At 40.0% G+C, this 130,088-nt stretch overlaps 1 protein-coding gene across 4 annotated transcripts; it reads right to left on the reverse strand.

Annotated features, from left to right (window-relative positions):
• Window positions 1–40,280: 40,280 nt before the first annotated feature.
• On the reverse strand, window positions 40,281–120,685 carry LOC117420833 (centromere protein C). Of its 4 annotated transcripts, XM_059026376.1 has the most exons (23): window positions 120,338–120,684; window positions 109,121–109,170; window positions 99,075–99,142; window positions 98,856–98,956; window positions 88,637–88,700; window positions 83,773–84,018; window positions 83,252–83,462; window positions 82,683–82,919; window positions 81,746–82,344; window positions 72,657–72,752; window positions 71,321–71,789; window positions 70,895–71,236; window positions 69,918–70,003; window positions 62,908–62,982; window positions 59,475–59,537; window positions 58,774–58,887; window positions 48,710–48,769; window positions 48,438–48,601; window positions 47,882–47,972; window positions 43,211–47,153; window positions 42,939–43,102; window positions 42,383–42,473; window positions 40,281–41,650 (listed from the first exon to the last, which is right to left on the reverse strand). In XM_059026376.1, exons 1-20 carry the CDS (start codon window positions 120,359–120,361, stop codon window positions 47,080–47,082), a joined length of 3,234 nt encoding a protein of 1,077 aa, XP_058882359.1. In that variant the 5' UTR covers window positions 120,362–120,684; the 3' UTR covers window positions 40,281–41,650; window positions 42,383–42,473; window positions 42,939–43,102; window positions 43,211–47,079. The 4 variants fall into 4 exon arrangements, with proteins under 4 accessions (XP_058882359.1, XP_058882356.1, XP_033890402.3 ...); XM_059026373.1 differs by having other exon boundaries at window positions 70,895–71,789; window positions 81,746–82,341; window positions 120,338–120,685; XM_034034511.3 differs by having other exon boundaries at window positions 70,895–71,789.
• Window positions 120,686–130,088: the final 9,403 nt, after the last annotated feature.

Below are 130,088 nucleotides of genomic sequence, written 5' to 3' on the forward strand. Positions count from 1 at the left end.
CCACTGGAAACAAAAGTGGAGTTGGCAAGGGCGGCATTCCTTGTGATAATCGCCTCAATTTCTTGCTTGCTGAGAAGTGATCTTCACCTTCTAAAAATGCCAGCCTTACAGGGGGTCTGTTGGCATTTACGGAGTCCTATAATAGATGACAATCTTTATTTTTTTGCATAATATTTGCATATTTATTATGCTCTTTGCATTTCATCTGTTACTTTTTTTTACCTGAATGGTTCAAGTGATGTATTTGTCACTTACCTCCGCTTCCAGATTTGTCCTTCATCATCTGTGGAGTTCAGATCTGACGTTGTGGTCGCCCTTATCAGTTTTTTTTCACTCCTTCTCATAAGTTACTGTACTTGAATAAAAATATACATGAATGGAGAAGCAGCAAATAAATTATTATGCATGAGAACAATTTGAATCTAGTTAAACAAATGTTATATTTACTTAATTTTAAGTTATAACACAATTTCAAGAAACCAGTTGCTTTCAATATAAGAGCCACATTAAAAAACTTCATGTTTCAGAAGAAATGCCAGTTTTTCAACCCTTTTTCAAACCTTTAAACTACTTTTATAAGTAGGTCATTGGCATAAATGGGCAGCAGTGTGGAGTAGTGGTTAGGGCTCTGGACTCTTGACCGGAAGGTTGTGGGTTCAATCCCCAGTGGGGGACACTGCTGTTGTACCCTTGAGCAAGGTACTTTACCTAGATTGCTCCAGTAAAAACCCAACTGTATAAATGGGTAATTGTATGTAAAAATAATGTGATATCTATATACTGTGAAATAATGGATAAGGGCGTCTGCTAAGAAAGAAAGAAAGAAATAATAATAAAATGCTTATATACACTCAACCAGACTGATGGTACAACCTCCACCTCTTCAGTTTCCTAAAATACAACTACTGCATACATGGTTATCCTAAAAATACATGCAGCAAAGAGAAATAAGCCAGAATTACCTAAACATTACAAAAAAGAACTAGCAGGTATCCTATACAAAATATACAACCAATATAATTACCAAGAGTGAACTTATTCATACTGATAAATGTCCCTATAGATAAAAAGAAAACAGATCGAAAGTGATTATTATAACTAAATGAAGGAATATTTTGTGCGTTAATGATTCAATTACAATATAAATAAGGCCCTGTGAAAATCACAGTAATTTTCTTTAAAATTCACGGCAGTGTCACGGGTAAAGTATCGTATTTCGCGGAATGTGCACAGAAATATGTTATAAATTACGTCTACAGATTATTATTATTTTTTTAAACAGCAAAAATACAGATAAATGCACTGACATCAAAATTAACATCAAAGTTATTCAAGCACTTTACAATAGCTTGTGAAACAGTGCTGTAATTCAGGGGTTCCCAAACTGTGGTCCGCGGCCACACAGTCCCGGGTGGGTCATGGGAGCAATGACATTCTATGTATTTTTTTCTATTAATAGTGAAAAGCAGGCGCCGGCGGCAGCTGTAACTGTAGAAAAATAAAGTGTAGCAAGGGAGTATTGGCTGACTGTCAATCAAAGCAGAAATTCACAAATCAGAGCTAACAGATTGCCTTCCTGTAGGCAGGATGTAGAGCGAGAGCTCTGACAATAGGGCATGTGATCGCTCTGCTGGCAGATGTAAAAAGTGTGTTCAGTATTAATAAAATTACAATATGTCGAATACGCTACCAAAGAATACGTTTTGCAAAGTATAAAGAACAAAAAAGGCAGCTGCAGGAGTTTTAATGCATTTGTACCGTGGGCTCAGTTTTGAGGTGCTGGAATGTTTTTCTTTTGTTTGTTTGTTTTTGTAGAAATGTTTTCATACTAACTTTTGTACTTGATAACATTAATTTACAAATTCAATTGATGCCTATGATGAATATGTTTTTGTGACTAATTAGCTACTACCATTTTAAATATTCAGTACTGTAACAGGGCGAGGAGCCCTGTACGTATTATTTGTTTATTTTTAGAATGTGGTCTCCCCCTCCGCCCCTGTGCAGATTGTTATTTTGTATTTGTTTTGATTTATTAGTGTATTTATATGACGACGAAGCGCCGTGTGTTTTGTTATTTTTGTATCTATTTAGAAATATATGTGACGGCATAGCCGTGTGTTATTTTGTTTAGTAGCATGGATGGGAAGCCCCATCCACAGCAGTTTAAAAACCTCGTGCAGAAGGTGGCCATCTCCCGAATTAATTAAGTGATTCATTTGTTGCTAAATCGGGAGATGGTCACCTGCATAAAAGCCTGCAGCGCTCTCAGTTCATGGTGGATGTATTAGGAGTGAGAGCAGAGAAAGCGAGGAGAGAGAAAACGAAACTTAAAAATTAAATGTAAACACAGGAACAGTGACAGCAGTTGCCCAGCCTGACCTGTGTTGTTTTGTTTGTTTTATGTTTGAGACTTGTTTTGTTTAAACCTTTTATTTTCGCTCTGTGAGCAAGTGTTTTGTGTTTAAACCTTTTTATTTATTTTTGTATTTAAATAAACGGCGCTGCCGCGTCTTTTATTTTGAATCTGCAGTACTGGTGTCAGTTTCCTTCCTGCTTCTGGCCTGACGTCACGACTCAGCAAGCCCTGTCACAAGTACTTTGATATATGTTTCAATATGAACTAAATCAAGTTATTAATCAAACCCATAAATCTTGTTACATACCGATAATTGATTTATTAAAATGTTTGGATATACTGTTATCTTATTAATTACTGGCTCATTCATAGTCGTCTTAAAGAATAGAATATACACTATGAAACTTTTGGCCCATGGCCTTGTCCACAGGAGCTCGTTAGCCGCCCCTATGTCGGCAGATTATGTAATACCTAAAACAAAATTTTAAACAAACTAACTAATGCTGGTAGACAGGACAAGTGGCTTCAGGCCACCTTCCCCAAAAAAAGACAAGGCCACCTCTACCTCCACCACCTTGCAGAATAAACCAAATGGCTTTCAAGTAAGGAAAAAACACCCTACTCAGACGGTAGGGGGAAACCTTAGGGAATCCATGGCCATGGATAGCCCTTCCTCCAGGCTCCAAAAGAAGAAGAGAAAAAAACTCCTTAAGGCTAAAATTAATTAACCATATAACATTTTTTGCGCAGTTAACAAGTCATTGTCATTTTTTTTAATGTACAGTTCCTATGCTCCTGATGTCCATCTCCCCATAGCTTTGATTAGATGTGGAGGAATGTTTCCTGAAGCAGCAGAAGTAGCTGCATCGATTCAGAAAGAATGTCGGGTGAAAATCCAGCGCAGAGAAGAGACAGACGTAGGGATATGATGAACCAAGTCCTTGAGGCGATTATTCCTTCCAGTGTGCAGAAGAGGGGTTAGTCTGGAGTGGAAGTCGGGCGCATTGATCTTATTACCCCTCGGCCATAGTTGCACGAGTTTAATAATTCTGCATGACTATCAGCTAGTTAAATAATCAGTAGCTGACAGTCACACATTCTCACGAGGTGATTTTAAAATAAAACAACAATAACAAATAATGGCGGACAGCACCTCGCTCGTCCTGCCAAATAATAAAATGCAAAATACATTAAAAAGAAAACACAAATCATAATATGCACAGGGGCAGGGAGTACCCCTTCTGGAAACAGCTAATGGAATTTCTGAAAATTAAAACAAATGCAAAGGCATTCTTTGAACCTGGTAAGAGGGAGGTTTTGATTCTGATGTTACCCAGCACTGAAACCCAAGCGAGTTTTCGCATGAGCCTCATAATAGCAGGGCAATGAGGATGTGCCTTTATTGATTATTGACACAGTAGTTAGGTTAGCACAATTAAACACGATAGTGCTGAAGATTGTTCCTCGGGGGGGTAAGGAGAACATTTCGGAGGGCCAGTTTCCAAAGAACCATTTAGTTCCTAAAATGCCCCCGAACCCTCGGGAAAGGGCGACATCGGTATACAAGCTGAGAGTGATGGCAGATGTAAAAGAAAAAAGAAATGCCATTCCAGTTATAGAGAAGTCGAATCCATAGTTTAATGTCAGCGCTGCACACTGCATTGAGGTTGATGTGGTGGTGCAGATCAGGAACAGACGATGCTAAATTTAATAGGTAAGAAATAAATGATTGACCTCGAGGTATAATTCTGATAGCAAAATTGAGATGACCAAGTAATGAAAGGAGTTCACGTTTAGTTCACGATTTTTTGAAATAGCAGAAACTGAGAATTTCTGTGATGCGACAAAGTTTTTCTTGAGGGAGGCGTGCTTCCACTTTAACTGAATCCAGTTAGATTCCCAGGAATTCGGGACATGTAGAGGGACCTAGAGTCTTTTCTTCCAATAAAAAAAACTGTTTTTAAAATGGTTATAGAACGAGCAGGGTGCTGGTTAGTAAAGTCAATTAGCAGAAAATCATCTAAAAGATGCAGAAAATCATCTAAAAGATGCAGAAAGACAAGTTTCCAAGGTATTATGTTCACTTTCAAGCACAAAATTCCACACCATACTAGTACTAGCAATACCATTCTATACATAAGAAGACATAATGCTATCTTGGTGAAAATTCCACACTGTACTACTGCTATCTTGTAAAGATATGTCACTGTCACTGACAGATGTGTTCTCTTGTTCCATCAGTACATCTGCCCTTTCTTTTGCCTGACGGTGAAGGTTTCTCTTTTGTTACCCACAATGCCAGCCATGATAACAAAAAACAACATTAAAAAATAAGTACTATGTAATGAAACATCAAAACATAAACACAGCAAATAACATATCTGTAAAATTACAATAAATTATAAATTACAATGCAATATAAATTACTATAAAATATAAATATCTGTATAATTAATTGAGTATGGATAATATAAATACAAAAGCCAAGGCTCTACTTACTGTCACAAAATTTCGAGCAGGTATAAAAATTTTAAGTACCTTTCACGAGCAAAATGATAAGATATAACATTTTACTTTGCACAAGCAATTGTAATAAATGGACACTTACCTTTCTCTGCCATTTACCTCTCACTAACGGTTTCCCCACGCGGTTCAGTATTTAGTGGTGATGTTGTTGATTTAGGTTGGGATTACCGGCCAGAGACTCACATTGTCATTGGTCCATTGTTTTTGAGGATTTTTTGTTGTTGTTATAACGAAAAAAATGTCTTCAGATTTTTATTTCTTTTGATAGCACTTTTTGTAATAAATATATATATATATTTTTCAAAGCAACAGCAGTCCTGCTGCAAATGTGTCTCACTCACAATTTTATCCAGAGCTGTATATCTTGAGTAGTTTATCTAAGGGGTTCCCAAACTATGGTCCCGGGTGGGCCGTGGGAGCATTTTAATGTTTTAACAAATGTCCCGGCTGGAGGAGCATTGCGTCTGACATTGCCGCCCATGGGCCCATTAGAATCTCCATTCAGGGGCTAGGACCCAGACCGAGACTTTTGGGCCTTTAAGGGGGAGGTGCGCAGAAGGGGGGGAGATGTGTGGCGGGGTACACCCCCGCCCTTGTGCGTATTTTGTTTTATTTTGTGTTTGTGTGGTGTTATTATTATTTAAATGCATGTATTTGGGCACTGTTGTTTCTGCCAAATCACTTCACGTGCAGACTGTGCCTGGGCCTGGTTGAATTATTTAACAAGCAATCATGTCCAGGCACAGTTGCATAAAAGAAGGGAAAATCTCACTCTGGGTTGAGTTTGGTTCAGAGGAGGAATGTAAGTGAAAAAGACAAATAAATAACAATTGCTACTCATGCTGTCTTTAAACCAGCATGCTACTTATTTCTGGTTTTGTTCACTGTATTGTGTGTCTGTTTGTTTTGGCCATCATGTCTTTTGTTTTGAAGTCTTTTTGTTTTTGTTCAAACCTTTTATTTATTATTATTATTATTATTAAATACGCGCATCAGTGCTTCCTACCTCGTAGTACTATGTGTCTCTCTTCCTGGTCTGACAAGCCGTCCCTGCCACAGTCAGTTTAAACAGGTTTTAATGGACAAGACATAAGGTTCCTCTTATGTTTTGTCCATAAAGACCTCTTTAATTATCATCTACTAATGACACATTTATGCAATCTTAATTAACATATTTTTTGCTCATTCTTCACTAACGTTAAAACGTTTTTTAAATGATTCTATTAAATGTATGTTAAACTGCAGTTACAATGATTATTTCAGTCTAGTGTAAAACTGCAGTTACAATGTAATTTTATTAATGTCTAGTGGTAATCTGTAGTTACAATGTGATTATATTACAGTCTAGTGTAAAACTGCAGTTGCAATATGTTTTGTACTCTTTTTTTGGTGGTAAACTGCAGTTACAAAGTGATTCTATTAAATGTAATCATAAACTGCACTACAATGTAATTCTGCATTTTCATTGCAACTTTTTTGTTATAAAAGACACATTCTGTTGAGGTACCAGTGTTGCTAACAGGAAAAAAAAATAAATATATATATATATATATATATATTCCTTTACACTTTTCTTAATATGAGACAATTTTCAAATGTAAAGGATTTAAGACACAAGGAGTGAAAAAACACAGGCTTCCAAGTAAAGGTAGACAATCAGCCCCGAGTTTTAATCTGGAATTTTAATTCATGAAATGTAAGACAGTAATAAAGCTCCTAATCAAAAGAAATCTTTTTTGTATTATCGATCCTCATTGAACAGAAAAGAAAACTTCACACAGATTGTTTTAAATTCGTTGGATGTATCAGAGCGCTGGCATTCAAGCAGGCTATAAATTCGGTTAAAAACTGTCACATCACACTGAAGACATTTTATCCGTTTAACATTCTGCAATTGGAAATACCGACTGCATATTATCAGTAAGCGCTCGATGAGCAATCCCAAACGAAATAACGGCAATCCAGCATTCATTTAAAAAACAGTGGCCTGACGTCACTTACACACAGTTTTGCTGAACCAATCAGCAAACGGCTTGTGTAAGGGGTGAGATTCCCTGCTGAGAGGATTTCAAAAAGTCCCGGATGCTAGCCTGTTTTTATTATTAATAACTCAGGAACCATTTCATATTTTACCAATCCTTTGAAAGGCCCTACCTCAGCACAGACCATGTGTACCTTACTCGGTTTGGTGCAGAAATTCAGTACCGTGTAGGTACATGTTAAGTATAGGGAAAAAAGGGAACTTTTACAACAAAACGTGTGTCCAGGTCTCATTAGTGCAAAGTGCAAAGTCAGAGGTTTAACATTGAGCACCCAACTCTACCCTAACTATAGTGGCGCTGCTGTGGCAGTGTTTTCAAATAGAGGAGCAAATCCCCCCACTTATGTAGACATTTGCATAGTTGGCTGCTTTTAGTTTAATTGTGTGGGTTGTGAAAGTGTGTAGCAGTTTCCAACAAAAAGAAAGCCCCACTATGAGAGAGAGAGAGAGAGAGAGAGAGAGAGAGAGAGAGAGAGAGATGCCCACGCACACAGGGATGGAAACTCCTATTGCATAGCATTTACACCCATTCGCCCCATAGCAACCGTTACATGTATTGAACTAATTCAGTTCTCTGCAAGAACGAGTTAGTCAATTAAATAATTATTAAAATTGTTAAAAGTACTAGATATTACAGTCAAGTTAGGTTTAATATGGACCTAAAATGTATGATTAATGTATGATTAATTTGTTCATGGTCTCTAAATTAACATCTATCGCATCTAAATAAAATGAAACCCCGCAGAAAGATTTTATTTATTTGGGCAATGTACTATTTTTACAGATCTTCTCCTCTAGCCAGTGAAAATCTGGGTTGCTGTTGTGTCCTGCTTGGTGGAGATGAACACTTCACACCTAAAGACCTTTGACAACAGTCACCCGTGTATCCACAATAAATGACCTAAGGTGTACCCTTTAGTTTTTAAATGATTGGCTCAACTAGAGCAAAAGCTTGCAATGTCTGAGGTGAACAAATAATGTTAGTGAGAGGTTTGGCAATTATTATGTGAAGAAGAACTAGTTTCAATCTGGCTTAGGACAGATGTTCCTTTTTTGTCTGTGTTCTAAAACTATCCCCATGTTGTACATGTCAAGGGAATTCTGACTAAGGCTCTATAAATGTATAATAAACGAACTTGCCAACAATAAGTTTCATTTTGCTTAATTAAAAATGGCAACATACTAAGGCACTATGAGAGAGAGAGAGAGAGAGAGAGAGAGAGAGAGAGAGAGAGAGAGAGAGAGAGAGAGAGAGAGAGAGAGAGAGAGAGAGAGAGAGAGAGAGATGGTTGCAATGTTCTTTCCATTATAAGCTCCTATTTTGTGCAGCTCCAAAGGTGGGGTTAAGTTTTGGATTTCAGGTCTGATTGGTAGGCTGAATTTTTTTTTACAAGTTTTGTGTTATTCTGTCTGGTAGTTTTTGAGCTACAGCACTTTTTAAAAATGGGTGGTTTTTCGTGTAAGTTTGGTGCCGGGAGAGCGTTTTTTATTATTTATTATTCACATGTAAGCAAAAAACTACTGGACAGTTACTACTCCCATTTGGCAAGTTACTGCATCTTTAGTGCCTTTTGTGGGTGGGGAGCTTTAAAAAATGTGTATTTTAATATAAAAAAGTACTTTTAAAAACTAATGCTACGCATGCGCAGTTGTATGATTTGGTAACCGTTTTTGTGTAGTTCTGACTGGACCTGTAACAATACAATCACTTAGGAACGCTCTCCAGTTTGAACTACAGCTCCCAGAATGCACATCGAATGGGTGACCGTAGCTAACATTTCAAGCTTTTCACAAGCGTAACAAAGCATCATATTACACTGTACAGATTAACTAAAGAAATAATAAAAACCGTGTCAGTCAGTGATAGAAGGTGAATGAGTATTTTAAACCTACATGTACAGTTAGGCTGAGAGACTGTGCACCAGAGCAGCTATAAATAATGGCGAAATAAATAATGGTGAAGCATAAATAATGGTGAAGCATTTGTCATGTGATTAGTCATTGCCAATGTCATTACTGATGTCACGTATGTATATATACACACACACACACACACACACAGTCACCTCCAAAATTATTGGCACCCTTGATAAAGATGAGCATAAAATAAATAATACCAGTACTGAGCTATATTGTATTTTTCCAACATGTGGAATATATATTTGACTTTATTAATGATTCAATGGAATCGACCAAAATTACACATTTCTCAAATTATAAATTTATTTCCAAAAAAAATGAAGTGTCACAATTATTGGCACCCTTGTTTTCAATACTTTGTGCACCCTCCCCTTGCAAGGATAACGGCACTGAGTCTTTCTCTAGAATGTTTAATGAGATTGGAGAACACATTGGGAGGGATCTTAGACCATTCCTCCATACAGAATCTTTCCAGATCCTTGATATACTTCGGTCTGCCCTTATGGACTGCCCTCTTCAATTGAAACCACAGGTTTTCAATGGGGTTCAAGTGCGGAGACTGAGATGGCCATTGTAAAATGTTGATTTTGTAGTCAATTAACCATTTCTTTGTGCTTGGGGTCATTGTCTTGCTGGAAGATCCACTTGCGGCCAAGTTTCAGCCTCCTGGCAGAGGCAACCAGGTTTTTGGCTAAAATGTCCTGGTACTGGGTAGAGTTCATGATGCTGTTGACCTTAACAAGGGCCCCAGGACCAGTGGAAGCAAAACAGCCCCATAACAAAGATCCACCACCATATTTTACAGTAGGTATGAGGTTCTTTTCTGCACACGCATCCTTCTTTCAACGCCAAACCCACCACTGGTGTGCGTGGCCAAAGAGCTCTATTTTCGTCTCATCTGACCACAGCACTCGGTTCCTAACTAAATGCCAATGCCGTTTAGCAAACTCCAGGCGCTTACGTTTGTTGGTTACTCTCAATAAAGGCTTTTTTTCTGGCAACCCTTCCAAATAGCCTATTGGCATGGAGGTGGTGTCTAATTGTAGATTTGGAGACTTGGTGACCCCAAGATGCAACCAAGTTCTGTAATTCTCCAACTGTGGCCCTTGGATTTCCCTTTGCCTCCCGAACCATCTGCCTCACTATGCATGGGGGCAAGATACACTTGCATCCTCTACCAGGCAAGTTTACCACTATTCCAGTGGTTTTTAACTTCTTAATTATTGCCCTAATAGTTATAAGTGGTATATTTAGTTTTTTAGCTATTGTTTTATACCCACTGCCTGATTTATGAAGGTCAACAACCATTTGTCTCTTTTCATTTGTGAGTTCTTTGCCTTTCCCCATGGTGATTGATGACAAATGGATTTCATATGCATGTTACCTCATTTTTATACCCCAGTGAAACAGGAAGTCATGAAAGGCCACAATACAGTTCCTTAAGAATGAGATGAACTTAAAGAAGTAGAATGTTAATGCAGATTTAATTTTGTTTGATTTTATTTATAAGAATCTTTAGGGGTGCCAATAATTCTGACACCTGACACACATCTTTTTGAGAAAAAATGTTATTACTTGTTAATAAAAAACTTTTTCTCTGAGCAATTGTATTAGAATAAAAGAATATGGTTTTCCCATATATTTGAGCATAAAATATACTGTAGCTCATTACCTGTGTTGTTTATTTTATACAGCCTTTTTTGCTCATCTTTATCAAGTGTGCCAATAATTTTGGAGGTGACTGTATATAGGTAAGCAAAGGAAAATGTAGTCCGAAAATAGGATACAGGAGTACCAACCCCCAGAATACCTTGGGGACTGATTGGCTATTGAGCCAATAATGAGGTGCTCCTGGTCCCAATTGAGAAGGTATAAAAGCAAGTCTAAAATGTTTGTAGTCTGTCTGCCTCTGGGTGAGAGGCCTGTATGAAGTCAGTGTGGTCAGACCTGAAAAAGTCTAAAAAGCAGGGGTGGGCACCAATATCGATATTTTTATATGATATCAATATCGTTCGATATCGATAATAATTTCCATATCGTGATATTGAGGGATAAAAAAAAAATCATGTACACTCGCAGAGACATACTTTGCATTGCTAATGCTGCTAAAAATACAAACGCAGTATGATCAAGTTTATTTTATATTACGATACAACAAACCCTATACATACTAATAAGTGTTTCTCGTAGGCAAACACCACACATTAAAGTATTGTAATGGCGGGTCCCGAGGCAGGCTGGTGAGATGGGCGGGGCCGGCACGCTGACTGCTTGTTAACAACCCGGAAACGCGTACCCCGCGGTTTGGGGTGTGGTCAGCGCGCTGGAGTGAACGGGAGAACTCAGCCTGTACTTTTCTATCCAGCGAGGTTACCCGCGGTCAGGCTGGGGCCCCGCCCCCTTTCATCTAGAGTGTTCCGATCCCCAGACTGAGGCACCTGGGCTGGGGGATTTCCATACAGCTGTCATTCTGGAACCTTCCAGCAGGGTGAGGTGTCCGTTCTGGATTGGCTGGAATGGGCACCGCCAGCCTCCGAACCTCCTATAAAAGGAGCTGAGAGCTGGATCCCGGGGTCAGACTGAGAGAAGGAGAACAGAGCGAAGAGAGAAAAAGCTGAAGAGAGAAAGAGCTGAAGAGAAAGCTGACTTGTAGAAGCATGAGCTGTGTCTGACAACAGCTTTGTAAAAGCGATTATTAAGGCTAAAACAAATAAAAAGTTTAGCCTTGAAACCTTGTCTTGCATCTTTCTTGACACTGCCACAGTATTATTTATTTATTATTTTATTCCATTGATTGGTGTTTTTGTTTTTCTAAGAACCCAATTAACAAATGTATGTCAAACATTCAATAGCTATAAATCAAGAAAAACAACAAATCCATAACCTGTGTACCCTCTCTCGTATGCTCTACTCCCGTTGCTTTGCCTGTTTCCTCAGACCGGTCAATCCCCTACCGGAAACTATACCCTGTTTTCAAAAAGTGCGCGCATCAACTAATTAAGAAACAGGACCGTCTTTTTTAATTAAAGGGATACACACCTAAAAACAAACTTAACACAAAAAACATAATAAACAGGAAAATCGACTTAAATAATTTGATATATGTATGTATCTTTTTTTTTTTCTTCCATTCAGAAGGTGCTCGCAAGGTACCGAATGCTATTTGCATGCTGCATTAAGCACTATTGGGATTATTGTGAGATATGCGCATGCGTCAGTGTGGTTCATTGCATTTTTTTCCATGCAATATATATATATAACCCTAATATATCCAATATAAGACCTTGTTTTTCTCCATGGATATTGTGAAGCAAAGCTAACTTAAAGTAAGTTATTGTTTTTCTTATATAAATATTTGATGTATATATGTTTCATATTGCAATTGTGTTATATTTTTTTGTCTTTTGGAAGACTTCAATATTATAGCTATCGAAATACGTGCACAATATCGATATACAATTTTCATATCGTTGCCCACCCCTACTAAAAAGGTATTGTAGCATGCTAGGCCCATCACTGAGGCAGTTTTACGGGTTAAGTTAAGAGTCTGGAATAAGGGAGGAGCAGAGGTGATGGGGGTGGGGAGAGACATATAAAAGAAAGGGTATGCGCAGCGAGCGGTCTCTCGACCCGCCTGACGAGCAAAGTTAGAGCCCTGTTTTGTACTTCCTTAAGTGTTCAAAATAAAGAAGTTTGTTTTGTACAATGTGGTCCTCAGGTCTCATTAAGAGTAACCTGACAAGTGCTACAATCATGTAGTCCTAAATCCAGAAGTACCGCAACGCCAACAAAATAGAGATTTCTTGAAAATGATACAGATTCCTGTTGTATTTGTTCATTGAGCTCGAGGTAACATTGGTAATGCATGCGTCTTGCATGCGACTTTTATAGGCTACTTCACTTGTCAGTGCTGCCAGATTGGCAGTTTTCCAGCCAAATTTGTCTTGTTTTGAAAGCATCTTGCGGGTACATACTGTCTTTGGTGGTTTACTTATTTTTATTGTGCATGTTCTTTTTCTATTCCTTTTGATTATGAAGTCATCACCAGCGCAGAATTTCAGTCACCACAATGTCCTGTACAGTATGTCACATGTTCTAATAAAATACAACAAATACACAATTAATCAATAAAGAAAAGAACCGAGATTGATGAATCGCAAGGGCGGCGGCAGCGGGCTTCAAACAGCAGTTACACAGACCACACAAAAACAGGTCGGCCGCCCTGCAATGGATTGGTTAAACTGAATCTTAAAGAAACACAAACAGCAATAAGAAAACTTCCAGTCTTCCAATAGTATCTTGTGCAAAATAGCATTCAAACAGATTGTTTCACTACAAACAATCCCGTGTCTATACGGCTCACAAAACAACCAGAATCAATATTCTCACTTTCTTTCCATAGACTTCAATGCATGCCGCAGCCCCGCCCGTCCTTGCAGTTCCTCTCTCACAGATTGCAATGCCTCAGACCTCTCCCTCAGATTCTCTCCAACACAGCATATGTAGCAGAAAAGACAAACAAGGAAATTAGCTGCCAATTACATAATTATTATTATTATTTGTTTATTTAGCAAACGCTTGTTTTGTCCAAGGCGACTTACAGAGACTAGGGTGTGTGAACTATGCATCAGCTGCAGAGTCACTTACAACTACGTCTCACCCGAAAGACTGAGCACGGAGCACAAGGAGGTTAAGTAACTTGCTCAGGGTCACACAATGAGTCAGTGGCTGAGGTGGGATTTGAACCGGGGACCTTCTGGTTACAAGCCCTTTTCTTTAACCACTGGACCACAAATAGTAAAAATCCTGAGTAGAGTACATTAACACAACATGCAGCATGTAGCCTGCATCAGGTGCGCCAATTACAAACAATGACACAATCAGATAAAAAGGTAAACTCCCAAGTTAAGTTAACTCTTAAGTCAACGTTCTGCCTATTGAAAAAAGTACCAGAACGCTGTTCAGGCACGTTCCAGCTCGAATACACCACTGGGTGTCAGGGAGTGGGAAATACAGAAAGAAGATACGAGAAAAGTACCTGAACGTCGGTAGTCCGAACCCAGACCACAGAGACTGCAGCGCGATAGCGTTGGAGCAACAGAGACTGGAAAAAAACGGAGCTTTGCAGGAGCCGATGGCATCTCCAGTAACCCTGATGACTTGGACCGAACGAAAGTCCCCTGTGTTTGATGGAAAGCCGAGCTGGGACGTTTAGTGATAGCTAAATAATAATACTACTGCACTACTTAGTGTTTCGTCGACTAGCCCATGACACCACAAGAGGGCTCGACGGTGATTCTGGCGTCCCCCACTCAACTCAGCCCAGCTTACTTACCCGTACATCAGTGTTTCTTTCTTTCTATTGTGCTTGAGATCCCCAACCAGAATCTTTCTGTCTCAACCACAGCCAGTTGCTGCTCCTCTCTGCTGCTTCAGATAAGTTCTTCACTGTGTGACGCAACTCTTGGCCACTGAATCCGACGTCTCTGAGAAACCAGGTTGTAGAGTGTGCCACAAATCCTCGATAACCCACCTCCACTGGGTAAACACAGACTCTCCATCCTCGCTGTTCCGCTTCAGTGGCTAGTTGAGCATACCGCAGTGTCTTCCTCTCATACGCCTCATCTACAGCATCCTCCCATGGCACTGTTAACTCTACCAGGTGAACAAGGCGTGCTGATCCAGACCACAAGACAATATCTGGTCGAAGGTTAGTGGTGGCAATCTCAGGTGGAAAAATAAGCCGTTGACCAACATCTGCCAGCATTTTCCAGTCTCTAGCAGCTTCCAGTTGTCCTGGGCGAGGATTGGGTTTAACACCGTGGTTGTTCTACTGGGTGGAGGAATGTTGTCTTTTGTGTGTAATTCCTTTACCACAAAGTCCCACTCTCCTGAGGCAGCGTGGAACTCCCAACCATTTCCTGATGTATGAACTGATTAAAGCTTCCAGCTTCTCTACTGTTGTCAAAGAAACCTTGTACACAGTCAGTGGCCACAGCAGCCTCGGCAGTAGACCAAACTGAAAGCACCAGAGTTTTAGTTTGCCTGGTAAAGCACTGCTGTCTATGCTCTTCAACCCTTCCACTGCTTGTTGTCTAACTTCTCCCACACGAACTGTGTCCTTTAGATCCCCGTCATACCATCTCCCAAGACTTTTCCTGGCTTCACAGATACTGTTGGTATTGCCTCACCATTGATGTAGAGCAATTTATCTACTACTTTACCTTTAATTATAGAGCTGCTCCTTGATTTAGTGGGCTTGAATTGCATTCGTGCCCATTCAATGTTTCTGGTTAATTTGCCCAATAATCGATTAGTGCAGGCTACTCGAATTGGTGGTAGTCGCATTCCAGAAGCCAAGCGCTCTCCTCCCACTACCCATTTTGATGCCCTAATGATTACTTCCATTGCCATGGTAAAAGCCAGTGGAGAAATGGTGCATCCTGCCATTATTCCAACTTCTAGGCATTGCCATGTAGTGCTGAATTCTGAAGTTGAAAAACTAAATTGCAAATCTCCAAAGTAGGCTTTCACTAAATTTGTTATTGTCATCGGTACACTGAAAAAATCAAATGCTGCCCAAAGAAGTACATGTGGCACGGAACCATATGCATTAGCCAAATCCAGGAATGTCACATGGAGCTCCTTCCTCTCCTTTTTAGCTGATTGAATTTGTTGCCAGATCACATTGATGTGTTCTAAGCATCCTGGGAAACCTGGAATGCCCGCTTTTTGTACTGAAGTGTCAATGAAGCAGTTCTTTAATAGGTAAGCTGACAATCTCTGAGCAATAATGCTGAAGAAAATCTTGCCTTCTACGTTTAATAGGGAAATAGGGTGAAACTGACTGATGCTTGTAGAATCTTTTTCTTTAGGTATAAAGACTCCACCTGCTCGGCGCCATGCTCTTGGTATAATCTGTTTTTCCCATGCCACTTTCATCAATTTCCACAGGATTCGTAGAACTCCTGAAGCACTCTTGTACACTCTGTACGGAACTCCATTAGGCCCTGGAGATGATGAAGCCCTTGCTTTTTTCACAGCTTGCTCTACTTCTTTCCACTTAGGTGCACAGTCCTCCATTTGGTATTCTGGTGGATTGATAGGTGGGATGTCTGAAGGAATTGGCATAGGCTCCTGCCTTTTTGAATCTGTACGTGTTTCCTCCAAATATCTCTCCAGCTCAAACTTAGATGCTTTTAGTGTGCCATTCTTCTCACTGGTGAATAACTTCTTTACAAATTTGAATGGGTCTTTATAAAAGTTAGTTCTTGCACGCTCCTTCTTTTTGTAGCGTTTCCGTAGGCGCTCAGCTCTGCGCAATGTTGCAAGCTTATCTTTTATGACCCTTTGTAAGAGATTGAGTCCCTCCTTCTGACTTTGTTCTGCTCTTCTCCATTGGTTCCTCAGCTGTCTCCTTTCTCTAACTAAGCGTTCAATCTCCTGCTGCCGTCTAGACTTTCCAGGAATAGTTTGTACTTTTTCCTTCCTTTTTCCTTCAACTCCAAACCTCTCGCTTCCATATGCGTAGATGATGTCCCCAAATTTATCCAGCTTCTTTTCAACTGTTCCTCTTAACCTTTCCAACGCAAAGCAGAGATCTGTGTTTACTGTGTCCCACTCAGTTTTCTCACAAGCTCTTGGCCATTTAACTCCAGGCTTGTGCACGTTGAGGTTCTTTTCTCTCTTATGCTGGTTTGTCTGACCGGGTTCACAAGGATCATTAGGTTCATCACTAACTGTATCCATGCAAGTCCTCCTCACGTCTATGACAGGGGAGCTGATATCCTGCGAACTGTGGTTTGCTTCCTGTTGCTGGATTTCATTTGACTGACTTGACTGACTTTGTAAGAAGTACTGATCAATGCGAGGCCCTTGACCCTTCTCCCTCAAGCATTTCATTCTCCCTTGATGAATCTTCTAACCCCTGACCGTTGTCGCCTTACTCCAGCCGCAGACACAAACCTGGAGTTCCATGTCTTTGCTAACTGCAGATCTTGAACTAGTCTTTTGTGAAGTACTCTCCATACTCATATCCGTTTCCGTTCCTAAGTCGTTAACCGTGTTGTCCAACGTTGAGTATTCTTCCGCCCCCACTCTCGCAGACTCTAGGGGTATTTTTCTCTTTAATTTCTTAGAAGCCTTGGGCAGGTGTCTCCAGCATCCTGTAAACACAGAGCTGGATACTGCCGACAAGGATAGCTAACCCTTGCCAGCCCCAATGGGGTCTCTTTCCTCCTGTCAGCTGTCTCTCCAGGCTGTCACAAGGTCTTTCCCTTGTTGCCAGCTGCACTATTCACAGCAGTCACTGGACGTATCCAGATCTTCATGATTTCCATTACACGAGAGTAGATGTTAAAACTTCATGCTGATTTGAACTTGGCTCTCGCCAAGACGTAGCATTACAGTAAACTAATGTGATCCATCTGTGTCTCCATTCATATATATGTTTTGTGATTTAATGATTACTGGGATAATCTTACATCGATTTCAAAATTGTTTAATTGATGATACGCACACACCGTCCTCATAGGGGACAAACCCGATCAAGCTCTGTTCGTCCACTCTACTACTACTGCTAGCACTACCACCGGGGTGGCGGGCGCTGAAGCCCCCCCAAAATGTACCATAGCCCCCCAAGCTAAATTACAAAGCTTCTCTTCTACCGCTGTTTTCAATTAAGTGAAGCCATACACAGTTACTCTCTGTCTCATACTAACCTGAGCAAGCACCCAGAGGAATGGCATTTCACTTGTGAAAATATATTGCTGCACCTTACCTTACAACGCAGATCCCTGTATTGGTATTTTTTTTATATTTGTGAGCTTATAACTTTACCAAGCACTTTTACACAATTATTATACCAAATTAATCACAATATATTGCTTATTCAGAATTATTTTCGGCGTTTAAATACACTGCACAGACTTTCGCATCTCTATTTGTGTTTCATTAATTGAAGCTTATCAATGTTCCAAACCCCACATTGTACTAAACATTTTAAACTAATACGTAACATTACTGTATACAAATTTGACAGCCAGGGTCCTTAAACAACGCACCACGTATGTTCACTTCTCATTGGTCTATTTCCCTAGTTAAGGTGTGTGCAACTCGAGGATCGGATCAACATTACGGATCAGTGGAGCCTGTAAATATCCATCCTTATGCAGTGCAGATGGATGTCTCTTGTGTTATCTGCAGAGAGTTGTATGTTGTTTGTCTTAACTGATGATGTCTGTCTGTGGTTGCTTGTGTTGCCTTGTAAGGGGGTGGGAGGGAATGCAGAGTTAGGGTTAAAAACCTTAACATCGCATTTCCCTACTTTTGTCATTTTAATATCAACCCTAACGGATGCATTAACGAAGTTGTTTGCAAAGAATATATATATATATATATATATATATATATATATATATATATATATATATATATATATATACTACCGGTCAAAAGTTTTAGAACACCTCCATTTTTCCAGTTTTTATTGAAATTTACGCAGTTTAATGTCTCAATGTACTCTGAAATTAAAGCATAGAACAAATAAACAATTGGAGATAAAAAAGAAATCATGGAATCGTTTTGTTTAACAAAATTTTATCTAAATTTTTGACTCATCAAAGTAGCCACCTTTTGCAGATATAACAGCCGAACACACTCGTGGCATTCTTTCTACAATGGAAATCAAGTATTGTTCGGAAAGTTCTTCCCAACACTGTTGCAGAAGTTCCCACAAACGTGTTGCACTTGTAGGTTGCTTTGCTTTCACCCTTCTGTCCAGTTCATCCCAAACCAGCTCGATGGGCTTTAAGTCTGGAGACTGTGCTGGCCATGCCATGATTTGAAGCCTACCGTCTTGTTCTTTTCTTCTTAGGTAGTTCTGGCATTGCCTGGAGGTATGTTTTGGGTCATTATCTTGCTGTAGGATGAACCCCTGACCAACTAGGCGTATACCAGAGGGTATTGCATGGCGCTGCAAAATGCTGTGGTAGCAGTTTTGGTTCAGGGTGCCACTCACTCTGTGCAAGTCGCCGACTCTGGATCCAGCAAAAGAGCCCCAGACCATCACGCTTCCTCCTCCATGTTTGACAGTTGGTGTCACACACTGAGGAACCATCCTTTCGCCTACTCGACGGCGTACAAAAACCCTGCGTGATGAACCGAAGATTTCAAATTTTGATTCATCGGTCCATACGCCCTTCTTCCAGTCTTCAGTAATCCTCTGGCGTTGCTTCATGGCCCAGGCAAGCCTCTTTTTCTTATTTTGCCATCTTAGCAATGGCTTTCTTACTGCCACTCGACCTGTCAAACCTGCAGCTCGAAGTCTTCTCTTCACAGTTGAAACTGAGACTTGCTTACTTCGACCAGTGTTAAGCTGTGCTTGAAGCTGTTGTCCTGTGAGCTGCCTATCACGCAAGCTGTTGACTCTCAGAAACTTGTCTTCTGATTCTGTTGTGGGTTTGGGTCTGCCAGACCTCTTCCTGTCAGAGTTTCCTCCAGTTTCCAAGTGCCTTTTGATGGTGTAGGAAACTGTACTCACTGCCACCTTGGCTTTCTTTGCAATTTCTCTAAAGGAAAGACCTACACTTTTAAGGGTTATAATGGTCTGTCTGTCTTCCTTTGTTAATTGCCTTTTTCTCGCCATTATGAGAGCAATATACTACTTCCTGCAGTACAATACTGTCCAAATAATGCTTAAGAGGGTGTAGTAACACAGTCTGTTCCAACACTGCTTTTATACAGACAGAGGGTTTGTAAGTAATCAGCAAAAGTTGGGACACCTGTAGGAATTGTTAGCATCAACTTTCAAGGCTTAATTTACTTCCATTGCTGCAGAACAGCTGTAAGTTGTTAACCCATTACTTGTTCCCTGAAAAAGGCTTTTTTGTATAACTCTGAAATGTACATTATTTTTCAGTTTTTGGTAACCTAAACTTTTTTTTTTTTAACCTCTGGCAGTTTACCGCTTACCTTTGTACCATTTCAGGTTATTCACTGGACTTGAACTGCTTAAATTTCAATAAAAACTGGAAAAATGGGGGTGTTCTAAAACTTTTGACCGGTAGTGTGTATATATATATATATATATATATATATATATATATATATATATATATATATATATATATATATATATAATATTCCTCACGTTACTCCGAATGTGTTGTATTCCAAGCACAGAAACATCCGATTTTTGTGTATTTATGCTAATTGGTGTGCTCACACCATGTTAATACATGTATTGGGCTGGTAATAAAATTCTTATGTAACATGTACATGTAAAAAGGAACTTGTTTAATCATATGTTGTTACACTGTAACAAAGGATCACTATGCCTCACTACATGTAACTAAGCCAAACTTCATGTAGTTAACTGTAAGTAAGCTTGTGGTGTAATTACATCTTCGATAATAGTATTTTATATGTAACTACACATAATTTACTTACTAAATACACTCTTGTTACAGTGTAATTACACTGTAGTTAATGTACCTGTATTATAAAGTGTTGCCTAAATACTTCCTGTGTTAACTGTTACCCAATAGTACTGTTTGTGCGTCTTATAATGTCTTCTTTCCTGTTGCTAACCACAGCAACGGCAAAGAAGATCACTGATTGGCTAGAGAGGATGACAAGGCATACCAATCCTCCACTAGCAAAAGACAATGTGAGAGTGACGTTTCCTTTTCTGTTTCAGTTTATTTTTCAGCATTATTTTGCAATGAAATTACATATAAATAGAAACATTGTAGTCACATTAAAAGTTGCGGCAACTATAAAAAGTTGTGGTCTGTGTTAAAAGTTGCGGTTTCCACAACAAATTCACGGCCCGTGAAAAATCCAAAATTGAGATGCACAATAATGTGGTCCTACTTGCCCCACCGATGTTCACCATTATAGGTCCACAGTTTCTGCCTTGTGTTTGTCACGCCGTTTCAGCGAATTCACGATTCCTTGGCCGATTTATAAGCAGATTTTGTTATTGGCCATACAGAGGCCCTTTTACCTATGCTCCGTTGGGTTGGATGTACAGTAATGGATACCACAAAACAAAAGAATGCATTTAACCATTTACAGTAACGCGTTGCATATCCGACTGCGGTGGGACCAGAGTAAGGGCGGATATGTAAAAAGTCAGATAAATTAATCCTGTTTTAAATACCATTATACACAGCTGTAACAATTACTATATTCACACAATTATTGTTTTGAGATTCGGCTTTTATTAGGGAGCTCGCCTAAATCCCTTGTTTAGAAAGATATTGGGTATTAATGCTTGTGACAGGGTAGCCGTCTGCCGTGTCTGTGTGTGCATTTGTTGCTGAGTGACAGGCAGGAGATTGAAGTCGATATACCCCGCAGGCGAACAGGATTTATTTATATATCTACACACTGAACACTGAACAGCTCACGTGACACTACCAGCAATGGCAGCACATGGAGTACATACAACACAGTGTACGAAAACTTTGGTAGGATCTACAATATATGAACTAATCATCTCTGTTCAAGAATAAATGTTGCTGAAGAGCTTGATCATGGCATAAAAGACTGGTATTGTAGCTGCTGTTTCATAAACACATGCAAAATACCCCAGCAGCACAAACGATTTTACTGGTGTAATAACTGATCTGTTCATCCAGTATGATGAAATATACAGACCACTTCTTAAAAATGTATTGAAAACAATGCAGTTCTGTCCTCAACATCCTTTCATCTGGCAATGTTGATTGTGCCCATTTCCAAAATCATGCTGCTGTGGTCTGGTCTGCCCATTTTTGTTTTTATGAATTTATTCTTTAAAAAAGCAAAACGTTTTTAACCAAACTAACTCTAAAACATCTATCCAGCATGCAAATCCTGATGTATTAAATTAATCAAACACATCTAAGGCTGATTAACTCAATTCGGGAAAACAAAGATGACCATTATTATTAGCAGCAGTGTGGAGTAGTGGTTAGGGCTCTGGACTCTTGACCGGAGGGTTGTGGGTTCAATCCCCAGTGGGGGACACTGCTGTTGTACCCTTGAGCAAGGTACTTTACCTAGTTTGCTCCAGTAAAAACCCAACTGTATAAATGGGTAATTGTATGTAAAAATAATGTGATATCTGTATAATGTGAAATAATGTATAATGTGATATGTTGTAACAATTGTAAGTCGCCCAGGATAAGGGCGTCTGCTAAGAAATAAATAATAATAATAATAATAATATTATTATGTATCCAGGGTGACTTACAATTGTTACAAGATTTCACATTATTTTTTTTTAGTTTTTTTACATACAATTACCCATTTATACAGTTGGGTTTTCACTGGAGCAATCTAGGTAAATGATTTCCATTACACGAGAGTAGATGTTAAAACTTCATGCTGATTTGAACTCGGCTCTCGCCAAGATAAGCACCAACTAAGACGTAGCTTTACAGTAAACTAATGTGATCCATATGTGTCTCCCTCCATTTACGTTTCCTTCCATATGATGATGTAGATATCCTTCTGTCTGGTGTTAATGGCTGAAGTGTAATGCTGGCTCCAGGGATCAGCTTATTTTGCCTCCCTGGCGCATCAGCACACACAACGGCTGCGATGCTGGCTCCGGGGATCAACCAAAGTGCGGCCTCCCCAGCGCATCAGCATGACAACCGTCTGGATTGAGCTAAGTAGGGTACATCTCTGGGGTTTTCAAGTGGGCACCTTCCATCCTCAGTGTTTCGTCGACTAGCCCACGACACCTCAAGAGGGCTCGACGGTGATTCTGGCGTCCCAGCATCACCCCCCTCCGTCCCCCACTCAACTCAGCCCAGCTTACTTACCTGTCCCCAGCCAGAATCTTTCCGTCTCAACCACAGCCAGTTGCTGCTCCTCTCTGCTGCTTCAGATAAGTTCTTCACTGTGCGACGCAACTCTTGGCCACTGAATCCGACGTCTCTGAGAAACCGGGTTGTAGAGTGTGCCACAAATCCTCGACAACCCACTTCCACTGGGTAAACCCGAACTCTCCATCCTCGCTGTTCCGCTTCAGTGGCTAGTTGAGCATACCGCAGTTTCTTCCTCTCATACGCCTCATCTACAGCATCCTCCCATGGCACTGTTAACTCTACCAGGTGAACAAGGCGTGCTGATCCAGACCACAAGACAATATCTGGTCGAAGGTTAGTGGTGGCAATCTCAGGTGGAAAAATAAGCCGTTGACCAACATCTGCCAGCATATTCCAGTCTCTAGCAGCTTCCAGTTGTCCTGGGCGAGGATTGGTTTTAACACCTTTTCTTGGTGGTTGCTCTCCTGGGCGGAGGAATGTTGTCTTTTGTGTGTAATGTTTTGATGGAACAGGTGGCAACTTATTGGTCATGTTACGCTTGTCTTCCAATGCTAAGGCCAAACATCGCAGCACCTGGTCATGGCGCCAAGTAAACCGTCCTTGGCTAAGAGCCACCTTACATCCTGTCAAAATGTGCCTTAATGTTGCAGGTGATGAACACAAAGGACATGAGGGATCCTCTCCTACCCAGAGGTTTAGGTTCTGTGGTGATGGGAGAACATCATATGTTGACCTGATGAGGAAACTGATCCTGCTCTGTTCCATTGACCATAGGTCTTGCCAGCCAATCTTGCGTTGTTCCACACTCTCCCATCTCATCCATTCTCCCTGTTTGGCCTGGGAAATGGCCTTTATACACCTCATCCTCTCCTCCTGCTTTTGCACCCCGTTGACTACCAGCTTCCTCCTTTGAGCTGGGGTCGCCTTGTGCCATGTAGGAGGAGTTGAACTGAAACCAAGACCCCCTCTTCCATGCTGAACTTGCCCCATGATATCACCAAATCGAAGGGCAGCCTTTGCATCTTCCACAGCTTTCTTTGCCGCCCACTTTCTTCCAGTTTTCAAAACAGGTGCTGCCTCCCTTACGCATTTATCGCGTGACTCTACTAATGTCATTTCCAGTCTGACCTTGGTGCACTTAAACTCCTCGGTTAGAGCAGAGACTGGTAGCTGCAGTATTCCTTTACCATAAAGTCCCACTCTGCTGAGGCAGCGTGGAACTCCCAACCATTTCCTGATGTATGAACTGATTAAAGCTTCCAGCTTCTCTACTGTTGTCAAAGAAACCTCGTACACAGTCAGTGGCCACAGCAACCTCGGCAGTAGACCAAACTGAAAGCACCAGAGTTTTAGTTTACCTGGTAGAGCGCAGCTGTCTATGCTCTTCAACCCTTCCACTGCTTGTTGTCTAACTTCTCCCACACGAACTGTGTCCTTTAGATCCCCGTCGTACCATCTCCCAAGACTCTTCACTGGCTTCTCAGACACTGTTGGTATTGCCTCACCATTAATGAAGAATGTTTTATCTACTACTTTGCCTTTAATTATAGAGATGCTCCTTGATTTAGTGGGCTTGAATTGCATTCGTGCCCATTCAATGTTATTGGTTAATTTGCCCAATAATCGATTAGTGCAGGCTACTGTTGTAGTCATGGTTGTCATGTCATCCATGTATGCTCGAATTGGTGGTAGTCGCATTCCAGAAGCCAAGCGCTCTCCTCCTACTACCCATTTTGATGCCCTAATGATTACTTCCATTGCCATGGTAAAAGCCAGTGGAGAAATGGTGCATCCTGCCATTATTCCAACCTCTAGGCATTGCCATGTAGTGCTGAATTCTGAAGTTGAAAAACTAAATTGCAAATCTCCAAAATAGGCTTTCACTAAATTTGTTATTGTCATCGGTACACTGAAAAAATCAAATGCTGCCCAAAGTAGTTCATGTGGCACTGAACCATATGCATTAGCCAAATCCAGGAATGTCACATGGAGCTCCTTCCTCTCCTTTTTAGCTGATTGAATTTGTTGCCAGATCACATTGATGTGTTCTAAGCAACCTGGGAAACCTGGAATGCCCGCTTTTTGTATTGAAGTGTCAATGAAGCAGTTCTTTAATAGGTAAGCTGACAATCTCTGAGCAATAATGCTGAAGAAAATCTTGCCTTCTACGTTTAATAGGGAAATGGGACGAAACTGACTGATGCTTGTAGAATCTTTTTCTTTAGGTATAAAGACTCCACCTGCTCGGCGCCATGCTCTTGGTACTACCTGTTTTTCCCATGCCACTTTCATCAATTTCCACAGAATTCGTAGAACTCCTGAAGCACTCTTGTACACTCTGTACGGAACTCCATTAGGCCCTGGAGATGATGAAGCCCTTGCTTTTTTCACAGCTTGCTCTATTTCTTTCCACTTAGGTGCACAGTCCTCCATTTGGTATTCTGGTGGATTGATAGGTGGGATGTCTGACGGAATTGACATAGGCTCCTGCCTTTTTGAATCTGTATGTGTTTCCTCCAAATATCTCTCCAGCTCAACCTTAGATGCTTTTAGTGTGCCATTCTTCTCACTGGTGAATAACTTCTTTACAAATTTGAATGGGTCTTTATAAAAGTTCGCTCTCGCACGCTCCTTCTTTTTGTAGCGTTTCCGTAGGCGCTCAGCTCTGCGCAATGTTGCAAGCTTATCTTTTATGACCCTTTGTAAGAGATTGAGTCCCTCCTTCTGACTTTGTTCTGCTCTTCTCCATTGGTTCCTCAGCTGTCTCCTTTCTCTAACTAAGCGTTCAATCTCCTGCTGCCGTCTAGACTTTCCAGGAATAGTTTGTACTTTTTCCTTCCTTTTTTCAACTCCAAACCTCTCACTTCCATATGCGTAGATGATGTCCCCAAATTTATCCAGCTTCTTTTCAACTGTTCCACTTAATCTTTCCAATGCAACGCAGAGATCTGTGTTTACTGTGTCCCATGCAGTTTTCTCACAAGCTCTTGGCCATTTAACTCCAGGCTTGTGCCCGTTGAGGTTCTTTTCTCTCTTATGCTGGTTTGTCTGACCGGGTTCACAAGGATCATTAGGTTCATCACTAACTGTGTCCATGCAAGTCCTCCTCACATCTATGACAGGGGTGCTGATATCCTGCGAACTGTGGTTTGCTTCCTGTCGCTGGATTTCATTCGACTGACTTGACTGACTTCGTAAGAAGTACTGATCAATGCGAGGCCCTTGTCCCTTCTCCCTCAAGCATTTCATTCTCCCTTGATGAATCTTCAAACCCCTGACCGTTGTCGCCTTGCTCCAGCCGCAGACACAAACCTGGAGTTCCATGTCTTTGTTAACTGCAGATCTTGAACTAGTCTTTTGTGAAGTACTCTCCATACTCATATCCGTTTCCGTTCCTAAGTCGTTAACCGTGTTGTCCAACGTTGAGTCATCTTCCGCCCCCGCTCTCGCAGACTCTAGGGGTATTTTTCTCTTTAATTTCTTAGAAGCCTTGGGCGGGTGTCTCCAGCATCCTGTAAACACAGAGCTGGATACTGCCGACAAGGGTAGCTAACCCTTACCAGCCCCAATGGGGTCTCTTTCCTCCTGTCAGCTGTCTCTCCAGGCTGTCACAAGGTCTTTCCCTTGTTGCCAGCTGCACTATTCACAGCAGTCACTGGACGTATCCAGATCTTCATGATTTCCATTACACGAGAGTAGATGTTAAAACTTCATGCTGATTTGAACTCGGCTCTCGCCAAGATAAGCACCAACTAAGACGTAGCTTTACAGTAAACTAATGTGATCCATATGTGTCTCCCTCCATTTACGTTTCCTTCCATATGATGATGTAGATATCCTTCTGTCTGGTGTTAATGGCTGAAGTGTAATGCTGGCTCCAGGGATCAGCTTATTTTGCCTCCCTGGCGCATCAGCACACACAACGGCTGCGATGCTGGCTCCGGGGATCAACCAAAGTGCGGCCTCCCCAGCGCATCAGCATGACAACCGTCTGGATTGAGCTAAGTAGGGTACATCTCTGGGGTTTTCAAGTGGGCACCTTCCATCCTCAGTGTTTCGTCGACTAGCCCACGACACCTCAAGAGGGCTCGACGGTGATTCTGGCGTCCCAGCATCACCCCCCTCCGTCCCCCACTCAACTCAGCCCAGCTTACTTACCTGTCCCCAGCCAGAATCTTTCCGTCTCAACCACAGCCAGTTGCTGCTCCTCTCTGCTGCTTCAGATAAGTTCTTCACTGTGCGACGCAACTCTTGGCCACTGAATCCGACGTCTCTGAGAAACCGGGTTGTAGAGTGTGCCACAAATCCTCGACAACCCACTTCCACTGGGTAAACCCGAACTCTCCATCCTCGCTGTTCCGCTTCAGTGGCTAGTTGAGCATACCGCAGTGTCTTCCTCTCATACGCCTCATCTACAGTACCTTGCTCAAGGGTACAGCAGCAGTGTTCCCCATCTGGGATTGAACCCACAACCCTCCAGTCAAGAGTCCAGAACCCTAACCACTACTCCACACTGCTGCCCTATAAGCATGACCTCAACAATTTAAAAGTAAATGAAATGGTAAGTACAGTATGAAAGGAAGTTCACTACCATGACCACTACTCCACGCTGCTGCCATGTGTCAGGAGGTGAGTGGTGCGTGGATAAAAAGGAAACAGACAAGGTTTTGTCGTGCAAAAACGTAGGTTCTTTATTCCACACTGTTTTTAAATAATATTCCCAAAATCACAAATAATAATACTCAACCCAACACCAACAATGGTATAGTCCGACACTCAAGGGGAAAACGTACAACCACCCTTACACAGCACCTTTTCTGGTCGGCAGGGAGGTTTACAGCTCCAATACCTTCGCTCTCTGTCACACTGTGCAACAGCATCATTGATCATTTGTACCGTGTGCTACCATGCCAGTGGCTTTAGAAGGCTACGGGAATGTAAAAAATTAAACACAATTATTAAAGCTCCAGGCAGTGGTAGTCAAATCTGGCCCTCAAGATCTAATCCAGTCCAGGTTTTTACTAGAAGCAGGTTTTAATGTAGTTAATTGAAGCTGCTAAGTGGCAATTAACTAATTTAGGAACTGGTTGGAATAAAGACCAGGACTGGAATTGATCTCGAGGGCCAGAGTTGAGTACCACTGCTCCAGACAGTTGTGTTGTGTGTTCATTTATTGTACAGTGCATTATTACATTAAATTTTGTGTACAAAACTTTTTTTTTAAGTTTCTAAGCTTGTACATGTGTTTGGATTCACGAGTGGTAGTTTGGATTTTAGAAACAACTAACAATTTTAGCAAAATATGTCTTTTTTGCCAGTTTTTTTTTTTCTAATGATTTTTTTTTCTAATGATTTTTTTTACATATAGTGTAACTTTATGTCAATATACATTAAACCAGACAACAAACACTAAACCCCTATTTTTTTCTACAGCATGTAAGCTTACTTCAATAAAAAAAATCTTTTGATTGACCCACCAAATAAATGATTCCTTATTGATACTTGGTAAGAAATACTGAAAAAGACCAAAAACGATTTAAGTTATTTTAGACACAGTTTAATTAATTTTGGCATTTCTCAGTGCTAGCAGGATGCAGACTGCTTATTTATTTATTTTATCATAAAGACTATTGACTCAAGTCATTACAACTCATGCTTGAAATACACATAAATAACAACGTATGCTTGTTCACATTGAGTATCTGAAGGTGAAGGTTAAGCTTTAACAAAAGGGAGCTCTTCTATTCTCTCCAAGGTTCTCCAGTCATGTATCATTCGTGACCTGTGCTGTCATGATGTGGTGGTCTGCTCATGGATCTGGAGCACTTATAAACGGAGGATTGCAAAATGAACTGTTTGATATCCCATCTGATGCAAGGTTGACAGTACTTTTACCACAGAAGCAGCAACTGCACAATTATTTCAGGTAATCATCCTTCAGAGCCTCATTGAGGAGAAAGCAGTTTCCCCTTGCCTTGTCCTCTCTTCATCACCTTTTCAAATGGAATAATTACTTTCCATTTGTGGCCTAATATTACCTGAGTTTTGCCTAATTAGTCCCAGAGCTGACTTAGCACTTTGTCAGAAAGTGGATCAAGTCCGTAGATGATTCATAGTGTGAGCTAGTAAAACCAAATACATTGGTGTATCCTTGTCAACACTGCAATTATCCTTCCCAAATTCCCTGGAAACATCTGCGCTGTGTCTTCAGTTTCAAAACATAATTCTGTGCACTGTTGCGTTTCTTGAACAGATTATTATTTTAGTAATTAGATTTGTCTACAGCACAGACAGTATTATAAGTCCCATGTAGAGTGGTGTAGTAAGTCTCATTGTAGTTATATGCCATGCAATAATGTTTCAACAACCATGGGAAACGTATCGCTGTTGCAATTTATTTTCCCAAATTTGTTTCTGTACAGTTACCAAAAAAATGTAATTTCATTGTAAGTATCATTGGCAGTTATTACCCTTCTAAGAGTTTAGCGTGGTAAAAAAACAAGCAAAATGTAGTACAGCACTGTTAAAGCATGGTTAAGTACCGGTATTGGCAAACAAGGCAATGCACAGATAGTCATACCTGTCAACACTGAGCTTTTGTAAAATGAAATCTTAGTGGCCTGAATTGAACTGAATACCTACATAAGACAAAGGCATACAACTTTTCCACTTTATTACTTGATAGAATGTGATACAATCTCCTTCTAATTGCTTTTAAAAAGGAAAAATATCAAAACAGAAAACCAACAATGACATGCTTCACAATCAAATTCTCTCTCGGTTCTTATTGTACTGTAGTTGTAGGTGACTGATTCGGCAGCAGCCAATACTTAGTAAACAGGTCCACTGATTTTAGTCCACCATATATATATATATATATATATATATATATATATATATATATATATATATATATATATATATGACGTGCTCAAATTTGTTGGTACCCCTCCACAAAAAACGAAGAATGCACAATTTTCTCTGAAATAACTCGAAACTGATAAAAGTAATTGGCATCCACCATTGTTTATTCCATATTTAATAGAAATCAGACTTTGCTTTTGATTTTTTATTCAACATAATATTGTAAATAAGAAAACAAATGAAAATGGCATGGACAAAAATGATGGGACCGCTAACCTAATATATTGTTGCACAACCTTTAGAGGCAATCACTGCAATCAAACGTTTTCTGTAGCTCTCAATGAGACTTCTGCACCTGGTAACAGGTAGTTTGGCCCACTCTTCCTGAGCAAACTGCTCCAGCTGTCTCAGGTTTGATGGGTGCCTTCTCCAGACTGCAAGTTTCAGCTCTTTCCATAGATGTTCGATAGGATTCAGATCAGGACTCATAGAAGGCCACTTCAGTATAGTCCAATGTTTTGTTCTTATCCATTCTTGGGTGCTTTTAACTGTGTGTTTTGGGTCATTATCCTGTTGGAGGACCCATGACCTGCGACTGAGACAGAGCTTTCTGACACTGGGCAGTACGTTTCGCTCCAGAATGCCTTGATAGTCTTGAGATTTCATTGTGCCCTGCACAGATTCAAGGCACCCTGTGCCAGGCGCAGCAAAGCAGCCCCAAAACATAACCGAGCCTCCTCCATGTTTCACTGTAGGTATGGTGTTCTTTTCTTTGAAAGCTTCATTTTTTCGTGTGTGAACATAGAGCTGATGTGATTTGCCAAAAAGCTCCAGTTTTGACTCATCTGTCCAAAGGACATTCGCCCAGAAGGATTGTGGCTTGTCAATATGCATTTTAGCAAATTCCAGTCTGGCTTTTTTATGTTTTTTTTTTCAAAAGTGGAGTCCTCCTGGGTCTTCTTCCATGGAGCCCACTTTCGCTCAAAAAGCGACGGATGGTGCAATCAGAAACTGACGTACCTTCACCTTGGAGTTCAGCTTGTATCTCTTTGGCAGTTATCCTTGGTTCTTTTTCTACCATTCGCACTATCCTTCTGTTCAATCTGGGGTCGATTTTCCTCTTGCGGCCACGCCTAGGGAAGTTGGCTACAGTTCCATGGACCTTAAACTTCTTAATAATATTTGCAACTGTTGTCACAGGAACATCAAGCTGCTTGGAGATGGTCTTGTAGCCTTTACCTTTACCATGCTTGTCTATTATTTTCTTTCTGATCTCCTCAGACAACTCTCTCCTTTGCTTTCTCTGGTCCATGTTCAGTGTGGTGCACACAATGGTACCAAACAGCACAGTGACTACTTTTCTCCATTTAATAGGCTGAATGACTGATTACAAGATTGGAGACATGTGTGATACTAATTAAAGAAACTAATTAGTTTGAAATATCACTATAATCCAAATATTTATTATCTTTTGTAAGGGGTACCAACAAATGTGTCCAGGCCATTTTAGAATATCTTTGTAGAATAAGCAGTAATTCATCTCTTTTCACAGCTTCTTTGCTTTATTCTATGACATACCAAAGGCATGCAAGTATACATGATAAAATAGCTTTTAATTTCATCACTTTTCAGGAGGAATGAAGCATTATTTCAATGAGCTGTAAGGGTACCAACAAATTTGAGCACGTCTGTATATATATATATATATATATATGGTGGACTAAATATATATATGGTGGACTATATATATATATATATATATATATATATATATATATATATATATATATATGTGTGTGTGTGTATATATATATATATATATATATGTATACATATATATACACACACATATATATATATATACACATATATATATACACATATATATATATACACATATATATACACATATATATATATACATATATATATACATATATATATATATATATACATACATATATATATATATATATATATATATATATATATATATATATATATATATATATATATATATATATATATATAAGCCAAAATACAACATGGTATTGCAACGTTATTCATTACACTGCACATGTGGATCAATAATACCACCGTCAGTAACATTTTATTGTCAGCTACCTTCTATTTTAAATGAACACACTATGTGTATATAAACATATTATCAATCAATCTGAATTTCTAAAGCAATGTTGATGCTGAATATGTAATAGAAATGCAAATTTGTGTGACTTTTAGACATTCCTGCAGAATACTGTGTGTGAGTCTGGGAACATGTCTACTGATTTGCTGAACTAGTCACATCATGTAAAGGTCTCTACATATGTAACTTTCTTGATCTCCGTTTTTCCTTTGGCAACGAAATATGTTATTGAAGTGCTGGTTTTGAGCGTCACTGTCTTTTTGGTGTTTTTGTGATCTCTCGTGCTTACCACACACATCATTCTTGCTCCCATGTCCCACCATTCAAATCAGTCCTGCATAGTTTACAGAAAGTATGTATTTTTCCATCGTTGCTTAGGATTATGTGAGAATATGTTGTGGTCCAAGAAACTTGAAATTTGCATCTATGTACACTGCTGTGCAAAAGTCTTAGACATGTTGCATTTTTCTACTCTAATGCATTATGAGCATCAACAATTTACTCAAAGCCTCCACTAGTGTTTTCTACTATTAGGTGGAATCTAGTGTTTTGTTTCTATCACAAAAATGTGGAAAAAGCTTACTTTAGTAACTTGGACAGTAATGATCAGGTTGACATTTTGCAATTTACCATTCCTGTGGTATGGTATTACATAAGAACATAAGAAAGTTTACAAACGAGAGGAGGCCATTCAACCCATCTTGCTCGTTTGGTTGTTAGTTACAGTTATTTACAATTTTGTACCAATGTTTTAGCATGCTTTCACTATGATTTAACGGTCAGGGGTTTGAAGATTCATCAAGGGAGAATGAAATGCTTGAGGGAGAAGGGACAAGGGCCTCGCATTGATCAGTACTTCTTACGAAGTCAGTCAAGTCAGTCAAATGAAATCCAGCGACAGGAAGCAAACCACAGTTCGCAGGATATCAGCACCCCTGTCATAGATGTGAGGAGGACTTGCATGGACACAGTTAGTGATGAACCTAATGATCCTTGTGAACCCAGTCAGACAAACCAGCATAAGAGAGAAAAGAACCTCAACGGACACAAGCCTGGAGTTAAATGGCCAAGAGCTTGTGAGAAAACTGCATGGGACACAGTAAACACAGATCTCTGCGTTGCATTGGAAAGATTAAGTGGAACAGTTGAAAAGAAGCTGGATAAATTTGGGGACATCATCTACGCATATGGAAGTGAGAGGTTTGGAGTTGAAAAAAGGAAGGAAAAAGTACAAACTATTCCTGGAAAGTCTAGACGGCAGCAGGAGATTGAACGCTTGGTTAGAGAAAGGGGACAGCTGAGGAACCAATGGAGAAGAGCAGAACAAAGTCAGAAGGAGGGACTCAATCTCTTACAAAGGGTCATAAAAGATAAGCTTGCAACATTGCGCAGAGCTGAGCGCCTACGGAAACGCTACAAAAAGAAGGAGCGTGCGAGAGCTAACTTTTATAAAGACCCATTCAAATTTGTAAAGAAGTTATTCACCAGTGAGAAGAATGGCACACTAAAAGCATCTAAGGTTGAGCTGGAGAGATATTTGGAGGAAACACATACAGATTCAAAAAGGCAGGAGCCTATGTCAATTCCGTCAGACATCCCACCTATCAATCCACCAGAATACCAAATGGAGGACTGTGCACCTAAGTGGAAAGAAATAGAGCAAGCTGTGAAAAAAGCAAGGGCTTCATCATCTCCAGGGCCTAATGGAGTTCCGTACAGAGTGTACAAGAGTGCTTCAGGAGTTCTACGAATTCTGTGGAAATTGATGAAAGTGGCATGGGAAAAACAGGTTGTACCAAGAGCATGGCGCCGAGCAGGTGGAGTCTTTATACCTAAAGAAAAAGATTCTACAAGCATCAGTCAGTTTCGTCCCATTTCCCTATTAAACGTAGAAGGCAAGATTTTCTTCAGCATTATTGCTCAGAGATTGCCAGCTTACCTATTAAAGAACTGCTTCATTGACACTTCAATACAAAAAGCGGGCATTCCAGGTTTCCCAGGTTGCTTAGAACACATCAATGTGATCTGGCAACAAATTCAATCAGCTAAAAAGGAGAGGAAGGAGCTCCATGTGACATTCCTGGATTTGGCTAATGCATATGGTTCAGTGCCACATGAACTACTTTGGGCAGCATTTGATTTTTTCAGTGTACCGATGACAATAACAAATTTAGTGAAAGCCTATTTTGGAGATTTGCAATTCAGTTTTTCAACTTCAGAATTCAGCACTACATGGCAATGCCTAGAGGTTGGAATAATGGCAGGATGCACCATTTCTCCACTGGCTTTTACCATGGCAATGGAAGTAATCATTAGGGCATCAAAATGGGCAGTAGGAGGAGAGCGCTTGGCTTCTGGAATGCGACTACCACCAATTCGAGCATACATGGATGACATGACAACCATGACTACAACAGTAGCCTGCACTAATCGATTATTGGGCAAATTAACCAATAACATTGAATGGGCACGAATGCAATTCAAGCCCACTAAATCAAGGAGCATCTCTATAATTAAAGGCAAAGTAGTAGATAAAACATTCTTCATTAATGGTGAGGCAATACCAACAGTGTCTGAGAAGCCAGTGAAGAGTCTTGGGAGATGGTACGACGGGGATCTAAAGGACACAGTTCGTGTGGGAGAAGTTAGACAACAAGCAGTGGAAGGGTTGAAGAGCATAGACAGCTGCGCTCTACCAGGTAAACTAAAACTCTGGTGCTTTCAGTTTGGTCTACTGCCGAGGTTGCTGTGGCCACTGACTGTGTACGAGGTTTCTTTGACAACAGTAGAGAAGCTGGAAGCTTTAATCAGTTCATACATCAGGAAATGGTTGGGAGTTCCACGCTGCCTCAGCAGAGTGGGACTTTATGGTAAAGGAATACTGCAGCTACCAGTCTCTGCTCTAACCGAGGAGTTTAAGTGCGCCAAGGTCAGACTGGAAATGACTTTAGTAGAGTCACGCGATAAATGCGTAAGGGAGGCAGCACCTGTGTTGAAAACTGGAAGAAAGTGGGCGGCAAAGAAAGCTGTGGAAGATGCAAAGGCTGCCCTTCGAATTGGTGATATCATGGGGCAAGTTCAGCATGGAAGAGGGGGTCTTGGTTTCAGTTCAACTCCTCCTACATGGCACAAGGCGGCCCCAGCTCAAAGAAGGAAGCTGGTAGTCAATGAGGTGCAAAAGCAGGAGGAGAGGATGAGGTGTATAAAGGCCATTTCCCAGGCCAAGCAGGGAGAATGGATGAGATGGGAGAGTGTGGAACAACGCAAGATTGGCTGGAAAGACCTACGGTCAATGGAACAGAACAGGATCAGTTTCCTCATCAGGTCAACATATGATGTTCTCCCATCACCACAGAACCTAAACCTCTGGGTAGGAGAGGATCCCTCATGTCCTTTGTGTTCATCACCTGCAACATTAAGGCACATTTTGACAGGATGTAAGGTGGCTCTTAGCCAAGGACGGTTTACTTGGCGCCATGACCAGGTGCTGCGATGTTTGGCCTTAGTACTGGAAGACAAGCCTAACATGACCAATAAGTTGCCACCTGTTCCATCAAAACATTACACACAAAAGACAACATTCCTCCGCCCAGGAGAGCAACCACCAAGAAAAGGTGTTAAAACCAATCCTCGCCCAGGGCAACTTGAAGCTGCTAGAGACTGGAAAATGCTGGCAGATGTTGGTCAACGGCTTATTTTTCCACCTGAGATTGCCATCACTAACCTTCGACCAGATATTGTCTTGTGGTCTGGATCAGCACGCCTTGTTCACCTGGTAGAGTTAACAGTGCCATGGGAGGATGCTGTAGATGAGGCGTATGAGAGGAAGACACTGCGGTATGCTCAACTAGCCACTGAAGCGGAACAGCGAGGATGGAGAGTCTGTGTTTACCCAGTGGAGGTGGGTTGTCGAGGATTTGTGGCACACTACAACCCGGTTTCTCAGAGACGTCAGATTCAGTGGCCAAGAGTTGCGTCGCACAGTGAAGAACTTATCTGAAGCAGCAGAAAGGAGCAGCAACTGGCTGCGGTTGAGACGGAAATATTCTGGCTGGGGATCTCAAGCACAATAGAAGGAAAGAAGCGCTGATGTACGGGTAAGTAAGCTGGGCTGAGTTGAGTGGGGGACGGAGGGGGGTGATGCTGGGATGCCAGAATCACCGTCGAGCCCTCTTGATGTGTCGTGGGCTAGTCGACGAAACATCGAGGATGGAAGGTGCCCACTTGAAGACCCCAGAGATGTACCCTACTTAGCTCAATTCAGACGGTTGTCATGTTGATGCGCTGAGGAAACCACACTGTGGTTGATCCCCGGAGCCAGCATCGCAGCCGTTGTGTGTGCTGATGCGCTAGGGAGGCAATAAGCTGATCCCTGGAGCCAGCATTACATTTCAGCCATTAACACCAGACATAAGGATATCTACATCATCATATGGAAGGAAACGTAAATGGATGGAGACACATATTGATCACATTAGTTTACTGTAAATCTATGTCTTAGTTGGTGCTTATCTTGGCGAGAGCCGAGTTCAAATCAGCATGAAGTTTTTACAACTACTCTCGTGTAATGGAAATCTAGACATGAGGATGGCACAAATCACTTCACGTGCAAATTAAAAGTGTATTGATATGTGAGCACGGGAGTGCACAGATTAGTTCACGTGCTGGGATTCAAGTGAATAATTAATTGGTAATTGAATCCCAGCACAATTGTATATATAGATGCACAAAGCACTCACTCAGGGTTGTGTGTTTGAGAGTGGAGAACGTGAGAGAAAGAGGAGAAACGTAAATAGTTAATAAATGCTACTCGTGCGAGAGGACTTGCACAACATGTGTTTAGTGTTCATCCACTGTCTGTTTTGTTTGTCTATATTTTGGCCGCAAGTGCCGTGGTCTGTTTTGTTCAAGCTTTTATTTTCTGTGTGTGTAATAAAACACTGAGCACCACAGCATCTTAGTTTCACTCAAGTAATGCCTGTCTGTGTGTTTCTTTCTAGCCTGACGTCACCCCTACAGTCAGCCTGTTCACACCATATAATACAATACGCTATAGAAAAAAATTATTTAACATACTTATCCCTACTGAAGGACAAATAAATCAGAAATCCTTCTGTGGTGTGATCTGCATGGATTGTATGTTTATTAACTTAATGTATCGTAATACATGTCGATGCAATCAGTTTTCAAGATATTACCTTCCTTTTTATAACCAATCACAAGCCAGAAACCAAGCTTGCAGGTCGCCTCAAAAAAAGTGAAGGATGCATACATCAAGTTGTTTCACAATAGATCAAGCAGTTCTGAAGGTGCAGTAAAACATGTAAATGATAGATGCCCAGACCAAACCATGTATTCCAATTATTTTGAGCTCCTGAATTACAAATTTGACATACAAGGTTTAAGTATAACACTGACAAAATGTAGCATACAGATGCACCATGACCTAAATATAGTAACAGATAAATGAAATGGTAGCTGTATTAGTCCAGAGATGATAGACAAAGAGAAGGTTGATAGACAAAATTCCTTCTCTTTATCCAATATAGTAACATAAATCTAAAATGGGGGTGTATGGGGTACCCCATGCATAGTAGACAGCCACACTCAAAAGGGTGGTTTGCTAGCAGTTGGTCCTGACAACTCACCTAGATCTCACTAGTGGCTCCAAGCACCACATTCTGGGACCTTGAATCATCTCGCATGCAAAACCTAGACCTCTAAAACCAAATGTTAAGAGAAGAAAAACATTAGATTGTCACCATAACCCTGGTACCCTGAAATACAAATGTAACCATTACCAAAACGGGATATATCTCTTATAGCCCGAATTACGAGCCACGTATATGTCAGGCGTCGTCTCCGGCCCCAGGAGAAATAGGGATCAGCACCATTTTCTCTTCATGCCTGCTGCATGGAGTGAACGCAGCAACCTTGAAGGGTAATGGTTAAATTTCTATTTCAGGGAATCAGGGTTATAATATCCAAGCCGTAGCAAGTGAAGGACTTGCAGCCCCGGTAGATGTGCTAAAAAAGAAGATAAACTGCCTTTAGCATTCTGTCCGAAGACCGATTAAGGGTCCATGGCATATGGTCCACAGTACAGTGAGGGAAAGCCCTCATGCATGTATGTGCTGCAAGGTTACACTGAGTAACCTCAGCATTTAACACCAGAAGTCCAATTAAGGTCTGTGGCTAACTACCCCAGGACTTAAAGTGGAACACAATAAAAGTGTGTTAAAAGGCAGAATGAGTGGCTGCCCTTAACAGGGTTCTGCTGATCGACATTGTTGGTAGAACCTGGTAAAAGTACAAGTCGTGGCCCATACTGCAGCATTGCAAATGTCTGCGACAGATACGTCCTGGAATAACGCCCAAGAGGTTGCAAGGCCTCTAGTGTAGTGACCAGTGATCTTCTCCGGTGGGGACAGGTTGGCTAGATCGTATGCAATCCTGACCGTGTCTACAATCCACCTCGACAGCCGCTGTTTAGTACTTATAAAAACTTATAAGTACACGGTACTTATAAAATTCTTTCTGATCCTACTTTGAGAGTTGTGGCTACCACTGGTACTTTTACAGTTTTTAGGTAGGAGAGCACTAAAATTACACTTATGGAGACATTTCTAAAGAAAAAAAAGAGAGTATATTTTAAAACTTTTTTACATTCAAACTAGGTAATCATTCCATCATATAGTGAAAATGTTATTCTCTTAACAAATCTTCAGATTCTCAGCTGTTTAGAAAGGTATAATACAGTATACTTTTTGTGGACATTTGTCCTGATACACAAGCCGAAAGTCACGTTATGCCAGTCAGACCTCAAACAGGTAGAATGTTCACAGGAATGGAAGGGTTAAATGATTGGTTTCTAAACTACATTACCCAGAAGAACAGTGATGACGCTTGTTTAATATACGTTTTGGTTTCCTATATGGCCAGTGGATACAGAGACATAATTTTGTTTTGTGAGCGTTTCAGTGGGCATTGCGCTGTCGGTCTCAGTGCAAAGTTGTATTAAAAATAATTTAAGTCTATCTATAGCTTTCCAAACCTACTGCCAACCACCCGATTAAGTTGTTTTTTAAAAAATAAACTGCTAAACCGTTACATATAAAAAAAGGTTTTTGTAATTTGTATTATGTTTAATATTCTTCCTAGAGCTGGCGATTAAACTTTACTGGGCGAGATTTGTATGTGCGAGATTTCCAGTTTAGTTTTTAGGACCTTGCATGACTCCCTAGAAATCTACAGGAGTTTTTCAAGCAACATAATGTTCATCGGGCGATGAATTGCACCCCCCCCCCCGCAAAGGCTTAAAGGGTTAATGACAATCACACACACATATATATATACACACCTCCAAAATTATTGGCACCCTTGATAAAGATTAGCAAAAAAGACTGTATAAAATAAATAATACCAGTACTGAGCTATATTGTAATTTTCCAACATGTGGAATATATTTGACTTTATTAATGATTCAATGGAATCAACCAAAATTACACATTTCTCAAATTATAAATTTATTTCCAAAAAAAATGAAGTGTCACAATTATTGGCACCCTTGTTTTCAGTACTTTGTGCACCCTCCCCTTGCAAGGATAACGGCACTGAGTCTTTCTCTAGAATGTTTAATGAGATTGGAGAACACATTGGGAGGGATCTTAGACCATTCCTCCATACAGAATCTTTCCAGATCCTTGATATCCTTCGGTCTGCACTTATGGACTGCCCTCTTCAATTGAAACCACAGGTTTTCAATGGGGTTCAAGTGCGGAGACTGAGATGGCCATTGTAAAGTGTTGATTTTGTGGTCAATTAACCATTTCTTTGTGGATGTTGGTGTGTGCTTGGGGTCATTGTCTTGCTGGAAGATCCACTTGCGGCCAAGTTTCAGCCTCCTGGCAGAGGCAACCAGGTTTTTGGCTAAAATGTCCTGGTACTGGGTAGAGTTCATGATGCTGTTGACCTTAACAAGGGCCCCAGGACCAGTGGAAGCAAAACAGCCCCATAACATCAAAGATCCACCACCATATTTTACAGTAGGTATGAGGTTCTTTTCTGCACACGCATCCTTCTTTCGACGCCAAACCCACCACTGGTGTGCGTGGCCAAAGAGCTCTATTTTCGTCTCATCTGACCACAGCACCCGGTCCCTAACGAAAAGCCAATGCCGTTTAGCAAACTCCAGGCGCTTACATTTGTTGGTTGCTCTCAATAAAGGCTTTTTTCTGGCAACCCTTCCAAATAGCCTTGAATCATTAATAGTTGTAGATTTGGAGACTTGGTGACCCCAAGATGCAACCAAGTTCTGTAATTCTCCAACTGTGTCCCTTGGATTTCCCTTTGCCTCCCGAACCATCTGCCTCACTGTGCGTGGGGGCAAGATACACTTGCGTCCTCTACCAGTTCCTTAAGACTGAGATGAACTTAAAGAAGTAGAATGTTAATGCAGATTTAATTTAGTTTGATTTCATTTATAAGAATCTTTAGGGGTGCCAATAATTCTGACACCTGTCTTTCTGAGAATTTTTTATTACTTGTTAATAAAAACCTTTTCCTCTGAGCAATTGTATTAGAATAAAAGAATATGGTTTTCCCATATATTTGAGCATAAAATATAGCTCATTACCTGTGTTGTTTATTTTATACAGCCTTTTTTGCTCATCTTTATCAAGGGTGCCAATAATTTTGGAGGTGACTGTATGTATATATATATATAGATTAATAAGTTAAAATTATTTTTGGTGCATAGCTTTAATTTGACCAAGCAACTGCTGTAGTAGCCACATGTAACATTTAAATGACTTAAAATAAAATGCACTAATCCAGCTATGGCTTCTCCTGGTCAAGTGTACTGTTGGTTGATTTTTATCAATATCAAATAAACTAGAAAAAGATAAACCTAGGGCCATTTAAAAAAGGAAGTACAAATTGCACAAATATATGGCATCCTCAAGATTAGTTTACTGGTCAGCTGTTTTGAGTAGTTATATTTCCTATACTGCAATAGCATTTCAGCAGTTCTAATTGGCATTATCTTTTTACTAGGCCTTTATACAGATCTGCAGTGTTGAAAGTTAAATACAGTTAGATCTTACCAATAAAACAGTTCCAATAGTTTCATAACCATAACATATCTGCTTTTTAATTGTGAGAATTGTGTCAGCACAGATGAAAGGTACAGTATTTAACAAAATACATTTGAATTAAAACGATCAAAATATACACTACACAATGGATAATGAACATAAAAGGCTGCAAATACAAAATGATCCATAGCATGTACAAATCAGCATCAACACAAAAAATGGCCTTGCCAAGTGTTTAGTTCCCCGTTACACAAATAAACTGTATTCCTCACAATGTTTTGTAACATATACATGTTAAGTTTGAACAAACTTCCAATAATATACAATGCCTGCAATAGGTGAACCAATCAGGTGTCAATGCCATGACATATATTGTGGAATAACTACTTGTAATCCAAGTAAAGCAGTTCTGAAGATTATGTAGTCATTACCCAAGCCAATTAAATTAACAAAACCCACTCAAAATGACAGAACTCACAGATGGTCCTTCCTGACAGTCTGTATACAGCTTGTACTGGACCAATTATTGCTTGAGCAAGTGGTTTGGATAATTCAGACTTCAACTTTAAACCAGTTAGAGACCAAAAGTCAACCAAAAGAAGATAAATAAAACAGAACTACCAAGTTTCATGTCAACTGCATATGCAATTTTCTTGACATATGCAAAAGCAACATTTTAAACGATTCTTAAAACTTTAATGAACACAAATCAGATTGCAGAGCTCAAAATTCTAATACTCTCAATAAACTGGCATTTATACATCTTTGATTAGACTATGTGTCCACCATCATTTCAGCAAAGTTATCTTACTTTTATTTTGGTAAAATAAAGAAGAGCCGGTTGGTCTGTAATATTAATGACTCTGTATATGTTACCTATATTTGAGAGAGAGAGAGAGAGAGAGAGAGAGAGAGAGAGAGAGAGAGAGAGAGAGAGAGAGAGGAATCAGAATTAGTTCAAAGGAACCTGGGTGTGTTAAGGTTCAGAAACAGTTCATTATCCTGCCAAATATAATTCTGTAATTACTACAGCCACAAAATATCAGTTTAGACTCAACCTAGGCTATGGAATTAACAATAATTAATCAATCCGCTAATTACTACAGATTATAAGCAAATAACTTTTAAAAACAATGACATGATTAATTCACACAGAATGTTTCAAGGGCTACTGGCACATTAAATCCCTGTGAAAACGTAAGGATTAAATTTATGAAGGATGCTATAAAATATTTTTCAGAGTACAAGTAAACTGTATACAGAGGTTTAATTCAATTTAAACAAATACTTTACATTTCTGTTTGCTTTACAATACACCATTTACACCATGTTCTTTAAAGCAAACACATTTTAAAACCTTTTTTTTTGGTTGGAATCAACTTTTTATTCTCATGGAAATTATTCTGATTTAGTGCTATGTATGATTCTCCTACCACCATGAATGGAAAGTTGAAGGTAACATTGGAAGAGGTTTGCAAAACAACCAATTTGAAATGTATTAATTAATTAATGTATTCATTTATTCAAGAATTACTGTAAAATGTTAGTCAAACTAACACCCCAATGGATGCAACATTTAACAAAATCAGTAAACAAAACATTACTCACCAGGGGGAACATAGAAAACATTTCCTGTGGATAGCTCGTATTTTGACAGGTGAATGTAAACATTAACGGAACCAGTCACGACATTTAAAACCTGAAATAGAGAACAACTGAAAAGTATCTTTTTTAAATATGATATGATATGAATTTTTTTTTTAGTGCACTCTATAATAACTTCATTATTTGTCAGTTTGTAATGCTTCAGAAATGGACCAAGTTTAACAAACATATCCTCAAATTAAATGGTTTTACAAATGTATGCCCCAAACTTTTTTATTATTTGATGTCGTCCCATAATGAGAAGGTGCTGGAAAAGTACTTGAAAGATTGCAGATTGTCATCTTGTAGAATATATAACACATATGAGCAAGTGGTAAATATGATTTATTCACAATATTGATCTTTTAGTTCATGTAATTGCAATTGAAATGTCTCTCTTAAAAGGTTAACACATGGCATTGTTTATTATAAACCGGAGACACAGTTTGGAGTGTTGGTATTTAAAGACAATAAATAATGTATAAACTGAATAACTACATAGTATAAAAAAAAATCTTACCATTGTACTAGTATGTACATATTGACAAGGCTTTTCCATGTAGGGTCCCAGCAGCACTTTACCATGCGTAAATGTGGGTTCAGCTAAGTCTTTTGAGATCCCCATGTAATTATTTGCCATTTTGTACCACTTGAAATTGTGCATATCAATACTTTTCACACATCCTGTAGAGAAAACACAGGATTATAAGTTGGCATAGTAGTACCAGAGCACATTTAAAATCAATGAAATATTAGTATGGTCACAGCTGAAGAACACAAAACAGAACTTACCAATGGTAATAACTCTTCCATTCTCGTCTTGAAGCTTAGTCCGGGTTTCGTTATAGTTTCCTTAAAAAGAAGAGATTCAATTTGAACTACAAAAGACATGCCTATACATTTAAACGTTACTGTCCATGAACTACAGTACTGTGCAAAAGTTTTAGGCAGGTGTGAAAAAATGCTGTAAAGTAAGAATGCTTTCAAAAATAGACATGTTAATAGATTATATTTATCAATTAACTAAATGCAAAGTGAGTGAACAGAAGAAAAATCTAAATCAAATCCATATTTGGTGTGACCACCCTTTGCCTTCAAAACAGCATCAATTCTTCTAGGTACACTTGCACAAAATCAGGGATTTTGTAGGCATATAGTCAGGTGTATGATTAAACAATTATACCAAACAGGTGCTAATGATCATCAATTCAATATGTAGGTTGAAACACAATCATTAACTGAAACAGAAACAGCTGTGTAGGAGGAATAAAACTGGGTGAGGAACAGCCAAACTCAGCTAACAAGGTGAGGTTGCTGAAGACAGTTTACTGTCAAAAGTCATACACCATGGCAAGACTGAGCACAGCAACAAGACACAAGGTAGTTATACTGCATCAGCAAGGTCTCTCCCAGGCAGAAATTTCAAGGCAGACAGGGGTTTCCAGATGTGCTGTCCAAGCTCTTTTGAAGAAGCACAAAGAAACGGGCAACGTTGAGGACCGTAGACGCAGTGGTCGGCCAAGGAAACTTACTGCAGCAGATGAAAGACACATCATGCTTACTTAAATTTAAAAAATGGTTAAAATGAACAGTTGCAGAACAGCGAAAAACAATAAACCTAAGTTATCTTTCCCCAGTCAAATCGTAGAGTGCCTAAATATGCACGGTAATTTATCATAATAAAAAACAGTCATGAAAAAGAAAATGTAGAACATAAAAAAGAGCAACCAGATGTAGTCAACGAAAGACAACACATTATTCAAATTCTTTGTCATATTAAGGGAAGGCAAGTTTATTTTTCCGTTAAGTGCTCCCGGCTATAATATTCTGTCGCCCGGCTGTACAGAATTCCTGGGGAGAACCCTGAGCTTCCAATGTTGTTACTAAGGATTATTACACGTTGAGTTCGTACAAAAAAAAAAAAAAAAAAAAGGTTTCTTCACTTACCTAAAAAACTTTGAATACTGTAAATAACTTGTTCAAACTAAATTACTTTGAGAGTAAGTAGGCTATCCTGCTGCAGTCACGTTTCTGCTAATTGAGACATGAAAACTTGTATTCTGTGTCATTGACAGTTCTCTCAAAACCATTATTAAAATACAGTATCAGTTGACAAAAAGATCTTCCTCAGACACTTTGCTAAGGCTGCAGGTATCATAGGTTGGTTTAGAAGCATGTTTGCAGTAGAAAAATGTGTTCATATGAAAATTGACTTTTTCTTCATGTTTAGGAACACAAACATAGCGTTAACCGCTGTATACAGTACTTATGATTGTGATGCAGAATAACAGGAAAGGTATCAATACCGTAATGTACCTAAACTGCTAAGCCAAATCACCTCTGTTGTGCACTATTGTCTTACGTCATCATCAACCAAACCCGCTTTAAGTTTGCAAATCAGAAGTTGCTCCGATAAATGTTACTATCAAACTGCTTCTGTTTGCACACCGTTTAACCAACTAACTTCTAACTTGGTAGGCGTCACCCTGGCGATAATAGAATTCAAATATGGAAAAATGGTGTTCTTTCGTGAAACAAGATCGCGGCCAGACCTACGTTTCATTCTTAAATTTTAAACTGCTTCAGTTGAACAGTTTAGTTGATTAACTCCAAAGTTGACAAGCATTATCCCTGTGTCAATACAATTGACCTTTTCAAAAATAGTGTTTGTGAGTAAAGCAAGATGGCCGCATGACGCATTTCCTTAAAAACCTTTTAAAATCTTCTTCTTGGGAAGCGGTGAACCGATTGATCTGAAACTTCGCATACATCATCAGCAACCACACCCGCTTCAAGTTTGCTAAACAGAAGTTGCTGCGATAAATTTTACTATCAAAATGGCTAACACCAAATTTGCCAAAACGTGCCCCAAACATCAAACTGCTTCTGTTTGCAAACCATTTAACCAACTAACTCTAAACTTGAAACGAAAAGCCAATGCCGTTTAGCAAACTCCAGGCGCTTACATTTGTTGGTTGCTCTCAATAAAGGCTTTTTTCTGGCAACCCTTCCAAATAGCCTTGAATCATTAATAGTTGTAGATTTGGAGACTTGGTGACCCCAAGATGCAACCAAGTTCTGTAATTCTCCAACTGTGTCCCTTGGATTTCCCTTTGCCTCCCGAACCATCTGCCTCACTGTGCGTGGGGGCAAGATACACTTGCGTCCTCTACCAGTTCCTTAAGACTGAGATGAACTTAAAGAAGTAGAATGTTAATGCAGATTTAATTTTGTTTGATTTCATTTATAAGAATCTTTAGGGGTGCCAATAATTCTGACACCTGTCTTTCTGAGAATTTTTTATTACTTGTTAATAAAAACCTTTTTCTCTGAGCAATTGTATTAGAATAAAAGAATATGGTTTTCCCATATATTTGAGCATAAAATATAGCTCATTACCTGTGTTGTTTATTTTATACAGCCTTTTTTGCTCATCTTTATCAAGGGTGCCAATAATTTTGGAGGTGACTGTATGTATATATATATATAGATTAATAAGTTAAAATTATTTTTGGTGCATAGCTTTAATTTGACCAAGCAACTGCTGTAGTAGCCACATGTAACATTTAAATGACTTAAAATAAAATGCACTAATCCAGCTATGGCTTCTCCTGGTCAAGTGTACTGTTGGTTGATTTTTATCAATATCAAATAAACTAGAAAAAGATAAACCTAGGGCCATTTAAAAAAGGAAGTACAAATTGCACAAATATATGGCATCCTCAAGATTAGTTTACTGGTCAGCTGTTTTGAGTAGTTATATTTCCTATACTGCAATAGCATTTCAGCAGTTCTAATTGGCATTATCTTTTTACTAGGCCTTTATACAGATCTGCAGTGTTGAAAGTTAAATACAGTTAGATCTTACCAATAAAACAGTTCCAATAGTTTCATAACCATAACATATCTGCTTTTTAATTGTGAGAATTGTGTCAGCACAGATGAAAGGTACAGTATTTAACAAAATACATTTTAATTAAAATGATCAAAATATACACTACACAATGGATAATGAACATAAAAGGCTGCAAATACAAAATGATCCATAGCATGTACAAATCAGCATCAACACAAAAAATGGCCCTGCCAAGTGTTTAGTTCCCCGTTACACAAATAAACTGTATTCCTCACAATGTTTTGTAACATATACATGTTAAGTTTGAACAAACTTCCAATAATATACAATGCCTGCAATAGGTGAACCAATCAGGTGTCAATGCCATGACATATATTGTGGAATAACTACTTGTAATCCAAGTAAAGCAGTTCTGAAGATTATGTAGTCATTACCCAAGCCAATTAAATTAACAAAACTCACTCAAAATGACAGAACTCACAGATGGTCCTTCCTGACAGTCTTTATACAGCTTGTACTGGACCAATTATTGCTTGAGCAAGTGGTTTGGATAATTCAGACTTCAACTTTAAACCAGTTAGAGACCAAAAGTCAACCAAAAGAAGATAAATAAAACAGAACTACCAAGTTTCATGTCAACTGCATATGCAATTTTCTTGACATATGCAAAAGCAACATTTTAAACGATTCTTAAAACTTTAATGAACACAAATCAGATTGCAGAGCTCAAAATTCTAATACTCTCAATAAACTGGCATTTATACATCTTTGATTAGACTATGTGTCCACCATCATTTCAGCAAAGTTATCTTACTTTTATTTTGGTAAAATAAAGAAGAGCCGGTTGGTCTGTAATATTAATGACTCTGTATATGTTACCTATATTTGAGAGAGAGAGAGAGAGAGAGAGAGAGAGAGAAAGAAATCAGAATTAGTTCAAAGGAACCTGGGTGTGTTAAGGTTCAGCAACAGTTCATTATCCTGCCAAATATAATTCTGTAATTACTACAGCCACAAAATATCAGTTTAGACTCAACCTAGGCTATGGAATTAACAATAATTAATCAATCCGCTAATTACTACAGATTATAAGCAAATAACTTTTAAAAACAATGACATGATTAATTCACACAGAATGTTTCAAGGGCTACTGGCACATTAAATCCCTGTGAAAACGTAAGGATTAAATTTATGAAGGATGCTATAAAATATTTTTCAGAGTACAAGTAAACTGTATACAGAGGTTTAATTCAATTTAAACAAATACTTTACATTTCTGTTTGCTTTACAATACACCATTTACACCATGTTCTTTAAAGCAAACACATTTTAAAACCTTTTTTTTTGGTTGGAATCAACTTTTTATTCTCATGGAAATTATTCTGATTTAGTGCTATGTATGATTCTCCTCCCCCCCACCCCCCCCCCCCCCCACCATGAATGGAAAGTTGAAGGTAACATTGGAAGAGGTTTGCAAAACAACCAATTTGAAATGTATTAATTAATTAATGTATTCATTTATTCAAGAATTACTGTAAAATGTTAGTCAAACTAACACCCCAATGGATGCAACATTTAACAAAATCAGTAAACAAAACATTACTCACCAGGGGGAACATAGAAAACATTTCCTGTGGATAGCTCGTATTTTGACAGGTGAATGTAAACATTAACGGAACCAGTCACGACATTTAAAACCTGAAATAGAGAACAACTGAAAAGTATCTTTTTTAAATATGATATGATATGAATTTTTTTTTTAGTGCACTCTATAATAACTTCATTATTTGTCAGTTTGTAATGCTTCAGAAATGGACCAAGTTTAACAAACATATCCTCAAATTAAATGGTTTTACAAATGTATGCCCCAAACTTTTTTATTATTTGATGTCGTCCCATAATGAGAAGGTGCTGGAAAAGTACTTGAAAGATTGCAGATTGTCATCTTGTAGAATATTTAACACATATGAGCAAGTGGTAAATATGATTTATTCACAATATTGATCTTTTAGTTCATGTAATTGCAATTGAAATGTCTCTCTTAAAAGGTTAACACATGGCATTGTTTATTATAAACCTGAGACACAGTTTGGAGTGTTGGTATTTAAACACAATAAATAATGTATAAACTGAATAACTACATAGGATAAAAAAAAATCTTACCATTGTACTAGTATGTACATATTGACAAGGCTTTTCCATGTAGGGTCCCAGCAGCACTTTACCATGCGTAAATGTGGGTTCAGCTAAGTCTTTTGAGATCCCCATGTAATTATTTGCCATTTTGTACCACTTGAAATTGTGCATATCAATACTTTTCACACATCCTGTAGAGAAAACACAGGATTATAAGTTGGCATAGTAGTACCAGAGCACATTTAAAATCAATGAAATATTAGTATGGTCACAGCTGAAGAACACAAAACAGAACTTACCAATGGTAATAACTCTTCCATTCTCGTCTTGAAGCTTAGTCCGGGTTTCGTTATAGTTTCCTTAAAAAGAAGAGATTCAATTTGAACTACAAAAGACATGCCTATACATTTAAACGTTACTGTCCATGAACTACAGTACTGTGCAAAAGTTTTAGGCAGGTGTGAAAAAATGCTGTAAAGTAAGAATGCTTTCAAAAATAGACATGTTAATAGATTATATTTATCAATTAACTAATGCAAAGTGAGTGAACAGAAGAAAAATCTAAATCAAATCCATATTTGGTGTGACCACCCTTTGCCTTCAAAACAGCATCAATTCTTCTAGGTACACTTGCACAAAATCAGGGATTTTGTAGGCATATAGTCAGGTGTATGATTAAACAATTATACCAAACAGGTGCTAATGATCATCAATTCAATATGTAGGTTGAAACACAATCATTAACTGAAACAGAAACAGCTGTGTAGGAGGAATAAAACTGGGTGAGGAACAGCCAAACTCAGCTAACAAGGTGAGGTTGCTGAAGACAGTTTACTGTCAAAAGTCATACACCATGGCAAGACTGAGCACAGCAACAAGACACAAGGTAGTTATACTGCATCAGCAAGGTCTCTCCCAGGCAGAAATTTCAAGGCAGACAGGGGTTTCCAGATGTGCTGTCCAAGCTCTTTTGAAGAAGCACAAAGAAACGGGCAACGTTGAGGACCGTAGACGCAGTGGTCGGCCAAGGAAACTTACTGCAGCAGATGAAAGACACATCATGCTTACTTAAATTTAAAAAATGGTTAAAATGAACAGTTGCAGAACAGCGAAAAACAATAAACCTAAGTTATCTTTCCCCAGTCAAATCGTAGAGTGCCTAAATATGCACGGTAATTTATCATAATAAAAAACAGTCATGAAAAAGAAAATGTAGAACATAAAAAAGAGCAACCAGATGTAGTCAACAAAAGACAACACATTATTCAAATTCTTTGTCATATTAAGGGAAGGCAAGTTTATTTTTCCGTTAAGTGCTCCCGGCTATAATATTCTGTCGCCCGGCTGTACAGAATTCCTGGGGAGAACCCTGAGCTTCCAATGTTGTTACTAAGGTTTATTACATGTTGAGTTTGTACAAAAAAAAAAAAAAAGGTTTCTTCACTTACCTAAAAAACTTTGAATACTGTAAATAACTTGCTCAAACAAAATTACTTTGAGAGTAAGTAGGCTATCCTGCTGCAGTCACGTTTCTGCTAATTGAGACATGAAAACTTGTATTCTGTGTCACTGACAGTTCTCTCAAAACCATTATTAAAATACAGTATCAGTTGACAAAAAGATCTTCCTCGGACACTTTGCTAAGGCTGCAGGTATCATAGGTTGGTTTAGAAGCATGTTTGCAGTAGAAAAATGTGTTCATATGAAAATTGACTTTTTCTTCATGTTTAGGAACACAAACATAGCGTTAACCGCTGTATACAGTACTTATGATTGTGATGCAGAATAACAGGAAAGGTATCAATACCGTAATGTACCTAAACTGCTAAGCCAAATCACCTCTGTTGTGCACTATTGTTTTACGTCATCATCAACCAAACCCGCTTTAAGTTTGCAAATCAGAAGTTGCTCCGATAAATGTTACTATCAAACTGCTTAAGTTTGCACACCGTTTAACCAACTAACTTCTAACTTGGTAGGCGTCACCCTGGCGATAATAGAATTCAAATATGGAAAAATGGTGTTCTTTCGTGAAACAAGATCGCGGCCAGACCTACGTTTCGTTCTTAAATTTTAAACTGCAGTTGAACAGTTTAGTTGATTAACTCCAAAGTTGACAAGCATTATCCCTGTGTCAATACAACTGACCTTTTCAAAAATAGTGTTTGTGAGTAAAGCAAGACGGCCGCATGACGCATTTCCTTAAAAACCTTTTAAAATCTTCTTCTTGAGAAGCGGTGAACCAATTGATCTGAAACTTCGCATACGTCATCAGCAACCACACCCGCTTCAAGTTTGCTAAACAGAAGTTGCTGCGATAAATTTTACTATCAAAATGACTAACACCAAATTTGCCAAAACGTGCCCCAAACATCAAACTGCTTCTGTTTGCAAACCATTTAACCAACTAACTCTAAACTTGGTAACTCTATCCCTCTCTGTGGCTATACCTAGTGGTTCTGAACACGCAGATGGTCATTTCACTCAAGCGGTCATCTCTATCCCTCTCTGTGGGTATACCTGGTGGTTCTGAACACGCACATATGGTCGGATCACTCAAGCAGTCATCTCTACCCCTCTCTGAGGGTATACCTGGTGGTTCTGAACACGCACATATGGTCAGATCCAGCTCTCAGGTCACCCTTACTGTCTAGATATGTTTACTCGCTTTTACTATAATGGCATCAAGTAATAAGAATAACTGTAGTGGGAAGTGCCCGGTTAACTTTGCTGGTTGGAATGTTAAGGGTCTTAACCATCCTGTGAAACGTAATAAGGTCTGATCACACCTCAAACAGCTTAAAGTAGGAACTGCTTTTCTTCAGGGGACGCACTTCTGACCACTTTCACATACACGGGGTGGGTGGGGCAGCTTTTCCATTCTAATTTCCATGGCAAGGCCAGGGGGACAGCAATTTCATTAAATAAGAATATCCCTTTTGTTGCCTCCCAGACTATGGCAGACCCAAACGGACAATATATTACAGTTAAGGGTAAACTTTTCAATACTCCTGTACTTTTAGCAAATGTGTATGCACCTAACTGGGATGATAGCAACTTTATTAAGAACTTCCTGTCCTCGCTACCAGACATACACTCCCACCATCTCATTCTAGGAGGGGATTTTAACTGTGTCTTGATCCCAGCCATGGATCATTCCTCCCTATGTTCTCTTTCACTATCTAACTCCACCAAAGCAATCCAGGCGTTCCTAGACTCCCATGGTATTTCCGACACCTGGCGCGTCCTCCTCCCTACAGCTAGACAGTACTCATACTTCTCTCCTGTCTATCATTCTTTTTCTAGAATTGACTACTTTTTTATGTTGATAACAAGCTGTGCCTACCACAGTATTGTTATTTCCGATCATGCCCCCCTGACGCTGGAGCTCGCACTGCCCGGCCACCTTGCACCTCGCCGATCTTGGCGCTTTAATCCACTCTTACTCTCTGACAAAGAGTTTGTTGCTTTTATTTCCTCCCAAATCAACCTTTTTCTAGAGACCAATACTACCGAAGAGGTTTCCTCTGCTCTTCTCTGGGAAACTTTTAAAGCTTACCTTCTGGGTCAAACAATTTCATACACAGCCAAAACAAACAGCCAGCGTGCTGGCCATCTTGCTGAGCTGACTGACTGCATTTTACAAGTAGATCAACAATATGCTGAATCGCCCACTCCTGAGCTTTACAAAAAACGGCTTGCTTTACAGACAGAATTTGACCTCCTGGCCACACACCATGCCGAACATGGGGATAAGGCAAGCAAACTCTTGGCCCATCAGCTCCAGCAGTCAGCTGCTAAACGTTTGAGTACTGAAGTCCGCACAAAATCAGGCCTAATTACTTCTGATCAGCAAAACATTAATGTAGAATTCCAAGACTTCTACTCATCTCTTTATAAATCTGAATCTCCCAAAGCCCCTCCTTGATTGACTCATTATTTGAGACTCTTCCAATTCCTACTATTGATCCGCTGTCCAAAGCATCTCTGGAAGAGCCTTTCACCCATGCTGAAATTAAACAAGCCATTAGCTTAATGCACAGTGGCAAATCCCCAGGCCCAGATGGGTTCCCCACAGAGTTTTTAAAGAAATTCTAGCCTCAACTTTCTTCGCTGCTAGGTTCTGTCTTCTCAAGAGTCTTCATATCCAATCTTCTGCCTCCAAACCTCGGGCCAGGCATCCACTTCACATACTAAAAAAAAACCAAGAACCCTCTTGACTGTAGGTCATATTGACCTATTTCCCTTCTCAATTCAGATGTAAAAATCCTGGCACACCACCTTTAATCCATTCTCCCCTCTTATTTCCAATGACCAAACAGGATTTATTCAGGGTCTTTTTTTAAATTTAGTGGTCGCCAATTACTTTTTATTGTTTTCTCCCCAATTTAGTAATGTCCAATTATTTTTAGGCTCAGCCCACCGCTACCACCCCTTTTGCCATTGTTATTGAGCCCCTTTCTATTTTCCTACGTATTAATCATGAAATACAGGATGTGACACGAGGAGGGCTTGAGCAGAAATTCTCATTATATGTGGATGACCTTCTTCTATACATCTCAGATCCTGTACCTTCTCTCCAGCATGCTCTGAACACCTTACAGCAATTTGGCAAATTCTCTGGTTACAAACTTAATTTTCACAAAAGTGAACTCTTCCCGATTAACTCAGTTGCCCAAAGTTACACCCTCACAAACCTACCCTTTCGAATACCCGCCAACACCTTCACTTATCTTGGAATCACAGTTACTAGATCCTTTAATAACCTTTTGAAATCCAACTTTACTCCTCTATTAGAACGTACAAAACAGGATTGCGCTCGCTGGTATGCTCTGCCTCTGTCACTTGCTGGCCGGGTGAACTCTGTAAAGGTGAACACACTTCCCAAATTTTTATACTTATTTCAGTGCATGCCAGTCTTTATCACACAATCCTTTTTTTTTTTTTACTACTTTAAACCAAACAATCTCCTCATTCATCTGGAACCAAAAAATTCCTAGGATCCGTAAGGTCTTCCTATAGACCCAAACCTTCAGGAGGCCTGGCATTAGCAAATTTTCGCTTTTACTACTGGTCAGCCAACATCAGTGGCATCTCCTTGTGGTAACGCTCCAGCCCAGAGCAGAGCGTTCCAGCTTGGTTAAGCATAGAAGCCGCCTCCTGTCAGGACACCTCCTTACCTGCGCTGCTGTGTTCCCCTCTTCCATTAACTAAACCTGTAGTTCGACAAAATCTTGGGCACAATTTAGACAACACTTTGGCTTACAATCAATCTCATTACAGTGTCCTGTGGCTAGTAACCATTTATTTTCTCCTTCAGTGGAAGACACTGCTTTTCGTATATGGCATGGGAATGGTGCTAAGTGTCTAAAAGACCTATTTATTGACAATAGCTTCGGTTCTTTTGAACAACTCTCCCAGAAATACAATCTGCCCAAAACCCACTTTTTCAGATACCTACAAATTAGAAATGTTGTAAGGAATACAGTAGCGCAGTTCCCTTCACGTCCCCCTGATCATGCGCTTGACTGTGTACTTTGATTTGACCACTACTGCAAAGGTTTGATATCTAAAATATATAATGAAATTATGTCTTTACACTGTCCTTCACTTTCCAACCTAAAAATATTATGGGAGCAGGATTTGGGATTCAGTCTCCGGGATGATGATTGGGAGTCTGCTCTCACTCGAGAGCACTCTTCATCGGTTTGTGCCCGCCATGGCCTTATACAGTTTAAAGTTCTGCACCACATTCATCTCTTTAAGGCCAGGCTGGCAAGGATTTATCCAGGTTTAGCCCTAACCTGTGACCGATGTGGGTGGGCCCCTGTTACCCTCATCCATCTGTTTTGGTCCTGTCCTAATCTAGCTAACTTCTGGATGCCTGTTTTTGAGACCCTCTCCCAAATCATTGGGCACCCTTTTGATCATAACCCTCTAATTGCATCATTTGGTATAACACCATCTGACATTTATTTAACAAAACTCAAATCTGACTCTTTGGCCTTCTCCACACTACTAGCTAGATGCCTGATTCTATTTGCATGGAAACATGCTGCCCCGCCCACACATGCTCAGTGGCTGAGGGACCTTTTGCAGCATTTCAAGCTTGAAAAATTAAAATATACACTTCGTGGATCAACTGAAAATTTTTACCGAGCATAGCATGCCCTTCTATCACATAATAATAAACTGGCTCCACGGCTCCCCTGATCTATACCTATCTGTCTATAGTTTTTCTCTCTTCTGAATGCAAACTGACTGCTTGCAATATCTCTCTTTCACTCTTCCTCTCTCCCCCTTTTCCTGTCTCTGTTTTTCTCTCTTTTGTCTCCTAAATAAAATTCAAAAAACAATCCTGGCAAATTGAAAATGATAAATGATTTCATGATGCTTAATGTATTATATTATTATTTAAAATGCGTCTTTTACCTTTGTTATTTTGTAAGTCACTGTGTGTAATTTCTTTACTTAACAAAACCAATAAACAGAATTAAGAAAAAAAAAACATGACTCGAATGCACTCAGGTCGAGCACCTCAGAAAATTGATATACTTGCATATTTTTATTTTATTAACACTAGAACCGCCGACATTTTGGACTACAAAATGTGCGGCTCCATTTTAAAATGGCTTCGATATGAAAATGAAAAACAAACAATCGGATACAACGTAATATTTTTATTTATGAACACAATACATAACATTTTCAGAGCAGAAACACTATTTACATTGAAAATTAAACGTTTCTTATTTTTTTCAAAAAAAGCACATACATAAACATGAAAAACTGTAATAAAACATGCTTTTCAACTGTACCAGTGCATTTGCCACAGACTGCCTCTTCACAACAGGCGCAGACATCAAATGTTCTGTTTTTATTGCATTTAGCAACCTGGTACTGTCTTTTATTCCGTGTGCCAGTGGGCGCAGCGCTGGCTGAAGGTTGACGGGCATTTGCCAGCCGGCTTTCGTGTCTCTTATCAAAATGTTTACCCGCGAGCCGACCCGCTTTAATAAGACCTGCAACCCAACCTGAACCCACAGGTGTTTGTCCTTTACCTACTGCCTGTGTTGACTGGCTCTCGCATTCACACATCTCTACCATTCTCCACAGACTGAGTTTATACAATAGGCTATACAGTCGTGGTAGCTTTCTCTAGTGGTCTGGATATATTTTCACATTGTAACATATTAACTATCTCTACATACTTTACTATAAAATACTTGTCCATTTCTTTCATGCCACCAGTTGATAGGTAGCTAAACCTGTGCTTTCGCAGAGATGTACCAGTTTTGTGGCTGTCGTTTACAAAAACAATGACAAGTTTTACAAGCAGCGAATCCAGTCACTTGTTCATTATTTTTATTCGCTATGATTCCAAAAGAATTCCACACTGCTGATTTATCTTTTGTTTCACCTTGTCCACAGACATTTTTAATATCACCAAGCAGACATGATAAAATGATCTTTTGACGTATCAAACAAGCAGCAATACAAACCGAGAACACTACTTCGTCAGCTGACTCCTCCCTAATCGTCTCCTGCTTTAGTGCAGGAAATACCGGTACCTTTACCTTCCAATACGTTATTTGGGAAAGGGTTACAGATGAGTATGCTGAAAGGACAGAAAACTTTAGGTTATTATCATAACCCTGGTTCCCTGAAACATAAATATTAACCATTACAAATGGGTGATGTCTCTTTAAGAACACCTGAACCTGACAACTATACGTCATTGTGACTAAGCCGCAGCTACCTTGAATGTAAAGGTTAATATTTCTATTTCAGGGAACCAGGGTTATGATAATAACGTTCCCTTTCAAATGGGAAATATTAACCAGTACAAATGGTTCATAATACCATCACTGTCGCAGAGGACAATCGCAGGACTCAAAGGTAAAAAAATGACCCCAGCATGATATGCAGTATGGAAGTAACTCCCCTCACCAACACTGTTGTGTCGAAAACAGGGTTTTGCGAGTCCATGACGTTTAGCCGGTAGAACCTGGTGAAGATGTGGTGGGAGGCCCACACCGCCGCGTTGCAAATGTCTCTGACAGATGCACCCTGGAACAAGGCCCATGAAGTTGTCTGGCTCCTGGTGGAATGGCCAATGATCTTCTCTGGGGGAAGCAGGTTGTAAGCAGTCCTGACTGTATCAGCCAACCACTTAGACAAGCGCTGTTTTGAAGCTGCCTGTCCTTGCAAATTAGCCCCGTAGCAGAAAAATTGTTCTGCACTAACTCTACGGCCTGTCAACATAATACGCTAAAGCTCGAACTTGGCAAAGCGTATGTAGCTTTCGCTCTTTTTGGAAGGAAAAGGAGGAGGAATGGAAAGCCTCCAGTTCCACCAATTGGTTGACATGGAAAGCTGAAATGTTTTTTGGCAGAAAGGCAGGGTTCATCCTACCCTCAGAAAAAAATAATCAAGCCTTTGCGGAGGTGATTGATAGCAAAAAGGCCACCTTTAAAGAAAGTAATTTGAGCTCTGCCAAGTGCAAGGGCTCAAAAGGGAGCTCTTGTGAGCACATGAAGCACCACGTTCAGTCTCCACTGGGGGACGATGTCTTTCACCGGAGGCTGAAGCCTCCTAGTTCCTTTCAAAAATTGTCCCGCCAGGAAGTGAGCTCCTGGAGATTGACTGCGCTCTGTGCTGAAATTGTAAACTCGGTGGCGACATTCGGTGGAACATCACAGTGCAAGCACAGGACTGAACCAAGTGATCACCTCCGAAAATCAAACCACTAGTGGCAATATCTATGAGGCTACAGGAACACTCAGTGTAAGCCTGATGCAGAACCAAGTGATGATCTACACCTGAACTCAGGAGATCAAACCACGAGGAGCACTCAACAAGCCACTGACTAAACCAAACAACCAAGACAGAACGAGGTTGAAGTTAGTCTGCTTATTCAAGCCTTCACAGTAGGGAAGCAATTATCTCAACACTACTGTGGCATCAAACCACTACTGCAAGCTGCATTAGTAGTGTGGTCCTGCACAGTAGCAGCAAGTGTGCTAAAGCGTGTGGAGCTGTAACAAAAGAAAAACAGCACAAAATACAAACCGAATATATAATTCGGTCAAACACATTAACAGTAATAATAATATATTCAAAACAAGAAAGAGAATATAAAATATAGTACTGCTAATATATAAGCTCAAAGAGAGAAAAACACAAGATACACTACAGCCGAGTAAAGTGTTAGGTCCCTGGGAAGGGGCAACTAATGGAGCCGCCGGCTTCTGTGGAGCAGCAAGCTGCTGGGACACAAACATACATCACTTCGAATTTAAAATATTTTTACAATTCTTCAGCGATTCAGTCAACAATGCATCAAAGTAGAATATATTGAAATATTATCGAAAAAGAGAAAGTATATTTCAGTTATCAGAAGTTGAGAGTACAGGCTCAAGAATTTCCTGAAGAAAAAAATGGCGTCTTTTGTCCTGTGACTCGGCTTCTTATAGGCTCAGGGGCGGGCCCTCAGCAGTGACACAGGCTCTGACGAACACCGTTGATATAGTTGTCAGGTTTGGGTGGTCTTAAAGAGACATCACTCATTTCTAATGGTTAATATTTCCCGTTTGAAAGACCCGAATTTTTTTTTTTTTTTAGCCGCACCCGAACCGCAAACCGTGAAAGTTCACATTCTGACCTGAACACGACCCGCTTTTTCAGGTTACCCGTGGGCAACCGATCCGATGCAGGACTCTAGCACAGTATACCACGGCTTGAAGCGTAAAACTAATATTTTCTTTTTTAAGCAGGGTGCGCCAGACAGCTTTTAGGAATGTTGTTTTTTTTTTGTTTGTTTTTTTAAACAAACTAAGAATTTAATAAAAACGGTAGTTTAAAATGTTGTTATTTTTAGTATTTTAGGATTGCAGGATTGTGGGGTTTTAAACAGCAATCTTACATGACCGCATGTAAGTTAGAATAGGGGATCAGGGAATGGAAGTCATTTTCAAAACTTGGGAATAGGTATTTTAGCAAAAATGCCTACATCCACAGGCGTAATTTCACGGGGGACTTTTTCAACAACTTTGCAGCAGTACTAAAACCTTTATTGTGAAATTCTCAATCATGTTACCAGTTCCAAATGTCTATGATCTCAATACTATGAAGCATGATTTAAAAAAAAAAAAAAAGTAAAGGAGTGTCCACGGCAACTGACCAGTAACCCATGGCACACCCCAGTATGACCCACCGCAGTAAGGTGGAAGTTTTCCATGGAACTCACTGTATGCAACTGAGACTAACTTTGAAGCATTTTTTTAATTTTATTTTATCAGAAATATGGTATATACTATTGGGTTACTTTGCCTGTTAACCATCAAACCACGGCAGAAATTACCTTGGGCAGCCAGTTCTCCAGGGCCACAGAGCCAACAATACAGCTTTGCCATCATTTCATTACTCAGAGTACCTGGAATTAATTTGTAGTAGGGTCTTCTGGTGGAGTCATGACCTGCAACAACATTACCAGAAAATGTGTTTTATAAATCTGTAGGATCAAGAACTGAAAAAGACAGCAGAATGAAGTCAGAGAGTGGAACAGCTAACTAATGTATTAATATACACTAGAACCTATCATATCCAATCCTTGAACATTACCCTCTATTAACCAATGGACCTCGGCATGTGTCATTTATACATGCTGGTACCAACTGAACTGTACTGGTGGAAACTGATCAATGGTGCTAGAATAGATGGTGCATTTAGGAATGTACTTTCACTTTGTATAGTATACGTGCAGTATTGTACTGTGGTGTTTTAGAGACACTGCTGTACTGGAATCTGTTCATTTATAATGACCTGACGTTAATAAAGCAACTCCTTGAGATACAACACTTTGACATATCTGATGGACCTCTGCAACCAATTAATATCGGGTATGACAGGTTCTACTGTAGAAGAAAATAAATAAAACAAGAAAAAAAAAAAAACATTTAAATCATGTAGATTAGTGTTGATTTAAGCATAACTAAACCGTCCTGTCGAAGTATTGTTTTATGAAAATGATATATTCTGAATTGCAAAAATATAGGCTACTACTTTGAGAAGGCTGTCCCAGCTCTTGTTGTTCAGGAGACGGGACATCATCAGCAACAAAGTCTTCTGTAACAAAAGTAATAAAAAGACACATGAAAGATAGCACAAAGTCTGCTGAGCTGACAAATCGTATTTTTTTTTTTTTTTTTTAAACTGCATGTCCCAATGATATTAATATTTCTAAAGGGGTTGTAAATTATTAGTTGCACTAACTGGTTTCCCCTGTCATAGTGCCAAGATATTAACTAATCAGTACAAACAACTGTCCACTTTCCATTTCACAAATTTTCATTTTCTACATATTACTGGACATTTGTACTTTTACTAGAGAGTGGTCAAACAAAATTCTAGATTACAACAAAATACATAACAGATTACATTTCGTTTTTACCTATTAAACTTAAAACATATCTGAAATCAAAATGCCCAAAAAACATGTTTTAATATTATGTAAAATGTAGTTCACACACCAAATGCAGATACATTTTCTACCAGACAGCCATCTGGGATTTGAGTCATGCCCTCTACTAATTTTGAGCCTTCATAATTAAAAAAAAATGTTATGTATACAAAAATATCAACACTTTACCAATAAAAAATTAGCCCAAACTGGATGTGTCCATGGCGATGACCTGGTGACACTGCCCAGTGCTACGCCGAGACATAGATGGGCCGGCTGTTTCTACCAAGAGAGTGCCTTTAGACAGATAAGACACTGTAAATAGACGGTCTCAGTTTAATGCGTGCTGAAAAACCCTGCTGTTGAACCAGGCCTGCAGAGGGTGCATGCATAGGAGAGCCAATGGAAGGTTCTGGGAAGCTGTTGCCATCAAGCCCAGAAGTTTCTGGAATGTCACTACAGAGAGCGCTCTGCACTCTGCCGTCCAACAGAGTGGACAGAAAGGCCCTGAAGACCAAGCACAATCCTAGAGAAGGCATGACCTTGAAGGTGGCCAGTGACAAGTTCCGTGTGGGCCTCTGCCTGTGCTGGAGACGGCACAAATGAGCCAGTCATCCACATAAATCGAGCACTCTGATGCCTTTGAGTCTCAATTGGACCAGGATAGATTCCACACACTTCGAGAAGGCACAGGGTGGTAGAGAGAGGCCAAATGGCAAGACCTGGAAATCATAGGCTGCTCCCTGAAAGGCGAACCGCAGGTACTTCTTGTGCGCTGGTTTTATGAGGATGTGGAAATAGGCCTTTGATGTCCACCGTGGTGAACCAGTTGCCTGGCCTGACTGACTGCAACAGCTTTTGCATCGTCAACATTTGGAACCTCCTTTAGCTCAGATACAGGTTGACCTGTCTAAATTCGAGGATCGGTCTGAGGCCACCATCCCGCTTGGGCAGTAGAAAGTACCTGGAGTAGAACCCTTCCAAACGGAGGGGTCTATCATGTGAATAACCAGTTTTTACAGCATCGCTGCTACCTCCTGAGCGGTGTCTTGCGTGTCCATGACTGATGTAGCAGTCACGCCCCGAAAGGGAGGGGGACTGTGCTTGAATTGCTGCTACCAAGTAAGCACCCAGTGGTGTACTGATGCTAATTCTCCAGATGACTCCCTGAAAAGGGGCCCTGGGCCTGTGGCAGTAAACTCTTAGGGCTGCTGCTCAGCTTGTGGCTTGGCCTGCAGCTTCTGTCTGCACAGGGCGGCGGAACCTGTGCCGGTATTTGAGGCTGCTGGGGCCTTTGGCTCCAGTTTGTGCACTGGAGATGGTCGCTTAGGCAGCAGGAGAGCCAGCTCCTTTGTGGATGCCCGCGAGCGGAGCGATCACTGCAGCATCTTGTCCACCACGGGACCAAACATAGCCCTGGTGTAATTGGGGCATCCAACAGCAGTGCTTTGTCCCCGTCAGGAACATGTGTCTGGGAAAGCCAAAGCTGCCTACACGCAGCTATCAACGCAGCTAGGTTCCTCCCTACAGCCTGCTCATTGAACTTTGACACATGGAGCAGGTTCTTATTAACCAGGTGCAGCTCAACCAGCTATTGTGGAGAGGGCCTGTGACTCTTAGAAAGGGACCTCAGCAAATGGGACTGGTAGGCACTGCTTGTTGGGGCAGGTATTGTCCTTGAACACTACCTGCCTCAAGCGGCAGAAATTGGGACAAACCCAGCTTCTCTGCATCATGCACCCTATATAGGGCGTCCATCTACCAAGAAACAGCTATTGCTGGATGATCCCAGGACGACTGGACTTCAAAAAGAAAGTCTGGGTGAACTGGGGGTGATACGGGAGAGGCGGTAGGCTCATCATCAGAAAATCGACTGCCTTGTTTTGCATTCTGTAGTGCAGGGCACTTACAAGATTGCAGTGGCCCTGTTGACCAGCAGTAGAAGCTCTGTCAACAGGGAGAGTTTAGCTGCAGGGGATGCGCTGTCAGATTCCACATCCTCAGACGGGAACTGTTCGCCCACCTCTTGTGGGACGACGATGGACAATATGCCCTTTCTGTGGCCAATCTGTGCTCATAGCCCCCTTGATGGGAAACAGCTGCCTTATGCCATGGAAGAGGAAGAAGAGGCAGAGCTTGAGAAAGATTAGGAAGACTGTGAGAATTGTTTCCTGCGTGGGCTACTTTCCCAGGTGCGCTGTCTGCTCTCCCTTGGCACAGAGCCATGGTGGTTTTGTTTCAACAAGTTATTTACACTTTTCTGAATGTTTGTTTTTTGTACAATAATTATTTGTAACCGCATTGGAAGTTGACTTGTGCAATCAAAAATAAATCCAGTAACAGATATCATATTCTTTGCTATTTGTACTTAGGCCCCCATGGCAAACATCAAGAATTCAATAAAGATTGTGGATTAGCACAGGATATAAGTTGATTTGTTTTGTTATAGCTGCCACTAGAGGATAACAAAATGCAATATAAAGCACAGTCAATACTGGAATACAGGATAAATCAAATGTATTATTGTTTGCATTTGTCAAAAAGGGTCAAATAAGTATTTCTATTAAAATGAAAACATGCAATTTTGTTTCATAATGCGAATTCCGTTACTTTAGCGGAAATTCCATTATTGTGGATATATATGCTTTGCAGACCTAAATCACAGGGAGTGTGTTTTGTTCCCATCCATACACCCTTGTCACAGGGAGTGGTGAAAATGGCCATTCAGCATATAGTGCAGGAGTATTTGTTGGTAACACAGATAAAAAGTCCATAAAGAAAGCAACTTGATAGACTTTTCATGGAACTATATAGCCAAGAGAGTTTTATTCAACGTGCTGTCAGACGTGCAAAACAACAAGGGCGGATGACAAAGTGCTCAAAGATTGTGGATCAAAATACTACCACTAAACTGATTCATTATTTTTCATTTGACTTGTGATTTTTTTTTATTTCTGTAAGTACATTCTGAAAATGTTTGAGGCAGAAATGGATAATTAGGATTTTAAAGTGCAAAAGCAGTGAAGTGTCACATACCCGGCTGGGTAATCCGGTAATCCTCCCTTTCTTCCCCTTGTTCTGATCTTCTTTCAGGAGTATTTGTTGGTAGCACTGTTTAAAAAAAAAGGCAGGATTTGAACTTGGAAATGTTGCCAATAAGTACAAATAAAAAAATTTAAAATAAAAGACTTTTCCAAAACATCTGGTCAAGACATGGTAACATACTTAGTTGCCACAAAAGCAGCTAATATAGTGCTACAAGAGTTCAGGTCAAAAGGGATTCTTAACACATTCAACTTGGTTGCCTATTCCCCGTCAGTTAAACAGCCATCATATATATGACTTGCCATGCCGTTCTCCCATATGCATATCCCTCACGCAAACGATGGAGAATCAGAGTGTACACACTACAGCATATAGGTATAAACATTACTCTTGCAACATAGTCTGTGACATACCCAGAGGAGACTGTTATCAAAGACCCACTCCCTTGATCATTTTTAAATATGTACACAGTAGGTTCCAGGAAACATTTCCCTAGTACTAGAGCCTTGCTACCGACCCGAGCCTGACGGGACCCGATAAGTGTCAGGTTCGGTTCGGGTGGGGTGTAGTTTGTATATTATGGTTTGGACTCGGGTCGGGTTAGTGTTATCAGTGAGTGGATTATGGCGTTTTTAGTGAGTAATTTTTTTTTCTTCCTCTGTGTGCAAGTGCTTCCTAAAACTGAAATCGTCTCACAAACCCGCTTATTCGTTTTGTGCAGCCTGTCAAATGCTGCGTCGCCGGGCTTTACTAAGTAACCACGGGATATAATTAAATTTCCAGTGCAACTAACACCCAATAATCTTCTCAGCTAATAAACATTTTGTGCAGCCTGTCAACCAATGCTGCGTGGGCGGTCTTACAGTTCAGTTGCAAAACACCAACTTCCGGTGTGAACGCCCCTTTAGTTTTCTCACACTCGTAATGTGCTGTCATAGGTAATCGTGAAACTCAGTTTATATCAGACCCGCTTTATATCACAAATTATGCCTGCACGGCGATCATGATATAAAGTGGGTTCATCTGTATATAGGCTGATGCAGTAAAAAAAAAAAAAAAAACCACACACACACACAACAGGAGACTGTAGCAGCACAGCGTTCCGTTGCTGGAATGGGTAGATCTACTGTTTGGAAAAATTACGATGATGTAGTCAGTGATAATCAAAGACCATGTGGCTTTGTACAATCCAAAACTTGCAAAATATTACTGAAATATGACAGCAAAAAGACAGGAAATTCATCTCTGCAGTGGCACACTGAAAAGTGATGTATTTGTCCTGTAGCTGTGGTGCAATATTTGTTGTTGAACGTTAATTTAGTGATTTGATATGATATAGGCTTGTCCAAAATGAGTATGCAAATGTTCTTCTGTGTGGCTATTTATGGTAACAAAGTTTTGAAGAAGCCTGTTGTCTTATTTTAAATCATGCAGTGTTGGATTATTAGGGAAGGAAGTAAATGAGATATGACTAATACAATAAAGATTTATTCTTTATTTATGTTTATTCTTTATTTACGTTTTAACTCTAAACCAGGAATACACTGAAAGTACTTAGTTGTAATAGCGTATGTTAGGAATATATTTATGGAGATGGTCGGGTCGGATCAGGTATGCAAATAATTCAAAGGTCTCGGGCTGGGTTCGGATTTTGTTTGATTGGGTTTTAAATTTAGGCCTGAGAAGACCTCTTTCTACCCAGTACTGCAGTAGGTGCAGTACCTGATACTCCAGTGCACCGCGGGTTACCAGTCAGTTGCCACAGAAACTTATTTTATTTATTTTTAAATATATGTATCAACTACATTTATGAAAAATCCCCCAAGAACCCTGGCTGTACACCAGATGGTCTTTCAAATGATGTGGCACTATCAACCAAGATTTGTATTCCTGTTTCTCCAACCACCTGTCACTGTACACATACTTCACTGGCATTTTAACATAATTTAACATAAATTAGGTTGACTTCACTTTGACTCTATATTCACACAACCAGAAACTCTGACAGACGGATACTGGTACGCATGACAATAGTAGGAACACTGTGCAATAATATAACTCTCACCTAGGTTATTGCCAATACGTGAACAGTATTTTACAGCTTCTACACAGTCATTGAGGACTTTTTGGAGGGTGTCGATATCAGATTTACAAAATTCAAGACCTTGAATTTGCCACTTTCAAATTCAGGCACTATCAAGGTTTTCAAGGACGTAATATCAGATATCAGATACACTCCAGACCGGCCCAGACAGAGCAGTTAATTCAGCTTAAATAACATATATCATATGATAAGTGTTATTTAAAGTTTAATTAGCTGCTATGTCCGGTGCTCCTGCAGCAAGTTATTTTTGATATTACAAAAAAAAAATAAAAAAATAAAATAAAATAAAATTAAATGATGATTCAATAATAATTATTTGATTACGGGGGACAATTACTGCTACGGTCAAAAGTTTTGCATCACCCTATAGAATTCACTCATTTTGCTTCATAAAGTCAAAATGAAACCCACTCCACTGAATAATGTTACATTAACATACTGAATTACATAGCACTTTGTAGTTTTCCATATACTAAAAAAAATGTGACATTTCAAAATCTAATATGAAATACTGTACTACTATTATGGCTTCCGGTAAAATTTTCCGATATCATTTTGTAGTTTCTTTGATTACATAATGTTAAATAAAATTTCAAAATTATGTTAATAGTTTTTTTTTTTTTTTTTTTATGATGTCTCAATCCTAAAATTCTAGGTCAGGGATTTTCAACCGGGGGTACGCGTACCCCTGGGAGGTACTTCTAAGGGTCATAGGGGGTACGCAGGACGACTCAAAATAAAATGAAAATAATGATCTTGAATTTATTTTTTATATTCTCTAAACCACTGTGTATAATTATTTCATCTTTGTTTAGCAGCTCAAAGTGAACCTCAGATGAAAAAAACACACAGAATCGATCACTTCCACATTTTCCACCTGTACGCATGCGCAATTTTGATTCAGTGGACTTCCACTCCGATATATAGGTGAAGCAGGCATCTGGCGATTGTGCCTATGGAGAGTGCTCTTTGCTCTTTTCAATTTGTCGTATCAGTGACGCACAATATTTCTGCATTTTTTAGAAGTATAAATGCTCCAGTAAACATAAACAGTAATCACGATGAAATGGCTGTTACTTGCAAAAGAAAAATGAATGAAAAAAACACAACAGTCTGCAGAAAGTGCAAAGCGACAATAAACCTTCCTTCGGTAATGTGTTCCGAACCTTCGAAGGTCAAAATGTACTCTTTGTTGCAGCCCTAAATCAAATAGCACTATATTCAACTACATGCTGGATCTACGTTACGTGATCAGTCTTGTATTTGCTCAAAATAAACAGGTACTGTTACTAACTTAAGTTATGTACACAGAAAACAAGCGGTAAAAAGTAAGAGGGAAGAGGGCAGCAGCCCCGTAAGATCCGCCAGTCATGGCGATGACACAGAGAGGTGGGGAAGAGGGTGTGTTGGCTTTCCCTCTCTTCGAGTGGCTGAGAGGCGGGCCTTGGAGGATTGCTCATCCCATAAGTACTGCGCTTGGCTATGCATTCAGGTGGCCTAACAGGGGATACCCCGTGACGCTGGCAAAAGACGCCAGTGTAAATAAAGACCAGGCAGGAACGTCAGCGGTTGAAGAGAGGATGAAACAGGGAAGCACGGCTGAGGAAGACTGCCCGCCTTAAACAAATAAAACAATAATTAAAATAAATTATTACGTACACAAGGGGACATGTGAAGATATATATGGGGAACTCTGGCCACCCAGTGTATAGAGAACAGTCAAGCGTAGGACGGAGACCCGAGCTGACCGGCATAGAGGCAGTGGGGGCACTGCGTAAGCAGCACTTTTGTTTTATAGTTTTATTATTATTATTATTATTATTATTATTATTATTATTATTATTATTATTAATTTCTTAGCAGACGCCCTTATCCAGGGCGACTTACAATCGTAAGCAAATACATTTCAAGTATTACAGTACAAGTAATAATACAATTAAGAGCAAGATAAATACAATGACTTTGGTTCAAGCAAGTACAAGTGTGACAAAATACAATTCAATAATACAGCAGATAACAGTGTCAGTGATAGTTACATCAGGATATGATTAAATACAAAATACTACAGATTAAACACTTGGCAGATTACAGTACTCTGAAGTACAGGATTAAATGCAGTAAAATAGGGGGCAGATAAGAGCAAGTAAAGCACATTTAAGGATTTCCCTTTTCATTTCGCCTTTGGTTTTCATTATTATTTTTGAGCACCTGTGAGTGCGCCTGATTACTGTTGCCGGTATACAGGCCACAGACAACATGGACCATCTGCGGGCTAAAATAAATTAAAAAAAAAAGAAAATAGTAAATAAAATTGGGCACCTGTGTGATGTTCTCAAATACCATCTTCTGTCTCCCATGTCAGTTAATACCCCCACCCTTCCACAATACGTAATTGATTACTTGGAGAGGATTTATTTTTTTGCATATCTTCTGTTTAAAACTGAGTAGTTATGCAATAAGAAATATGTAGGTTATGGTAAATATATAATGCTTTGAAGAGATGTTTGTCACAAAAATGTTTTATTTGGTATTATCTTTCAAATATACAGCAGATGTGTAGAGCCCTGGAAACATTTTTAGAAGTTAAAAACATCACAAAGTTGAAAGGTGGAACAGAACGGATTAAGAAAAAAAATCAAGTGGCATATTTGATAGAGCCATGATCTATAAAAAAAACTATTTACAGAATTTTGATACTTTTGAGTCGCTTGCAGTGTGCAGTAGTTCATTTAAATTAGGTTGCCTTTTTTTTTTTCTCTCCGTACTAGTCTGGTATGCATTACCCAATTTTCGCAAAATCGTCAATTAGGTAGATCCCTACTTATATCCTACTAAAGTAAGCTCACACTGCTTGCTACAATGTTTGTGACATTAAGAGCTTGGCTCTTTCTCTTCCAAAGCATGGTGCAAAGAGTACTTTGCAATTAGTCATGTTTATTAATATATTTTACAACCAAACTCCTAAGGAAGTGGGAAGGCTTGTGGCAGTTTGTACAAATCTGTATGAATAAAATGAATATGAAATATCCAAAACCATTTGTGTTTATAAATGTCACTTGTAGACCCAGCAGTTACTTTCATTTCCATGTTTTTCTGTTTCATATACTTATTACTTGATATTTATATATTGCAATTTTACATTGTTTATAAGGGTTGCTAATCTTTTAGAGTTTAAACATTTGCAAAGTGTCACGTTTTTAAATTTTGCTTAAATTGCTTAAAATTTGTCAAAAACGTGCAGGTCAAATATTAACAACAAGAGGGTGTCTGCTAATAACAGCTACTCAAGAGGTTATTTTTGTTGTCTACTTCCTGCCTTTGTCACTGGATAGTCGCCTCCCAATGTCCAGCATGCTTTTGCTCACGTGTCTAGCATTTTCAGGAGCTTGAAATAAGCAATGTTCTGTCTGGGCATATTTCGATAAAAAGGGAGACCAAAAAGTAAAATGTAGGCTGTGCTCTTACAGTGGCAGTATGGGAACAATATTAAATATGAAAATAAAGTATCCTGTACATATGATGTCTGCTTCTACTGTACTGGTGCTGGATCTAGCGCGGAGGAGGTGGGGACCAGACAACCAACAATACAAGCAAATGCTAGTACTAGGAAATGCAATAAAACTCAAGATGAAACCACAACACGGTTAATTATTGAGAAGATAGCAACTGACATGCAACCAATTTCAATTAACGGATACCGGATTCAACAAGTTAATGTCTTTTGTTGAACCAGATTACAGAATGCCGTGTTGATCGTTTTTTGTGTTGTTTTCTAGTTTGCACCCGACCAAGGGAGATGCCGGTTTAGTTTGCAACTGCTATTCTGGGACTCAAGATGTTTAATATGTTTGCTTACATGTTTATTTATTTTTTGGTCTATTTTTTCTACTGCTGCCAAGCAGACACGTACAAACTATTGCTATAAGTAAATTACTTTATTTTTATTTTATTTTATTTATTTTTTAAACTGAATATTGATCCTGCAAATGTCACAAGTCTTTCTTTGAATTAACTTGATAATGTACTTAGAATAAAGTCAGTTTGGTGTGAAAATAACTAGTTATCTCTTGTATACAGTAATATTCTGTATTAGCATTTTGGATTTTAGCACTATTTGAATAATTAGACTGCATAACATTTCTGTAATAATGCAATTAATGCTCGTCCTCTAAATCAAAATGGACGATTATCATACAATGCTATTATTTTTTCATATTGCTTCACTGGTTTTATACATTTATCTATATATAGGGCTTATGATTTTCAGCGTTTTAACACAAGACTAGTTTTAACACAAGACTTTAGACTCTCCTTTAAGAATTCAGCCGATACCTGTTAAGCCACTCGTGTCTTAAACACAACTGAGAAGCGTGTTAATAGTAAAACTGAAATTTTGCGCCCCTTTATCCAAGTGCACGCTTGAGAAGATAGTGTTAAGCGTTAAGCTTAATAGGGACAGTGTTAAGCGAGCGAAGCAGCACAGGAAGGCATTGCAGCAAGCAGCAATTGCCGCTGGGGCGGTGCCATCGGTTATTTCACATCCTGACATTGGTTTAAAAAAACAAACAAAACAAAAAAAACAATGACAATAACAAAAAAATGGCATCTCTAATTGAATAGTTCTCAGCGATCAGATTACACCCAACGATTGGAATTTACCAACATTCTGATTATTCATCTGCCCCCTCATTCTTTCAGGGTTATGTTGTTCTATCGCAGAATCATCATCTAAATAAATATATATATTTGCGATTTTTTTTTTTTTTTTTTACATAATATAACCTTTTAAAACAAAAATGTTGTACAAGCAAAATTTTAAATTTCAAGTATGCTTAATTCATTTTTTTTTTTTTTGTTTTTAATTGAGAAGAGTTCACACAAGACTACCAAGGCTTACCTGATGTCAAGCCCTCAAAATGAATCAGGTCACCTTTGACAACTGGCGCAGACCTCTTAAGATCAAGTCCACTATGATGTTGATCACTAATTAAAACAAAGTTAAACAATTAAAATACATGTGTTTAGCAATATCTCTTACACGAGGAGTCATTGGCAACACATTTTATATTGTAGGGAAGTTTCCTTACTACTCTTGCTACAAATAATATATTTTAACAAATTACTATCATACTTCTTTGAATATGCAACCACAAAAACAGTTGTCACTTTATTGATTTTTCCTTCATATTTATTGGAGTTGGCTTTAAACTGAACAAGACTTTACATTGTCTTCAACGAGCAAATCCAAACTGTAAACATTATTGGTTATTTCCAAGGCTCCCGAGTGGCGCATCCAGTAAAGGCGCTCCACGTGGAGTGCAGGATGCGCCCTATAGCCTGGAGGTCGCCAGTTCGAGGAGTCCAGGCTATTTCACTGACGACCGTGGATGGGAGTTCCCAGGGGGTGGCGCACAATTGGCTGAGCGCCACCTGGGGGTGGGGGGGGCTTAGGTCAGCCAGGATGTCCTTGGCTCACCGCACACTAGCGACCGCTGTAGACTGGCCGGGCGCCTGCAGGCTTGCCTGTAAACTGCCCAGAGCTGCGTTGTCCTCCGACGCTGTGGCTCTGGGTTGACTGCATGGCGGGCCTGCAGAGTGAAAAAAAGGCAGTGGGCTGACGGCACATGCTTCGGAGGACAGCGTGTGCTCATCTTCGCCACTCCCGAGTCAGCACAGGGGTGGTAGTGGTGAGCTGAACTTAAAAATAAAATATATCATGGATATATCAAATCCGATTACTAACATTTGAAAAAAAACAAAAAAAAAACACACCTTATTGGTTATTTCTGGTATGAGCAATTAATTTGTTAGCAGTATTCACCCCTCCCAAATCTTGTGTCCAAAAAGGATCGATAATGAGATAGCAGAACTTACAGATCAATGACTGAGTTCTCTGACAGAGATCCTTGGCTTGACATCCCTTGTTCATCTTCACTTGCGCCATCCTCTGCTCCAGAATGGAACTGCTCTGTTTGTGGATCCCTTAGTGGGGCCACACCCTCCAGATGAAAATCTCCTTCCGAACATGAATCGCTGTCTGTCTCTAAATCTCTTTGCACCTGTGGTGTGTCGATACTTTTGGGGTCATTTTTGTGTATTAAAGCCTTTGCAGACAAAACTGGGGATCGAATTGTCATCTGTCCCTTGCTTGTAGAAGGTACTGGACTAGTACTGGACTTCCCTCGGCTTGGAACTGGAGCAGGAGCACAGGCATCACTGAAAGAAGCCAAAGAGGTTTTAAAGTTGCTAGTAGCATATAAATAACTTCCCAGTGCAAGAGATTCTTTAAAGGATGGCAACCTGGATTTTCTCTGGACTGCTGCAGTCTGGTTCTTTGTGGGTTTAAAAAACCCAGGATCATCAACTTGCTCATTAACTTCTTCCTCCTCCCAATCTCCCACAACCTCCTCAGAATCATCATTCTCTTCTGCTGTTGACTCATGAACATCAGTGCTCCTTGTTGACTCGCAATCATTTTTCTTAAGTATTGACTCTGGGATTTTTCCAGGTCCGAGCTTCAATTGTCGACTTGCTTTTGGTACTTTAGAAATCAGTGTTTGTTCAGGTAAATTCTTCATAGTTGCAGTATGCTCATCTGATTTCACTATCCACCAGGTACCAGGCGCTGTCTTCTGCCGACTGCTAGTCCGATAGTGTTCAACTTTGCTGCCTGCACTTGCACTCGACAGGCTGCACGTTTTGCTTTCCTCAGCCCTACCCTTGTTAGCCCGACCACTACTCTGTTTCACATCAGTCTTTTTACTTTTAACTAAAAGAAACAAAAGACATTAAATTGTAATTAAAAAATAAATCAAGGGTGTTAAGATAGAATACAGTTGCTACTATTTAAACATGTTGCAAATATGTATTAAACACTTCTACCAGTTTTGAAACCCTCTTACCAGTTATATATATATATATATATAAAGAAAATAACAAAACTTCAAATTACATAGTTTGATGTACAATTGCTGCAGTCCCAAACAGAGAAGTGATTACAGTACATACTCTGAAACATGAATTATCCAGACAAAAGGAAGAGAACAGTTGCTATGGCTGCTTGGCTCTTTTAGTCTAAAAGAGAATATCACTCAATACAGTAGTCTCAAGTATGCCCATATATCTTCAGGTACTTTGTTATAAGAGTTAAGACAGGTGGCTAACTACAAGATGCCTCTGTGTTAAAGAAACATCACTTGTATTGAAAATTGTTTTGGGGTTTACTGGATTAGTTAAGATAAGCCTTGTATAGCTTACTTGTTAGCTGGATATCGCAATGATTTAATGGTTAGGCAAAATTTGAAAAGTTTATAACGTCGAAACTTGGCATTTTTTGTCCCATATTTTGTCCCTAAAAACTGCACACTGGAGACTGCATCAAGCCCCCTAAATTTGCAAACTAAATGGCTATAACAGGTAAGTTTGTATTCATATGAAATCAGCAGGCCCCAAAATCATGAACTAGGAACTAAATTGTAGTTCATTATCCACCACATACCAGGTAATTTGCTTAGTTGCTTTCTACAGCAAGTGTCAAGAGAGAGATTGCGGTTGCTGCCGCTGACCAGCTGCTGTTATTTGCCTTGTCCTATAAGGCTGCCCTTAACATCTTCTTGATCATCAAATGTGTACTCACATGAGCCTTTCTCTGAATAATGAGGTCCTGAAGAGGTCATTCTTTTATTACCCTTATTTCTTCTTTTTGTTAAATGTGTTTCCTTCATGTTTTTACCTGAAACAAAAGGCAAAGGGTGTTAAGCTGCAAATTAAACCTACATTTTATGAATTACATTTAAAGTAAATACATGGATTAATTACTCTGTACTGCAGTAAATTAGCTTGCCCCTGTCTCAATAATTTAATTTGGTGCATACAATTTTGTAGCTTTTAGCATTCATTTAATAGCACACATGCAACCGTCTTGACTAGCCAGTCACAAGAACACAAATCCTGTTGCATCAGAAGCATGACAGAAATAAAATGAAATTCTCTATATAACTTTTAAAGTACAATAATAAAACATACAGTAAGTACAAGTAAGGAACAGTGGGACTGGAGGGGAACTTTATTCGGGATGTGCTTTTGGTACATTTTTATGAACGTTTAAATGCTATGCAGGTGTCAGCGTTTAAACCATATCTACATACACACACTCTATTTTACATTCTGATGTATACTGACAGCCCTGGGGTCCATTTCACAAAAGTGAATTTGTGACATTTCGCAATTGCAAGCACCTCGCAAATAAAAAATTGGGTTTCATAAAACGGTTTGCAGGGCTGCGACATCGCCGATTTTCACCAGAAACCTGCGACTGCCAGACAGCAGCCGCAAGTAGCAATTTTCATCACAGATCCTGTTTTAGGACATACCATGGCGCGCATACTACTAGCTCGCTGTGGAACTGTACACTTTATTGAACGGATTTCTCAACATTCTGATGACAATATGAACTTGTCTCTGTAACTTATAACCACCCCCTCAGGCTGAAATGGAGGTATACCTATGGCATACAATTAATATTTTTTTGGATATATACAAAAGCTTTAAAAATAAAACTACAAAACTAAATGTATTTAATGACATGTAACAAAGTTATGTGGGGAAAAAATAACAGTAACTGAGGCAAGGTTAATTTGTAAATTATTAAATGCAATCATATACCAAAAGTGCCAATTTATTCAGTGTGATAATAGCATTATTGGGCAGATTGCCTTGCTTAAACTGATGACAATACCGTGCAGCAATTATTATGTGAATAATAAAAATAATAATACAAACAAAATTATATGTGAACAATAAATAAGTTATTTGACACACAAACGCAATACAAATAAATAAAATGGACCAAATTCAAGTGACAAAAATAGTGACAAGCGCCTCCTTCTCACTAGGTAAAAAAAGAAGTATCTAAATGAAACCCGCCAGATCCCCAAATCACGGAAACAAAAAGCACTTTCCTCAATTCGTCTCAGCTACAGTGCACAGCAATAACAAAGCTTTGTTGCAGAAGCCACCTCCATGTTATTATCTGCCCCACACGTTTAAATAAAGAGGCTAAAACGCAGCTTGATTATTAGGCAAGCCCCATAATAAAGACTAATAAAAAAGTGTCAAGGTAGTGTGCTTAGCTGGCTATATACATTTCGACCAAAAGCCCCTTTTTAGCTGTGTAGAAAGAAAAGTAAACACAGATCAGTAAACTTTTTCTTTACATACATTTGTCTACACAGCTGAAGGGCTTTCCTTATGTATGTATAGAAATCTAAAGTACAGCCTGTCACTTCTACACAGCTCCAAATATCTGTCGACAGTGATTCCTCTATCAACTTTAAAGCTTTTTCATCTCCCTTCTTTTTCCTTCCTTTAATTTAATTTTGCTTGCTAGATCTATCCATTTATTTCTTATTTCAGCTACTGTTCTTTGCTCCTCCCCAACAGTGTATACTGCATCTGTGATCATCTGCAACTTTTTTTTTGTCTTAAATAAGTAATAAATAGTCACTGCACGGAGACCTCAGCCTCTTTTGCCTTTCACTAACAGATAGGTAGGGTGAGTATAAAACTAAACTTCCAGTTGTGTGATTGACTCTTAAGAGCTTTCTCTCAAGTTATTTTCTGTAGTTCCCTTGCAATTTTATTGTTGGAAGTAGAAACTTGGCAGCTGAAGGCTGAGCTAACGCTACGCAACTGCGTTTCTTTAAAAAAAAAAAAAAAAAAATACATTTTATATATATATATATATATATATATATATATATATATATATATATATATATATATATATATATACACACACACACAGTACTGTGCAAAAGTTTTAGGCAGGTGAGAAAAAATGCTGTAAAGTAAGAATGCTTTCAAAAATAGACATGTTAATAGATTATATTTATCAATAACTAAATGCAAAGTGAGTGAACAGAAGAAAAATCTAAATCAAATCCATATTTGGTGTGACCACCCTTTGCCTTCAAAACAGCATCAATTCTTCTAGGTACACTTGCACAAAGTCAGGGATTTTGTAGGCATATAGTCAGGTGTATGATTAAACAATTATACCAAACAGGTGCTAATGATCATCAATTCAATATGTAGGTTGAAACACAATCATTAACTGAAACAGAAACAGCTGTGTAGGAGGAATAAAACTGGGTGAGGAACAGCCAAACTCAGCTAACAAGGTGAGGTTGCTGAAGACAGTTTACTGTCAAAAGTCATACACCATGGCAAGACTGAGCACAGCAACAAGACACAAGGTATTTATACTGCATCAGCAAGGTCTCTCCCAGGCAGAAATTTCAAGGCAGACAGGGATTTCCAGATGTGCTGTCCAAGCTCTTTTGAAGAAGCACAAAGAAACGGGCAACGTTGAGGACCGTAGACGCAGTGGTCGGCCAAGGAAACTTACTGCAGCAGATGAAAGACACATCATGCTTAGTTCCCTTCGCAATCGGAAGATGTCCAGCTGTGCCATCAGCTCAGAATTGGCAGAAAACAGTGGGACCCTGGTACACCCATATACTGTCCGGAGAAGTCTGGTCAGAAGTGGCCTTCATGGAAGACTTGCGGCCAAAAAGCCATACCTCCGACGTGGAAACAAGGCCAAGCGACTCAACTATGCACGAAAACACAGGAACTGGGGTGCAGAAAAATGGCAGCAGGTGCTCTGGACTGATGTACACGAATGAGTGTCTGCAGGCAACAGTGAAGCATGGTGGAGGTTCCTTGCAAGTTTGGGGCTGCATTTCTGCAAATGGAGTTGGGGATTTGGTCAGAATTAATGGTCTCCTCAATGCTGAGAAGTACAGGCAGATACTTATCCATCATGCAATACCATCAGGGAGGCATCTGATTGGCCCCAAATTTATTCTGCAGCATTACAACGACACCAAACATACAGCAAAAGTCATTAAGAACTATCTTCAGCGTAAAGAAGAACAAGGAGTCCTGGAAGTGATGGTATGGCCCCCACAGAGCCCTGATCTCAACATCATCGAGTCTGTCTGGGATTACATGAAGAGAGAGAAGCAACTGAGGCTGCCTAAATCCACAGAAGAACTGTGGTTAGTTCTCCAAGACGTTTGGGCCAACCTACCTGCCGAGTTCCTTCAAAAACTGTGTGCAAGTGTACCTAGAAGAATTGATGCTGTTTTGAAGGCAAAGGGTGGTCACACCAAATATTGATTTGATGTAGATTTTTCTTCTGTTCACTCACTTTGCATTTTGTTAATTGATAAATATAAACTATTAACATGTCTATTTTTGAAACAGTATTGTACTGCAGGAAGTAGTATATTGCTCTCATAATGGCGAGAAAAAGGCAATTAACAAAGGAAGACAGACAGACCATTATAACCCTTAAAAGTGTAGGTCTTTCCTTTAGAGAAATTGCAAAGAAAGCCAAGGTGGCAGTGAGTACAGTTTCCTACATCATCAAAAGGCACTTGGAAACTGTAGGAAACTCTGACAGGAAGAGGTCTGGCAGACCCAAAGCCACAACAGAATCAGAAGACAAGTTTCTGAGAGTCAACAGCTTGCGTGATAGGCGGCTCACAGGACAACAGCTTCAAGCACAGCTTAACACTGGTCGAAGTAAGCAAGTCTCAGTTTCAACTGTGAAGAGAAGACTTCGAGCTGCAGGTTTGACAGGTCGAGTGGCAGTAAGAAAGCCATTGCTAAGATGGCAAAATAAGAAAAAGAGGCTTGCCTGGGCCATGAAGCACCGCCAGTGGACTACTGAAGACTGGAAGGTGGTCTTATGGACCGATGAATCAAAATTTGAAATCTTCGGTTCTTCATGCAGGGTTTTTGTACGCCGTCGAGTAGGCGAAAGGATGGTTCCTCGGTGTGTGACACCAACTGTCAAACATGGAGGAGGAAGCGTGATGGTCTGGGGCTCTTTTGCTGGATCCAGAGTCGGCGACTTGCACAGAGTGGCACCCTTAACCAAAACTGCTACCACAGCATTTTGCAGCGCCATGCAATACCCTCTGGTATACGCCTAGTTGGTCAGGGGTTCATCCTACAGCAAGATAATGACCCAAAACATACCTCCAGGCTATGTCAGAACTACCTTAAAAGAAAAGAACAAGACGGTAGGCTTCAAATCATGGAATGGCCAGCAGAGTCTCCAGACTTAAACTCCATCGAGCTGGTTTGGGATGAACTGGACAGAAGGGTGAAAGCAAAGCAACCTACAAGTGCAACACATTTGTGGGAACTTCTGCAACAGTGCTGGGAAGAACTTTCCGAACAATATTTGATTTCCATTGTAGAAAGAATGCCACGAGTGTGTTCGGCTGTTATATCTGCAAAAGGTGGCTACTTTGATGAGTCAAAAATTTAGATTAAATTTTGTTAAACAAAACGATTCCATAATTTCTTTTTTATCTCCAATTGTTTATTTGTTCTATGCTTTAATTTCAGAGTACATTGAGACATTAAACTGCGTAAATTTCAATATAAACTGGAAAAATGGAGGTGTTCTAAAACTTGTGACCGGTAGTGTATGTATATATATATATATATATATATATATACAGATATATACACACACACACACATACAGTGCCTTGCAAAAGTATTCAGACCCCTGACCAATTCTCTCATATTACTGAATTACAAATGGTACATTGAAATTTCGTTCTGTTTGATATTTTATTTTAAAACACTGAAACTCAAAATCAATTATTGTAAGGTGACATTGGTTTTATGTTGGGAAATATTTTTAAGAAAAATAAAAAACTGAAATATCTTGCTTGCATAAGTATTCAACCCCGGTGCTGTGGAAGCTCCCAGTTTACACCGATGAAAGAAATTGCCCTAACGAGGACACAATTACCTTACCATTGGCCTCCACCTATGAACCATTAAAGTTGCTGTCACATTTTCTGGATAAAAACCCCACTGTTGAAGGATCATTGGTCAGGCTGTGAATCTGAAGGAAAATGAAGACCAAAGAGCATTCTACAGAAGTTAGAGATAAAGTAATACAAATGCATAGATTAGGGAAAGGGGACAAAATAATATCCAAGTGTTTGGATAGCCCAGTGAGCACAGTTGGATCAATAATCAGGAAGTGGAAGCTGCATCACACCACCCAGGCACTGCCAAGAAAAGGCCGTCCCTCAAAACTCAGCGCTCAAACAAGAAGGAGACTTGTGAGAGAAGCCACAGAGAGGCCAACAATCACTTTGAAGGAGCTACAGAGTTCAGTGGCTGGGAGTGGAGTAATGCTGCACCAGTCAACCATATCAAGAGCTCTGCATAACACTGGCCTGTATGGGAGGGTGGCAAGATAGAAGCCGTTACTCAAAAAGTACCATGTGAAAGCACGTCTGGAGTTTGACAGAAAGTGACCCAGCTGCGATGTGGAAAAGGTTTTGTGGTCAGATGAGACCAAGATAGAGCTTTTTGGCCAAAACTCAAAACGCTATGGTGTGGCGCAAACCTAACACTACCCATGCCTCAAGACACACCATCCCTACAGTGAAGTATGGTGGTGGCAGCATCATGCTGTGGGGATGCTTCTCATCATCAGGGACTGGGCATCTTGTTAAAATTGAAGGAAGAATGGATGGAGTAAAATATAGGGAAATACTGCAAGAGAACCTGCTTCAGTCCGCTAAAAAACTGAAGCTTGGGAGGAAATTCACCTTTCAGCAGGACAATGATCCCAAGCACAAGGCCAAAGCAACATTGGAGTGGCTCAAGAACAAAAAGGTGAATGTCCTACAGTGGCCCAGTCAAAGTCCTGATCTCAATCCTATTGAGAATATGTGGCACTATTTGAAAATTGCGGTCCACAAGCATTGTCCAACCAACCTGAACAACCTGGAGCAAATCTGCCAAGAATGGGCCAAAATCACTCCGACACTGTGTGCAAAGCTGGTACATACTAACCCCAAAAGACTTAAAGCTGTTACTGCAGCGAAAGGTGGCTCTACCAAATATTAATGTGTGGGGGTTGAATACTTATGCAAGCAAGATATTTCAGTTTTTTATTTTTCTTAAAAATATTTCCCAACATAAAGCCAATGTCACCTTACAACAATTGATTTTGAGTTTCAGTGTTTTAAAATAAAATATCAAACAGAACGAAATTTCAATGTACCATTTGTAATTCAGTAATATGAGAGAATTGGTCAGGGGTCTGAATACTTTTGCAAGGCACTGTATATATATATATATATATATATATATATATATATATATATATATATATTTAAAAAAAAAAAGATTTAAAAAAAAAAAAAAGAAAGAGAGAATACGACCCTCCAGCAAGTCTAGCCCTGCTCTGCCGCTGCTGTTGACTCGAGGGCTCTCAGCTGGGCCTAGCTGTGCGCGGCCTAGTGCCCCTATCAGTTGACTATTACTATTGTTTTTCTTCTTTGTGCTTCAGTAAAAAAAAGCACACTCCAGCTTACTGTCGTGTGTCTGTGTTTCTACTGCTTTGCAGCTTAAAAAAAAAAATTAATAACAAACTGCGTGCTTCCTCCATTAGGCCCGATATCTGGCCCTATTGTCGAGTAGAGAGGCACATTTATCCACTCACTTTTCTGTTTCTCTTTTCTCCCTTCTCTAGGTCTGTCAGCTGTCGTCTGAGGTTCTAGCGTCCTCGAGCTTGGTTTGGGCGCTTATGGAACGAGCCGCAAACAGCGCAGGTCTGTATTCAAACCAGCACAGACTTCGACCCCAATATTTCTGGTGTTCCCGACTTTCTGGAGGAGGTCAAAGCCTATTGCCAACACCCGGCCTAGCGCCCTTTGTCTCCAAGAGCACGGCCGCACTTGTCTCCATGGAGGGTGCAGAGGCAATAGGGCTGGCACAGTTCCCTCCGGTGGACTCCACCAGAGCGGCCCTAGTGCGAGTCCCCCAAGTAGGAGGTCTGTCTAAGGATCCTGTATGCCCTAACGACCAATGTAGGATCACAGAAGCCCACCTAAAAAAGGCCTATGCGGCTGAAGCTCAGGTGAAACGCCTTGCAAACACAAGAGGCCTCTTGACGGCCTACCTGGACGGCATGCTGCACTCGGTTACCCTTCCCAAGCCGCTAACTTCAGAGCTACGCGCAGTCTCGGGCACATTTTTTTTCATTTATTTATTTATTTATTTATTTTCTTTATCATCGCTCGCGTTGGAATTTGTGTCGCGGCGATGACTCTTGTCGTGTTGCCTTTGGTGTGAAGGACGCTACTGAAAAGCATAGGTTTTATTGATTTTTTCGCAGTCGGATACGCGACAGACTGCTGTATAGGATGATAAACTACTAAAATTAATACTAGAGAATATGCGTTTGGTGAAATTTGTCACGTGACCGATTACACGTCCTGCATATTATTCAGCATTTAACCACTTCTTTTTTATCAGTTTAAACATTTACAAATCCCATCCCTAAACTTTATTTATGCAGAGATATGGTAATGAAATCTGATTTCCTACCTACAATCAGCACCCATTTATCAACCTCTAATTAAGCATCATCGCTGTAACAGATTGATTCTATTATAAAATACTACATATTATATATTAACTTTAAAGTGGAGTAGTATGCCTTGAATCCAAGGTCCAGAACACTATTATTAGGTTAAATGATACATATATCTAGGTTCATCTGTCTGCCAGTTTTTCAAGTCATTGCCATTTTGCATTGGTTCATCTGGAGGTGGACATAAAGCATAAATTGCCTAATTTGTAGGGGTGCAACAATTAATCGAGGCATCAATTATTGATCATCTATCTAAATTTCTAGAGCTTCGATTACATATTGGTGAATCGATGCATCAAATTAGAACCCAGTTTGAAGTCTCCTGTTGCCGGTTCGCATTAAAACCTTGAGTGTGTAAGAGTGCTCTTCTTTTAGTGCTAGTACGGTAGATTAACACATTGCTAGGATACACACTTTAGGCCTCTACATTTACGTGGGACAAGCCAAATCAGAAGTAGGACTATTGTATTCATTGGATTATATGGCATATAATAAGAAGCTGAACTTAGTACGATAGTTAAATTAGTCAGGATTGTGAGATTAATTCAAATGTTTTGCTTTGCTTTTGGACGTAAGATGTTAACAGTAATGAACAACCATAGTTCAGATAGAAATTACTGGTGTTAAAATATAGTATTTATTCTTATTATTACAATGTTAAAGGGACATCTGATACGAATGCACGCATATTCTTTTCAGTTGTTACTCAAGTCCTTTGTATTTCTTTTTTTATAAATGGGAAGTGTTCTAATTTGAATGTAAGTTGTGCCTTTTTGTTTAACTATTATGCACAACGGTGTTTTTAGTTATTGGATCTTCTGTTAAAAAAACTAATGTATGTTATTTATTTTGAAAAATAAAACGTCAATACATCGATTATCATTGATAAATGCCTACACGATAATGAATACGAAATTATGGTGCCGATTGCACCACTACTAATTTGTAAGTGAACTGTTGCAATACCAAAGGAATCTAACTTGAACAGCACCCATGCACTACAGATTTATAGATTTAAAACATATTGATTATTTACATAATGTAATTATGTAGTTTTTTGTTTTTGTTTAACAATACATAAAAAATAGATTTGTGTGCGCCATCTTGGCTTCCTGGTGGCCCCACATCCTTTAGTAAAAGTCATGGTAAGTATTTGTAGTGTCCAATCCCTGAAGACACTGCTTCCTCTGAAATAATCATCATGTAGACCTGCACAATTCATTTTTTCCAGTAATTACCTTGTATTCCAGCAGGCTGCACATCCTCTGGAGACAGTTGAGGTAAGCAAAGCATTAAGGCCTGTTCACTTCCACATTCACTATCTACGCTCTTGTTTTTCATTGATTTAGGCACTTTCACCTTGTTCTGCCTTTTGGTCTCTGCTACCTTTGTTATTTTATACAGGACTTGGGCTTGATTGCCATTTTTTTTATTAGCATTTGTCTCAGTTTGTTGCAGATTATTTATGACTTCAAGGCTACCTTCTTCAGCATCAGAGTCACTATGTATTTCTGAAGCCTCTCTCCGATCTGTGTTTGATACTGGTGCCTTTTTCGTCACATTTTCCTTTTTCATTGCAGCTGCCTCTGTATTTTGTTGCTTAGCTTCTACTTGGTTTTTATTTGCCTTTGTGGCTGCTGGCTCATCATTTATTTTCTTTTGGTCTCTCCAGTTCTGTTCAGGCTGTGTTGTCTGTACTGGAGGATCTTTTTTCTTTTTTGGAATTGTAATCCAGGAATACACTGTAGAATCTTCAGGATCGTTAAAAATGAAATCATCATCCACCAAATCATTTTGTGGAGGTTTTGGAGGAGTTAGCACCAGATGCTTTATTCTTCTGAAATCATACAAGGGGACAGTTAAAACATACAACCAACTTCATCCAAGCATCCTGTGGCTTCAAAATTCAAATTTAAAGTGGCACTTTTGAAATTCATGCACATCTATTTACCAAAATCTAGGATTAAATCACCAATACAGACTTACAAAAAAGTTTGTGAAACAAAATTTTAAAGCAAATCATTTTGCACAACCTTAACACTTGAGCAGCACTGCGGATTACACTTAAGCAAGCTCAGAACTATTAAACTGAGCATCCAATTTCTACAAAGGATACTGGCAAGAACAATAAAATAAATAAAAATACATTTATCCTACAGAAAAATGGAAACTTACCTTTTTTCAGGGTGGCAATCTTTCTGGAGAAACCTTGATTTCTTCACTTTTTCAGACACTTTCAACAAAGCAGCATCTGGTTTACCTGGTTTGCTTTTCTCTTCATTTGAAGTTGGAGACATTACTACCAGCATCTGCCTTTTAGGTGGTGTAGGTGTACCTGATGGTTCCTTATTCTGCCTCTTTGGAGAAGAAACACTTTCCAAAGGGGGAGCTTCTACATCATTGAAAGTTAGCCTGAAATGAAAGCAAGTCACAAAGTATTTTGTGAAAGACACACCTCAGCCCCTGTTGCGCAGTTGGTGTTTGTGGCTAATACAGAACGGCTGGTGACATTTGTTTATTTTATCCCAAACTGCAAAACGGATATCCCGCTGAATGTCGTACCAGTCCGTTAAATAAACTCACTTTGTGGTAAAATAGAACACAAGTATTCTTGCACTGGTATACTTCATTTTTGCTTATTTTTGAATAAGAGACAATTCTATATTTCAGGAATATGCACATATTTAGTGAACAAAGACTTGGTTGTTGTGACTTAATTCACTCATTTGCCAACTCAATCCTACCTTTTCAGTACAACTACAGGCAATAGAAATATTTTCTTTGGACTTTGTTCTGTTTGATTCTTTAATAGGAGAGGGGACCCTTGTATGCTGTTCTCATTTTCGTCATCTTTCAAGACTGAAGTAACTACAGAAGCAGCAGGGGAAGTACAAACCACCTCTACAGCTGGTTTAGGCTTCTGTGTCTGCTCCTGGTGACTGCAACAGCCTCCATCTGGCAGGGGACACAAGATGATATTTGTTAACCAGTACTTTAGATATTATGCATGTATAAGTATGTATTCAATATTCTCTGAATATCAAAACAAAATCATTCTGCAAAGAAAAACACAATTGAGGCTTAAAGTCAAAGTTTATGCTCATTAGTTTATCTTCTGCTGAAAAAAACTGTGGCATTTTCTTCAGTGATCAACAAAGGCAACTGCTTTATACTTACAATAATTACAGTTATCACAGGACAGAAGATATGCCAGATATAAATCTAGCAATTTTTTTTATAGAAAATGGTGTGGTCAGTCGCTTACTAGAAGGAGAACTAGGAGAAGGAGCTCTGTTGAAACTGCAGGTATTTGACAGGCCATCCTCTACATCCTCATGGTTGTCAGATTTCACTGCCCACCATGTGCTTGGTGTTCTCAGTCGCATGCTACGAAGGAGTGCAGAAGAGGGATCCTCACTATTGCTATCGGCTCTGGACAAGCTGCTCTTTTTTGCCTTGTCCACTTGGCTGATTATTCTCCCTTTCACATTTGTTTTCTTTATACTTTTACCTGCACAGAAAGCAAATGTTGTGATATAATTTAATGCACATAAAACCACTGAGGCTTAGGGTCAAAGTCTGTGCTCATTAGTTTATGGAGGTTCTGACTGAAGCAGTCTTCTGCCGAAAACTACTGTGGCATTTTCTTCAGTGAAAAACAAAGGCAACTGCTTTTTATACTTAAAATAATTACGGTTATCACAGGACATAAGCTATGGTCAGAGATAAATCTACCAATTTTTACAGAAAATGTGTAACACAAAACTATATATACACACATGCTATGAAATACTATAGTACAATGAACTTACAAATTCAAACATATCTATTTAATGATGCATTTAGTCTGCATTTAATTTAGCAAGCAAAAACGTGATCAGCACGGCAGTAATTTAGTTTATATGGAAATTAAAAATCAGTGAATAGCTACAGTGTGCTTTCACATAATTAAACTTGAATGCACAACTCAAGATAAAATATCCTGTGGTACATTCATAACCAACACTTCTCAAAACATTCCTCTATGTCAGCAGTTCTGAAACTGTGGGTCGCAACCCCAAAGTGGGTCGTAAGTGCCTTTCAATGGGGTGCAAATACTTGCACATTAAGTTAATTCTACCGCCTGTTTTCATTTAAGAAATGGGTACTTGCATTTGTTTTTTGTTATTTATTATTGGTACGTTGTTGATTTTATAATGAGTCACTCGCTGTACCTACCTGTGTTGGAACTGGTTACCTAGCAACCAATGTGATAGAAACTATCATCATCCATAAAGATTTAAAAACAGACAATTTTCTGAAGTGGAGGAAACAGGAGTAATGAAAGGGAGTCAAGATCCACTACAAGCAAAAGAAGTGTAGATAGCGTGGCTCTGAGCAGCAGTAAAAAGCCAACCACCTAAAAATTCGATTTACTTGGGCTGCTTCCAAGGAGGAGCCACGGCCACAGGGTGTGGGGAAGTGCTGGCAAAGGACAGTTTTAAACCATTGAGATGTTGCAGCATTTGCAGACAAAGCACAGTTCTCTTCAAGGGAAACCTATAATTTTTCAATGAAAGCTGACAGAGCTATAGGGCAAGAATGCTTACAACTAAGGCTGAGGCAATGCATCGATTTATCGATGCATCATATCGTTTTACAACTATTGATCGTTTTTGTGTAAAGGGTTTAAGTAAACGAAAGCTTTTATTTTTTTATTACATTTGGAATCAGCAATTATTTTTTGCATTAAGTGCAGAGCTTCTCTGCTCCCCTCAGGTCTGACTCACTGAATCTGCATGTGATTGAGCTCACCTTCTCCCCCCTGCCCTGCACCCTGATTGTTTACTGATGGGATTGGATCTGTGCAGGAGTCTTCAAAGTAACAGAGCAAGTTAAGAGCCTTGTACTAGAATTACAAATACTGTATCGACTGAGCTACAATGCCTTCCAATGTTTGGCAACTATTTTCTAAAGTACGACGAGAAGAAAGTAAAGAAAGTAAGTAACGTTTGGGATACTCCGATAGGGAGTGTTGGACCAATGAGTGAGGAACGGGGGGAGATGACAGTCTGAAAGAGAGAAGAAGGACTTGACAGCAGGAGAATTGAGAGAGAGTGTTGAAAGAAGAGGTTGAGTGTGTGAGAGGAGAGGAGAGGAATGAGAGCCATTGTTCACTAAAAGCTAAAAATTTATAAACACAGCGGTTTTCCTACTGCTGAACCGCAACTGCTGTCTGTCTCATTATATGCCGGAAACCCCGCAGCTCAGCGCTACAATATTTTTAAATCCGGTACGTACTGTAGCAGTATCTAAAATTCCCCATTAACGACCCAACAGCAAAATGAAATCAAAATGTTACCCATGCACAGAACTGTGTAATACTTAAAAGGCAATGCAGTTAAGCAAAAGTTAAAAAAGACACCAACAGTTTCCAGAATTAAAGCAGTATCCAAAGTCAGTATTCAAAATTGCAGAATACAGTGCTCGGTAAGGCCCTAATGTCAGTTCACTTGCAACTGAAAATGCACAAAAGCAACTAAAGAGCACAGATTTAAAAAAACAAATGCATAACAGTATCTAAATTTTTTTAATGATGAACTTTTTTTTACATTACCATAGCTTTCCTAGTTTGCTTTGTTTTTGTTGCATTTTCGTCATGGGAAACTGGAGGAAGTGCTGTGTAACAATCAAGACAGACTGATTTGGCATGCAATAATTTTGCAAAAGTGCAAATGCACATGCAAAATAAAACGCAGACTATGAAGTACATTGTTCATAAAGAAGTACATTGTAACATTGAAGAGATGAGCTTTGTATCAGAAAAATGGTGACGGAGTCGCAAATCACGTGTGAAGAATAAGTGCATTAATTTGTTAAATAAAGTGCCTATAGAAAGTCTACAACCCTTTGAATTTTTTTCACATTTTGTTGTGTCAGTGCCTCAGAGTTTCATGCATTTAAAATTAGGATGTTTTTCCACTTATCTACACACCATACTTCACACTATAAAGGGGCAAAAAGTTTTTAATTGAGAGAAAAATGATATATTAAAAATACAAAACTGAAAGATCATAATTGGATAAGTCTCCACCCCCCTGAGTTAATACTTGGTGGAAGCACCTCCGGCAGCAATTACAGCTGTGAGTCTGTTGGGATAGGCCTCTAACAACTTTGCATACCTAGATTTGGCAATATTTGACCATTCTTCTTTACAAAACTGTTCAAGCTCTGTCAAGTTCCTTGGGGAGCGTTGATGGACAGCAATCTTGCCACAAATTTTCGATTGGCTTTAGGTCAGGGCTCTGACTGGGCCACTCAAGGACATTTACCTTTTTGTTCCTTAGCCACACCAGTGTAGCTTTGGCTGTGTGCTTTGGGTCGTTGTCATGCTGAAAGGTGAACTTCCGTCCCAGTTTCAGCTTTCTGCAGAGGGCAGCAGGTTTTCCTCAAGGACTTCTCTGTACTTTGCCCCATTCATTTTCCCTTCTATCCTGACAAGTGCCCCAGTCCCTGCCAATGAGGAACATCCCCATAACATGATGCTGTCACCACCATGCTTCACAGTAGGAATGGTGTTCTTTGGGCGATGTGCTGTGTTGGGTTTGCGCCAAACAAAACGCTTTGCATTTAGGCCAAAAAGTTCCATTTTAGTTTCGTCAGACCACAAAACTTTTTGCCACATGGCTTCAGAATCTCCCGAGTGTTTTTTTTGCATACTTCAAATGGGATTCAAGGTGGGCTTTCTTGTTGCCACCCTACAGGCCAGATTTGTGGAGTGCTTGGGATATTGCTGTCACATGCACACTTTTACCAGTCTTGGTCATAAAAGCCTGTAGCTCTTGCAAAGTTGCCATTGGCCTCTTGGTAGCCTCTCTGATCAGTCTCCTTCTTGCTCGGTAATCCAGTTTGGGGGGAAGGTCTGATCTAGGCAGGGTCTTAGTGGTGCCATACCTTCCACTTCTTAATAATTGTCTTGACCGTGCTCCAAGGGATATTCAAGGCCTTTGATATTTTTTTATACCCATCCCATGATCTGTGCCTTTCAACAACTTTGTCCCGGAGTTCTTCTAAAAGCGCCTTGGTGCTCATGGTTGAGTCTTTGCTATGAAATGCACTACCCAGCAGAGGGTACCTACAGGAACTGCTGAATTTCCTGAAATCATGTGAATCACCAGAATTTAACACAGGTGGAGGCCACTTAACTTGGTGTGTGATTTTGAAGGCGATTGGTTACACCTGAGCTAATTTAGGATTGCTATTACAAGGGGGGTGGACACATATCCAACCAAGCTATTTCAGTTTTTATATTTATAATTTATTTTCTACAAATTTCTATTTTTTTTTTTCACTTGGAAGTTGTGGTGTAAGATGTGTAGATAAATGAAAAAACAAACCAAAAAAACCAAAAACTATTTTTATGCATTTTAATTCCAGACTATAGGCAATAAAAGGTGAACATTTTGAAAGGGGGTGTTGGCTTTCTATAGGCATTGTATATATAATGGGGTGTGGCTCCCGAGTGGTGCAAAAAGATACAATTTATAAAATAACGTGCACCTGGGTAACGGATATCTGAGTGCTGACTGTATATACATAAAAACTGATGTAAAATTTAATACGCATAATAGTTTTTAAAGCGTTACTAGCATGTTACACAGTAATCCACAGCTCATAGTATGGCTATTGACGTGTATGAGCAAGTTATCTGAATTAAACCGTGGCAGTTTGGGGAAACATTTTCTTTAATGGATGACTTTTTGGATGAAAGGGCCTTCCCAAAAAATGGCTTGTAATCCATCATCGGCAGCCACCGGGACAGACTCCAGTTGCAGTCATTTCTGCAATAAAGGAATTTCTAATCCACCCCTTTACTTTCTGATCATTGTCAGGGAAGTACTCCCGAAACTGTAAGTGCTAATTTGCCAACTGAAGCAGAAGCATGGACTTTACTAAACATACATTTTGTTGACACTGCCTTGTAATGCACGTTTTATGTATTAATACAAACTATTCTGCAATAACACAGGATAGTGGGGTCCGGTAATTTTTGTTCTTAGGAGGGGGTTGCAGTCAATGAAGCTTGGGAACCACTGATCTAAGTGCCATATTGAATTGCAGTTTGTAGTTTATTTATTTTTTAAACTTACCTTCTCCAAAGAGCACCTTTGGTAATACTGTCTTTTTCATATTTGCATTTCCCAAAGCAGATTTCTAAAAAAAAGAATCAAAACACAGTAGTGAATCGTTTTTTGGAGCAAATGCTAACCAAAACCAACCATTTGTTGTCTTAGGTAGGGTGTGGGTAACCAAAGTAATAAATAACACTAATATTTATTTATTTCGTGGTCAAATGGAAAGTAAAAACATTCAATTTGGATTAGTGAATTGGAACACTTCACTATATAGCCTTTTTGTAACCAACATGAATACCACACCACTAAATTACAGCAATCAACATAAAAACGCAAATTGTCAATTGTATTTTAGTTGCTGAAATTGCAAGCAAAGGCTATTTGTGGTCTCACAAAAATTACATTAACAGAACTGCAGCTTAGGATTTAAAACATCAGGCTAGAACCAAGAAGTCTGCACCATAAACATGAAAAACACTGTAAACTATGTAAATCCACATTGAAAAAAAAAACACTGATTTACACTGATTTAAATATGTAATTAAGAGAGCCTGAAAAACGCCTGTAAAAATGCATGTATTTTTATATTGCACATTTACCGATCGTTCAATAATGCCTCATAGATGTGAGTTATTGGCCAAAACCTCGTTATGACTTGTCATTGTTTGGTTTAATGTCATTATGTGAAATTATTATCTATTTACAGTTGTACTGTGCTTGTTGTAAATAACAAGTGATAAAAAAGGCCTTTAAATAACAAGTGATTTTACCCATGTGAATTAACTACAAAACATTTTTAAATAAGTGCCATTGTTGTGTCTTCGCAATAAACTAAATGGCTGTAGACACATTTTCATAAAGTAGTAACATTCGCTTTTAACTTGAATAAACACTTCAAAATAAAACTAGAGTTGCTAGCAACTATAAAGGCTTCCAAGCAGTTATCGTGAAATTTAAGTGCATTGGGTAGCATACTATGTACAACATTTTTCACAGCTGTGGTATTTTCACATATGTGGTACCGTTCATGAGAAGAATTGCTCAATTTTCATTAAATCCAAGATGGCTGCCACACCATGTGACCAAAGGACGCCATATTGACCAAGGCACAACATCCCATAGTCCTTTACATCCGTGTCAAATTTCGTGCATTTTAGTGCAGCCTATAAGAAGTTATAAGCAGTTTTATAGCCAGTTGCGTATGTTGATGATGTCATGCATCACGTTTGACCTTTAGGAGAGGTCAGAGGTCACGGGTGATGACATTTTTTCATAGACTGCATATGACTTCCTATATGTCTTCAATAATAACTATGGCCCTATTGGCATTCCCTAAGGAGTTAAAATTTCAACGTAAATTCCAATATGGCCGCCGCGCTGTGTGAGCAATCAGTTTCAATCTTCAGCTGTTATTACTATCCAATGGTCTGTGCAATTGCGTTGATACTGAAGAGCATAAGCGCAATGGTGTTCTTGTTATGGGTTGAAAATGTTTTTTTTACAATTATCAATATGGCCGCCAAACCATGTGACCAAAATGTGTCATTTTCATATCACCAGTACTTCACGTGAGTCTCTATGGTCATAAAAAGTTTCATGACTGTAGTGTATTGCACCTTGGATTTATGCACGAATGTATGAAAATAGAGCCGTCGTGAAACGATTATTTGCGCACCGCGGCCATGTTTTGTAACGAAAAACCGTGGATTTTACAAATGGTAAAATGGACCTGGTCACGAACATGGGTGCCAATTTTGGTAAAATACCCCTAGATTCTACGAGAGTGGGGGCGGAAGATGACTCAACGTTGGACAACACGGTTAACGACTTAGGAACAGAAACGGATATGAGTATGGAGAGTACTTCACAAAAGACTAGTTCAAGATCTGCAGTTAGCAAAGATATGGAACTCCAGGTTTGTGTCTGCGGCTGGAGCAAGGCGACAACGGTCAGGGGTTTGAAGATTCATCAAGGGAGAATGAAATGCTTGAGGGAAAAGGGACAAGGGCCTCGCATTGATCAGTACTTCTTACGAAGTCAGTCAAGTCAGTCGAATGAAATCCAGCGACAGGAAGCAAACCACAGTTCGCAGAATATCAGCACCCCTGTCATAGATTGCATGGCCACAGTTAGTGATGAACCTAATGATCCTTGTGAACCCGGTCAGACAAACCAGCATAAGAGAGAAAAGAAACTCAACGGGCACAAGCCTGGAGTTAAATGGCCAAGAGCTTGTGAGAAAACTGCATGGGACACAGTAAACACAGATCTCTGCTTTGCATTGGAAAGGCTAAATGGAACAGTTGAAAAGAAGCTGGATAAATTTGGGGACATAATCTACGCATATGGAAGCGAGAGGTTTGAAGTTGAAAAAAGGAAGGAAAAAGTACAAACTATTCCTGGAAAGTCTAGACGGCAGCAGGAGATTGAACGCTTAGTTAGAGAAAGGAGACAGCTGAGGAAGCAATGGAGAAGAGCAGAACAAAGTCAGAACGAGGCACTCAATCTTTTACAAAGGGTCATAAAAGATAAGCTTGCAACATTGCGCAGAGCTGAGTGCCTACGGAAACGCTACAAAAAGAAGGAGCGTGCGAGAACTAACTTTTATAAAGACCCATTCAAATTTGTAAAGAAGTTATTCACCAATGAGAAGAATGGCACACTAAAAGCATCTAAGGTTGAGCTGGAGAGATATTTGGAGGAAACTCATACAGATTAAAAAAGGCAGGAGCCTATGTCAATTCCGTCAGACATCCCACCTATCAATCCACCAGAATACCAAATGGAGGACTGTGCACCTAAGTGGAAAGAAATAGAGCAAGCTGTGAAAAAAGCAAGGGCTTCATCATCTCCAGGGCCTAATGGAGTTCCGTACAGAGTGTACAAGGGTGCTTCAGGAGTTCTACGAATCCTGTGGACATTGATGAAAGTGTGTGGCGGAGTGTCCCGCCCCTATTTAATATTATTTGTATTTTTGTTTGCGGCGCGGATAAAAGCACTGCATCTTTTGTTATTGTTTTTTATATATTTATAATTTAAAAACCCCATGAGGATGCATGACTGATCAGCTACTGATTATTTAACTAGCTGACATTCATGCATCCTTACCAAACGCGTGCAGACTGTGGCCGAGGGGTAATAAGATAATTAACAGCTAGTTAACCCCTCGGCCAGAGTATAAGAACCTGCAGCTGTCCGTGCTGCAGGGTTGAGTGTACAGAGGAGAGTACGGGGAGCGGAGAGAGCGAGGAGAATAAAAACAACTGCTAAGTATCGTGCTGGTGCCGGTGCCAGCACGCTTATTTGTTTAGCCAATGCGCCTTTTTGTTTTGTGTTTTGTTGTGTGTTTAAATCTTTTGTTTTGTTTTATGATTTAATAAAATTAGCTGAATGCCGTAGCATTCAGCTTCACCCGCCCATCCATTGTTTTGGTTCAGTTACTTTCTGGTCCGTGACGTCACCACACCTCACCACTGCGAGCCATCCTGCCACATATGGTGTCCTGCGTGGGACAAAACAACGCCTCCAACAGTCGGACCAGGAAGGAAAAGGATGTTTTTTTTTTCTTTTTTTCAAAAAGTATTTTTTTTTGTTTTTTTTGAAAGGGAAAAAAAAAAAAATGGAGAAAAGCAGCCGGAGGAGAAAGCAGTAGCAGCAACAACAACAGCAGCAGGAGGCGCAGCAACAGCAGCGGGTCCTTACCACGCTGGACGTCTGCCTCACCTGCCTGAAGGGTGAGGAGTGGTGCTTCGCGGTTGGTGAGGTCGGGCACGTGGCACCGGACCAACCCCCTCCATGGCAGGAGAGGAAGGAGCCTGAGCATCCAGCAAGGGTGAGAGAGGACCCGCATCCTCCGAGGCGGAAGAATCCTGTCTCCTCTGAGGGGATCTGGGACTGGCTGGCGGAGCCTGAGAGGGATATAATGGTCGCCCTCCCTGCTGTGATCAACCTCCTGTGGGCGAGAGATGGGGAGCGCTGGGAGGCCTGGGAACAGAAACACCACCCAGCATCCCTCCCAGACATCGCAGCCATGGTGCTCAACTACCTGGCTGCAGATATGGGAGGGGCCCCGCTGCTGTTTCCAGCGCCAGAGGGAGAGGAGCCATTGCTGCCATCTCCAGCGCCCGAGGGAGAGGAGCCATCGCTGCCTTCTCCAGCGTCAGAGGGAGAGGAGCCGTTGCTGCTGTCTCCAGCGCCAGAGGGAGAGGAGCCGTTGCTGCCGTCTCCAGCACCAGAGGGAGAGAAGCCATTGCTGCCGTCTCCAGCACCAGAGGGAGAGGAGCAGTTGCTGCCATCTCCAGCACCAGAGGGAGAGGAGCTGTCGCTTCCGTCTCCAACGCCAGAGAGAGAGGAGCCCTCACCATTGTTTCAAGCGCCGTGGGAGGACAGCATACGGCTCCCAGCTCCACCAGCAGAAGGTGAATGCCTGCTGGTTCTGCCTCAACCGCCGTGGGAGGACTGCTTGCCCCTCCCACCTCCACCAGCAGAGGGCGAATGCCTGCTGGTTCCGCCTCAACCGCTGTGGGAGGACTGCTTGCTGCTCCCAGCTCCACTGCTAGCCGGGACTTTAGGGAATAAGGGGGGGGAGGTGGCCGAAAAGGCCATGTGTGCTGCGCACAAGGGGGGGCATGTGTGGCGGAGTGTCCCGCCCCTATTTAATATTATTTGTATTTTTGTTTGCGGCGCGGATAAAAGCACTGCATCTTTTGTTATTGTTTTTTATATATTTATAATTTAAAAACCCCATGAGGATGCATGACTGATCAGCTACTGATTATTTAACTAGCTGACAGTCATGCATCCTTACCAAACGCGTGCAGACTGTGGCCGAGGGGTAATAAGATAATTAACAGCTAGTTAACCCCTCGGCCAGAGTATAAGAACCTGCAGCTGTCCGTGCTGCAGGGTTGAGTGTACAGAGGAGAGTACGGGGAGCAGAGAGAGCGAGGAGAATAAAAACAACTGCTAAGTATCGTGCTGGTGCCGGTGCCAGCACGCTTATTTGTTTGGCCAACGCGCCTTTTTGTTTTGTGTTTTGTTGTGTGTTTAAATCTTTTGTTTTGTTTTATGATTTAATAAAATTAGCTGAATGCCGTAGCATTCAGCTTCACCTGCCCATCCATTGTTTTGGTTCAGTTACTTTCTGGTCCGTGACGTCACCACACCTCACCACTGCGAGCCATCCTGCCAAAAAGTGGCATGGGAAAAACAGGTTGTACCAAGAGCATGGCGCCGAGCAGGTGGAGTCTTTATACCTAAAGAAAAAGATTCTACAAGCATCAGTCAGTTTCGCCCTATTTCCCTATTAAACGTAGAAGGCAAAACTTTCTTCAGCATTATTGCTCAGAGATTGCCAACTTACCTATTAAAGAACTGCTTCATTGACACTTCAGTACAAAAAGCGGGCATTCCAGGTTTCCCAGGATGTTTAGAACACATCAATGTGATCTGGCAACAAATTCAATCAGCTAAAAAGGAGAGGAAGGAGCTCCATGTGACATTCCTGGATTTGGCTAATGCATATGGTTCAGTGCCACATGAACTTCTTTGGGCAGCATTTGATTTTTTCAGTGTACCGATGACAATAACAAATTTAGTGAAAGCCTACTTTGGAGATTTGCAATTTAGTTTTTCAACTTCAGAATTCAGCACTACATGGCAATGCCTAGAAGTTGGAATAATGGCAGGATGCACCATTTCTCCACTGGCTTTTACCATGGCAATAGAAGTAATCATTAGGGCATCAAAATGGGTAGTGGGAGGAGCATGCTTGGATTCTGGAATGCGACTACCACCAATTCGAGCATACACGGATGACAACCATGACTACAACAGTAGCCTGCACTAATCGGTTATTGGGCAAATTAACCAATAACATTGAATGGGCACGAATGCAATTCAAGCCCACTAAATCAAGGAGCATCTCTATAATTAAAGGTAAAGTAGTAGATAAAACGTTCTTCATTAATGGTGAGGCAATACCAACAGTGTCTGAGAAGCCAGTGAAGAGTCTTGGGAGATGGGACGACGGGGATCTAAAGGACACAGTTCGTGTGGGAGAAGTTAGACAACAAGCAGTGGAAGGGTTGAAGAGCATAGACAGCAGCGCTTTACCAGGCAAACTAAAACTCTGGTGCTTTCAGTTTGGTCTACTGCCGAGGTTGCTGTGGCCACTGACTGTGTACGAGGTTTCTTTGACAACAGTAGAGAAGCTGGAAGCTTTAATCAGTTCACACATCAGGAAATGGTTGGGAGTTCCACGCTGCCTCAGCAGAGTGGGACTTTATGGTAAAGGAATACTGCAGCTACCAGTCTCTGCTCTAACCGAGGAGTTTAAGTGCGCCACCCAGGAAAGCAACCACCATGAAAAGGTGTTAAAACCAATCCTCACCCAGGACAACTGGAAGCTGCTAGAGACTGGAAAATGCTGGCAGATGTTGGTCAACGGCTTATTTTTCCACCTGAGATTGCCACCACTAACCTTCAACCAGATATTGTCTTGTGGTCTGGATCAGCACGCCTTGTTCACCTGGTAGAGTTAACAGTGCCATGGGAGGATGCTGTAGATGAGGCATATGAGAGGAAGAAACTGTGGTATGCTCAACTAGCCATTGAGGCGGAACAGCGAAGATTATTATTATTTTATTATTTATTTCTTAGCAGACGCCCTTATCCAGGGCGACTTACAATCGTAGGCAAAAACATTTCAAGCGTTACAATACAAGTAATACAAGAAGAGCAAGAAATACAATAACTTTTGTTCAAGTAAAGTACAAGTTTGACAAACCACAATTCAAGAAGATGGTTTAATTTTCTTCCTATTTTCTATGTGTTGTAAACAATCCTGCCTTACCCAGCAATTTTTCTTGGTTCTGTCGCGCAATCCTACTGCTTTGGAGAGTTATATTGTTCAAGGTAGTTTATTTGTATTTCCGTCACAAAATACTAGTTATTGGACGTTGCTTAAGGATTGGGTTTGTTACATGCTGATGCGCTAGGGAGGCAATAAGCTGATCCCTGGAGCCAGCATTACACTTCAGTCATCAACACCAGACAGAAGGATATCTACATCATCATATGGAAGGAAGCGCAAATGGATGGAGGCACATATGGATTACATTAGTTTACTGTGAAGCTACGTCTTAGTTGGTGCTTATCTTGGCGAGAGCAGAGAGCAGAGTTCAATCTCTCGTGTAATGGAAATCATCATAGGTAGTCCTGACTGTATCCGTTATCCATTTGGAAAGCCTCTGTTTAGACAGAGCTTGACCATAGGACTTCATCCAATAGCAGACAAAAAATAGTTCAGACTGCCTCCAACTTTTCGTCCTGTCAACATAATACACTAGTGCCCAAACAAGACAAAGCGTATGGAGCTGCCGCTCTCTGTCAGACTGGAAAGTGGATGGAAAACCTCCAATTCCACAGACTGGTTGACACGGAATGCCAAGATCATCTTCGGAAAAAAGGTAGGATTGGTACAGAGCGTATTCTTTGTCCTGGCATCTGGAAAAATTAAGCAGGCTTTTGCAATGGAGAATGCCTGCATCTCACTCACACGCTTTGCAGAGGTGATAGCAGACTGAATCAATCTTGACATGGCAAGCTGAAATAGCTGCCAGATATACCTTAATGTAGAGGGGGATATCCCATCTTCAAACAGGTCCTGCAGAAATTGCAGTATTACTGCCTTGGGACAAGTCGTGAGGTCGAACCCACGAGACAGACACCACGTCTGAAAGACGCCCCACTTGTACCCTGCAAGGCCAGGTAAATTGCCTGCAACTCCAAAATACTGATGTGTAAACCCTGCCAAGGGAGGTTCCACAACTCCTGTGCCCCCCTGCCATTCTACACAGCACCCCAGCCCAGGATAGACATGTCCGTGGTGACGACATACCTACTGGTGACACTGCCCAGCGGTACGCTGAAGCGTAGATGGGCAGACTGTTTCCACCAAGAGTGCCTTTAGACAGTGACAATACACTGTCAATAGGCGGTCGTGGTTCAACGCAGGCTGAAAAACCTGGCTGTTGAACCAGGCTTGTAGAGGCTGCATGCGCAGGAGACCCACAGGTAGGGTCTGAGAAGCCCACAAGCTTCGCGAGCACTCTGTTGAGCTGAAATAGCTCTAAAACAGGTGGCTATTCTCTGCTCTCCACTGGACCGCATGGACCTGGAGTCCAAGCACACTCCTAGATAGGAGGTTGTCTGAGAAGGCGTGAGCTGGCTCTTCGCATGATTCACTGTAAGGCCCAACCGTTGAAGGTGCCGTGTGAGCGTCTGCCTGAGCTGGAGACTGGGCACAAATGAGCCAGTCGTCCAAATAATTCAGTAATCTGATACCTTTGAGTCTCAATGGGGCCAGTATAGCTTTTTTCCATGCACATCGAAAAGGCATGGAGAGCTAGAGAGAGGCCAAATGGCAATACCCGGAACTCGTACGCTGTTCCCTGAAAGGTGAACTGCAGGTACTTCTTGTGCGCTGGTTTTATGGGAATGTGGAAATAGGCGTCTTTGAGGTCCATCGTGGTGAACCAGTCACCTGGCCTGATTGACTGCAACAGCTTTTGATTGTCAACATTTTGAACCTCTTTCGACTCAGATACAGGTTGACCATACGAATAGCCCGCTTTTGCAGCAGACACCACTGCGGCATCTCACGGGTCCGTGAATGATGTTGGTGTCACGCCCTGAAAGGGAGGAGGACTGTGTTTGAACTGCAGAGAGTAGCTGGTTTGAATTGTAGTAAGCACCCAGATGTCCGTGGTGCACTGACACCGATAATCTAGATGGCTTCCCGAGAAGGGGCTCTGGGGCCTGTGGCAGCAAACTCCTAGGGCCACTGCTCACCTTGTGGCTTGGCCTGAGGCTTTTGCCTCTGCGCCGGGCATGGAACTTATTATAGCTTCCGCAGTAAACAGCCACGGCCGGTTCTGAATACCACCTCTGGCAGCAGACGCAGCCGGCTGTGCCGGTCCCTGAGGCTGCTGGGGCCAGGGGCACCAGTTTGGTGCTGGTTTGCACATTGGGGTGGCCACTTTTTTGGAAGCAAGTGCGCCAGCTCCTTAGTGGATTCCCAGCACATGGTGAGATCGCTGCAGCATCTCGTCCACCGCAGGACCAAAAGGTATGCCCTGGTGTAATAGGGGCATCCAACAGTGGCGCTTTGTCCCCATCAGGCACGCATGTCTGGGAAAGCCAAAGCTGCCTGTGTGCGGCTACCGGCACAGCTCATCCAGCTGTAGTGGTGATGGCCTGTGGTTGTCAGAGAGGGACCGCAGCAAATGTGACTGGTATGTATCACTGTTCGACAGTACATGTCTGCAACGAAACATTTTCGCTATTAAAACCATAACAAATTCTAACTCCGATCAAGATTTAATGATGAACACCTCCATGCAATTCTTTGTATCTCTATCATGAAGTTTGACCTTAAGCTTGCATATTTATTTGGTTACTGTATGACTTTTTTATTGTTATTGCTGCATAGTGCCCTGTACTTTAGTTACATTTAGCTTTAGTAATTAGCAACCTTGTAGTTGACAATGGGAACAAATGCAAAGTTATGGTTGTATTTTTTTGGCAATATAATTACATATTTACTCTCCTTTAAAGTTTAAAATACAAATGATTATTGTAGAGGCTGTCTGTATAGCATTGTTTATGTGGGATAACGCAACCCCCGCCAGACACCACAAAATTAGTTGACTGGAAATTTAGAATACCCATCGCCGCAACAGCAATTGATTGTAGGTCAAAAGGAGTGTAAAACAGTTTTTAGTCCACCCCTCATACTGTGCTGATGACATTCCTCACAATTTATTGAATAGCTTCTTACTGTTACGCTCACTGGCATGGTTAATAAATGCCAAGACATGGTTTGGTATTTTACTTGACTTAATATTTATATAGTACATTATTTGATACTTTTAATATATTGATTTGACTGTTATTGTCATTGACAGAGGGAATAAATGCTAAGAAATGGTTTAATTGTATTAAGATTGTAATTTATTAGGCTGCGGTATTAAAATGGCTAGCAACACAAATAAATGCACTTGAAAAAGGTACTTGAAATTTGCAATCCATGCAGTTTGGTCACAATGCAGCCCATGGTCCCACAGCAGCCTTGTTATGCAGCCCTCTGCTCTGCTTTGGGCACCCTGGTTACCTTTTAATAATTCAACTTTTTATGCACTGTATTTTTATACACAATACAAAAAGAAAGTACCTCATTTCCCATTTCTCTCTGTGAAAGTGACTCTACATTTATTGGAGTCGACCAGTTCTTAGGGATTGGAGTATAGTCATAATTTATACTATGTGGAGAATCTGCAGAGGTAAAACAAACAAAAAGTATTCAAAATTCATGACATGACTTAGTTCTGGAAGACCAAACAGAAGATAGGGTTTTGCTGTTAATACAAATTTGTATTTCTCTAAAGCTCACCTAAGTGATCAAAAATATCTTCCACAAGATCCATTACATCTTCCCCTAGCTTTGGAACAGCTGATTGCCTGGAAAAGAATGAAAAAAACAGCTTAACCTCTATTTCAACAAACATTAGGAGTTATGGTGACTAAATTTTTGGAAAGGAAACCACATCACCAAACAAAAAACTAAAATCAGTGCAATGGTAGAATGCTTGCTGTATCGCCCTACGTGAACAATGCATGTGTTAAAATTAAAATGGAACTTTCATAGTACGTGGAATCCCTACAGCTAACACTGAAGAATGAAAAACAAACTGGAACGATTTGATAAAGTAGAGTACACAGTAGGGATGGGAATTTAGAATAGTTTCCTATTCGTATACACTAGATTCAGTACAATTCAAAAATAAAAGGCTACACTCCTTATCTTTATGGTTGTCATAGAGAGTAGGCCAGCTGCCTCAAGGCCTATATGCTGAATCCTATTAACCTGTTATGTTCCTACAGGACTTTATTATTATTATTTATTTCTTAGCAGACGCTCTTATCCAGGGCGACTTACAATTTTTACAAGATATCACTTTTTTTTTTTTTTACATACAATTACCCATTTATATAGATTTTTTTTTTTTTTTTTTTTTTTACTGAAGCAATCTAGGTAAAGTATCTTGCTTAAGGGTACAGCAGCAGTGTCCCCCACCTGGGACTGAACCCACGACCCTCCGGTCAAGAGTCCAGTGCCCTACTGTCTTTTGAACACCGTACTTAAAAAGACAACAAATTGGCAGAAAAAAATAAGTTCTAAGTTCTCCGGTTCTCTCTGGCCTTGTGCCAGTTCAGTTCTTTTGGGTGCAAAAAAAAATCTATTCAACTTCTCTGTGTCATTTCTTTCTGTCAGCAGCCGCTTTCAAACAGTTGCTTGTGAAGCAGTCAGCAAGATAGCAAGCCTGAAACAGATTTCAGCAAAACACACAGCCGTACACAGGAGGTCACGTGAAAGGGGTGCAACGTTAGGTTATTATCATAACTCTGGTTCCCTGAAATAGAAATGTAACCATTACCGAATGGAATATAACCTCTTGTAGCCTGAATTACCTGAGCATTTATATCAAAGCATCTCCTTTAAGAGCCCCGTATGCATCAGACATCGTCCCCGCCGCTAGGAGATAAATACGAATGACGCATAAGGCTCAGCACCATTTTCTTCTCAGGCCTGGTGCATTGGAGTGAAAGCACAATCTTGAAGGGTAATGGTTACATTTTTATTTCAGGGAATCAGGGTTATGATAATAACATAACGTTCCCTTTCAAGTACGAAATGTAACCATTACTGAATGGGATACAATACCTAAGCCGTGACAAGAGAAGGACTTACATGGGACTTAAAGTGAAACATAATAAAAATGTGTTAAAGCAGAATGAGTGGCTGCTATATTCTTTTTTTTTTTTAATATAGCATTTAAAAGTAAAAAAACAAAAACAAAAATTTAAATATGGTAAATCGTAAACTAGATTAACAACACTAAAAAATGTTTTTACAACTAAGCAACCGACTGCACCAATAAGCCAAAAGTAAAGTGTTTAAATCAATAACAAGAATGAAATGTGGAGTGGAAAAAACTTTTTCATTTGGGATACAATGTGTTCAGGTCAGAAATGCCATTCACAATCTTTACAGGACTAATTCGTATCAGCAGTAAGATTGGTGCTGACTTGGGAGAGGCTACAAGCAATAACCATCTGAGAAAGATTATTTTTTATTATGATTATTGTATGAATAGTGTTTATTATTATGATTAGTATAAATCTGTTAACCTTTTAGCGTTGCTGTTACCATATGGTAACAGCTTGGTTGTGGGTTTGCTTGTTAAAAACGAATATTGTCAATAGCATATATTGAACGGCTTCGCTTAGCCACTTTTTTATTTGAGACATGACTGTCTCTCTCTGGTTAACGTAGACATTACTAAACATATGGAAATGAAAAACCATCATGAAGAATATGCATGCAAGCTAAATTTTTTATTTTATTTTTTTTCCCCCCAGAAACGAGTCCGTTTGTGTTCACAGTGCAGTTTGCAAGTGCACTCAGCTCGTTTATATGGTGTGTGAACCGCACTATTTATTTATTTTTTCCCCCTTTCAGTTTTTTTCAGAATTGAGTGGTTTTGTTCACAATGCAGTTTGCAAGTGCACCCAGCGCGTTTATATGGTGTATGAAACGGATGTTTACAATATCCTGCAAGGCATATTGAAAGATGTCAGCTACTGATGTATTGCTCGTTTTAGCATGTTTTAGATTCTTACATATTGTTGTGGAAAAAAGCACTGGGGAGCACTTTGCCAATTTAATGAATACATTTCTTGAATGCCTACAGTAGGAGAATTCAGTTTATGCAATTCTGCACAGTTGTCGGCATTAAACAAAGTAATTTGAGAAAAGACTGAATATACTATAGCGTCGGGTCAAACGTGACCCAGGAGTGGGACATTGTGTGCTTAATGTTAGACTTACGGGGGGAATATGATTATTGTTGTACACTGTAATTTTCCTGCTGTTCGCTGTATGTGTCTCTGTCTACTGTCACGTGTCTGTGTGTCATTCCCCCCTACGTGCTGACGACACTGTGTGAATGGTGGAATAGGTATGCAAATGAGGTACCAGGAATGCGCCCAATGAGAGTGAGAGGGGGGTCTATATAAGCGCAGACGACTCGCTGGAGGTGGAGCGAGAGATCCATTGAAAATAAAAGAGAAAGAGATCCATTCATAAGAGCTTGAATAATAAACGGCACTTTTCAGCGCCAAAGGAACTACCTTGTAGCGTCTTCATTTCACCGCTGACAACTACATGCTGCCATTACAATATTTTACTATTTTGTGAGTTTTGTCGAGTTTGGCAAGATTTTGGTGTCTGACCAAAATTTCTACCAGAACTTCAGTTTCTCGCACTGTCCATGTAGTTTAGGATCACCAGATTTCTAGAGTGAAAATAAATGGGGATTTTTTTTTTCTTTAATTTACTGATGCTGTAGCAACTCTGAAGCCAAAAATAACAGTACATAAAATAACACAATAATAGTTTAAAAATTAAACATAGGGTGAATTTATTGCAGATGATAACTAATTATTTTATTTTTATATTGTCATCTAGTCAAAACATGTTAAACGTACAAAAAGCCAGATTTCAAAAATAGATCAGCTATAACCATTTAAACATATGGTATACACATAATCGGAATGGTTAAACAAATAATCCATAAGGTTGTTTATTTTATTTTTGAATGGCGCCAATACACAAACTAATACATTACTCTGCTATTAACTTGCTGAGCAGGGTGGTACAGTGGGAGCGTTGTTCTATTCAACGAGCTGTTGTTAAACTCATCAATGAGCCACCAGACTCGCTAAGAAAAAAAGCCGGTGAGATTCACTATAAACAAACAATGTATAGACAACATAGACGACCCCATGGAATCTGTCAACGTGGACTGTGGGCAGACTAAATTAAACATATAGTGGACAAGAATACTGTAAATCGCCAAGTAATAAAAGTCCTACCAAATCCCATTAATTTAGGAACTTTTCATCCTTTAAATTAAGTATTCAAATTATAAAGCAAAAATGTTAAGTTGATGCTACTTTTTATTTAGTAGTCGCCAATTGTTTTTATCATTTTTTCTCCCAATTTGGAATAGCCAATTATTTTTAGGCTCAGCTCACCGCTACCACCCCCGCGCTGACTCGGGAGCCAGCTCAGAGCTACAGTGTCGGAGGACAACGCAGCTCTGGGCAGCTTACAGGCCTACAGGTGCCCAGCCAGACTACAGGGGTTGCTGGTGCGCCGTGAGCCGAGGACACCCTGGCCAACCTAATCCTTCCCCCCCTGGGTGGCGCTAGGCCAATTGTGCGCTGCCCCCTGGGAACTCCCGTCCACCGTCAGCAGTGGAATAGCCTGGACTCGAACCGGCGACCTCCAGGCACATCCTGCACTCCACGCGGAGTGCCTTTACCGGATGCGCCAGTTGGGAGGCCCCTTGATGCTATTTTTATGATCTAATCAAATACAATGTCAAAACGATTAAGTTCATTCATATTTAAAAAAAAAAAAAAAATGCACACACACACTAGACTATGAATTCCGAGCTTTGTTTATTTTTTCAACAGATACCGGTACTGTAGTTATGTATTATTATATAGTGCTTTTCATGTAAAACATCTCTTTCACATAACATAATATGGTACATAAATACATAAAACTAAAATAAATAATGTTTGAACATTTCTAGTACTAGTTGCCATATTTAATGTCACAAAACTGTTGTTTTAATCCAGTCACCAGTGGATGTACTTCTGGCTCACCAATAAATTTGCAGCGGTGAACAAAACGACACGCCCAGTTTTGTACTTATTGGGCCAGTTAAAATTGTATCCGGGACAGTAAAAACACTACCTCAGTGTAACAATAACGCATTTTACCTTTCTATTTTGTTCTTTAGAAAAAAAAACTTCTTGTGTGTTCACTGGGTGCAGCACTGACTCCAGGTTGAGCTGCATTTGCCTGCTGCTTTGCAGTTTTCTGTTCGAAATGTTTCTGCCCAAGCTGTGGCTTGCTTCAAGATTAAATCTCTCCTACTGATATTTTCCCCGGTGCATTCCTTGTACAAAACGAAGGAATTGATGGTTGCCAGGTCCAGTACATTGTAAAATACAGCAACAGGCCACCGGCGAGAACCAGCTTTCACCAAGTACTGATGTGCCATCTGGTCTGTACTCCGTACTTTGTGTCATTGTAGAAATCCACAGTCTCAGTTTTTTTCTTGTCAACAGTCCCGATGGCAACTGATGTATGAAGGGAGCAGAGAGTAATTACAACATTCTTTCTCAGTTTGCACTTGTAAACAGTTAGAGTAGCACAGTCATTGTGTTTCAAAATTGTACTAGAGTACAGCTGTGGTTGCAAGTTTTGCGCAGAAGGTGGAAGCCCCCTTCATGCTTTGTTCACACCAGGCTGTTTTTTTTTTTTTCTTCAACTCCTTTGCCAATTGCAGTGAAGTCATTCAATTGTCAGTGGTATGTTTGCTTCACGAATACACATGATTGCAATAAACGCTTCTACTTCCTCCAACGACATTGCCCAGGAATCATCGTTTTGTGGTGTAGCATTCGCATATTGATTTTGTGCAGCCCGTCTTCCCACAGCGTCAACACCGGGATTTATAATTTCCCAAATAGCGCCATCCTTCCCAGTCTCCTGAATGCCGGTTGGTGCTGGCGATGCAGCTCGTCGCTGTTACTTGGTACTGTTACTTGCTACTGCTGCAGGTGAAGCATGGCTGGCACACCTGCAGCTGCTGCAGGAGACGATACAGGCAAAGCGGCTAGCACTGCAGAGGTAAGCTCAGTGGGGGTAGGGATAACAGCAGGCTTGTGTATATATATATATATATATATATATATATATATATATATATACATACACAGACATGCTCAAATTTGTTGGTACCCTTACAGCTCATTGAAATAATGCTTCATTCCTCCTGAAAAGTGATGAAATTAATATGAATATTTTATCATGTATACTTGCATGTCTTTGGTATGTCATAGAATAAAGCAAAGAAGCTGTGAAAAGAGATGAATTATTGCTTATTCTACAAAGATATTCTAAAATGGCCTGGACACAGTTGTTGGTACCCCTTAGAAAAGATAATAAATAATTGGATTATAGTGATATTTCAAACTAATTAGTTTCTTTAATTAGTATCACACATGTCTCCAATCTTGTAATCAGTCATTCAGCCTATTTAAATGGAGAAAAGTAGTCACTGTGCTGTTTGGTATCATTGTGTGCACCACACTGAACATGGACCAGAGAAAGCAAAGGAGAGAGTTGTCTGAGGAGATCAGAAAGAAAATAATAGACAAGCATGGTAAAGGTAAAGACCATCTCCAAGCAGCTTGATGTTCCTGTGACAACAGTTGCAAATATTATTAAGAAGTTTAAGGTCCATGGAACTGTAGCCAACCTCCCTGGGCGCGGCCGCAAGAGGAAAATTGACCCCAGAGTGAACAGAAGGATAATGCGAATAGTAGAAAAAGAACCAAGGATAACTGCCAAAGAGATACAAGCTGAACTCCAAGGTGAAGGTACGTCAGTTTCTGATCGCACCATCCGTCGCTTTTTGAGCGAAAGTGGGCTCCATGGAAGAAGACCCAGGAGGACTCCACTTTTGACAGAAAAACATAAAAAAGCCAGACTGGAATTTGCTAAAATGCATATTGACAAGCCACAATCCTTCTGGGAGAATGTCCTTTGGACAGACAAGTCAAAACTGGAGCTTTTTTGGCAAGTCACATCAGCTCTATGTTCACAGACGAAAAAATGAAGCTTTCAAAGAAAAGAACACCATACCTACAGTGAAACATGGAGGAGGCTCGGTTATGTTTTGGGGCTGCTTTGCTGCGCCTGGCACAGGGTGCCTTGAATCTGTGCAGGGCACAATGAAATCTCAAGACTATCAAGGCATTCTGGAGCGAAACGTACTGCCCAGTGTCAGAAAGCTCTTTCTCAGTCACAGGTCATGGGTCCTCCAACAGGATAATCACCCAAAACACACAGCTAAAAGCACCCAAGAATGGATAAGAACAAAACATTGGACTATTCTGAAGTGGCCTTCTATGAGTCCTGATCTGAATCCTATCGAACATCTATGGAAAGAGCTGAAACTTGCAGTCTGGAGAAGGCACCCATCAAACCTGAGACAGCTGGAGCAGTTTGCTCAGGAAGAGTGGGCCAAACTACCTGTTAACAGGTGCAGAAGTCTCATTGAGAGCTACAGAAAACGTTTGATTGCAGTGATTGCCTCTAAAGGTTGTGTAACAAAATATTAGGTTAGCGGTCCCATCATTTTTGTCCATGCCATTTTCATTTGTTTTATTATTTACAATATTAAATAATCAAAAGCAAAGTCTGATTTCTATTAAACATGGAATAAACAATGGTGGATGCCAATTACTTTTGTCAGTTTCAAGTTATTTCAGAGAAAATTGTGCATTCTTCGTTTTTTGTGGAGGGGTACCAACAAATTTGAGCACGTCTGTATATGTATATATAAAGAAAAAAAAAGAAAAAAAAGGAATATTGTAGGTTGTATTCAAAATAAAAACATGTACTGTATTCCTTCAAATTTTAGACGCACTTTACCATGTTTTGCTACTCAAAAATAGCCTGTGTCTTAAATTTGAGCACAGTATAGTGATGCGTGTATTCGCCAACAAAAAAACGGGACTACCAGAGTACACAAACAGCACGTGACTGACTGCCGAGAAAAGACAACAGACGCTGTGGAGTGTTGTGTCGTGCTTGCTGTTGCCAGGATGTGTGATGCCAGTGGTGGTATGTGTAATAGAGACGCCATCTTAAGTATTATGCAGTGCGCAGCACAATAAACAAGCTCAGTGGTTAATCCACTAAACATAAATCACTGTTTCATGTCAGTTTTTATTGATACAACAGCGTAATTGAGGTTGTATCTTTGTAAATGTATATTTATTTAATGTTTCATTTTTTCCTGAAATTCAGTCAGCACTCACATATCCAACCCTATAAAATTTTGAAGTCATTGACGGTTAAACGCGTGTGATGCATAGCTGATTATTTCATTTTGGCCCTGTTTAAGGGAACACAAAAAAAATACAATATCAAAAATACATAGCTGAAGGACTGTTTTAAAATAAGTAGGCTTCCACTTACTGTATTGTTTTTGTTGGTACAGTACTATATTTTCAACAGAATAAATACTTTAATTCAGAACGACATGATTCTGAAAATATCCCTTGCCAAAACTAGGGAGACAGCACATTAACTGCAATACAGTATACTTAAAAAAAAAATACATTGCATTGCCTTTTATGTTTTATGCAGTTCTGTGCATGGATAACATTTAGATTTAATTTTGCTGTTAGGGCATTAATGGGAAATTTTACATACTGCTACCAAAACAAAAACTTAAATTTCGAGGGCATCTTAAATTCAAAGGAATACGGTATTGTAAAAGACAGTCAAATTAACTGCTTAAGAGGTTCTAGGTGGGCAGGATTATAACTTCCTTATTTTCGCGATGTTCACGGCATCAGGGTATTTAGGAAAAGTCATAAACGGACAACAGCATAACTTTCAGACACGCAGAGTAATTTAAATTTGAAAACCTCAAACCATCAAAATGACTGCCGTGGCGGTTCTAGTGAACTATCTTTTTCCAATGTATTTTTTATTAAAACAGGAAACAGGGAAATACTGCACATATTGTTTTGCCTCATTTAAAAAGCTGCTTGAACACTTCAAGACTATTTGGTGATCAACATACCAGTGTATCATCAGTAAAAACAGCAAAAAATTAACGAGGACTAACACCCACAGCAGCCGATGACCTGGGTACAGTAGCTGGAATGAGGCAGCAGGCACGATCGTAATATGCTCCCTGTTTATACTTTGATCCAGCATCGTTCATAGTTTTGAAACTAAATGTTTAAAGATTTTGGTTCTTCCGCGACTGTGTTGAAACTCTTTCAAAAACATGATCTGTTCGCTGGGGTATATTTATTTTTGGAATCCACTACTAAGCATAGTTCCCATGTAGGTTCCCAAGGCAAAAGCGCAGTTTCTGTCAGTTACGTATAAAATTGAGATGCCTGCTGCTCTGGGAGGTAGGCCCACAAATGCTTTTTACAGCAACATTTCAATTATCAAGCCAAAACAATAAAGTTCAGACAGGGAAACAAAATGGACCAATTTTTAATTTAATAAATAAATAAATAAATAAATAAATAAATAAATAAAATAAAGGCAGCTCTCAGGGATCCGGGTACCCATGTCCTTTACGCACGCATGGTTTGTCGGAACTCTTAGGTTTGCGGCTGTCTGCGTACCCAGGACGTGCGTCTGTGTTCGATGCAGGCAGGCCTACCACAGATTTTATTTATTTATTTATTTATTTATTTTTAAATCATGCAGGTAATACATTTGCGTTGTGCGAAGTGCAAGCTTCAGAATGTTAGCAGGCTCAAACTGTGCGTTGTAATTCCCGCTGTGGAGAACTGGAAAACATTGTCCCAGTTTTCAGCCTTCATTTCTTTGTCGCGGTTGAAAACTTAAATTGTCCTGGTTTTGCTGTTGTATTCACATTTTTTTAGAAGTACAAAACTGTAGTAGTGTTCTCAGCAAGTTAACAGCAGAGTAATGTATTATTCAAAAATAAAACAAACAAAAACAAACGTATGATTACTTGCTAAATAATTCTGATTATGTGTTTAGCAATGAATATTCTATTTACAGGGCTCCAGACTGTGACTAAAATGGTCGCAAATGTGACAAAAAATTGTTTTTTGGCAACTGTCTTACTGGATTTAGGCGTTTGACAGGGAAAGGAAGAATCTGAGCTGTAAGTCTACCTCCCGACCAGAAAGGGCGCTATGTAATGAATTAATTGTGTTCAGCTGCGCGGCATGCAGCGCTTGGATAACGCGTGGCGCCGGGCTGATCACAGGGAGGAGTTTGGCAGTACAAAGGGGATGCAGCTATGCAAGTACAGCCCTTTACACTGAACGTGTGAACGAGACGGAGCACTGTATCCGTTGTGTACTGCAGAGGATTAGGAGCCAGGGAGCTGCAGCCAGGGAGCCAGCACAAAACACCCAGAGCACTTTAAATCACCGCAGAGCATTGTACAGTACAGCACAGCACCGCACCAACAGCATTGGAGTCGACAGCACTTTCCCGTGCACTTCTGGATTACAGTACTGTGTTATTTGTGAAACCTTTTTGTTTGGGACTGAAAACCTGCCGTTTAACCCCCATACCATTGCTGGTATGGACCCCCTCCCTCCCCCTCCCCCCTCCAAATTTCCTCTGGGACCTTCAGTTTCTTTTAGTTGAGATTCCTGGACCCTCAATGAAAAAGTTTTGGAGAGCCCTGCCTAAATAAACATAAAAAACAGTAATGCCCAAACATACTTTATAATCATAGCAGAATTAAAGCCAGTGTTATATAAGAATTGCATTACCTTTCAGCGACCCAATGATTTATGTACCGAAGCCGAACTGGTGCCCGTGCCTAGAAATAAAAATTAAAAAAAAACAGATAAGTCTATAACTCCCATAACTGTGTTTGTATTGAAACAATAACAAAAAGACAAACTTTTAAAAAGACAGGATTTTAATGTACTATAACCCAATATTAAAGACAAAAATATTTTATATATGGGAGCAGCAATAATGCTTAATACATACCTGGTTAGTTAGTTTAATAACCTGTGCCGAGACCTAACTGTGCACATATGAAGCAAGCTCCAGTAAACATGCTTTCAAATCTGTAATGCTTTCATAATTTACTGAGGGTGACTGCTACTGTACATACAGTAGTATGTGTACTTAAAGAAGGCTTCAAGTGCTGATTAATTTTTTTATTATAGTATTACAATATATTTAGGATATACTGTATTATTAAAAAAAAAAAAATCAGGAACTAAATTGTAAATATAGCTATAGCAATGAACAAGTTGTAATGTCCACTAATAATGACACAATTATTATTAACTCCTTAATAATACTACTGGTGATTTTTAGTTGTTTTACTCGTGTTGCTAGAACACGGCTCTCTCTACTCAAGCTAGTAAGAACAGAAAATTGTGAAAATTGTAGATTCAACAATGAGTGGACCAATAAATACTTATTTATTTTACTAACTGTACCGAACGCAAAGCCAATATGTTTATTGTGCAATATATGAACATTAAGTTGTGTAATATTTATTATTGCTTAAAAATGTGCAGAGTAAAATACTCTGGCCCGTCTACTCCTATTTTTTTCCCCCCAATCTGGCCCCCTTAAAAAAACTAACTAAATCAACTCTATCTGTCCAGGGCATACGAGAAACACATGCAAGCAGTTTAACAGCAAGTACAGCATAAACCAGTCTGCGTTGTTGCAGATGAAACTACACATGGGAGAGAAGTGTCCTGAACATTGTATTTAATTTATAATTTTATGAAAATTGCATAATTTTGTAATAATGCCCCTGGTTTACAACTAGTCTGTATATTGTAATGCCAGCAATAAGCTGTTTTTTTAAAACACCTTTATTTGTTGACTGATCTACAGTACATTGTTACTAGTGGACTGCTTTAGAAAGATTTTTTCTGAAAACTACAGTATCTCAGGGACAAATAATAAAAAAATAATAATAAAAAGAATAGATTTTTAATGTAAACATTTTATTTATGTTCAAATTATGTTGTTAATTCTTAATAAATTGGTAAAAACTGAAAAAACGGAATTTGCCATTCCCAGAAATACCGGCAACTTTTGCACTATGTTTTTTTTTTTTTTTTTTAATTTGAGGGGCGTTGCGGCAAGCAGCTTGGGCACTGCGGCAATTGCCGCCTGTGATGTAGATTATTTGGCGCCCTGCTTAAAGGAAGATCGGGATGATTGGATGACTGGGATGACTGCCTGCAATTACTCTGACAGACACTAGAGGCCACTACAATAACGTCTCCGCTTTATTTACTATGTTACTGTGTTTTGGTAGACACCTCTTAATTGATCTGTAATTGTGAAATACACAGTTGAATATACATTTTCAGAGGAAATACTGTTAATACAGTCGCAGTGGGAACATGGCAGAAAACACAGACTATTTTCTGCCAAGAATTACTGGTATGATGGGTATTAAAATATATTTGAGTAATATGGCTAGTAAGGCTGGGGCAATCCATAATTTTTCACTATCGATATATTGTTCTCCAAAAAAGCCGATCATCAATTCATTGACGTTATGAAAGGGTAAAAAAAACCTGCAGTAATACATGTGGCACTGTGGATTACTGTGTTACACTGCAAGTAACACTTTAAAAACTATTATTCATATTAAATTTATTACATCAGTTTAGTAATTAAATATATTAAATTATTGGTTTTTTTTTTTTTTTTACCTTATTTGTGTTGATTTGTACCAGTTGGGGGCCAAAGCAAAATAAAAATAAAAAGTTGTTTAAATCCATAACCAATCAGAGTAACAACCAATAAAGAGAAAAACTACACAGGACATTTTAATAAAACGAAAAACAATAACAGCAGTGCGTTTCTAAAACGCAGATGTAAAAGACAACATTTCTCTTTGTCATCCCTATCCAATAATTTTGTTTATATTACGAAGTAGTTTAATGCAATGCAACATGTAAAACAAAATGGTTCCACTGCTCCCTGCATCCTCTTAAAAATAAATAAATAAATAAATAAATAAATAAATAAATCTGCGGAGGTCCCATGTAGTGTACCAGCAGAACTGGGTTTTAGCTGTCAGAACAGAGGGCAGACCAGAAAACGCTGTCGTTTACGTGAGATCACCTAAAACATGACAATTTCAATGGAAGCGCCTGAGAATTACTAAGAATTTGATTTGCAAAGTATTTTTTTTGACTTGGTTGCTAAAAGCAAAATTGTAAATAGTTATGATGTTGACAGCTACCCGCAGAGACATTGGTACATGTTCTACAACACTGATTTTTACGTTTTCAAATTTTCTAAATAAATCGTTTTATGTTTATTTCTACTACCGGTACCGTTATTTATACTGTGCACTATTTCAGATTAACTCTGTTAATCTGAAATAGTTACACTAGAAAAATAATATAACTATGTTGATGCAATATGTAAAAATGCAGGTGTTATGATTGAAAACACAGATTTTGAGATGGTATGCTTTTTACAAATACACATTTTTAAAGGCTAGCGGAACCTCTGCATCTCATTAAATGGTCACACAATTTAGTTGTGTTACCAGAGTATCCCAAACATTGCTTTCTTTACTTTTTCTTGCCGTCTTACTTTAGAAAATAATTATCAAACATCGAAAGACAATGTTGCTCGCTCAATACAGTATTTGTAATTCTAGCACAACGCTCTTAATTTGCTCTGTTACTAAGACTCCTACACAGATGCAATCCCATCAGTAAACACTCACGGGGGGGGGGGGGGGCGGGTCAGGGGGGAGAAGGTGAGCTCAATCACATGCAGATTCAGAGTCAGACCTGACGGGAGCACAGAAGCGCTGCGCTTAATGCAAAAAATAACTGCTGATTCCAAATTTAATTAAAAAAAAAAAAAAAAAAAACACGTTTTCCTTTGTTAAAACCCTTTACACAAAAATCGATCGTTCTCAAACGATACGATGCATCGCCTCAGCCTTACATGCTACACTGCTGCTCCGCTCTCTGCACTGGCTCCCAATCACTGCTCGCATCCAATTCAAAACTCTTGTACTTGCCTATCGCTGTCTTGACCTTTCTGCTCCCTCCTATCTCCAGACTATCACTTATCCCTATGCCCCTTCCGCTCCTCCACCTCAGTCAGACTAGCTGTACTCTCCCTCAGCTCCCCGCTTCTAGAGCCCGCTCCTGGAGTTTAAGGGCTCAAATGGGGCCTTAGTAAGAGCCTCCAGTACAATGTTAAGGCTCCACTCGGGGAGAACAGTCCTCCTAGGAGGACGTAATCTCTGTGCGCCTTTAAGAAAACGCATAGCCAAAAAATGCGCACCCGGAGACATAGAATCTACAGGGGCATGGCTAGCAAATATAGCAGCCAAATACACTTTCAAGGTGGAAGGGGACCTTCTAGCGTCAAACAGTTCCTGCAGAAACTGCAATATAACTGGCACAGGGCAAGTAATGGGGTCATGGTTCCTTGCCAGACACCAGGCTTAAACACTTCTACTTAGCCCTAGCATTCTGCATAGTGCTCACAACCGCGTCCGACAGCCCTAGGGCTAACCAGCGGCCCCTTTCAGGGGCCAGACCCACAACCGGAACCTGCCTGGATCCGGGTGCCAAAGGGAGCCCTGTGTCTGAGTGAGGAGATCCAGATGAAGTGGAATCTCCCAGGGCTGGCCGTACAGCAGCTGGCACAGGGTCGCAAAGCATATCCTCCTGGGCCACCTGGGGGCCACTAGGACTTTCTCCAGAAAAGCCGGGAGCAACGGTATAGGAGGAAAAGCGTGCAAAAACCCTTTGGGCCAAACGTGCGCTAGGGCATCTACGCCGTGGACCGCCTAAGCGATGAAGGGAGTACCATAGGTGGCAATGCGTCATCTCCGCCGAAGCGAACAGATCAACCTGCGCCTTCCCGAACCATTCCCAAATGCGCTCCACCGTCTGAGGGTGGAGACGCCACTCTGACGGATGCGGACCTCTCCTGGAGAGGAGATCTGCTGCCGAGTTCACCACTCCCAGAATGTGCATCGCCTGCAGAGACAGCAGATTGGCCTGAGCCCATATTAATAGCTTGAAAGCTATGCGATACAACCGAGGGGACCGAAGGCCTCCCTGGTGGTTGATATACGCTACTACTGTTGTGCTGTCCGTCCGGATCAACACATGTGTGCCGCTCAGCACTGGAAGAAAATGCTGGAGATCAAGGAACAATGCCTGCAGTTCCAGCATGTTTACGTGCAGGGGTGTCCAGCGGACCCGACCAGGATCCGCGGGCTCCCCTGCCCTCTCAGACTGCTCCCCAACCCTGGTTGGAGGCGTCTGTTGTCACCACTTGGCGATTTAATACTACTCCCATTTGCACCCCTCTACGCAGGTGAGAGGGAACCCTCCACCAGCATAGGGCTGCTGAGCACACGTGAGACGGGGTCTACGCGACGAATGGCTTGCTTGCGCAGCAAGGCAGCCACTTCTTCTTGAAGTACCAAGGCTTGCAAGGGGTATGTCACGAAGGTGCTTTTAACACCTCAAAAGGGAGGAGGTCCAGAGCGAAACTGAACCGCATAGCCGGTTTGCACGGTAGCGAGCACCCAGGCATCTGAGGTGCAAGCGCGCCAGTACTGCAGCTGTTGTGCCGAAAAGGGGCTCTGAGGCCGCCAGCCTTCAGGGGCCCTGCTGGGGCTGAGGCTGAGCAGTTTGGGGTGGGCGCGTAGCGTGCTGGCCCTGAAGACGACCCCTGGGACTCTGGTATGTGGATCGACCACGAGCTGCGTTCCCTCTGCCTGCCAGTTGGGCTTGGTTACCCTTAAGGCGATGCCTTAGGTCACCCCGCGGAGCTGTGGGAACTGGAACTGTTCTGGTGACAGGTCGAGTCTGGGGAGCCCACCAATGGCCCAACTTACCCCATGCAGGAGCACGGGGAGGGAGCAGCGCAGCCACCTGACGGGAAGCCTCTCGCTCCCGAAGAGATTTCTTCAGAATCTCCTCCACTGCTGGCCCAAACGTATGTCCCGGGGATATGGGCGCATCCAGCTGCGCAGCCTTATCTGCGTCAGGGACCCTGGCTTGTGACAGCCACATCTGTCTACGCGCCACAATTAAGCCGACCAGGCTCCGGCCCAGGGCTTGCCCCTGCAGACCGGAGATCTGCAGCAGTGTATCGGACAGGAGACGCAGCTCTGAGGCCACCGGCTCCGGGAGCGGGGCCTCGCATAACACACGTCCAAATACGCCGTCAACACACTCGCTGTGTTAGCCAAGCGGGTTGCCTGCGCCTCTGCTGCATACGCTTGCTTCAAATGCGTCTCTGTCACCCTGCACTGAGGGTTAGGATACATCGGGTCTCTAGCGAGCCCCACCACCGACGGGGCTCTCACCAGGACTGCGATGGTGGAGTCTACCGGGGGAAACCCCATCAGGCCGAGCTTATCCACGCCCTCCAAGGAGGCTAGCGGTGTAGCCTGCTTGGAGATGATAGGACCCCGAAGCTGTCAAGTTCTTCCTGTGAGTGACGGTTTTATACCCTCGGTGGGCGGGACCAAGTGCGTCATCACAAGAAGGGGCCTTCGGCAGCTCTGATATAGAGAGCTCAGTATTACCTACCTCAAGGGCAGGGAATATCCCATACATAATGTTGGTGGTAGTCTTCGACTTGAAAGGGAACTACTTACTGTATCTTGTATTTGATTTTACTCTAATATGTAACCATACTCACGTTTTTTTGTAATTGCTCTTATCTGAAATCATCCTCATCCATTTACCATACTTACTACGTGTTCTTACTGGACTTTACTCATATAAGCAAATATTTACTATAAGTTTTAACGGCTTTAGTCAAACACTTACTTATAATTTACTGTATTTTTTATTTTGCGTTTATTTGAATTTGATCTTATTGTACCTTCAACTACTCTTATTGGCATATTATGATATTCTGTAATGTGATATTTTATAATGAGATACTTTGTACTGTGACATGTTTTAACAAAATAAGTCACCCTGGATAAGGGTGTCTGCTAAGAAATAGACAATAATTATTTAATTAATTAAATTGTACTATAGACCTTTTGGGGTGCAGCTGGTACCACCTATAATTATTTAATTAATTAAATTGTACTATAGACCTTTTGGGGTGCAGCTGGTACCAAAGTTACCGTTATTAATAAAATATGTAATAATAATAATAATAATAATAATAATAATAATAATAATAATAATAATAATAATAATAAATAAATAAATAAATAAATAAATAAATAAATAAATAAACATTTTAATTACAAAAAGTGAGATGCGTTTTTTTTTTTAAACACAGTTCAAAAACACATAGCATCAAACATTGATACACATAGCATCAAAAATCGGCAATATTGATACGGCTCCACTGATTCAACAGAAACATTTATGATTTGTCCCGCGTTCGTATCATAACCCTATGTGCGCAGTCTGACGGAAGTCGCATAGGACATAAACAAATGCAACTTATTGTTTGTAATGTGTAACTGTTTTTGTTGCCAACCCCCCCACCCCCCCCAACAACAAATTGCAGTGTTTCTGTTTGGATATTTATCTAAAAACAATACATCAATACAGTATATATTGTAATTTACGGTATTTACATAATAATGTAGTTATAACTCAAGGAACCACAGTAACTGCGTCCAGCTGCATAAATACGAGGTGTGACACAGGCCCGGTTTTTGGGATGGAACCGCATAACAGTCTCGCGTTTTGATTGGTCCATGTCTGTCACATGAATACGTCGTCACACGAGTGGAAAAGCGTGCAGGCATTTTTAACAATTGTGATCAGAGGGAGAGTGATCTGCTTTCCACAACCTTACCATTAAAATATAATGTGGTATTACACTGTACTGATATAACAAACTATGGGCGATTACTTTATATGAATTATCATGTTATGCACGAATGTAAGAATTGGCTTTCTGTGGTGGTGTACTTTTTTCTTTCAAGTAGCATATATCTATAATCGTTTTTGCGATATATTTTAATATAAAACATATAGACTGCCCCCGTTTTCATTTACGTCGCAAATTCTGGGCCGCTTTGCTTTTCAGATAATGTCCCAAATTCTGGGCCGCTTTGGTTTTTAGATAACGTCCCAAATTCTGAGCCGCTTTGGTTTTTAGATAACGTCCCAAATTCTGGGCAGCCTTGGTTTTTAGATAACATCCCAAATTCTGGGCCGCTTTGCATTTCCGAATTCAGCCCAGTTTTGGGGAATCAGCTGACAGCCGAGTTTCTAAGTCATGCAAGCACAGTTTACCATAAACTGGATCGTGAATTCATTTGAGAGTAACCCTTAGTACATTAATCAAAGTTCATGTATTTTTTACTCTCCCCAGAAATCTTTTTTTTTTTTTTTTAATGAAAAAAACAAAAATGTAAATGTTAAAAAACGTATTTCTTATTGAAGAAACTACATTGCACTGAAATAGATACATGAAAATTAATTTAAGCAGTCGTTTTACTTTATTAAAGGCTAATATTAAAACACATTTTTGGGAAGGAACATGGTATTCCGAAAAAAGGACATCTCGTTTTCTTATGTAACGTCCATCAATATATTGTAGTGTTTCAGGTTCTTTTTGGACAGAAATGAGACTGCAACTGTGAGTAGATGAAGGCCGTTTATTTTGACAATAATTAAATAATCACAAAATAAAATCATAAAGTGAGGGAAAGGAGACTGGGAGTCGAAAGTGAAAATAAATGATTGTAGTAATTTTTACCCTACCCTTCCCAGTCTTTTCCCCGCCCTCTTGTGCGCAAAACCTGAACTCCAATTCCCCTCCACACACGTGTACCACCATGCAACCCTGGCACGCACACACCACCATGCAACCCCTGCACGCATACACCCACCATGCAACCCCTGCACGCATACACCCACCATGCAACCCCTGCACGCATACACCCACCATGCAACCCCTGCACGCACACACCACCATGAAACCCCTGCACGCATACACCCACCGTAGCAATTCTTTGCAAAATATATTTTCGGGTATTCAGCCCCATTCATGTCTATGGCAATGTTATAAAACACATTTTCAGGCATATCTCTCGAACCCGTAGAACCACCACTCAAAGTGATATAGACTCAGGGGAGCACCCCAAACCACCCCCTAAAAAGGTGTGGTGGTTCACCCAAAAACTCATGTCATGACGAAAAAATTCACTTTGCCAAGCCGTCCTGGCATTTGAACCATGAAAATGGTGACTCCTTGTGCGGGGCCCCATGGGGCCCCAACGCAAAAAAAAATCAAGTTCCTAACCCCCACAGAACCCGAGATACGCCCTGTCAAAAATGTCCAAAAACTACCCTTTTTGGGGTCATATCTCCATGACCCCGGGGCCTAGAAACCGGGTTGAACTTCCTAGGGTCATGTCTGGGGGCCCTCTTTCACAGGGAGCCACCCGTTTTCAAATGCTACATTTTCAACAAATTTTCACATTTTCAGCATGATGGCATGTCAAGGTTGCATTTCCAATAGCTTTTGAGCTCCAGGTTGGCAAAAAAAGTCTAAACTGGTGTCCTTTCTAGCTGGGGACACGTCACTTGGAGGGATCGACAGGGGCCCCGAGGTGGACCTCCATACCGATTTTCAAGTCTTGGGGACCCCCGGAACCCGAGATACAGCACCCTGAAAAATGTCTATGGGAAATCCCATTATAAAACCCCTTTGGGGCAACGCCCACCATCTGGCGGTGGGGTGGCGTTTGAACCCGTGGCTGATGTCTTTCTTTAGCTAAGACACTTGTGCACGCAAAGAATGTCCTTCTGAGTTTGTTGGCCCAGGGGTCGTGGAGATACGGGTATGATAAGAGACCACCCCCTTCCCTATGGCAAATCCCATTATAAAAACACCATCGGGGTAAGGCTCAGCTAATGGCGGCCGTGGGTCTTACGAACTCGAAGGAACCCATTTTCTTTAGCTAAGATTGTTGTGCATCTAAAAAGAGTACAGAAGCACCAATTTAAGTCCATTCCAAGTGTTTTGTGATCACAATATCAGCCTGAGTGTATCGGAGCACAGTTTTGCACCAAAAGCGAGGGGAGGCGAAAAAAAGCACTATATACCCTATTCTTTAAGATATCACTTTGCAGTGCAAATTTGAGGAACGCAACCACTTAGCAGCTTGCAAATTGGTACTGCAATTTAAAGGCCTGTAGTGTCAGACTGGTAGTGCCTAACTGATTCAAGTGTTTTTGGAATGATTCTTGCAAAGACTGATTTATAAGAAAAAAGAGAGATTGACAAACAGCATTTTGCTTTATATGCAGAAACGGGCAACTACAAGAGGGTGTCAAACAAGCTGTGAATGTCCCAGGAGGCTACAGAGTACCTCTGAGTATGAATCCAGATGCTCGCAGTACCTGTTCTTAGATGTCCGAAACCACTGTATTGCTGTATAACTGTATACCCTATAAATATCACTTTTTATTGTGTATTTGAGGAAAACAACCAATTACAAACTTCATTTGAATTGCTGTGCTATCAGAATACAAGTGTATAACTTTGCTGGGTATTGCAGTGTATGCTGGGTATCAAAAGGCCTTCAAACTTTTACAAAAGGCCGTCAAAGTTACAAAAAAATAGGTGTGCTCCTAACCCAATACTTGTCTTTTTAATTCTGTGCATCCAAATACTTGTAGTTAAAAGTTTTAAGAATTAAGCTTACTGTTTGTTGTTCTGTCCTGAACCAGCAGTTTGTCACCCAGATTTATTAAATAAATGGGGGGGGGGGGTCATCAGATTATTCTCCATTTTATTGTAACTGAGGTACCGTTCAGTTGAGCGAAAATTGTAAAGGGGTACTCGAGCTGAAACCTCCAGATAGAAGGGGTACAGTTTCAAAAAAAGGTTGAAAACCCCTGAACTACAGTATAAATGATCAGGAATAGATAAGGGAAATGCTGACTAATACAATACAATAGGATTTATTTGAAGTTGTTGAAGGGCACTGGTCTCTTAAACCCAGAAGTTCTGATAAACCCCTATGCCTCACTATATATTGATGGACATTACATAAGCAAATGAGATTACCTTTTTTTTTTTTTTGGTATACCATGTTCCTAAATGTTTTCTGAGGAGAGTAAAAAATACATTAAATTTGATTCATGTACTCTTAAATGAATTAACGGTCCAGTTTATGGTAAACTGTGCATGCATGACTTAGAAACTCGGCTGTCAGCTAAGCAGAATATCTCAAAAACTGGCCTGAATTCGAAAATGCAGAATTCGGAACGTTATCTGAAAACCAAAGCGGCCCAGAATTTGGGACGTTATCTAAAAACCAAAGCGGCCCAGAATTTGGGATGTTATCTGCAAACCAAATCGGCCCAGAATTTGGGACATTATCTGAAAAGCAAAGCGGCCCAGAATTTGCGACGTAAATGAAAACGGGGGCAGTCTATATGTTTTATATTAAAATATATCGCAAAAACGATTATAGATATATGCTACTTGAAAGAAAAAAGTACACCACCACAGAAAGCCAATTCTTACATTCGTGCATAACATGATAATTCATATAAAGTAATCGCCCATAGTTTGTTATATCAGTACAGTGTAATACCACATTATATTTTAATGGTAAGGTTGTGGAAAGCAGATCACTCTCCCTCTGATCACAATTGTTAAAAATGCCTGCACGCTTTTCCACTCGTGTGACGACGTATTCATGTGACAGACATGGACCAATCAAAACGCGAGACTGTTATGCGGTTCCATCCCAAAAACCGGGCCTGTGTCATACCTCATAAATATAAAACAGAAACCAATGTAGTGTTCCTTTCCACAATACGCACACACAAAAGTATATAAAGTAGGTCACTGAGGAAGAAGTCTGGCCTCTTCCCCAACACACACAAAACAAAAGAAAATAAATGCTCTTTAAATGAATGTGTTTTTTAAATATAATTTACGGTATTCAAGCTCACATACATCTATTGTGTCAGCGTTTGATATTGTAAATAAATTAAACTTACCAGGGTTGGCAGGTTGTTATTCATTTTGTCCTGGTATAATTTGCTTTCCTCTGAAAAAATCGTGTCCGTGTTGTTTTCTAGTATTATTAAACTAAACGGTTCAAGAGCGGCTCCTTCACCCCATACTATTCCCACAGGATTAGGAACAACTTCTGATTAGGAACACTTCTGTGTGCTCGAGAACGTTATTAAAACTTAAGAAACACCTCGCGCGCTTTTTCAACTTCATCGATGACAACAACACAACGTCAGACTCAGAACACTGACGCCAAGGTTGCCTGATTTCTGACAGAAAAATAGCGACCTCGTTCTTCAAAACAAGCCCAAAACATGCGCAATCCATGTTAGAGGGCGTTTATGAAAATTTTAACCGTGACTTAAACAAACAAGCCCAATTCCGCTTGTTATAAGCGGACTTGACAACTAGTCTGGCGCATGCACAGAACATCACGGGATAAGGACAATTCAATTTTTCAATTTCAATTTAAAGTGCTTTATTGGCATGACTGGTTATTACAAGTACTGTATTACCAAAGCAATGATGGGTAAATTCCAATTCAAGCCCGCCAGGAGAGTATAATCAGAAAATGACTACAGTTGCCAAGTCCGCTTATAATAAGTGGGATTGGGCTTGTCTTTTTTACAAAGTTGCTTTAATTTTTTGAGTCGCAGGTTGTGTGATTGACTGCATGTCATAGAATTTTAGAATCCTCCTATCCCCAGCAACTAAGAAAAACTAGAACTACTAAAAAAAAAAAAAAGTATTTGTATAAACACCCCCACTCCCTCCCTCTGAAATGGGTTGGGCTTGTTTTGGTTAGGGTTTGGTATTTAGGTAAAGGAACAAATAACTAAAACATTAATTCTCTTTCCTTGGTTATGCACTGGCTACACAACTTATTTCATTTTCCTTAAAATTCATATAATTTTAATAAATCAGTGTGGTAAAAATATATTTATATATAATTAACTAAAGATTTTCTGAGAGTGTATTGGAATAATAGCTAGACCATAAAATATATTTACAAATTACCCTCCTTATCTAAATATTATGATACATACAAATAATGCAATACCTTACCATAAAGAGTACCAAACTCAATGTTTATTAATTATTAGTTTGGTCTCCATGGGACTAAACAGTGCAGTGAAAGTGTATTCAATTAAACGAAGGACTGGTGGGGCAGGTAATCCGGAAAAGAGATAAAGAAAAAGTAAGTGAAAACAAATTCAAAAGAATCGTATTAGAAATGATATACATTTAATAAGTGCAAGGACCACATTATGGGATATATGCAAATTATATTCCAATCACTCTAAAATGTAGAATCAACTCTAAAATATACGTCAACTGTTGAATATTATGTGATAGATAATGTGTATTGTATTTTATTTATTTTTTATTAGTGGTGAAAATAAATAATAAAATGTCAAGTGAATGAGGGATAGGATAAAAATTATTTGTGTTAAAATTAGGATAGTGAAGTAAGGAATAGGGATTAGAACCTTCAAATCAAAAATAAAAACTGAAAATAGATAATAATTCAGATTAAAATTTAAAGTTAAGGTTTAAGGTTTAGGGTTAGGGTTGTGGTTAGGGTTAGGGCAGTGCCGCTTTTTTTTTCAAGTGAGACTTGGCAACAATGAAATACGCACGTAGTACGGTGTGAATATTAGGACATCGTCATTTCTCACGTCTCAGCGTCAGTTATCAGAAATTTCTTTGTCATGGATCATTTAGTTTGGCGATCAGTCATCATTTCTCAGTCATTTTTTCTGTCATCCCTCATGTGTTTTTTATGTCAGCCATTATTTGTATCAGGTATCATTTGTATTTTGTGTCCGTCGTCACTCGAATTTCAAGTCACGGAAAACCTCAGTCACTCAAATTTCGAGTCATGGAAAACCTCTGTCAATGAAATTCTCTGTCATTCATCAGACAGCATTTTTTCTGGGACTTAACATAACAGCCAATAATGTTTCTAAGTTTGCATATCCTATGATTTCATTGGCTACTGTGAATGTCAATCAACTGAAAAATGTAAAAAAAAATATGAAGACAAAAAAAGTACCAGAACTAAGAACTAAGAAAACTAAACAAGTGTTAATGTTGGTAAAAAAGCTTGCCTGTATGTCTTTGTTATTAGAGTGCATACACTCTTGAAAGTTGGTCAGACTCAAAAATAGGGCCTCACCTTTAAATTAATAAGCACTATTAAGACGGCCCATAATTTTGTATTTGTCTTTGACATGCTTTCCTGTAATTATACTGTATATGTCTTACATACACTGTAAAAGCCAGAAGATGTAATATGAACAAAAGGAAGTATGTAATTTAATAGCATTCATTTAGATAATGCATTTACAAAACAAATTATTCTGTGAAAGTAATGCTTGCCTGTCTCAGGTCACATAAACGTAAGATCTTTTTCGATTACCACGCACATTGTTTTCATACTCTTATGGCTTGAATTTGTCGGTGTTTATTTTCCTTTTAATGGTTTGCCTTTAAGTCTTAAGCCGCTACATCCTAGTTAGAACATTCTGTTAAATTAGCGGGAAAGAACAACACAACACGAAATGGACACATTGGAAGCAACCTAGTTCCCAGGCAAGTGCGAGAACGAAACGCAAGTTAAAGTAGCATCTGGGGGAAGTGATTAATGTCATTGCTTGCTCTTGTGTTCGAATAATGAAGCAGGTGAAACAGAATCAGCAAGTCAATCGAGACATCAAGGTAAAAGAAGCTACTTTGTTTAGTAATTAACAGCTTTTCCCGAGTTTAATTAAGATAGTGAATCGGCTCAAAACACAGTCACATGAACAAAAATAAAAACCTAAAACTTCAAGCCCTAGTTCTTTCCGTTTCAAAATGCTGTATCTGCGTCTTTCTAGTGCCGAATTTTTCATCAGTTTTTCTGGCACTTACTGTCTTTAATAACTTTAATTCTGTCATCTAGGGAGGACCTTTTCTTTCTCCATGTTTTCTCTCTTCCTTTACAAGAGAGCACTGTTGTTTTTTTGATTATGGATAAAAGACTGCTAAAATGGTTACCATGTTTCTTTGAACTTAGGATGTACCATTTAAAACCTTTTTCTTATAACAAAGTTTCTTATTTAGAAAAGAAGTAAGCTTGACCTGAAAGTAGTCTTTAAGCTAAACACAGGTATTCTAGAATAATTCAAACAGAATATAAGTGTAAATGTTTTATTATAACAGAAGGAGTGTTATGTTTGAAAATAAGACAATAAAATGTAAACTGGATTTAATAACCTTTAGTACACAGTGGACCTACTGAAGGAAAATAACTAATTTTTTGACCTCTTCTTTACCTGCTTGTAGCAGAGTGGTGCTGGGCATGGAAAGTGCTTTTTGACAGCCAAAGCGAGACTTGCTGGTAATCAGCGGTTTTGAATCCAAGGCCTTTCTATAATGAGCAAAATTAACTACCGAAATACCTTTTTCGTACCAGAATAATGGAGTATATGGGGTACTGTCCATTCTCTTCATTATATTATAGAAATTAATGAAAACTTGGCAACCAAAGCAAGCATTTAATTTAAATTAGAAGAGTTGTCTACAGTATCAGTTCTTATCAGAAAGGTAGCGACTTTAATTGGGATGATGCTTGTGAGCCAGCAATACGGAGGCTTTTGTATTACAAAAGAAAAAGCAACTGTTGGACAGAATTACATTTAAAACTAAAAAGGCTACAGAGTTGCAATTATTTAAGTTTTACTGCAGTAATAAACAGAAGTATTTTTTTACAGGGAAACTGTAGAGTTTAAAAGTGAAATAATTAAAAGTTTGTCTCAGACACACACTATAATTCTGGAAGGGCATTAGACCTTCAAAAGATAAGGCTTAGTCTTTGGCACCTCAAAGCAGAATATTGCAGTTGGCTCTTAAAAGTATGATTTGTATTTGCTGTGTGATAACCAATGGAGGGTGTTTTAAGAAAGACAAGATTATGTACCTCATTATATTAAGAAAATAATGAGAGCTTAGTTATAAAAATTAGGATTTAAGCTTTTTATTATCTGAAAAGATACAAGGTATTTAAACTAGGAACTGCGGAGGGGAAGGAATCTAAAAAGGCATGTAAAATTCAGGTTAAAGTAAGCTTACACTGTGGTTTAATGATACAACTCATAAGATTAAATAGGAGGGTCATAAACTAGTACAGAGATGGCAGGAATCTAAACTGCACGTTCATTACATCGCATAGAAGGGCCACCTGGTTAACTATAGGAAGGCTGTGGCGTTGGCTAGATTGTCACATTATTCTAGTTTAATTTAAACAAATAGATTTCTTTTTGCTACCCTAGATAAACTAATTAATCCTTCCCTTTGACAATGGCTTCTCTCACAGCTGCAATGATTTCTTACATTTCTTTAAAAATAAAATACTAGACATCAGAAATGAGATTCCACAGACACCTTCTATTAGGAGGACTCCAGCACAATTTTACCAACTACACCTATTAATGCTACTATGGGGGCTTTTTCTTTGATTACCTTACAGGAACTGACACAGCTAGTTCAAAATACGAGAGCTACTACATGGTCTTTTTATCCTATTCCTACAAAACTATTAAAATATGTTCTTGGTGTTATTAATACCCACATTTAAAAAATTATAAATGGTTCACTTTCCTTCGGTATAGTTCCCTCAGCACTTAAGGTAGCTGTGGTAAAGCCTATGCTTAAGAAACACATTTTGGACCCTAAAGTCCTCAATAACTATAGGCCTATCTCCAACCTACCATTCTTAGATAAGGTTCTATACAGAGTTGTTGCAATTTAATTACAAAAATGTCTAACTCTTAATGGTATATTCAAGAAGTTTGTCTAGTTTTCATGCTGCACATAGCACCGAGATGGCCCTTGTCAGAGTTGTGAATGATCTGGGGGCTCCCTTGTGGCGCATCCAGTAAAGGCACTCTGCATGGAGTGCAGGATGCACCTTATAGCCTGGAGGTCACTGTTTCAGGTCCAGGCCATTCCACTGCCGGTCGTGGACAGGAGTTCCCAGGGGGCGGTGCACAATTGGCCGAGTGCCACGTGGGGTGGGGAGGCTTTCCATCAGTTTTAATTCTTCTAGATCTAAGTGCTGCCTTTGATCCTGTAGACCATTCCATCCTACTGAATAATCTTGAAAGCACTGTGGGACTGTCTGGCCTTGTCCTATCCTGGTTCAAATCTAATCTTTCCAATAGGTTTCAGTTTGTCTCTATTGGGGAGGTAAAATCAGCATTATTGAAAGTTGTCTGTGGTGTTCCACAGGGCTCCATTCTAGGTCCCTTGTTGTTTTCATTATATGTGCTACCACTAGGTGACATTATCCACAGATATGGAGTGAACTTCCATTGCTATGCTGTTGATACCCAGCTATATTTGTCCCTAAAGCCAGGAATGTCTTCTGCCTGGATGTTATTAGCTACTTGCCTTACAGACATCAAACATTGGATGTCACAGAATTTTCGAATGTTGAGTGTGGAGTAGTGGTTAGGGCTCTGGACTCTTGACTGGAGGGTCATGGGTTCAATCCCAGGTGGGGGGGGACACTGCTGCTGTACCTTTGAGCAAGGTACTTTATCTAGATTGCTCCAGTATATGTAAAAATAATGTGATATCTTGTAACAATTGTAAGTCGCCCTGGATAAGGGCGTCTGCTAAGAAATAAATAATAATATGCTAGTGGACTCAGAACCAACTAAAAGGAAATGTGGGACTACATGAGCTCAACCCTTACTCATCAAAACTTAAACTAGAAATTAAGAGTGTGGGGGTCATCTTTGATGCTGATCTACAAGGTTCTTAGAAATTTTGCCGCGGAAAAACACAGAATTTTCGGTTTGGCAGAGAATTTTGTTTTTCTTTATTTTGTTGGATTATTATTATTTTTTTAAATCTATGAACTATGCTGATAAAATTTATTTTGAATGTTTAACTTACCAGTGTAGTTTCTGCAATATACGCAACATCGCCCTCTTGTGAACTGTGCCTAAATATACTTTAAAAAACTGTTTCTGGTTTAGAGGTTAATCAATCTCAGGGAACGTTTTCGTTAGTTTCAATTGTGAGTTGACCTGTGGTCAAACTGTGTACACATTCGTCGCTATGCACACATCGTTGCTCTGGCAGGAAATACATAGCGAGATAACTTCAAGCAAGTGGACCGCTTTGTCGCTTTGATGAAGTCACTTTTAGTGAAAGCTCCATCTCGTCGTGCATGGTTCTTGCGATACTTGAGTGAACAGAGTGCTAATTTGCCCTCATTTCTACCGAGGCCAGATGTGACCAGGTGGAACACATGGCTCAAAAGTGTAAAGTGAAAGTACCACGCACAGTACTCTCAGTTCTACCTTGGGTTTGTGGAGTAAGAGAGAACGGAATACGAGGATATGTCTGTTATGCGGGAGCTAGCAAGGCTGTTAGCAGTAGAAGACATGCATTCTGACCTGAAATACATTGCAGAGAACTGCGAGCGCCTGGTGACTGTACTGGACCTGTTACAGTCCCGAAAACAGCAAAAAAAAACAGAAGTGTTCAACATTGTGCTGGATTTAATTTCATGGCTGGAGCATCTTGCATCATCAACCGACAATAGAAATGGATCTGCAGCCGCTCAAAGTGCTGCTGACAAACTCAGACAGTACAACCAAATGAAAAAACAACCAGCAACCAGAGGTAGGGCTTTTTCTTGTAGAGCTATGAAATTATGGAATGCTCTTCCTTCGTTTGTCAGGGAAGCTGGTGTATTTAGTGGCTATCTCTGCTTGCCATGCTCCTGTAGATTCAGTGTCTCTGGGCGCACATTTTTTGGCTACCCAGTTTCTTAAAGGCGCTTGGCAATTACGCCCTCCCAGGAGGACTGTTCTCCCCGAATGGAGCCTTAATATTGTACTGGAGGCTCTCACAAAGACCTAGTTTGAGTCCATACACTCCATAGAGCTGAAGTACCTGTCTATGAAGACAGTCTTCCTCGTGGCTATCACCTCTGCTAAGTGGGTCAGTGAGCTGCAGGCGCAGTCTGTGCACAGGTCCTGCATGCGTATTTGGGAGGATGGCAGCAGGGTGTCTCTGCGCACCAACCCTGCTTTCCTCCCCAAGGTGATCACAGCCTTCCACGTTAAATCAGTCTGTGGAACTGGAGTCCTTCCATCCACCTCTGTTTGCTTCAACTGAGGATGAGAGATTCAATTTCCTCTGCTCAGTGCGGGCATTGAGATGCTACGTGCATAGGACAAGAGCTCTGCGTCAATCTGACAAGCTCTTCGTCTGTCACAGGACACGGACCCTAGGACAGCCCCTCTCTAAGCAGTGTCTGTCACATTGAATTGTGGATACAGTCTCGACTGCATATAATAGTGCTGGCTTGCCCCCCTCCTGGTAAGGTAGCCGCACACTCCACTAGAGGGTTGGCTACATCTTGGGCCCTCTTCAGAGGTAAATGTGGTAAACCCTGCCCTGCATTTTTTAGGCACGAGGGTCCTTGAGGGTGTAAGTTCACACCACTAACCTCTGGGTTAGACAGTGCTTGTGCGTCCCTCGTATGCTGCTGTTCCTTCTCCCTCGCGACGGCTCTGGTATACATTATCCCATACGTAATGTCATTGGTGGTCGTCTTCTCTTTCAGGGAACCAGGGTTATGGTAAGTAACCTAACGTTTTGTCATGTAGCCTATGTACCTAGGTTGGAAAATAAAAATGAGTACTGTCTGTAAAAATAAATGAAAGAACAAAGCGCATAATAAATAACAATAATAATACAAGTGCATCAGTGATTGTTGTGCATCGAGGCCTAAGTTAGTCCATGACTGAAAATCGTGCTTTAACTTTTTGATAATCGCTCACATACCTATCCTTACAGTACTGTTTACATATTAAATATGTAACAAAAACTTTGCGAGTTGCTATTACGTTTGTTAAACAAACAAACATATAAATGACACTGTGGCAAAGTGGCTTCTGAGTAGAAACAGGTGCAGAAGTGATGCAGTGCAGGAATAATCACACAAAAGGAAACTGTAATCCGGTTTGGAAGGGGTCTTTATTTTGTATAAATCGCAGTCTGGTGACCAAACAATAATCCTCCAGCAATACACACCAATGTGTAAAGCTCAGCAGGAAAATGATAATGGTTTACAAAAACCCAATAAATAATAACACATTATCCGATCCACAATAGTACTAAACACAATCACCAGTCTGGGTGCGTGTAGTAGTGCTCGAGGTGGGTGATAAAAAAAAAAACAGTGACTGTGGTGTTGTTGTTCCGGGTAGTGCCGGCCCAAGGCGACAGCTCCGGAGACGTGTTAGCTGTCAAGTGAATTTACAAAGACAAAAGACAATTGCTAACAGTGCTACAAACAAACAAAACACTCACAAACTCTTTTTACAATTGTTTGGGAACTCTCCCGGTCCTTCCAGTTCCGTGCTTCTCTGAACCAAGCGAAGATGCTATCAGGCATGACCCCTTGGTAAACGATTGCAGCTTTCTCTACTGTCTTCAGCTGCTACATCGTTTCCCTTCCGGGTCAATACGTTCCTGCAATGGAGTCTCACCTTCTTCCAGACTGACCGACTTCCCAGCCCGGGGAAAGAACTGTCAGGCCAGCCCGTCCAAAGCCTTCCCCTTTCGCTGCTTAGCGGGAGCACTGTAATAAGAAAAGGAATACGGTTTTTTGTTGTTGCATGTTTATAGCTTTTATGTATTATATGTTACAGTGTGATTATAGGATTGTACCAGGGTGGTAGAAAGCCCTGTTGTTTAAATGTATTGTTTGTTTATTTTTAGAACGGGGTTCCCCTCCACCCAGGTGCAATTTATTGTTTTGTTGTTGTTATTATTATTATCGTTATGGTTTATTGTTTTATTTATATATGATGGTGAAGCGCTGTGTTTGTTTTAGTTTATTTAAAACGTGTTCTGGCAGAGGCGAGATTGGTGTTCGTCCTCTGCCAGGAATAATTAAAAACCTCATGCAGATTGTGGCCGAGGGGTAATGAGATAATTGATAGTTAACCCCTCGGCCACAGTAAATAAAAGCCTGCAGCTCTCTGCACTTGTGGTCGGTATAAAGAGGAGGAACGAGAGCGAGAGAGAAATTTAAAAAAACAAAACTTGAATATTTATTTTCGCTCTGTGAGCAAGTGTTTTTGTTAAACCTTTTATTTTATTTTTGTCATTTAAAAATAAAATGGCACAACGCCTTTGCACCGTAACTGCAGTACTTACCTGGTGTCAGTTTTTCCTTCCTGCTTCTGGCCTGACGTCACCACTTAGCCACCCTGCCACAAGGATAAAAAATGTACTGCATGATAATACCTGAAAATAATGGTAATATTTTTTAGGGCCTTGTTCGAAGGTTCGTTTGCTAGCCAGGAATTCGAAGGTAGTTTTAAATCGAAGGTTCGTCATGCAGCATTCACGCACCTCTGTTAACTGAAACAGTATCACTCACATGCAAAATTTGATATTTTGATTTGCATTGTACATATTACTGTTATGTTTAGTTGTTAAGCGCTCAGCAGTGCCCTGTTTGTGTCTTGAGTTGTGAGTGTGTGTCGTGCTTGTGTTGCTAAGCCGACTTATTTTGAAAACACTGTTTCGTACCATGAGCAATTAAAAAGGCAATTTTGTTTTGATCCTCCCTGTTGAACATCCAATTTAGCCGTTGTGTGACCTTTTTTGTTATTAGGTTATTATCGTAACCCTGGTTCCCCGAAATAGAAATTTATCCAT

Source organism: Acipenser ruthenus, chromosome 1 (assembly GCF_902713425.1).
Source record: "Acipenser ruthenus chromosome 1, fAciRut3.2 maternal haplotype, whole genome shotgun sequence".
Lineage (NCBI taxonomy): Eukaryota > Metazoa > Chordata > Actinopteri > Acipenseriformes > Acipenseridae > Acipenser > Acipenser ruthenus.

Excerpts from the sequence above, each read along its gene's own strand:
- LOC117420833 (XM_034034511.3), bottom strand. The coding sequence starts at position 120,361 with ATGAATAACAACCTGCCAACCCTG. Across the intron at positions 82,920-83,251 it reads CCTGTAGTTGTACTGAAAAG|GCTAACTTTCAATGATGTAG; the intron begins GTAGGATTGAGT and ends CTTTCATTTCAG. Across the intron at positions 58,888-59,474 it reads GCTGGGACAGCCTTCTCAAA|GTCATGACTCCACCAGAAGA; the intron begins GTAGTAGCCTAT and ends ATGTTGTTGCAG.